The sequence below is a fragment of the Peromyscus californicus genome, unplaced genomic scaffold (genome assembly GCF_007827085.1).
Source record: "Peromyscus californicus insignis strain IS unplaced genomic scaffold, ASM782708v3 Scaffold_12__1_contigs__length_115047231, whole genome shotgun sequence".
NCBI classification, from domain to species: domain Eukaryota; kingdom Metazoa; phylum Chordata; class Mammalia; order Rodentia; family Cricetidae; genus Peromyscus; species Peromyscus californicus.
The window spans coordinates 104,819,054-104,963,232 of record NW_026294413.1 but is presented as its reverse complement, the minus strand read 5'-3'; the positions used below and the strand labels follow the sequence as shown (position 1 = coordinate 104,963,232).

General features: G+C 42.5%; 1 protein-coding gene, 1 long non-coding RNA gene and 2 pseudogenes across 2 annotated transcripts; 1 reads left to right on the top strand and 3 right to left on the bottom strand.

Moving 5' to 3' along the window:
• Positions 1 to 77,882: 77,882 nt before the first annotated feature.
• LOC128107736 (uncharacterized) lies at positions 77,883 to 107,451 on the bottom strand. Its single transcript, XR_008217196.1, has 3 exons — positions 107,122 to 107,451; positions 101,653 to 101,726; positions 77,883 to 79,368 (listed from the first exon to the last, which is right to left on the bottom strand). It is a non-coding gene; the product is annotated as an uncharacterized LOC128107736 (long non-coding RNA).
• Positions 105,065 to 107,684, top strand: LOC128107735 (transmembrane protein 87B-like; annotated as a pseudogene).
• Positions 107,685 to 115,699: 8,015 nt separating this feature from the next.
• On the bottom strand, positions 115,700 to 143,375 carry Nr1d2 (nuclear receptor subfamily 1 group D member 2). Its single transcript, XM_052734036.1, has 8 exons — positions 143,234 to 143,375; positions 135,690 to 135,956; positions 134,347 to 134,435; positions 128,815 to 128,959; positions 125,574 to 126,202; positions 122,594 to 122,779; positions 120,227 to 120,437; positions 115,700 to 118,570 (listed from the first exon to the last, which is right to left on the bottom strand). Exons 1-8 carry the CDS (start codon positions 143,247 to 143,249, stop codon positions 118,374 to 118,376), a joined length of 1,740 nt encoding a protein of 579 aa, XP_052589996.1. The 5' UTR covers positions 143,250 to 143,375; the 3' UTR covers positions 115,700 to 118,373.
• LOC128107733 (la-related protein 7-like) lies at positions 129,869 to 132,006 on the bottom strand (annotated as a pseudogene).
• Positions 143,376 to 144,179: the final 804 nt, after the last annotated feature.

The following is a 144,179-nucleotide window of genomic DNA, read 5'->3' as shown; positions in this document are numbered from 1 at the left end:
TTCCATCACAATTCTTTATAGACCTTGAAAGAATAATACTCAACTTCATATAGAAAAAAATGATAGCTAAAAAATCCTGTGCAATAAAAGAACTTCTGGAGGTATTACCATCCTTAATTTCAAGCTGTATGACAGAACAATGGTAATAAAAACCACATGGTCCTGGCATAATAACAGATATGTTGATCAATGAAATCGAACTGAAGACCCAGGAGTAAATCCACACACCTATGGACACTTATTTTTGACAAATAGTCCAATTTTTTTTTTTTTTTTGGTTTTTCAAGACAGGGTTTCTCTGTGTAGCTTTGCACCTTTCCTGGAACTCACTCTGAGCCCAGGCTGGCCTCAAACTCGCAGAGATCCACCTGCCTCTGCCTCCTGAGTGCTGGGATTAAAGGCGTGCACCACCACCACCCGTCCAAATAAGCCAAAATTATAAAATGGAAAAAAAAAGAAAGCATCTTTAACAAATGCTGCTGGTCTAATTGGATGTTGGCATGTTGAAAAATACAAACAAATCCATATTTATCATCCTGCACAAAACTCAAGTCCAAGTGGATCAAAGACCTAAACATAAAGCCAGATACCTTGAACCTGATAGAAGAGAAAGTGGGGAATAGTCTTGAACTCATTGGCACAGGAGACAATTTCCTGAACAGAACACCAATCACACAGGCAGTAAGACCAACAATTTAAAAAAATGAGACCTCATGAAATTGAAAAGTTTCTGTAAGGCAAAGGACACTGTCTAAAGGACAAAATTGTAGCCTACAGAATGGAAAAAGTCTTCACAGTCCCCATGCCTGACAGAGGGCTAATATCCAAAATACATAAAGAACTCAAGAAACTAGACATAAAAAGCCATATAAGCCAATTAAAAAATGGGGTACAGATTTCAACAGAGAATTCTCAACAGAGAAAAATAAAATGGTCTAGAATCACTTAAAGAACTGCTCAACATCCTTAGCCATCAGGGAAATGCAAGTCAGAATGACACTGAAATTCCATCTTACATCTGTCATAAATGGTTATGGTCAAAGCCACAGGTGACAGCTTGTGTTGGTGAGGCTGTGGAGCAAGGGGAACACTCCTCCACTGCCGGTGGGAGTGCAAACTTATACAGCCACTTTGAAAATCAATATGGCAGTTTCTCAGAAAATTAGGAATCGATCTACCTCAAGACCCAGTTATACTACTCCTAGGCATAGATCCAAAGGATGCTCCATCATACCACAGGGTCATTTGCTCAACTATGTTTATAGCAGCTTTATTCACAATAGCCAGAAACTGGAAATAACCTAGACATTCCTCAACCAAAGAATGGATAATGAAAATGTGGTACCTTTACACAATGGAATATTACTCAGCTATTAAAAACAATGGCATCAGGAAATTTGCTGGCAAATGGATGGAACTAGAAAAGATCATCCTGAGTGAGGTAACCCAGACTCAGAAAGACAAACATGGTATGTACTTACTCATAAGCGAATATTGCCTGTAAAGTAAAGGAAAATCATGCTACAATTCACAGACCCAGAGAAGCTAAGTAACAAGGAGGGTTGGTGGAGGTGGGGGAGTGCATGAATCTTACTGTGAAGGGGAAATAGAATAGACATTGCCAGTGGAAGGGGAAGTGGGGATGGGAACAGAAGTAATCAGGTAGGGGGAGGATAGAAGGAGAGAGTAGTAGGAGAGACAACTGGAATCTGGGGGCATCTCTGGGATGAGCTAAAAACCTAAAGCAATGAAAACTCCCAGGAATCTATGAGAGTGACCCTAGCTAAGACTCCTAGCAGAATCTCCTAGCTCCTAAGAGGAGCCTCAACTGGCCATCTCCTGTAACCAGATAGGATTTCCAGAGGAAGGACTGGGAAATCAACCTAGCCACAAACCCTTCAACCTGCCTACAAGATGTCCTGGTGTAAAGAAAGCACAGAAATTATGAGAATGACCAACTAATGACTAGTACAACTGGAGACATATACCCTGAGAGGGAACTCACCCCTGAGGGCCAGGACCCAGAGGCAGGATACCCCAGAGACCTAGGATAGAATCAAACATGAATGGCAAAAAAAAAGTCAATGAAATGGTTCCTAATGATATTCTGCTATATTCATAGTAATCTATGCTCAGCTCAACTGTCATCAGAGAGGCCCAGCAACTGATGGAAACAAATGCAGAGGCCTACAGACAAGCATTAAGTGGATCTCAGTGAATCCTGTGGAAGAGAGGGAGAAAGGATTGTCAAGGGCACCACAATAAAACCCACAGAATCAACTAATCTGAGCTCATAGGAGCTCATAGAGACTGAACTGACAGCCAGGAAGCCTGCATGGGACTGACCTAGGCCCTCTGCATGTATGTTACAGTTGTGTAGCTTGGTCTTCGTATGAGACTCCTACCAGTGAGAGCAGGGGCTATCTCTGACTCTGTTGCCTGCTTTGGAGACCCATTCCTCCTACTGGATTGCCTCATCCAGGCTTAATAAAAGAAGAGGTACCTAGTTTCACTGCAACTGATATATCATGGCCAGCTGATATCCGTGGGAGGCCTGCCTGTATCTAAAGAGAAACAGTGGAGGAGGAGTTGATGGGCCCAGGGGTGAGGGAGGGGAGGGAGGGGAGGGAGGGGAGGGAGGGGAGGGAGGGGAGGGAGGGGAGGGAGGGGAGGGAGGGGAGGGAGGGGAGGGGGCTGGGACTAAAAGAGGGGAGGGATGAGAAGCTTTGAATGGGATGTAAATAAATAAACAAACAAACAAGAGCATTTGTTCTAGGCACTCTGAGATCTGGGACTGAGGAATTTTACACTCACCTCTACCACATCCAAGTCTCACTACAACACTTCAAATACTTTACCCAAAGAATATAGCTGTCTGTAAAATAAAGCAATTAAAGAAATTACACCAGATGCGTAAGTCCCAATGCAATAATATAAAAAAAAAACAAAATAGAACATCTCCAAAAATTATTAATTACTATTAATGGCATCTTGGGAGAGTAAGTTAGATGAAATCCCAGATAAAGTACTCCAAAAAAATGATTATAAGCATGTTCAAAGAATCAAATGGACAGCTGAATGAAACAAGGAAGGTGATGACTGATATGAACAAGGAATTCAAAAATGATACAAATACCAATGAAAAACCAATCTCAGATTCTGGGGAGCGGGGATGGGGATTTAAGTGCAATAAATTCTGAGGAAAGTATCATCGATAAAATAGGTCAAGGGAAGGACAGAACATCTGAGCTTGAGTCAAGGTGGAAGAACTCTGACAATCCACTAGGACAAAAAGAACGGAATAAAGTACTTTATTTTAATAAAGTAGCATTAAGAATTTAAGATATACAAGAAACAATAAAAAGACCAAATCTATAGGTTAGAAGTAAAGAATGATCTTGTTCTAAAGGTATAAAAAACATTTTCAAAATAATCAGAAAGTTCCCAAAAATTAGGTAAAATAAATGCTAGTCCATATAGAAGAGGCACTTGAACACAAAACAGACAAGACCAGAATATAATCTCCCCTTCACAGATCATAATTAAGACACTGAATTTACAGAACAAGCAAGAGAGAGACACCAAACACATAGAATAACAGCAGATAATTCAGCTGGAACCTTATAAGCTAGAAGGGCTTTGAAAGACGTGTTTCCAGTTCCGAAAGAAAACACTGCCAACTCAGATTCTCTACTCAGCCAATCTATCTGTCATAACTGAAGAAAAAATAAAAACCTTTCCATGATAAGTGGTGCACACTTTTTTTTTTTGTTTTGTTTTGTTTTTTTGGTTTTTCGAGACAGGGTTTCTCTGTGTAGCTTTGCGCCTTTCCTGGAACTCACTTGGTAGCCCAGGCTGTCCTCGAACTCACAGAGATCCGCCTGTCTCTGCCTCCCAAGTGCTGGGATTAAAGGCGTGCGCCACCACCGCCCGGCCGTGGTGCACACTTTTAATCCCAGCACTTGAGGAGCAGAGGCAAGCAGAACTCTATGAGTTTGAGGCCAGCCTGGACCACATGGTGAGTTACAGGACAGCCAGAACTGTATACTGAGACCCTGCCTCAAAAGAAAAAAAAATCAACAGTCTAATTCAGACTAAAGATATTTAATAAAAGTCACTGAGCCAGCTCTGCACAAGAGGTCAGAAGAAACCCTTCATAATTAAAAGAAAATAAATCCATGCCCAAGACCATGGGAAAGGATAAATTATTCCATAATAATAGTTAAGCAAGAGAAGACGGGGGAAAATATTTAAAAATCAACAAAATATCCAGGCAGTGGTGGTACATACCCTTAATCTCAGCACTTGGGAGGAAGAGGCAGGCAGATCTTCCAGGACAACCAGGACTACACAGAGAAACACTGTCTTGAAAACAAAACCAAACAAAAAACAAACAACAAAATGACAGGAATCAGTACACACCATTCAATGATAACTCTGAACATTAATAATCTCCATTCCCCTGTCTAAAGACACAGACTGGATCAATAACTAGAAGCTATCTATTTGTTGCCTCCACAAAGTATACTTCACCACAATAACAGATACTATCACAGGTTAAAGGATGGAAAATTATATTCCAAGAAAATGGAACTAGGAAAAGAACAGGTGTTGCTGTTCTGATATTTGACAAAATAGGCTTCAAGACAAAACTAGTGAGAGGAAGTAAAAAAGGCCACTGCATACTGATTAAGAAGAATCCATGAGGAATACATTACAATTTTAAACATATATACTCAAACATAGCTGCACCTAATTTTGTAAAACAAATACTATTACATATGAAGTCACAGATTAACCATAACACAATAGTAATGTGTAGTTTCAATACTCCACTCCCACCAACTGACAGCTCATCCAAATAAAAAGTAAACTGGGAAACATATGAATTAAATAGCATCATAGATTAAATGGACATAGTAAACATCTACAGAATAGTCCATCCAAACACCGAAAGAATACATGTTTTTCTCAACAGTGTGTGGAACTTTTCCAAAATAAGGCATATATTATTAGGACACAGAAAAAAATCTTAATAAATATATGAAGTTGAAATAATTCCTTGTGTTCTATCTGATCACAACAGAGTAAGATCAACAAAAAAAGAAATCCTAGAGCATACACAAATTTATGGAGGTTAAACAACACCACTGAATAGAAATGTGTCCTTGAAGAAATCACAAAGGAAAATTTTTTTAAAATTCTAGAAACAAGTGCAAATGAAAACACAGTGTATGAAAACCTATGAGATACATTGAAAGCAGTCCAAAGAATAACATTTACAGTTCTGTGTACATAAACTAGACCAGAGAAATAAGTGGACCGAAATAAATCATTAAGATCAGGCAAAAATTAATGAAATGAAAAAATGCAAATATTTGGTGAAACAAAAAGTTGGTTCTTTGAAAAAATTTTAAAAATTGACTAACAATTCAATTAACCACAAGAAGAAGATACAAATTAACAAAATTTGATGAAAAGAATCATTACAACAGATACCAATGAAATTCAGGAAATCATTTGGTTTTATCTTTAAATATATGTTTCACTAAATTGGGAAATTCAAGTCATAGATGAATTTTTAGATGCACATAACCTATCAAAATTAAACCAAGATGAGGTTTTTTTAAAAAAAAAAAACCTATTTAATCAGATATATAACAAGTAGTGAGATTGAAACAATAACCAAGATAACCGAAATATGAAAAGTCCAGGCCTAGGTAGAGTCCTGGTGAATTTTACTAGACCTAACATCAATGTTTCTCAAACTATTTATCTTAGTTATGGTTTCTATTGCTGAAACAAAACACCATGACCAAAAAGCAAGTTGGGGAGGAAAGAGTTTATGAGGTTTACATTTCAGCATTGTTGTTCATCACAGAAGAAGTTAGGACAGGACAGGATCCTGGAAGCAGGAACTGATGCAGAGGCCATAGAGGGGTGCTGCTTACTGGCTTGCTTCCCATGGCTTGCTTGCTCAGCCTACCTTCTTATAGAACCCAGGACCAATAGCCCAGGGATGGCAGCTCCCACAATGGGTTGGGCCCTCCCCCATTGATCACTAAATAAGAAAATGCCTTACAGCTGGATCTCATGGAGGCATTTCCTCAGCTAAGGGTCCTTCATCTGATGACTCTAGCTTGTGTCAAGTTTGTAGCTAGTTTTCCTGCCTGGCCCACAGTCAGGACAAATCTCTCTCACCTGCCAGTCCCACAGCTGCTCAGACCCAACCAAGTAAACACAGAGACTTATATTGCTTACAAACTGTATGGCCGTGGCAGGCTTCTTGCTAACTGTTCTTATAGCTTAAATTAATCCATTTCCATAAATCTATACCTTGTCACATGGCTCGTGGCTTACCGGCATCTTGTCAATGTCAATTATCACCTTGCTGCTTGTCCTGGTGGTGGCTGGCAGTGACTCCTTCTGCCTTTCTGTTCTTTCTTTTCTCCTCTCTGTTAGTCCCGCCTATACTTCCTGCCTAGCCACTGGCCAATCAGTGTTTTATTTATTGACCAATCAGAGCAACACATTTGCCATACAGAACATCCCACAGCACAAGTTGACACACAAAAACACCCAGTACAACTGACCCCCTGTCAACTTGACACACAAACACATCCCTGTTAAGCCACAACCCTTCCTTTCTTATTCATCCCCAAGATCTTAAATACCTTTAAGAGTCCCACAGTCTTTACAAATTCAAACACATTAAAATTTCAGTCCCTTTGAAACAGCCAAGCTCTTTAAAAATCTAAAGTCTTTTAAAGTTCAAGTCTCAACTGTGGTACCCTGCCCAGGTGACAATGCTGCTCTCAGAAAATGGGGGTTATGTTGCCAGGCATGTGACACTTCCCTATAAGTTGTTTTTCAGAAAGGCCCCAGGGGGCTTCAAAACATCACAGGCTATTGCTTTTGGTTGCCTATCATAAGTAGATATTAAAACACTATTTCTGAAGACCCTGCATATTTTGTTGCAGGGCAGAAACCAAGCTGAAACTGACCAGGAATCTTCCTCCTTGCTGGCTAGCTTTAGTGCCAGAGGTTGTTATACAGGCCACTGGGGAGAAAAGATATCAATGATTTTACTCAGTGTAGTGGTTTAAATGGGGATGACCCCCATAGGCTCATATAGGGGCCATTTGAATGCTTAGTCATTGGGGAGTGACACTGCTTGGGAGGGATTAGGAGGTGTGGCCTTGTTGGAGGAAATGTGTCACTAGGGGTGGATTTTGAGCCTTCAAAAGCCAAGCCCAGAGCCTTCTCTCGTCCTTCTACCCACAGATCCAGATGTAGAACTCTCAGCTACTTCTCAGCACCATGTCTGCCTGCATGCCGCCATGCTCCCCATCAAGATGACAATCAACTAAACCTCTGAAATTGTAGGTAAGCTCCAGTTAAATGTTTTCCCTTTATAAGAGTTGCTGTGATCATTGTCTCCTCACAGAACACTGACTAAGGCACCAAGCAGTGAATCCTGCATGCTTCAATACCAACCAACCAGGCAAGATGTGCCCACTGGTATAATAGTGATGTGGCTATCATTGCAGTAACCGACTACCTTCTGATTGGATCTGAGGCCTGCTCCACAGAAGGGAACTCAAGCCTGGTGCTATAAACCTTGTCAAAAACCTGTAGCTGGGAGGTGACAGACCCTAGGATGGACCTGCTGCTGCTGTTCAGCTTAATGTTATGTTGTCAAACTATCTTCCAACACTTTTTGTTTATGTTGATAGGCCAGTATTGTTCTCAGTCTTCAAGAGGCTTCCTCTTTGCTATGGGAAGCAGTTAATCAGGGACTCATACTAAGCAAAGTGCTGAGAATAAGTGGCTGTTGAGTGCTCACCCTAAGGGTCACATCTATATCAATGTCTTTCAAAATTGAGGGAACATGGAGGAAGCAGAGTCCAAAAGTATGCAATACCTATGGAACAATTTCTTGCCAGCATCCTTCCTGAGTTTGGTGGGGGTTATTGTCTTATTTACTAATTCTATTTAGAACAAGTATGAGACATCTCACTGTCATGTTGAGTTATCCTTCCCTGACAATTGGTGATGAGACCACTGTTTCCATACACTTTCCAGTCATTTGTGTATCTTCCCTTGAGAAAAATCTATCTGGATCATTACCACTTTAAAAAAATTTTTTTTTTTTTTTTTTTTGGTTTTTCGAGACAGGGTTTCTCTGAGTAGCTTTGCGCCTTTCCTGGAACTCACTTGGTAGCCCAGGCTGGCCTCGAACTCACAGAGATCCGCCTGCCTCTGCCTCCCGAGTGCTGGGATTAAAGGCGTGCGCCACCACCGCCTGGCCTCATTACCACTTTTAAAATTAGATGCTGATGGTGATTATCATTGTAATGGTTATGAATTGATTGTCTCATATATTATGGATATTAATCACTTGTTTAGGTGAATAGTTTGCAAATAGTTTCTCCCCTTCTTGCAATTGGTTGGGTAACCAATAACTCAATTTTTCCTTCGATGTACAGAAATATTTTAGTTGGATGCAACCTCGTCTGTCATTTTTTACTTTCACTGCCTTTTTTTTCAGGACATATATTTTATAAAAATCTTTGCCAAGATTAATGTTCTGAAGTATTTTCTATGGTGATATTTTATTTGTATTAAAATGTTATTTTTATGTTAATAAATAAAATTGCCTGGGGGTCAGAGCTATTAGCAAGCCATAGGAAAGCAGAGCAGTGGTGGCATATTCTTGTAATCCCAGCACTTGGTAGGCAGAGCTGGGTAAGTCTCTGTGTGTTCAGGGATATAGCCATTATTGGATACACATGCCTTTAATCTCAATACCAATCATGGAAAACCTGGAGGCCTATACAGACAGGCCGTGAGGAGGCGGTCATGTGGTTGGGTTTACAACCAATGAGAAGGCAGGACAGGAACTCTGTATAAAGACTTTAATACAGGGCTAGCTCTGGTTCGGAGAGGTAGGACCACCGCAGGAGGAAGGGTAAGGTTTTAGCTCATAGCTCTGACCTCTTGGCTTTCTTCTTTGAATTGGTTCTGTGTTTCTTATTTAATAAGAAGGTTGGTTACATCTACATTTGGCGCCCAATGTGACAAGAATCCATTAAAAACCACTTGGCTTGGCTTGACTTGGCAGCAGGTCCCGTTTCCGTCCTGGGCGGCCCGGCTGCCTAGCTTGGGCCCAGGCCTGACTGACCCGCAGCTGGAGCTACTTGCAACTGCTACAAACAACTCAGGCCTGCCCTGCCGAATAGGGCCCCTGCCTGTAAAGTCAAAGCTTGACTCAGCTCAAGCGGCTACGCTTTCTCTTTCTCTCTCTCTCTCTCTCTCTCTCTCTCTCTCTCTCTCTCTCTCTCTCTCTCTCTGGATTCACACCTCGAACACCAGGTGGCTGTTTTGAAATTCCCTGGAATTCTACTGTTCTACCCAGACTTGGTAAGTCAATTAACATATCTATTTAAAAGAGAAGTTTTTTCTACATTAAAAGAAAAAAAATGGGCTTTATGTGTACATTGGAAGAAAATTGGGCTTTGTTTGAAATGTTAGGCACTCTGACAATGGAACAACTATATGAAAAGATTAATATTGATTGAATTATTCAGTTTATTACTTTTCTTATCCTCATTTTACTATTTAAAAAGATAGTCAACTTAAGTGCCAGGATAACAATCTTAGAAAAACCTGTTAAACCAGTAAAGATGAATTATAGAGAAATTCAAATTCAGACAGAAGAAATAAATAGTGAAGTTGTTTCAAAATTGAATGATAAGGTTACAGAAAGAAAGCCAGTTTTCACACAATCACCCTTAATTTATCCGGTAGCTGTACAGCAGCTACCTGATGAAGAGAATGAACAAAATACTTGGGCTCCAGTTAAAATGTTAGACTTATGAAGATTTAAGGAGGCAATAGCATCTTATGGCATGCACTCCCCATATGTAAAGCAAATGTTAAACACCTGGTCAACTTGTAATAGGATTATACCAAAGGACCGGCGGGAATTGGCACAGGCTGTTCTTGAACCTGGACAAAATCTCCAGTGGAAAATGTGGTTCAATAATGAGGCTAAAAATATAGAAAAACAATGGAGGGATAGTGGAATACAAATCTGCCAGGATCAGCTTATTGGAGAAGGCCAATATGCTTCAGTAGAAACACAATGTAGCAGAAACACAATGTTTATATGATGTCCAAACCCTAGTTCTATGTCGAACGGCAGCTTTGAATGCATGGGACAGAGTTGAAGAACCAGGAAAAAAAACTGAGTCATTTACAAAAGTTATACAGGGCCCAAAAGAATCTTTCACAGATTTCTTACAAAGATTGACTTCAGCAGTACAGAAAATGGTCCCAAATTCAGAGGCTAGTCAGATAATAATCGAATCTTTGGCCTTTGAGAATGCAAATGCAGCATGCAAAAGAATAATCAGGCCATTAAAGGCAAGATCTGCACCTTTGGAAGATTGGATTAGAGATACAGTTAATGTTGAGGCTTATGACCATGATGATATGTGGGTAGGAAAAGCAATTTCAAAAGGTTTGAGCAATGTTAGATGTTTTGGATGTGGAAAGCAAGGACATTTGAAAAGGGATTGTAAACAGGTCATTCCTAGAAATAATGTTTCTTCAAGGAACACTGGCAACAGAATGCCCCTTCCTTCTGGAGTATGCAGAAGGTGTGGTAAGGGAAAACACTGGACCAACAAATGTAGATCAACAAGGGACAGACAGGTTAATCCTCTGCCTCGAGCTTCGGGAAACTCCCAGAGGGGCCTCAGGCAGGCCCCCACACTAAATCCAGTTCAAACCTTTCCTACAGTTGTAGAGGAAACCCCTACTCAAAGCAACTAAATAACCAAATGTCTATTGGAATAAATCATGTTAGTCGAGATGATGAAACAGAGAAAATAGGAAATTCAGGAAAAAACATAAAGAAAATTTTTTGGCAAACTTCTATTAATGAACAAAGACCAAAACTAACAATAAAGATAAATGGTGTTTTGTTGTCTGGTCTGGTAGACACAGGTGCTGACATTACCATAATTGCACCAGAATTTTGGCATCCAACTTGGCCTCTTCAGGAGGTAAACGTTCAACTGTTAGGAATTGGGACATTATCTCAAGTGAAACAAAGTGCAAGATGGCTTGAATGTATAGGTCCAGAAGGACAGAAAGGAAAATTAAAACCATATATGGCTAACATAGCTATGAACCTGTAGGGTCGAGACTTGTTACAACAATGGAATACTCAGATTAATATCCCTCCAATCTCAGAAACAAATCTTAAATTAGTACATGTTTCTGAGAGAAATATTAAAAGATTATTCTAATGAGTGCTCACCAGCCATCCATGTCATACAAGAACAGGGCACAACAACTGATAATTTTCCAAAAACACTAACAGCTCTACCTTTAAAATGGTCAACAGACAAGCCTGTATGGGTTCAGCAATAGCCTTTAATAACAGAGAAACTCCAGGCTTTACAAGAGCTGGTGGAAGAACAGTTAAATGCTCATCATATTGAAGAATCAACCAGCCCTTGGAATTCTCCTGTATTTGTTATAAAAAAGAAATCTGGTAAATGGAGAATGGTAACAGACCTTAGAGCAATTAACAAAGTAATTCAGCCAATGGGCTCTTTACAATCTGGAATTCCTTTGCCTACTCTGTTACCAAAAGGATGGCCTCTCATAGTTATTGATTTAAAAGACTGTTTCTTTTCAATACCCTTACAAGAAAAAGACAGAGAAAGATTTGCTTTCACAGGGCCTACTTATAATAATTCTCAACCGGTTAAAAGATTTCAATGGAGGATTCTCCCACAGGGAATGTTGAATAGCCCAACTTTGTGCCAATATTTTGTAAAACAGCCATTAGAAGTGGTATGTAAAAAATTTCCTAAATCTATAATTTATCATTATATGGATGATATTTTATTAGCTGACTCAAATGCAGATACTTTAGAAAGAATGTTTGAAGAAGTAAAGAAAATTTTGCCTTGTTGGGGATTACAAATTGCTTCCAAAAAGATACAAAGAGGAGATTCTATTAATTATTTAGGATATAAAATAGAACTTCAAAAAATTAGACCTCAAAAGGTGCAAATTAGGAGAGATCGACTACAGACTCTTAATGACTTTCAAAGATTATTTGGAGACATTTCTCATCTAAGAACTATTGTTGGGGTAAAAAATGATGAACTGAATAATTTGTTTAAAACCTTAGAAGGTGATAAGGACTTGAATAGTCCAAGAGAATTATCACCTGAAGCTGAGAAAGAATTGGCCTTGGTAGAAAAGAAAGTACATGAAGGGCACGTAGATCGTATTGATCCAAAGCTGGATTGCATTTTGGTTATTTTACCTTCTAGGCATTCCCCAACAGGAATATTAATGCAAAGGGAAGATATTATATTGGAATGGATATTTTTACCAAATAAACCAAATAAAAAATTAAAAACTTATGTGGAAAAAAATCTCTGACTTGATTTAGAAAGGAAAATTGAGACTTCGTCAATTAGCAGGAATAGACCCAGCAGAAATTGTCATACCTTTAACTAAGGAGGACATTGAAAAATTATGGATAGAAAATGAAGCTTGGAAAAAAGCTTGTAGTAATTTTTTGAGAGAAATTAACAGCAAATATCCCAAAAGCAATAGAATTGATCTCATAGAGAGCTGATTGGATCTTGCCTCAAATTGTGAAGAAAAAACCCATATCTGGAGTTCGTACATTTTATACAGATGCCAACAAACATGGAAAGGCAGGTTACAAATCAGAAAATTTAAGTAAAGTGGTTCAAAGTCCTTATAATTCAGTTCAAAAATCAGAATTGTATGCTATTATGTTGGTATTAATGGATTTTTCAGAACCTCTCAATATAGTAACTGACTCTCAGTATGCTGAAAGAGTAGTATTACATATTGAGACTGCAGAATTTATCCACGATGCTTCAGAATTAACTTCATTATTTATTCAATTACAAGATACAATCAGAAAAAGGAGTCATCATTTATATATAACTCACATCCGATCCCATACTGGTCTGCCAGGCCCTCTAGCACAAGGCAATGATGAGATTGATAAATTATTGATAGGAAATGTGCTGGAGGCCTCAGAATTTCATAAAAAACATCATGTAAATAGTAAAGGTTTGAAAAAGGATGTTTCCATAACCTGGCAACAAGCCAAAGAAATAGTAAAGAAATGTCCTACTTGTTCCTTCTATAATCAAACACCATTACCAGCAAGATGTAACCCAAAGGGTACTCAGAGGAATGAAATCTGGCAGATGGACGTGTTTCACTTGGCAGAATTTGGAAAATTGAAATATGTACACCACACTGATACTTATTCAGGATTTCAATGGACAACTGCTTTGAGTTCTGAAAATCTGATTCTGTAATCACTCATTTGCTAGAAGTTATGGCCATTATGGGTATACCTGCACAAATCAAAACTGATAATGCTCCATCAAATGTCTCTGTTAAAATGAAACAGTTTTTTGCTTATTATAATATAAACCATGTTACAGGTATACCACATAATCCTACAGGTCAAGCAGTTATAGAAAGATCAAACAGAACTCTAAAGGATATGCTAAATAAACAAAAAGGAGTAACAAAAACCCCCAGAAATAGACTACATAATGCTCTATTAACTTTGAATTTTCTCAATGCCAATGAGAAAGAAACAACAGCTGCAGAGAGACATTGGATAATAGAAAAAACTACAGAATTAAATCAACCTATATACTTTAAGGATGTGCTGACCTCAGAATGGAAACCAGGATATGTGTTACATTTGGGACGAGGTTTTGCTTTTATTTCTACAGGAGAAGATAAGCTGTGGGTACCATCAAAATTGATAAAGGTTCGATTTGAACAAGAGAGACCTCTTAATTAGAGGAGGTGATAGTTCATCAACTATCATAAACATCCAATTTAAACTAACTTACACCAGTAACACATGCCTTTTCATTTAATCAGATAACTTTTCAAAAAGGAACATCCCCAAAAAACCTTGGGGAAAGGTTTTTGTTTTTGTCTTTTAGGAGAATGAAGGTTAAGGAATTTGAAGAACACTGGACAAATAAGACAACTGAAGAAAAGGGACAAATCGTCTATCCTAAGAAACAGAGTGAAATGGCGTATGGGTATGTTATCTAAAAAATTTTATGTCTTCCTAAATGTTTGTTTCTGTTTTTCTTTAAAGATTTAACACTATTGGTCTTCTAATAGTCCCAGTTCAATTAAAATTTAAAGCTGGCCGGGCGGTGGTGGCGCACGCCTTTAATCCCAGCACTCGGGAGGCAGAGGCAGGCGGATCTCTGTGAGTTCGAGGCCAGCCTGGGCTACCAAGTGAGTTCCAGGAAAGGCGCAAAGCTGCACAGAGAAACCCTGTCTCGAAAAACCAAAAAAAAAAAAAAAAATTTAAAGCTGACTTTGGAGTTGGAGAATGGCTCTCTCCTTCTTTAAACTCAAGCATGTTGTTAAAAGGAAAATGCAAACTCCCTGTATCATGCCAGAAGAAAAGAGCCATCTTCTGCTATGGGACAGTAGAAAAGCCAAATTAATTAAGGGACTACTCTATTACTAATCTCAACTCTTTGATTCTATTCTGATTCTTTAAACTTTTCTTAAAGTATAAATTTTATATCAAAATTTACAAGATTAATATATATAGATATATATACATTTTAAACTTTGTTAAGATATAAATGGTCATATAGAGTACTAACTAATTCTAAAAAGTCGCATACATAGTCTTTGTGTTCAAGTCTCTTATCAGTTTTTTGCAGGAAATCACGGTCAGGCCTAACATCAACTGAAGTCTCCAGGAAGAAGATGGGGCCCCACAACAACAACAATTCCACATGGACAATAATAATATCACTAAGCTGACAAACATCATCTACAGATCAGCTTTGAACTACAAGGTGCTCAGAGCAATTTTGAGATGACTAGCTGAGATGATCCAGAATCAAAGACTACTTGAATAAGGACTTGAGAGAAACCCTGAATTTTGGCATTATACACAGACTGGATAACGAAGGATATAGTTACCTTTCCTAGAATTTGACAATTAACCTAAAATTTTTCTTTTCAGGATAAAGATACCTTCGCCCATACCCAGCAGGAAGCAATTTCAAGAATACAAAGCCCACATTCCCAAAGAGGTGGTGTGGGACGGGTGGTTTTTTTGGTCTTTTAATGGGTTTTGGGTCTGGGATAATTTTCATTGATTAGGGGGGTTGGTTACAAGTTGTTGTCAAGGGTTAGGAAAAAGGCTAAGCAAAGGAGATTAGATTTAAGGTTCTTGTTTAAAAAAAAAGAGAGAAAGAAAGAAGAAGAAAAAGACAATTACTAGTTTTAAATACTTCACATTGGATTGGATTGTTTTATATTGTATACAAATTATATATATTGAAATTGATATTGTTAGAAAATGCTTTATGTATATTTCTAATTGTACCATTCATTTAACAATGTAATGCAATTTTCTGATCCTTGAATGTTATTATTACCAACTATTAGGATATAAAGAAATGAAGGTTAGTAGTTAGACATTACAATAGAACTTGTAGTCATATTAGATATGTTTTAAAAATTGAGCAGATATATTTTAGACAGGTCATCTTCAAACCCTTCAGAGATCTGCAGAATATGGCATTTAAAATGTTTTAATAACTTAGAAAATTTTTCTTTTTTGTTATGACTATGAGACATGTCGGCTCCTGGCAGTACCAATCTACTTCAGAGAAAATATGGGCATTGAAGAAACTGCATATGGAGTTAACTTTCATTGTGGCAAAAGTTAGCCACTGGACAACAGAGTATCCTCGAATCAACTGCTGACAAAATGGACAGACAGGACATGAAACAAAGGACTACTGATTCTTGCCAAAACAAGTGTGGTTATGGCTTTATCAAAAGGCATCTTCTGAGGCCAGGACAATATGGCACCATCCCTGAAGTGGCCTTCGCAATTCGGAAAAGGTACAGTGCCCTTTTCTTCGAAGGCAGCTGAACAGGCAGTGGGCCGATGGCCTCTGATGTGCAATGGAACAGCAGCTGAAACAATTACTTCTTGAAGAGTAACTAAGCTCACGCCTCTCAATAGTAGACTGGCATTTGATAGAGGGATGTGGAGAAGAACGGGATGCTGAGATGAAGCCATATATACACAGCCAAGAAGAATGGACAGCTGAATTAAAAAACCATCAACAATTTCCAGAATTTAAAATCCTGAATCATGACATGACACTAGTGGAATTCAGGTGTTTCTGGTACATGGACTGCTCTCACCCAATGTGAGGTTGAACTGTTGACCTTGTGTACATCCTACTTCACAAATGAGTCTATCAAATACGCTAAGCCTATAGGCTGAAGATGATGCCCCAACACTGCGGAGAAACCTCAGATGATTGTCCAGGCAGCTGGCTGTTTCTGTCAACTCACAATTTTTTGGAAGTTGCTTGCATATACTTCCTGGTTTTATTTTTTTGTTAGCTAATATTATTTCCTTCTTGGGTCTCTGAGGGAGTTGAAGATTAGTTAGTTATAGTTGAAGATTAATTAGGATAGAAAATGAATTAGATACAATAGAATAGATAATGGAATTATTTTCTCTGAATTTGTCAAATACAAATGAACTTATATTGTATATAGTTATTGTACTTTTGTATATAGTTTTTCTTATGTTAGTTATAAGCTTTTTCTTTTTTTATTAAAATAGAAAAGGGGAAATATGGTGATATTTTATTTGTATTAAAATGTTATTTTTATGTTAATAAATAAAGTTGCCTGGGGGTCAGAGCTATTAGCAAGCCATAGGAAAGCAGAGCAGTGGTGGCGTATTCTTGTAATCCCAGCACTTGGTAGGCAGAGCTGGGTAAGTCTCTGTGTGTTCAGGGATACAGCCATTATTGGATACACATGCCTTTAATCAATACCAATCATGGAAAACCTGGAGGCCTATACAGACAGGCCGTGAGGAGGCGGTCATGTGGTTGCGTTTACAACCAATGAGAAGGCAGAACAGGAACTCTGTATAAAGACTTTAACACAGGGCTAGCTCTGGTTTGGAGAGGTAGGACCACCGCAGGAGGAAGGGTAAGGTTTTAGCTCATAGCTCTGACCTCTTGGCTTTCTTCTTTGCATTGGTTCTGTGTTTCTTATTTAATAAGAAGGTTGGTTACATCTACAATTTTCCCTATGTTTTCTTCAGTAGTTCTGCGTCTTTTGTATGGTGAGAGGTAATGATCTAGTGTTTAACTCTCTTTCTCTAATGATGTAGTGTTTAACTCTGTGTGTGTGTATATGTGTGTGTGAGAGAGAGAAAGTGTGAAAGTGTGTGTGTGTGTGTGTGTGTGTAGCTCAGAGGACAGCCCTCCAGACTCCATTCTCTCTGCACCCTGGTAGGATCCCGAGAATAAGCCCAGCCTGTTAGGCCCATGTCAAGCACCTCCCCCACTGAGCCATCTCACCAGCCCAACTTATTCTTAGTCTTTGCGTGTCCACCTGCTTTTATCTCCATTTCTTGTAGATACCAACCTTTTTCCAATGCAGAGTCTTAGTTCATTTGTTGAAAACCATCGGGCAGTAGATGTGTGGATTCACACGTGTTTCTCTTCAGCTCTGATTTATGTCTTTTCAATGCTGATACCATGCTGTTTCTCCATGCTCTTCATTCACCAGTTCTCATAGATTCGTTTGATAAAGCAGTAGAATCACTGTGGGCGAAGTGCCCCTGGAAATGGCACAGAACCTCTCTGAGGAACCCACAAGCTGATGGAAAAGGCCTACAGTAAGGAATGAGGGCTGACCCTGGGCAAGGCATGGAAGACAAAAAGAAAATAATTTCATCCAAGTCCAGCTTGGCAAGCCAGTAAGTTCATCTGAGTTGTTTACGGGAGCAGATGCATCATTGAGAAACACACCAGAACCGTGGTGAGGACTCAAAAGCAACATCCCTGGAGCTCTCCCTGGGTCTTGCAGGCAGCTTGACAGGCCAGAAGATCTCTTCTCCCCAGCAGTCCCCAACGCTTATATAACCTTGGGGTGCACCTTGTGGATCTTGGAAGTTTCGGGAACTTCTTGACACTTATGGGTTATTTATGGGCCAGGCAATTTGGTTTGCTTTCTGAGCTTTAACAAGCCTCCCTCCAGAAGCAGAGGCAGGATGGGATATTTCATTTCAGAGGAAACTGCCCCAGGACACCGGAATGGCAAAACAGGACAGGTAATGGCTGCCAGGAGCCAGGAGGAGGAGAGGAAACTGCCTGTAAAAAAGCATGTGGGATTTTTGCCACATAATTTGCATACATTATCAAAGCCCATTAAACTCTGTGGTTAGGAGGGCTACATTTTTATTTTGCATAAATTATATCTCAATATATCTGAGTTTTAAACGCACAACTAATGTAAAGGCTTTATATCATATGAAATGTATGTGTTTAAATACTTTTTATATCAAGAAAAATTCCAAAGCAATAGAATATTTTGATATATCTGTATATTAAAATGGATAGAGCTCTCTAAAAGCAGTATCCTGTTGGTTTCTTTTTTTCTCTTGGGGGGCCACCACCCAGCTCCCAAATAAATATACATAAACTTATTCTTACTTATGAATGCCAGTCCTCAGCTTGGCTTATTTCTAGCATGCTTTTCTTAACATAAATTATCCCATCTACCTTTTGCCTCTGGGCTTTTACCTTTCTTTATTCTATATACCTTTCTTTCCTTCTTACTCCAAGGCTAGTGTGGCTGGGTGGCTGGTCCTTGACATCCTCTTCTCCTTCTCCTTTTCTCATTCCCCCCTGCTTCTCTTTCTAATTATTCTCTCTACATGCCAGCCCTGCCTAGGCCTCTCTTGCCTAGCTATAGACCATTCAGCTCTTTATTAGACCACCAGGTGTTTTAAACAAGCAAAGTAACACAGTTTCACAGAGTTAATCGAATGCAACATAAAAGAATGCAACACATCTTTGCATCATTAAACAAATATTCCACAGCATAAACCAATGTAATACATCTTCAACTAATATTCCTCAGCAGTGTCTAGTTTCTTCTCCAGTTTAGGAGAGAAAAGACAAGCATGAAAACTGTATGAAAGTAAACTATCCCCTAAAAAAGTTAAGTGAAAATAATAAATTTATAGCTGTGAACTAAAGTTCCCAGAAAAAAAGCCTCGCCTTTGCAGAAGAGTCTCAAGGTTTGTTGATTGGTTAGAACTTTGTGGCTACACAAAGTTGATTGATGCAGATTCAGAGTCAAAATTATTTGGGACTATCTTTCTTATTCTTATAGCTTTTCATTTGTGTGCATGTGTCTGTGTTTGTCTGTGTCTGTACATTGTATTTATGTCAGTGTGAATGTGTGCCACATGTGCCTAGGCCAGGAAAGGGGACTGGATTCTCTGGAGCTGGAGTTACAAACAGATGAGCCTCCTGATGTGAGTGCTAGGAACTGAACTTGGGTTCTTTGGAAGAATGGGACTCACTCTTAACTCCTATCTCTCTGGCTCTGTGGTGGTTTGGATAAGAACCTATGGGGATAGGTTCATATATTTGAATGCTTAGTCATTAGGGAGTGGTGCTGCTTGACAGGGATTAGGAGGTGTGGCCTTGTTGAAGTAGGTGTGGCCTTGTTGGAGGAAGTACATAAGTAGGGGTGACCTTTGAGGTTTCAGATGCTCAAGCCCCCATGCTTCCTGCCATGACAATTATGGACTAAGCCCTTGAAACTGTAAGCCAGCCCTGATTAAATGTCTTCCTGTAAAAGGGTTGCTGTGATCACAGTGTCTCTTCATAGTGTTAGAATGTTGACTAAGACAAGATCCTATCTTAGGCTATCTTTCGTCCCTTTGGTGAGTGTTTATTGCCCACCCCTGTATCTAATCTAACACCATTTGATGTAGCTAGAGCTTCCCTGCCTGGCCCACAGTCAGGACAAATCTCTCTCACCTGCCAGTCCCACAGCTGCTCAGACCCAACCAAGTAAACACAGAGACTTATATTGCTTACAAACTGTATGGCCGTGGCAGGCTTCTTGCTAACTGTTCTTACAGCTTAAATTAATCCATTTCTATAAATCTATACCTTGCCACGTGGCTCGTGGCTTACTGGCATCTTCACATGCTGTTTGTCATCGTGGCGACTGGCAGTGTCTCTCACTCAGCCTTCCACTTCCCAGCTTTATTCTCCTCCTTGTCCTGCCTATACTTCCTGCCTAGCCACTGGCCAATCAGTATTTTATTTATTGACCAATCAGAGCAACGAATTTGCCATACAGACCATCCCACAGTAATTTGACTACCAAGAAAAACTTTCAGAATGTGCTCTTAGCAGACTGCCAGCTCCCACCAGCCCAAAAGCTAAGAATGTCATCAAATAACATCTAAATCCTGTAGCTTAAATCCCACCCTCCTTGTTTGATGTCCCCACCAATATTCCTGGTAAATGACTTTATGACTTTCTTTTATCCTGTGACTATTAAACATTCATATGACACTTCCACAATGGGACATGTCAGTCAGAGCAATGAAACTCTGTGTGACTGGGTCATGGTAATTCCTATTTGGCTCAGACAAACCTCTGATTCCCACTGGAGTGAGAGCTGTTTCACATCTATACAATGTAAATGGGAAGATTTAAAAACCAAGATAATAAATCAAAAGCTGGATGTTTAAAAATCAATAAAGTTAGCCGGGCAGTAGTGGCGCACACCTTTAATCCCAGCACTTGGGAGACAGAGCCAGGCAGATCTCTGTGAGTTCAAGGCCAGCCTGGTCTACAGAGTGAGATCCAGGACAGGCACCAAAACTACACAGAGAAACCCTGTCTCAAAAAAAAACAAAAACAAAAAATCAATAAAGGTTATGGCATATTCTAATTAGCAAAAAAAAGAAATGAGAGAGAATTAATAAACTGATTAAAATAGCAAAAATGTGGATGAAAAGACTCCAGCAGTGATTAGAGTAGCTCCTTTGAAGGAGAGTGAGTCTCCGGCTCTGGAGTAACAATTATCAGTACTGCTCTATGAACAGCTACTGAAATATGAAATGATAAATTGAGTTATCTCAAAAATATAACCTGGACCTTGATCAGTAAAACAATTATAGAAAGTTATAAAAAATTTTATGATCCCAAAACAAATAATACTAATGGAATCAAGAAAGTGTTTTTAAGTTTCCAAAAACAATTTTCTCTATTGTTACCAAAAGTATTCCAAACAAGAGAGCAGCATGGAATTCAGTTTGGTTTTATGAGGCAAATGTGATTTTGATCATAAACCTAAAGGAACCAATGAAAGACAGATGAAAGGAAAGAAAAATGGAAGGAAGGAAGAGAGGAAGGGAGGGAGGAAGGGAGGGACTAAATCTCACTTTGAACTTAAATCCCAAAGTTGAAAATAAAACCCAGGGTACAGTGTTTGAGCTTAGGAAACCAATTCTGTTGAGGGGAGTGGCCCAGCAAGAGGCCGGAGGGCACAGCCAGTGAGACATTGTAGCAAGGATGTCACAGACCCAACCCCACAGGCAGAGCACTGTGCCAAGCTTGGGACTGGGAAACCACCCAGACACAGCATCAGGGAGCTTGTGTTTTATGGGAGGAAATCAAATTCTATTGTAATGAATTGTGCATGATAAAAAGGTATAAAGATGGTTCTTTCTCTCTCCATTTTATTTTGTTTGGTAGTTTTTTTAAATAGGATGCTCTCTCATGTCTTATTTGTTTTGTCTTGGTGTGTGTGTATGTGTGTATATGCTTGTGTGTGTGTGTGTACATGCATGTGTGTGTGTGCCTGAGTGTACCGTATATATGCAGGTATCTATGCAGTCCAGAAAAGGTACTGGATTCCCTGGAGCTGGAGTTACAGGTGGTTGTGAGCCAAATAATGTGGGTGCTGGGAACCAAATTCAGGCCCTCTGGAAGTCTGGAAATGTTCTTAACAGCTGAACCACCTCTCCAATCCTGTTTTGTAGTTTTAGAGATGGTGTTACAGGTAGCCTAGGCTGGCCTCGAACTCAAGGTCCTCCAGCCTTTACTACTAAGTGCTAACATCATGGTACTACAGGCATCCATCATACCTGGCTCAAGCAGCATGTCTCTTTTCAAGCTATTCTAAAGCTTTCTTTCTTTCCTTCTTTCTTTCTTTCTTTCTTTCTTTCTTTCTTTCTTTCTTTCTTTCTTTCTTTCTTTCTTTCTTTCTTTTTTTATAGTCAACAAAAGCATTTTTGTCATTCTTTTATTTATTTATTTATTTTCATTTTACATACCAACCACAGTTCCCCCTCCCTACCCTTCTCCCACTCCCCCCCACACATTCCTCCCCAACCCCACCCCCATCCACTCCTCATAGCGGGTAAAGCCTCCCTTGAAGAGTCAACTAAGCATGGCATACTAAGTTGGGGCAGGACCAAGCCCCTCCCCACTGCATCAAGGCTGAGCAAGGTATCCCACCCTAGGGAATGGGCTCAAAAAAGTCAGTTCATGTACCCAAGATAAGTCCTGGTCCCACTGCCAGGGGCCTCACAAACTGCCCAAGCCACACAGCTGTCACCCACATTTGAGAGGGCCTAGTTTGGTCCCATGCAGGTTCCCCAGCTGTCAGTCCAGAGTCTGTGAGCTTTCACTAGCTCGGTCAGCTGTCTCTGTGGGTTCCCCCATCATGACCTTGACCTCCCCCCCCCATCCTGCTCCTATAATCCCTCCTCCCTCTCTTCAGCTGAACTCCAGGAGCTTGGCCCAGTGCTTGGCTGTAGATCTCTCCATCTGCTTCCATCAGTTACTGAATGTAGATTCTGTGATGACAATTAAGGTAGTCACCAATCTGAATTCAAGGGAAGGCCAGTTCAGGCACCCTCTCCACTATTGCTAGGAGTCTTAGCTGGGGTCATCCTTGTGGGTTCCTGGGGATTTTCCCTAGCACCAGGTTTCTTTCTAACCCCATAATGGCTCCCTCTATCAAAGTATCTCTTTCATTGCTCTCCCTCTCCATCCTTCCCCCAACTCGGCCACCCATCCCCTCCCCTCTACCCACCCTCCCAGTTTATCCAGGAGATCTTAACTATTTCCCCTTTCTAGGGCAATCCATGCCTATCCCTCTTAGGGTCCTTCTTTTCACTTAGCTTTTCTAGGGTTGTGGATTGTAGCCTGGTTATCCTTTGCTTTGCACCTAATATCCACTTATGAGTGAGTACATACTGCTGTGGGATGGTCTGTATGTCAAATGTGTTGCTGATTGGTCAATAAATAAATCACTTATTGGTCAGTGGCCAGGCAGGAAGTATAGGCGAGACTAACAGAGAGGAGAATTGAGAGAACAGGAAGCTGGGTGGGGGAGACACTGCCAGCCGCCATGATGACAAGCCGCATGTGAAGATGCCGGTAAGCCACGAGCCATGTGGCAAGGTATAGATTAATAGAAATGGATTAATTTAAGCTGTAAAAACAGTTAGCAAGAAGCCTGCCACGGCCATACAGTTTGTAACCAATATAAGTCTCTATGTTTATTTGGTCGGGTTTAAATGGCTGTGGGACTGGTGGGTGTCAGAGATTTGTCCTGACTGTGGGCCAGGCAGGAAAACTCTAGCTACAACATACAGTGTTTGTCTTTCTGGGTCTAGGTTACCTCACTCAGGATGATTTTTTTCTAGTTTCATCCATTTCCCTCAAATTTCATGATGTCATTGCTTTTTACTGCTGAGTAATACCCCATTGTATAAATGTACCACATTGTCTTTATCCATTCTTCAGTTGAGGAGCATCTAGGTTGTTTCCAGATTCTGGCTATTATGAATAATGCTGCTATGAACATAGTTGAGCAAGTGTCCTTGTGGTATGGTTGAGCATCTTTTGAGTATATGCCCAAGATTAGTATTACTGGGTCTTGAGGTAGGTTGATGGCCAATTTTGAGAAACCACCATACTGATTTCCAGAGTGGCTGTACAAGATTGCACTTCCACCAGCAGGGGAGGAGTGTTCCCCTTGTTCCACATCCTCTCCAACATAAGCTGTCATCAGTGTTTTTGATCTTAGCCATTTTGACAGGTATAAGATGGTATCTCAGAGTAGTTTTGATTTGCATTTCCCTGATGACTAAGGATGTTGAGCAATTCCTTAAATGTCTTTCAGTCATTTGAGATTCTTCTGTTGAGAATTCTCTGTTTAGATCTGTAGCCCATTTTTTAATTGGATTGTTTGGTATTTTGATGTCTAGTTTCAATGAGTTCTTTATATATTTTGGAGATCAGCCCTCTGTCAGATGTGGAGTTGGTGAAGATCCTTTTCCATTCGGTAGGCTGTCATTTTGTCAACATGTAGAAGAATGCAAATAGATCCATATCTGTCACCATGCACAAAACGCAAGTCCAAATGAATCAAAGGCCTCACTATAAATCCAGTTACACTGAACTGATAAAAGAGAAAGTGGGAAGTCACCTTGAATGCATTGGCACAGGAGACCACTTCCTAAATATAACACCAGTAGCACAGACACTGAGAGCAACAATTAATAAATAGGACCTCCTGAATCTGAAAAGCTTCTGTAAGGCAAAGGACGGGGTCTAAACCTTTCTTAGCATCCCTGTCCCAACCCAAGGTATTATTTCATGGTTGAGAAGAATTTGTCTTTGTTCATTTGTTTCCTGGTAGCCACCAGTTTGGATGTGAAAGATTAACCAGGTGTAGTTCTCCAACAACCAAGACTGACTTGCTGAAAACTGACTGCTTCTGCCTTAGCTCCTGAGTGTTCCCTGTTGCCTCAGCCTCACCTACTAGCCTTCGAGCTTGTCTAGAGTACAGCAGGCAAAACCTTGCCCACTGTTTACCACCTAGCTCCTCCTAGCTTGCTTCAAATGGGACTGACTCTTGGGGAAAGAGCTGAGTCCCACTGTGAGCAGAGTGCCTTGTCCCAGTGGCTGCATTTCCGACTCTGCTATGTGGCTCTCTGCTCCTTTCCTCCTCCACTGCTGTCTGTTGCTCTTAGATGGAAGATTATTAAAAATCAATTCTTCAGCCATTTTTCTTAACTGTGTGTGCAAAAAGAATAAATGTGTCTTTTATACTTACAGAAACATTTTATAAGTGACCCAAAGTAATGCTGGCTTTCTAAGGTTGTTCAGTGGCATGTTCAGCCATGGCTCCTCATGACCCTGTTTTTAACCTTGATGAGCCTATCACAGAATGTCCAAATGTCCAAATTAGGCCCCTGAGAGTACACATAGCCCAATATCTGGGTATTTAAGGTTTACTTTTATTTTTAAAGTGTGTGTGTGTGTGTGCGTGTGTGTGTGTGTGTGTGTGTGTGTGTGTGTGTGTGTGTGTGTGTGTGTACGAGCATATGAACACTGGTGCCCTTGGTAGCCAGAAGGTATTGAATCCCCTGAAGCTGCAGTTATAGGCAGTTTTGAGCCTCTCATGCTGGTGCCAGAACAGAACTGAGGTCCTCTGAACCATCCCTTCAGCCACCAATATCTATGTTTTATATATTTGAAAACTAAGGCTGGTAAAGTTCTAAAACTGATTCATAGAATTTATGCATATGCATCTATGTATGTGGCAGATAGTTAGAAGGAAGAAAGGAATGGATGGATGGATAGATAGATGGATGAATGGATGGATGGATGGATGGATGGATGGATGGATGGATGAGTGGGTGGGTGAGTGGATGGATGGATGGATGGATGTTTTATATTATTGCAGCCCAAGAACCCTGGCTGCAGACTGAATAAGTTAAACATGACTCACAAGGAATATATAGGGTTTTAAATGAAAAAGAGACCTATGAAAAGCTCATCCCAGCTCCACAAATATCTTCAGGTTATCTCATACCATACCATATCTTACATCAGGTTCAATGAGAAATGCTTTTCTGTTCTCAAGCCTAGTTGAAAAATATCCCAGTGAAAAGCCTTTATTGGCCTTATAAGGGTCACATGACTACCCGTGGGCCATCTTTGTGTGGTGAGTGGTAGCCTTTCTAGAGTCACATGGTTAAAGTAGAGAAAAGAGAAAAGAACCATTTCTCATAAGGACTGGCTTGAACAGAAGCGTATGGTGTTCTTGGTAGATTCTATGTGTGGTTAGTTGCTGCATGGACATAGGTTGCTGTCTTTGAATTCTGAAGTCCTTGCATTTAGACAGCAGTTTGTGGTTATCAGAGATTTTTCATGAATACCTTATTGAAGTCTATAATGTTCTCTGAATTCAGACAAGCACCCAGGAATCTGGGCTCAGGAGAGAGAGAGAGAGTGATAGTTTAAATCTTCCCTGCTACCTTTGATCTATTCACTCAGAGGAAATAAGCATCTACCCACCAATGTCCTAAGCCTATTCTGAACCAATACTCAAGGTCGTGTGCTGTCACAAAAATTCCCAGTTAGCTCCAGGATTCATCATCATAATAACAATCAGTTAGGGGATGTGTGGTGATTTGAATGAGACTGTCCCCATAGGTTAGGATTATGAGTACTTGGTCCACAGTTGGTGGTACTGTCTGAGGAGAACTAGTGGGTGTGGCCTTGTGGGAAGAAGTGTGTCACTGGGGGTGGTCTTTGAGGTTCTAAAGTCATATATCATTCCTGGTTGCTCTCTCTGTTCCCTGCTTGCAGTTTAAGATGTACGCTCTCAGCTTACTGTTCCAGCTACCATGCCTGTCTGGTGCCATGCTTCCCCAACATGATGGTGATGCACACTTACACTTCTGGAATCAAAAGTTCAAATAAACCTTTCCTTTTATAAGTTGCTTTGGTCACGGTGTTTTGTCACAGCAATAGAAAGCAAACTATGACTGTGTATCAATTTGATAGAACACTATTCTTATGCACTTATGTATTAAAATATCTCCAATACATGTTTCACTTAAAAGCCAAAAAAAGCCCTACAGATGTGTCAAAAATCCATATTAGGCAGATCTTCATCCCTCCAGACCCAGCACCCCAGTATCACCTCCACCTCTGCAACAAAACACTGACTGCTCCCTTCCCTGCTACCACTACCCCACCCCTATCTCCTGTGGATCCCACAGATCTTCCCCTTTAATCTCCTTCCTCCAACTTCCTTTTCCCAGACTCCAGCCCCAGCAGTCACTCCCACTAACCCAAAGGTCACTCTTGGCAGGGAAGCAGGGAAGCTGACTGTGGCTCTTCACCTCTCCCTTCACTCCTTCAAATCCAAACCCTAGGCTCATCTCCAGAGATATACCTGCTGTGGTATTTCTTTCCTCTCTGACCCCATCCCCAATAGATCACAAAAATCTTCTCCTCCAACCTTCCTTCCTCTAATTCCTCCCATTATCCCAGCCTCCAATGCCAGCAGGAATTCCCTATGAACAGGCCATGGAATCACCTAAACAGGCCAGTGAAACAGAGGAAACAGAAAACAAGAAACAAAACATTCAACCAACAAAGACAAATCCAGAACCAGTACGCAGACCTATAATCATCCCAATCCCAGATGCCTAGACACTTGTGTAAAAACACAATTAATAGCAGCCAGGACAATATGTCTCTACTAGAGTCCAGCAAGTCTACCACAGCAGGCCCTCAATATTCCAACATAGCTGAAGCACAAGAAAAAGACCTTCAAACCACCTATATGAAGATGATAGAGGTCTTTAAAGAGGAGATGAATAAATCCCTCGATGAAATCTGGGAAATTACAAACAAACAGTGGAAGGAAATAAATAGAACTGATCAAGACCTGAAAAATGAAATAGAATCAATAAAGAAAATGAAATGAAAAATTTAGAAATTTGAACAGAAACTACAGAGGTAAGCTTCACTTACAGAATAAAAGAGATAGAAAAGAGAATCTCAGGCATTGAAGATACAATAGAAGAATTGCATACCTCAGTCAAAGAAAATGTTAACTCTAAACAAATTCCAGGCACAAAACATCTAAGAAATCTGGGACACTATGAAAAAAACAAATCTAAGAATAATAGGAATAGAAGGAAAAGAATCCCAGCTCAAAGGCCCAGTAAAATATTTTCAACAAAATTATAGAAGAAAGTTCTCCTAACATAACAAAGTATAAGAAACATACATACTGTATAGATTATACCAGAAAGGAGAGTCCCCTCAGCACATAATAGTCAAAACACCAAATGTACAGAACAAAGAGAGAATATTAAAAGATGCAAGGGAAAGGGAGCAAGTAACATATAAAGGCAGACCTATTCAAATTATTCCTGACTTTTCAATGGAGACTCTAAAACCCAGAAGGGCTTGGAGAGATTTGACTCTGAGAGACCACAGATAGCAGCCCAGATCACTATAACCAGCAAAAATTTCATTCACCATAGATGAGGAAAATACGATATTCTATGATAAAGTCAAATTAAACACTATCTACAAATCCAGATCTACAGAAGGTACTAGAAGGAAAACTCCAACTGCAGGAGGTTAACTACAATGATAAAAACACAGGGAATAAATAAACTCAGACCACCAAAATCAAAAGAAGGGAAACACACACACACACACACACACACACACACACACACACACACACACACATACACACACACACACACACACAGAGCCACCATCACCACTATCATCACCACAAAAAAATAACAACAAAATAACAGGAATTAACAATCGTTGATCACTGATATCTTTCCATATCAATGGTCTCAATTCATGAATAAAAAGACAGACTAAGAGAATGGATTAAAAATAGGATTCATCCTTCTGCTGCATCCATGAAACACACCTTAACATCAAAGATAGAACTTACCTCAAGGTAAAGAGTGGAAAAAATATTCCAAGCAAATGAACCTAAGAAGCAAGCTGGAATAATCATTTTAATAGCTGACAAAATAGACCTCAAACCAAAACTAATCAGAACAGATAGTAGAAAACACTACATACTCATCAATGGAAAAATCATCAAGAAAACATTGAAATTATTAACATCTATGTGCCAAACACGAGGACACTAAAACAGCTTAAATCACATATTGAACCTTACACACTGATAGTGGGAGACTGCATATCCAACTCTCATCAATAGACAGGTCATCCCAACAAAAATAGATAAATGTTGGATCAAACTGACATTGTGAACCAAACAGACCTTTCACCCACAAACAAAAGGATATACCTTCTTCTCTGCACCTCATGGAACTTTTTCCAAAACTGACCTCATAATAATAAGCAAGTCTTAACAGAAGAAAAGTGAAACAACTCCCTGCATCCTGTCAGACCACCATGGATAAAAGCAGATATTAACAACAGAAACAACAGAAAGCTTTAAAAACTCATGGAAACCGAACAACTCTCTGCTGAGTGAAAAATGGGTCAAGAAAGAAATTAAAGTCTTTCTAGATATGAATGAAAATGAATACACCACATACCCAAAAGGATGGATACAAGGAAGAGACAAGTTCATAGCACTAACCACCTACATTAAAAACAAAATGGAGAGATCTAACACTAGCAATTTAACAGCACACCTGAAAGCTCTAAAACAAAAAGAAGTAATCACACCCAAAAGGAGTAGATGGCAAGAAATAATCAATTCAGGGCTGAAATCAATAAAACAGAAACAAACAAACAAAATCAAAGAATCAGTGAAACAAAGAATTGGTTGCTTGAGAAAATAAGTAAGATTGACAAACCTTTATCCAAACTAACAAAAAGGCAGAGAGAGAATATCCAAATTAACAAAATTAGAAATGAAAAGGAGGACATAACAACAGATCACTAAGGAAATCCAGAAAATCATAAGGACGTACTTTATGAAAGACCGTAACCCTTCAGGCTTACACCCCCAAGCCCCGGAAATGAGAAACTAAAAATCTAGTTCCAAGGGCAAGCTGACTCAATCATTATTCAACCACCCCTGCCACAATGTTACAATGTAAAGAGATCTCTGTTAAGAGATGCATTCAACTGTGACTGGGATAATTGCAAATGTTCCAGGAAGGACCACTGTGACCTTTGTGTAAACTCCACTCCTGCCCTGATACGCCCACTTGAGGTTTTGGGAAGAATGTGCATGCGGATGTGACTGTACCCCCTCTGTGATCAGACCATGATCTTGAGAAATTAGCCTCTAGACATAAATCAATCAAAACGAAATTGTATGGGAATTGTAATCTTATGGCTTTTGTGGGTTTTTCCTTTAAAAGTACCCATGTGATTGCAATAGGCGCGCCTCTTGCTCTCAGGACAAGAGGAGCCCGTCTGTACAGTCGCTTCAATAAACCTCGTGCTGTTGCATCAACTGGACCGGAGTCTGGGTTCTTGGGGCTCCCACTTGAGACCCTAGATTTTGGGGTCTATCACTTTAAAAACCTATACTCTACCAAATTAGGAATTCTAAAAGAAATGGATAATTTTCTCCATAGGTACTACTTACCAGAGTTAAATCAAGATCAGATTAACAATTTAAATAGACCTATAACCCCTAGTGAGAAAAAGACCAGGGCCAGATGGTTTTAGCTTAGAATTTTACAAGACATTCAAAGAAATGTTAATGCCAATATCCCTCAAATTATTCCAGAAAATAGAAACAGAATAAACATTTTCCAATTCATTTTATAAGGCCACAGTAATCCTGATACCCAAACCGCATAGCAACCCAACAATGAAAGAGAATTACAGACCAATTTCCCTCATGAGCATAGATGCAAGAACACTCAATAAAATACTTGCAAATTGAATTTAAGAGCATGTAAAAAAGATCATCCGCCATGATCATGTAGCCTTCATCCCCAAGATGCACGGATGGTTTAACATCCGTAAATTCACAAATGTAATTACCATATAAACAAACTGAAAGACAAAAGCCACATGATCATCTCACTAGATGCAAAAAAGACCTTGGACAAAACCCAACACACCTTCACAATAAAAGCTCTGACAAAATGAGAAATACAAGGGACATACCTCAACACAATAAAGGCAATTTACAGCAAACCCATAGCCAGCATCAATCTAAATGGAAAGAAACTCAAAGCAATTCCACTGAAACCAGGAGCAAGACATGGTTGCCCATATATATATAGTTTTTGAAGTCTTGGCTATAGCAAAAAGACAACCGAAAAAGATCAAGGTGGGGTAGAAATTGGAAAGGAAGAAGTCAAAGTATCTTTATTTGCAGATGATATGTCTTATACATAAGTGACCCTAAAAATTCTGCCAGGAAAATTGTAGAAATTTATGATGATAAACACTTTCAGCAAAGTACCTGGATACAGAATTCACTCACAAAAATCAGTAGTCCTCCTATACACAAACAAGAAACAGACTGAGGAAGAAATCATGGGAACAAAACCTTTCACAATAGCCAAAATAATATAAAATATCTTGGGGTAACTCTAACCAAGCAATTCAAAGACCTCTTTGATGAAAACTTTGAGAGAAATTGAAGATATCAGAAGATGGAAAGATTTCCCATGTTCATGGATCAATAGGATTAACATGATAAAAATGGCCATCCTACCAAAAACAATCTACAGATTCAATGAAATCCTCATCAAAATTCCAATACAATTCTTCTCAGATCTTAAAAATACAAATCTCAGTTTCATATTTAAACACACACACACACACACACACACACACACACACACACACACACACACGGACAGCTAAAACAATCCTGAATGATAAAATAACTGCAGGAGATATCACATTCCCCCTACTTAAATTTGTACTACGAAACTATAATAATAAAAGCAAACAAGCCGGGCGGTGGTGGCGCACACCTTTAATCCCAGTACTCGGGAGGCAGAGGCAGGCGGATCTCTGTGAGTTCGAGGCCAGCCTGGTCTACAGAGTGAGTTCCAGGAAAGGCGCAAAGCTACACAGGGAAACCCTGTCTCAAAAAAAAAAAAAAAAAAAAAAAAAAAAAAGCAAACAAGCATGGAATAGAAATGAAGACCCAGACAAAAATCCATATACCTATGGATAGACACCTGATTTTTAGTAAAGAAGCCAGAAATACACATAGAAAAAAAGACAGCATCTTCAACAAATGATGCTGGTCAAACTGGATGACTGCATGTAGAAGAATCCAAATAGATCTGCACTTGTCACCCTGCACAAAATCTTAACTCCAAATGGACCAAAGACCTCAACATAAAACAAGATACATGGAACCTGATAGAAGAGAAAGTGGGGAATGGCCTTGAACACATTGGCACAGGAGACAACATTCTGAACAGAAGGTCAATGGTGCGGGCACTAAGATCAAAATTAATAAATGAGACCTCATGAAACTGAAAAGCTTCTGTAAGACAAAGAACACCAACATTTGGATAAAGCAGCAGCCTACAAAATGGGAAAAGATATTTACCAATTCCACATCTGATAGGGGGCTATTATCCAAAATATATAAAGGACTCAAAAAATTAGATATCAAGAAACCAAATAGCCCAATTAAAAAATGGGGTCTAGATCTAAACAGAGAATCTCAATAGAGGAAATTCTTACGATGGAGAAATATTCAACATCCTTAGCCATCAGGGAAATGCAAATTGAAACTACTTTGAGATTTCATCTTACACCTGTCAGAACGGCTAAGATCAGCAAAACAAGTGACAGCTCATGCTGAAGAGGATATGGAACAAGAGAAACACTCAACCACTTCAGAAGAGAGTGCAAACTTACATAGCCACTATGGAAATCAACACAGCAGCTCCTCAGAAATCTGGGAATAGCTCTACCTCAAGGTTCAGCTATATCACTCATGGACATATACTCAAAGGACACTTCATCCTACCACAAGGACACTTATTTGCTCAGCCATGTTTATGGCTGCTCTATTCATAACAGGTGGAAACTAGAAATAACCTAGATGTCCCTCAGCAGAAGAATGGATCACAAAGTTCTTCTCTAATCTCCTTCCCCCACCTCATCCCATTATCTCAGTCTTGAATACCAGCAGCTATTGCCCAGGAATGTAGCAGCTGAGCAGGCCAGGGAAAGAGCCAGAAATTGCAAACAACCTAGATATCTATCAACAAAAGAATGAATAAAGAAAATGTAGTACATTTACACAGACCCAGAAAGATAAACATGGTATGTATCTACTAATATGTGGATATTAGCTATTAAGTAAATCATAATAACCAAGCTACAATCCATAGACCTAGAGTGGTTAGGTATAGAGGCAAGGACTAGGGGGACACATGGATCTCCCTGAGATGGGGAAATAGAATAGATTTTATGGTGGACTGGGGGTGGGTGTGAGGGAACAGGAGGACCAGGTAAGGAGGGGGAGAGGAGAAGGGGTTGAGGGAGGGAATGTGGGGAGAGACAACTACAGCTAGAATTGAGAGTTATTTGAGGAGTGGTATGGAAATCTGGTGCAATTAAAGCTTCTTAAAATTTATTAAAGGTATCCTAATGAAGTCTCCAAATAATGGGAGAGATGGAGTCCCTACTGATCGTCTCTCATCATCAATAGAAGCTTTCAGGACAGGGACTAGGTTGCATACCATTGAGTTGTTGGCCAAAGAGGTCCCATAAAAATCCCCAAACAACCCAGGACGTCACCAAGACAATAGAATGTTCTCTACCACAAATGGACAGCATGTTCCCATTGTTGAAGACAATATCCATACAACTCATTAAACATAGAGAGGCCAAGCTGGTGCCTGCATAGAACCTTCACTCCTTTGTTCTAGTGTCTTTGTATGGGAAGGTACTCTGCAGGCTACCAAAAGAGAAATGTAAACACAAATCCAACCACAAACCCTTTATCTACAATGCTGTCCTTCCTGCAAAATATGCTAGGTCGATGGTAGAACAAATCTGTGGTAGTAGCCAACCAATGTCTAATTTGATTTAAAGCCCATTCCACAAAATGGAACCCATACTCAACACTGTGTGGGTGACCAAGAACCAGAGACTAGATAGCCCAGAGACCAAACACTGGTCAAAAAAAAAAGTATCAATAAAATGACTCCTAATGGTATTCTGCTATACTCATATATCAGTGTCTTATTCAGCCAGCATCAAAGAAGCTGCCTCCTGCAGAAGATGGGAACAAATACAGAGACCCACAGCCAGACATTACACAGAGAGAGACCTTGAAACACACAGCTCTAAATGGGATGTCTCCATCAAATCCCTCCCATCAGAGCTCAGGAAACCACATCAGAAGAGGAGGCAGAAAGAGTATAAGAGCCAGAGGGGATGGAGAACACCAGGAGAACACGTTCCTCTAAATCAACTGAGCAAAGCTCCTATGAACCACGGAGACTGAAGCAGCATGCACAGGGCCTGCATGGGTCTGCACCAGGTCCTCTGCGTATATATTGTAGCTTTCAGTTTAGTTTTTTTGGGACTCCTGAATGTATGAACGAGGGGGTCCGATTCTTGTGCCTGATCTTGGGCTCTTTTCCTGCTGTTAGCTTGCTTTGTCCGACTTGGATGGGATGGCTCTGGTTTCATCTCACTGTCTTTTGTTTTGTCGTGTGGGTTGTCATCTCTCTTAGCAGCCTGTTCTTCTGTCATGAGTACAGTGGGTAGCTGTTGTAGCTATGACCTTGCAGCACCGCCCCAGGGGGTAACAGGTAACTGTTACACCTACCTATGGCCTTGAAGTTCATGACCCTGGGGTGTGGCCGCTCAGGACCCTTAAGACCTGAGATGCCCATATACTCTCTCTCTCTTTGCCCCCTCATGGTTTTGGAATGCTGGGACAGGACAGGCAGGTCTCAGGCAGAACAGTGTGGGACCGTGCCTCACCTTTCTAGGATCCTGTGACAAACTCCTCTATTCTGTCTTGCGAGTTTTCTTTCCCAAATAAATTCCTTGGCCCTGAAAGTGGCTTTCTCCCATTAAATGAGAGACAGAAAGGGAGTGTATCTGGGTGGGAGGGAAGGGGAGGAGGAACTGGGAGGAGTAGAGAGAGAGGAAACTGTAATCAGGATATATTGTATAAGAAAAGAATATTTTTAATAAAAGGGAAAAAATAAAAGTATATATTATATAATTATATAATGTATAAATATTTAATTTTAAGAATCCATATGAAAACTCACCAATCTGTAATATAATCAAAATACATCATTTCTTAGAAAGAAGGAGAAGGAGTTTAAGTGGGGTCCTCTGCATTGGTAAATGATGTTTCTCTCAGAAGACATAAGTTCTTAAACAAAAAACTCCGTGTCAAGGGTTAAATACCCGCTATGAGGTTAGGTGTTTCAGAGGCACCCAAAACAACACAGACCATTACTATGGGTCTTAGTTGCCCACTGTAACTAAATGGTAAGACTCTATTGCTGAAGATGTCACACATTTTGGTTGCAACACATAGACAACTCAAACTAAAACCGATCGGTTCAACCTGATTTGGCTGGTGTTGGTTCAAACTTCTAGAGTCTGATCCTGAGTAGTTTATTTTAGGCATGTTTAAGGACAGGACAGTTTTGGGAAGAAGTTTCCTGGTGACAATTAACTCGATCCCATGTGTATAATACAGCCTAAGGCATGACTACGTTGAAACTCTGAAAGGTACATGTGCTCACTTCCATAAAGATGGGTTCTTTAGAGTGACTGCACGTGCCATCTAAAGGTCCTAGAGGAGGATCTGGTATGGATTTGATCATACAGATAAGGCAGAGGTCACCAAGCTCTCAACCATCTCTGCTCCATTTGTAAGGTACATGTGACATCTCCCATAAGGGTGGGTTCTATTGGCTGAGAAACAATGCTCAAGGTAAAGGTCTAAGGAGAATGACTGACTTAAATACAGTCTGGGGGAGTGAGATCTGGCCTGGCCCTACAGATAGCACAGGCCACCAGGCCATTAGTCACATCTATTCCCAGTCTTCTGAGTGGAAAACAAGTTTAATATCTCTTCCTTTGAAGAAATAACTCTACGCGTTGAACATTTCTAGTTTCCCTAGTGTTTATCTGTGAGCACAAAGACCTCATGCCCCTACACATATAAGTATAAAATTGTCCCAAAAAAAGTTTAAAATAATCTTTAAAAAAATAAGTATCAACTACTATGAACTGATTTGCATGAAAGGGGGTAGGTAAGATATGAATCAGAGAAAATTCCAGGAACTTCAAGGTCCTTCACCTCTGAGAAAGTTTTGGAAGTCCAGTGGTACTGGGTATGTCAAGAAAGCCCTTCCAAAGTTCAGGATAGCTTGTTGCTCCTGCAACTTTGAAAGAGATGCAATGCCCAGTAGGGCTCTTTGGATTTTGGAAGCAGCTTATCCTTAGGGAGTGGGGTAGTGTTGGTAGAGTCTGTTTACATGTGATCTGGAAAAGCTGCTTGTTTTGAATAATACCTCAAACAAGAGAAAGTGCCACAAACTGTTTTGCCACTTGGGCCATGAGATCCAAGAGACCCAGTGGTGCCTGAAGTATCACTGGCAGGTAAGGGTGCTGTCTAGAGCCTTTGCTGGGCCTTTGTATGGAACCCACAGGACAGACACTTGCAGCTTTGGATCAAGCCCCACGGTGCTCTGCTCCTGAGGAACAGCTCTTGGTCTGCCACTACAGCTTAGCTGAGACAGAACATTTACATTAGCTACGTTTCTATTGCTGTGCTAAAACACCATGACCAAGGCAACTTATAAAAGATGATTTGTTTGGGCTTACACTTCTGGAGAGGTAAAATCCATGATGGCAGAGTGGAGGCAACAGGCAGCAGATATCTTCCAGCTTAGATGGAGCAGAAGCTAAGAACTCACATCTTCAACTGAAGCACCAGTCAGAGAGAGCACACTAGGAACAGCATGAGGCTTTGAAACTGCAAAGCCACCACCCATAACACACTTCCTCCAACGAGGCCACACCTCCTAAACCTCTCCAAACAGTCCCACCAAGTAGGGACCAAGTATTCAAGAGCCCAAGACTATGGGACCACTCACTGAAACCATTACAATGTTTAACTGTGGACCGTCAGATTACACATGACCGATGCTGCCCCCAGGAACGGAGTGTTTCTGACCTGCCATGATCTGCATCAGTGTACAGCACTCCCTGGTGGTGTAAGCTTATGATCAGGCCCATAAGGCACTAGTAAGTTACATGAGGAGGAAGTGACCCACACCCCCACTCCTGTCTCGGAACCCTCCATCTCCACGTGTAAGGACATGGCAACTAGGCAACTTTGGGGCTTTAGAGATGGCTCAGTGAGCAAGGATGCTTGCTGTGCAGACATGAGGCCATGAGCTGTGGCCAGGCACACCTGCCCCAGTGCTGTGCAGGAGTGGGAATGAAACCAGAGGAAGAGACAGGAGGGTGGCTGGTGCTTGCTGTCTGCTGACCTAGCTCCAGGCTCCATGAGAACCCTGTTGGACAGTGATAGAGCAAAACACCCTGTGTCTTCTGACCTCTGTGAGCATGGAGTGCGCGCACACACACACACACACACACAATACACTACATACCGTATACACACACTATATACACACACTATAAACATACACATACATAATCCACACACTATACACATACATACATACATACATAATACACACACACATACTATACACAAATGCAAAAAAAAAAAAAAAAAAAAAAAACTCAATCTTTTAAAACAGCAGCTGTCTGCAAGCCGAAAAGGAGCCCTCACTAAGACCTGACAGCCAGGATGTGACTCTAGCCCCCCATCTGCAAAGACTGGAGACACAGTTCTCCTGTTTAAACCCCCAGACTATGGTATTTGTTCTGGCAGCCTGAGAAGATGAATGCGTCTTCCAGATGTAAATTTTATTTTAAAGAGAGGGTAATGGAATGCACAGGACAAGAGAGGATAAGGGGTGCTGTGAGGGGCGGGAAGAGGAGGGAGGGAATAAGAAGGGGAGTGGGGAGGGAGGCCAGCGAGAGGACTGGGGGAGGGTGTGGGGTGAGTAAGAACCCAGTATAATGACACGTATGTATGAAATGTGGCAATGAAGCCATTACTTTGTTTGCTAACCGAAAACATTAATTTTAAAATATTTTTGTGCCACAAACTAATTCATGTTTTTTTAAACATCTTTTATTGGATCCAGATGTTAAGGTCTTCAAGGAAATCATTTTATCTGGGTGGGTTGGGTAGTGGGTTAGTTGAGGCCTAAATGGGAAAAAAAAAACAAACTACAGCTAAAGATGTTTGTTTCTAAGGATCATGCAGAAATTCTAGGCTCCTAGTGCCCCTCCAAGGTCAAGGTTAGTCAGCCCTTCACCCTAGGAAGTACCCTAGTAGATGCAGTGGGCACAATAGGAAAGGGGAAGTAGCTGTGCTGTAAAAGCAAATTCCAGATGTGCACAGCAGGTTAAGACACCAAGGAGCTCAAGTGTTTTGAAGTTATTCTTTTTAGAAAAACACCTGGACAGACAACCTCCCCCATGGCTTTCTTACACAAGAACTAGGCTGAGCAAACACCTGGACAGACAGCCCTACCCATGGTTTTTTCACATGAGCCAGGCTGAGCAAACGAAAAACAAGTATCTAGCAATATATCAAGCTTTAATTTTTTCCTAGCTGCTGCTTAGCCAGAAATAAATAGGTCACTATGAAATAAATCATAATAATAAAATAAAGTTTCCTTTCTCATGGTGCTTGGGATAGAACCTTGCGTGGGCTATAAAAAGAGAGGCTGTTGAAATTGAGAGAGGTTTACTTGCCTCTAAATCACGCTCTAGTCTCTTGTCTCCCCATTTAGTTTTGCTCCAATGACAAATGTGTAGATTCTCCAGAAGCAGAATCTAAGCCAAGAATTCAGATGCATTTTATTTATTAAGGAATTCTTCCCAAGAGAAGACTGGAAGAGAATGGAGGAGACCCAGTATCAGCAATCTGACAGAAGCACAGAGATGAACTCGGGAGCTCACAACCTGCAGGGTAAGAGTGATTCTGCAAAGGTTGCAAGATTGAACTAGGAGATCTAAAGAGATGGACCCTCAGAGTAAGGCTGTGCCTACAGAGGCCAGACTTTACAAAAATACATGCCAAACTTCACATCAATTCAGCAGAGCACTCCAACCTTACCTGCCTGAGAGAAACTCAAACTTTTGGACAAAGTACGATCACCCAAACACCAATAACATTTCAGCATAGTCCCTGATTTATGATCAAAATGTCCTTGTATGCCCACAGAATAAAAACAGACAACAGAAACAGGACAAGAGATGATGCCGATATCAGAGTGACCAAGCATGGGTTTTCAAATATACAATTCTTTAACCCTGTACCCAAAAGAAATCCTTTAATCATGGAAACTGTCCTGATGCACCATTGTTCTCAATGCTAGGCTCGAGTTTTAGTTAGGATTTCTATTGTTGTGAAGAAACGCCCTGACCCTGGCAGCTCTCATAAAGGCAAACATTTAATTGAGGTGGTGGCTTACAGTTCAGAGGTCCAGTACATTATCATAGCAGAGAGCATGGCAACATGCAGGCAGACATGGTGCTGGCTATGTCTTGATCAGAAGGCAACAGGAAGTCAACTGGACACTGGGCGGGCGGTATCTTGAGCATAGGAAACCTCAAAGCCTGCCCCCACAGTAACACACTTCCTCCAACAAGGCCATAACTACTCCAACAAAGCCACACCTCCTAATAGTGCCACTCCCTATGAGCTTATGGGGGCCAATTACATTCAAACTACCACAGCTCATGTCTGTGGAATTATCCCTTTTAGACTTTTCTCTACTGATTCCTGGGTACAGACAAGACATTTCAACTCTCCACAGCTTTCTAGACTTACAAATCCTTCACATGCCCTTCCTTTTTTTCTTCTTCCCATACAATATAGTCACATGCAATACATGGCTCATCAAATTCCTTCATATTGAAAGGAATATCCAATTAATATTATTTCCTGTGTGGTTAACCAGTGGTTAGCTGAATTAGCTAACTACATTTTATCTAGAAATAGCCTTCTTTAGGCTGTGCATGCATGCTCCTCTGCTTCAAGTAGATAGATCATTCTGTAAGCCCAGTTCCACACCTACTGTCCATCAGTGCTCTTGTAACCTGCCTGCTTGGTCCCACCACTTTATGAACAGGCTCCGTTTAACCTCAAATTTCCCGCATCCTGGATCTTATCTGACCCCTCATTTGGTGTTCTTTATAATACACTGTAGAAATAAAATGCTTGGAACTCTGTGTCTGACAGTGATTGAATTCTCCTCCCACCCTTCACTGAGGGAGTTTTCCAAGAATTCCATTTACAAATTATTTCCCTAAAAATTTAAAGGCTCTCCTCTATTACATTCTAGTCTTTACTATGTTGGCTGAGATACCCAAAATATTGTTCCTCTCTGTATGTGGCCAACATTTTAATTTCTGAAAGATTCTAGAACCTTGCCTCTAAAGCCAAAATTTTTATGGTAATTATCTCGGTAAAGTTTTTCCTTATTCGTATTGGAGATATAAGCTCTTCTATTCTTAGAAATAACCTCAAACTACTTAACTGATGAGTTTCTTCCCTTTCAAACTCTCATCACGCTCACGCTGGTGTCTCCAGACCCCCTGGAATAATCTTCAGTGTTTTACCTACAAATTATGCAACTCCTACTTAATGAAGCAAAGTTTACATATCCACTGCTTATTCTTCTTGTTGCTTTGCTGTGGAATTTGGAGACATGAAACAAGACATCTCATTCTTCTGTCTTTAAAGCAAATGTTGTGTTGCTTTTTACTGTTTGAAGAGCCACAGAGGCAGACGCAACTGCTTCACTTAAATTCCCAGTAATTACCATCTCCAGGGAAACTGCCCCTGTGTGCCAGCAGCTGTTGCTTTCCACAGAAACTCAGCTGAACATCAACTGGCCCTGTAGAAACCCTCCCATGTCTCTTGACTACAAGAGACATGTAGGAGACTTTTCAAGGGAACTCTTGAGTTTCACTCCTGAACTGGAAAATGAGATGCTATTTCAGGGTTGCTGTAGAGTTTAGAGCTATTCATCAAAAAATAGCAAGGGCATACTTGGGGAAGTCCAGACTAAATCGCTTGACTGTGACCAAACCCCAGGTGGGCACAGGGGACCAGGTGCACAGTGGACTCCCAAGTGTAGCCACAGCACCCAAAACACTGTCTAGACGCTAAGATGTTTTCACTTTGAAATTGGTTCAGGCACCTAGAAGAGGTTCTCTCAGTACTTAGTTACTTGTCTCTGGTTCTTCTTAACTCATCTTCTCACTCCGGTTTATTTGAAGAGCATCAGGGCAATGTGCTTCAGATTCCTATAGCATGCTCTCATGTCTCTAAGGGGATTAACTTGTCTGACATTTTACTCTTTGGGCAACAGAATATATGATTATACTTCTTTCATCTAGGAGCCTCAACAAATGAGGATTCCATTAAAAACCCATGAAATGCTGCTGTGGCACCTCTCCACGTCTTCATTCACTTGAGTATCACTTAGTGTGGGCTGGCACTTAGGCAATGGAGCAGGAAATATGCCTGTGTTGGTCATTCTACAGCCCATGTAAACCTGTATTCAAGAAGGAGACTCCAGATCTTTGATATTTTCCTTTTATAGATGACGTAAGGCCCTGTCCCATAACGGGGACATTACAAAGAGCTTTTGTTTATAGGAGTTGCGTCTGTCAATATGTAGTATAAAAATCATTTCTGTATAATTTATTAAAAATAGCAATTATAAGCTGGGTGATAGTGCTACATGCCTTTAATCCCAGCACTTAGGAGGCAGAGATAGGTGGGTCTCCAAGGTCAAGGACAAAACGGATTTGGATCCCTACAGGATAGCTCAGCAGGTAAAGGCACTTACTACCACCTGGGTTTGATCCCCAGGACCCACTTGGTGGAAGGGGAGAAGCAATGCCCAAAACTTGTCCTCTGACCTCTGCACACGTTCCATGGCACAAGCATACATGCATACACTCACATAAATCAACAAACATGTATTCCAGGTATGGAGAGATGGTTGGTGGTTCACAGCACATACTGCTCTTACAGAAGACCTGAGTTCTATTCCCAGCACCCAAGTCAAGCTGCTTACAGCCACCTGTAACTCCAGTTCCAAGAGGTGCAATGCCTCTTCTGACCTCCACAGGCACTGCACACACATGCACAAACCCACACTCAGATACATACATAATCATATAATGAAAAAATAAAAATAAATGAGTTTGGATGCTCTGGAAACATTCTCTGGAAACTCAGAGATCACCAGTTGTCCAACAGCTTTATGGCTCTTAGCATCCAGCACTCCTTCCTGGGAGTCCAGAAAGCCCAGGTCAAGACAGTGCAATATTATTAATAAATTTACCAATGATCTATGGTCATTCAGGAAGAAATCTTGTCCTCCACAGAACCTACACACACACACACACACACACACACACACACACACACACACACACACACACTTATGCTACTATACCTTTTGGGTTTTACATCTGTTTCTTTGCTGTTTCCAGATTCCTCACTCCCCTTATCTATCACTTCTTTGGAAGGCAGCCCTCACTTTGCTTCTAATCTGCTAGCCACACCCCCTAGCCAGGGCTAGAGTTACTCTACTGTAGCTGGGGAAGAAAATAATGAAAGATGTTGAGATTGTTCTTCAAATGGGGACAAGCCGCCCTTTGTGAGGACCTGAAATGGTACCCTATGATAAATTACACAGGGCTGGATCACATGAATAGCCCTTGGTTCTCTCTCTCTCTCTCTCTCTCTCTCTCTCTCTCTCTCTCTCAGAATTTTTTAAATGTGTAAGGGCATCAGTGGCTCCTAAAGGATAGTCAAGGGCCCTGAGGGGTTCCACAAGGTCTCAATTCTCTTACATTAATTTGAAAACTCCCCTGTTTCCCCTTTGTTCCTTCCTCAAAGGACAGTGAAGTTTTGCCGACCACATAACATGCACTCTAAGAGGCTGGATGCAGAAACAGCTATAGGAATATAGCTCTCTACTTCCTACTGTAACATGGGCAAGGCAAAAATGTAAAACAGTGTTGTTTTCTTCAGCCAACAGCTTCTGTTTGAAACAGTTCATAACTAAATATAAGTGTTACAGGGCAGATGGAAAGGTATCCTAGCACTCCAAAGCCAAGAAATACCACAAAATCACACCACACAACAAACCTCACACAAGTGATTTTGGGGGCCAGGCAGTGATGGCACACACCTTTAATCCCAGCACTCCGGAAGGCAGAGGCAGGCAGATCTCTGTGGGTTCAAGGCCAGTCTGATCTACAGAGTGAGTTCCAGCACAGCCAGGGCAACACAGAGAAACCCTGTCTCAAAAAAAACTCCCAAAAAACCAGGAGGGTGGCTGCCTCTGCTAGGGTGAGAAGCAGCAGAGAACTGAGCAAAAGACAGGGTTTATGAACTTTTCTTGGAGGAGGTGGAGCTTTACAGGGTGAAGCTTTCCAGGGTAAGGATTAGTGGGATCTCAAGTTCAGAGCTTGGGGTTTTATTCCGTAGGGCAGGGGTGGGTCCAGTGATTAAGTCAGTTAGGATGTTCTGTGGGTAGAACCTGGCAGTTGGAGGTCCTCAGGGGAGGGGCCTGGCCACTTGAGTGCCTTGAGGGGCTTATACTAAATACTTATTATTTGTGGTGTACCTATTATTAATGATATGGAAATAGATCTGTAATTGCTATTTTTTTAGTTTTTTCAAGGTTTCTCTCTGTAGCCTTGGCTGTCCTGAAACTCACTCTATAGACCAGCCTGCCCTTGAACTCGGAGACCCACCTATCTCTGCCTCCTAAGTGCTGGGATTAAAGGCATGTAGCACTATCACCCAGCTTATAATTGTTATTTTTAATAAATTATACAGAAATGATTTTTATACTACATATTGACAGACGCAACTCCTATAAACAAAAGCTTTTTGTAATTCTCAGTAATTTCTAGAATGCAAAGGATTCCGGCGGCCCAAAAGCACAGAAGCCTGTTGAAAACACAGCCTAGTAGCTTCTGCCAATACACACAAAGCAAAGGAAGAGGGAGGCTGATGTGCCACTGGCCTTCTCCTAACAGATGCTTCCGCTTGGGTTCAATTTTATAACAGAGTTGGAAAAAGACACAATCAAATAGGAGATACACTGCATGGCCCCAAAGACCTGGAACTCACTTCCCCAAACTGCAGAAGGCAGAGCCTCAGAATATCCCAAAGCCATAGCTTTCCAAGCAGACTCCGGAAAAACCAGTCCTATTTACACAGCTTTTAAAGGTGGCCCCACAGACAGACACTTCTGGATTTTAAACACTGACAAGTTTTTTTGCATGAAGAAATAACAGAGCATGTTTTTCTGACCACTCACATTAATAGCTAATGGTAGCTGTCACTCTGCCTCTCACAATCGCCTCACCATCATCACTGCCAAGTCCCAGGAAGTAAGTTGAGGCCGTCCCTCCTCTCAACTTTCATTGCAGTAAGTGGATTTGAAGCATCAAATTATCTAATCAAACAACTGGTTTTTCCCTAAGTAGTATTCCAGCTATGCATTTGCTTTTAAGATAAAGAACTGTGAGTTTTCATTTAGAGAAAATAATAATAGGAAAGTTTAGAGCCAGCCCAGAACAGAAATGGCTGCAATTATTTGTTCTCCTATTCAGGTTGCAAATGCACTCTAACACTATTCTTGGTGTGAACTAAAAATAAATGTTATTTTTAAAAATATAGTTTTCATGGCACATTCTTACCAAACAAATGCAGAAGCAGAAAATATAAAACACATTAAAGAATTACATTTCTTCCGTAGAAGAAAATGACTAAACCAGGAACCTCAACTAATTAGAACAAAACCAAACCGCAGGAGCCTCTCAGAGCTGTGAGTTCGTCTTCACTGTCAACTGGGAATCACCCAGACACGCATCTCCAGGCAGAGTTGTGAGGGAGATTCCAGATCAGTTTCACTGGGAGGGGAAGAGCACCCTGACAGTGAACAGCACCAGACAGTGGGCCGGGGTCCCGGACTGAACACAAAGGACCAACCAAGCCGACCCTAGTGTTCACCTCTCTCTGCTTCCTAACTGTGGATGCAACTGGACCAGCTGCCTCAGGCGCCTACCACAGGCCTTCCATGCCTCGAAGAACCATATCTCCTCAAACTATAAGCCTTTAAATCCATACCTCCTTAGTTGTTTACCTCAGGTATTTTGTCAGAGCAAATGAAAACAAGGTAACTTAACACAGTTCCTCTGAAGAATCAAAAATGTAATTTCAAACCCCACACATTGTATCTATAGACCTTAATTTACAGAAAATCAGTTTTGTGTCTCATTGGGAATTGATGTAATCTTATTGAGAGCAAGGATACAGTAGAGCCTGTGGCCAAATCTAGCCTGATGTCTATTTTTTTGTAAATAAAGTTTTATGGAAACACACTATTCTCATCTTCCAATGTACTGTCCATTGCTCCTGCGACACAGCAGCAGAGCTGAGTCACGGTGACAGGAACTGCCCTGAGAAGCCTTCAGGGATGCAATCTGGACCCCAGCCAGGAAAGCAGGGAGACTAACTGCAGTTCCTCACTTCTCCCTCCACCCCCCAAATCTAACCCCCAGTCTCACCCCCAGCTCTGCAGCAGACCACCTGCTGTGGCCTGTCCCTTCCTCTCTGCCTCCTTCTCCAGTTGATCACACAGATCTCCCCCTCCAAATTTCTTTGACCCCACTCATTGCTTTATCCCACCCCCAACTCCAGTAAGTACTCCCTAGGAACCCATGGGCCACTTTGGCCAGCAAAGCAGATAGGCTAACTGAAGGTCTTCACGTCTCCCTCCATTCCTCCAAGTCCAATCCCCCATTCTTGTGACCAGCTCCACAGCAGACCTTCTGCTGTGGCCTCTCCTCACTCTCTGCCTCCATTCCCAGGGGACTAAGCTGATCCTGGTGGAATATCCTGCTTTCCTCCCTCCTGTGAACCCCCTCAGTAACTATCTGCCCATTCCTAAGTGTCGGCTCCCAATACCTAGAAACACATTTTACCTGGAACCCCCAGTGGCCACGCCTATGAGGATCCCAGAAGAATTTCCTACCGTGCAGCACGCAGCCACCACACTGTCCTAAGAATCAGAGAGGGTAACAAAAGTCAAGGAGCAAAACACAGTCCTGACAGAGACAAGACCAGACATCACACCTAGAATTGCAGTCTTCCAAAACCAAGATGCCTAGGCACCAGCATAAAAACATAATCAATAACTTCTATAACAGTATGAGGCCAGAAACCCTACCACAGTAGGCCCTGAATATTGAAATATAGCTGAAGAACAAGAAAAAAAGACCTTAAAATGACCATTATTGATATGATAGAGGTCCTTAAAGAGGAAATTAATAAATCCCTTAGAGAAATATTTGAAAACACAGACGAATAAAGCAGTTCAAGTGGGAAAAGAATCAATGAAGAAAATCCAAACTAAGGGAATCTGGAAATGAAAATTTTAAGAATTCAAACAGGAATTTCAGAGACAAGATGGAAGAAAGAAGTTCAGGCGTTGAAAATATGATAGACGAAATGGATACTTCAGTCAAAGAAAATGTTAAATCTAAACTATCCTAACACAAAACACGCAGGAAATCTGGAACACTGTGAAAAGACTAAATCTAAGAATAATAGAAGCAGAGAAAGGTGAAGAAACCCAGCTTGAAAGCCGAGAAAATATTTTCAACAAAATCGTAGAATGAAGTTTCCTAAGCTCAAGAAGAAAATGCCTACCAAGGTACAAGAAATATACAGAACACCAAACAGATTAGACCAGAAAAGAAAGTCCCTTGGCACAGGATAATCAAAACACTAAACATACAGAACAAAGAAAGAATATAAAAAGCTGCAAGGGAAAAAGAACAAGCAACATAAAGGCCGACCTATTAGAATTACACCTGACTTCTCAATGGGACTCTGAAAGCCAGAAGGGCCTGGACACATGTGCTGCAGACTCTAAGAGATCACAGATGCCAGACCATACTATTATACCCAGCAAAACTTTCAGTCACCATAGATGGAGAAAACAAGAAATTCCATGACAAAGCCAAAGTTAAACAGTATCTATCCACAAATCAAGCCCTACAAAAGGTACTAGAAGGAAAACTCCAACCTAAGGAGGTTAACTACAACCATGAAAACACAAGGAATAAATAATCCCAAATCAAAAAATCAAAAGACGGTAAACACACATTCATGCACAGACACACCCCACAACAACAAAATAACAAGAATTAACAAACACTGTTCCATTGATATTGCTCAACATCAATGGACTCAAATCCTCAATAAAAAAGACACAGATTAACACAATGGATACAAACACAGGGTCCATTCTTCTTTTGCATCTGAGAAACACAACTTAACATCAAGGATAGACATCACCTCAGGGTAAAGGATGGAAAAAGATATTCCAAACAAATGGACCTTAGAAGCAAGGTGGAATAACCATTTTAATATCTGACAAAATAGACCTCAAACCAAAACTAATTAGAAGGGATAGAGAAGAATACTACATACTCATCAAAGGAAAAATCCACTAAGGAGACATTGCAATTCTTAACAACTACGTGTAAACACAAAGGTACTAATAAGTTTAAATCACATATTGACCCTCACACACTGATAGTGGGAGAATGCAATATCCCACTCTCACCAATAGATAGGTCATCCAAACAAAAGTTAAAGAGAGAAATTTTGGAGCTAACTGATGTTATAAACCTAAAAGATATTTACAGAATATTTCACCCCAAAACAAAAGAATATACCTTCTTCTCTGGACCTCATGGAACTGTCTCCAAAACTGACCACATACCAAGACACAAAGCAAATCTCAACAGATACAAGAAAACTGAAATAGCACCCTGCATCCTTTCAGACCACTACAGGTTAAAGCTAGATATAAACAACAGAAATAATGGAAGCATACAAACTCATGGAAACTGAACAGCTCTCTACTGAATGAAAACATGGGTCAAGACAGAAATTAATAAAGAAGTTAAGGCCTTTCTAGAATTGAATGAAAATGAATATACCACATACCCAAACTTACGATACAATGAAGGTAGTTCTAAGAGGCAAGTTCTTAGCACTAATTGCCTATATTTTAAAAAACAAAATGCCAGGCGGTGGTGACTCACACCTTTAATTCCAGCACTCAGGAGGCAGAGCCAGGCAGATCTCTGTGAGTTCAAGGCCAGCCTGGTCTGCAGAGTGAGATCCAGGACAGGCACCAAAACTACACAGAGAAACCCTGTCTCAAAAAATAAATAAATAAACAAACAAACTAAAAAAAAAAAAACAAAATAGGGAGATCTCATACTAATAACTTAATAGTATACCTGAAAACTCTAGAACAAAAAGAAATAACCGGCCGGGCGGTGGTGGCGCACAACTTTAATCCCAGCACTCAGGAGGCAGAGCCAGGTGGATCTCTGTGAGTTCGAGGCCAGCCTGGTCTCCAAAGCGAGTTCCAGGAAAGGCGCAAAGCTACACAGAGAAACCCTGTCTCAAAAAACAAAAAAAAAAAAACAAAAAACAAAAAAAAAAAAAAAAAAGAAAGAACCACATCCAAAAAGAGTAGATGGCAAGAAATAACCAAACTCGGGGCTGAAATCAATAAAATAAAAACAAACTAACAAAATACAAAGAATCAATGAAACAAAGAAATGGTTACTTGAGAAATAAGATTGACAATTCCTTATCCAAACTAACTAAAAGGCAGAGATAGAATATCCAAATTAACAAAATTAGAAATGAAAAGGGGAACATAAAAACAGATACCAAGGAAATCCAGAGAATCATAAGAACATACTTTAAAAACCTACATTCCACCAAAGAGGAAAATCTAAAAGAAATAGATTACTTCCCCAATAGGTACTACTTACCAGAGTTAATCAAGATCAGATAAGCAATTTAAACAGACTATAACTCCTAGTGAAATATAAGCAGTCATGAAAATCTCCCAAGCGAAAAAAGCCCAGGGTCAGATGATTTTAACTCGAAATTCTACCAGATTTTCAAAGAAGAGTTAATGCCAATATCCTACAAATTATTCTAGGCCAGGCAGTAGTGGCACATGCCTTTAATCCCAGCACCTGGGAGGCAGAGTTAAATGGATCTCTATGAGTTCAAGGCCAGCCTGGTGTACAGAGTGAGTTCCAGGACAGCCAGGGCTATGAAGAGAAATCTTGTCTCAAAAAACCACCAAAAAAATTATTTCAGAAAATAGAAACAGAATGAACATTTCCCAATTCATTTAGCTGGGCCACAGTTACTCTGATACCCAAACCACATTAAGAGCCAACAAAGAAAGAGAATTACAGACCAATCTCCCTTATGAACATAGATGCAAAATTTCTCAATAAAATACTGTAAACACAATCCAAGAACACATAAAAAAGATGACCCACCATAATCAAGTAGGTGTCATCACAGAGATGCAGGGATTGTTCAACATATGTAAATCAATAAATGTAATCCACCATATAACAAGCTGAAAGACAAAAACTACATCACCATCTCACTAGATGCAGGAAAGACCTTTGACAAAATCCAACATCCTTTCATGAAAAAAGTCCTGGAGAGATCAGGGATACAAGGGACATATCTCAACACAATAAAGGCAGTTTACAGCAAGTCCATAGCCAATATCAACCCAAATGGAAAGAAACTCGAAGCAATTCCAGTAAAACAGGAACAAGACATGGTTGTCCACTCTATATATATATCTATGCAATAGTGCTTGAAGTCTTGGCTAGAGCAATAAGACAACTTAAAGGGATCAAGGGGATACAAATTGGAAAGGAAGAAGTCAAAGTATCTTTATTTGCAGATGATATGTCATATACACAAATAACCCTAAAATTCCACCAGGGAACTCCTACAGCTGATAAACACTTTCAGTGAAGTGGCTGGATACAGGATTAACTAAAAAAAAATCAGTAGCCCTCCTATATACAAATGACAAATGGACTGAGAAAGAAATCAGGGAAACAATACCTTTCACAATAGCCACAAATAATATAAAATATCTTGGGGTAGCTCTAATCAAGCAAATGACAAATGTATATTATAAAAACTTTAAGAAAATGGAAAAAGAAATTGAAGATATCAGGAGATGGAAGTATCTCCCATGCCCATGGATCAGTAGAAATAATATAGTAAAAATGGCCAACCTGACAGGTGATAGTGGCACGTGCCTTTAATCCCAGCACTTGGGAGACAGAGGCAGTCAATCTCTGTGAATTTGAGGCCAGTCTTCTATACAGAGAGTTCCAGGACATCCAAGGATACACAGAGAAACCCTATCTGAAAAAGCAAAAAACTAAATAAATAAAATAAATAAAAAATGGCCATTCTCCCTGTGGTGGTTTGAAAGAAAATGGCCCCACAGGCTCATAGGAAGTGGGACTATTAGGAGTAGATGTGGCTTTGTTGGAGGAAGTGTGTAACTGGGGGTGGGCTTTGAGGTCTCAGATGCTCAAGCCAGGCCCAGTGTGGCATTTTCTTCCTGTTGCTTGCCAATCCAGATGTAGAACTTTCAGCTCCTTCTCTGTGTCTGCCTGCATGCTGCCATGCTTCTTGCCATGACAATAATGGACTAAACCATAGAACTGTAAGCCAATCTCAAATGTTTTCCTTTATAAGAGTTGCCATGGACATGGTGCCTCTTCACAGCAATAGAAACCCTAAGACACTACCAAAAAGCAATCTACAGATTCAATGCAATCCTCATCAAAATTCAACACAATTCTTTTCAGATCTTAAAATTACAAATATCAGCTTCATATTTAAACACAAAAAGAAACAGGACAGCTAAAACAATCCTGAATGATAAAAGAACTGCAGGAAATATCACTTTCTCCCTACTTAAAGTTATACTACAAAGCTTTAATAATAAAAACAGCATGGTGCTGGCATGGTAAAAGACATATTGGTCAATGATATAGACTTTACCAGACAGAAATCCACATACCTATGGACAGACACCTGAATTTTAGTAAAGAAGTCCGAAATACACACTGGATGAAAGACAGCATCTTCAACAAATGATGCTGGTCAAACTGGATGACTGCATGTAGAGGAATACAAATAGATCCATACTTATCATTCTACACAAAACTCAACTCCAAATGGACCAAAGACCTCAACATAAAACAAGATACACTGAACTTGATAGAAGAGAAAGTGGGGAATGTATGAAGGCAATCTAAATGAAATTGCCAGAAAAGGGGAGATGAATCTCTTGTCACCAAATGAAGTTTCTAGTACCAGGACTAGGTTACACCTAATTGAGTTGTTGGCCAAAGAGGTCCCTTGGGAATACTCAAACAACTTAAGCTATTTTCAAGAAAATAAGTTGCTCTCCACAAACTGACAGCAAGCACACATTGCTGAAGACAGCACCTACACAATTCACTGAACATGGAGAAGTTAAGCTGGTGCCTACCTAGAGCTTTCACCACTAGGCTATAATGTCTTTGGTACAGAAAGGTACTTTGCACTGCTCTTTAATTAGTATAAACAAAGGGTGCTATGTAGTATGTGTTCAGGTATGCATCTGTGTGTATACAGATCTACATGTGTCTTTATACTTTATTGAAACACCTGCTTAGGATCAGTTCCTAGAGTTAGGATCTGTGAGCCAAACAGAAGGTGTGTGTTGGTACATAGCTGAGCTCCAGGAAAAGTTATGATGTTTCTCTCTCTTATTCAGAGCGTAAAGGCATGTCTCTACATCTTCTCCACACTGAGTGCTCTTGCTGTCTTCAATTTGGGAGCATTACTTCAGTGAAGGCCCAGTTTCAATAGTGTAGCAGAAGCCAGAGTCCTTGAACCAAACCACTGACATGTTGCAATGAACACTTACAAGTAAAGATGTACAGACTAAAGGGTATATTGTGTGACTCACTGTTTCACTACAGATTCCACGACAAGATTTTTTTTTTATTTTAGATTTTTTTTCTTTTAAATTTTATTTTATTTCTTTGGGGGGCAGGAATTGCAAATGCAGAGGAGCAGATACAAAGGGTCGGGGAGAAAAATGGAATCATAATGATGTGAAATCCACAAAGAATCAATAAAAAGCTAAAATAAATAAATACAAAAAGAAAAAGAAAACAGTTGGGGCTACAGCTTAGTAGTAGAATCCTGGACTGACATCCACCAGTAAAGAGCCGGAGGTTTCACTTGGCAGTAGAGCACTTGCCTAGAATTCACCAGTGAGGGACTGTGGGCATGACTCAATGGTAGAGCGCTTTCTGGCCTGTATAAGACCATAGGTTAGAATTGCGAGCATTTATTTGGAAATGCTCTATTAGGTGTAGCACAGGCAGATTTGGGAGGGGCAAAGCAGGTGCTTTCCATCACACTGGCCAGTGAGCGCCTTCACTAGCATCACTCACAGGTGACTTGTGATTTTGGCAGGCTGACACAAGACATGGCTTTCAGAGTCAGCATGAAAAATCAGGGAATCCTGTATCTACAGAGTACAGCCCCAGGACTGGGTGAAATGCACTTGATCAGATCTGGGGTAGTGAGTCCTGGGACTCTCTTGTGAAACCCACAGTGGAAAGTGAGCCTGGGGTTATTACAGAAGGAATCTTTCCCTAGAGAATAGCCTTCTGTCACTAAGGAACAAGGCAATGACAGGCTGGAGAATGCATCTTGGAGGCAGAAGTCAGGATGGGACATACAGCAGCTAGCTAATGCAAGGCTTCCACCATGGTCATTCACCAAAGTGCTCTGGTTGGAGCATACAAAAAATGCCTGGAAGGATGTTAGGAAAAGGAGCCCAACTTAGACACGTGCCTAGTAAGTAAGCAGGGTCCTGGCCTGCTCTTTCTAGCCTCCAGTTTCAGTGGATTGGAAGTGGCACCTGGGGAGGCCAATGGGAGGGCCACCCACAATGGCCCTTGCCACAGAAAGACAAGCCTAAGTGGAACTGACGCTTAAAAAGCATAGAGTGGACGACCCCATCTCTGTATTGACTGCTGCATTTTGCAACAGCGTTCTCCATCACACAATACTGAATAGAGGAGTCGTCGGTCTCTCCCTTCCACTAGTCAAAATGGACTGACATCATTCCATAGGGCTTAAAAGGAACAGTGATGGTGAAAACGACTTTGTTGATACCCAAGTGCTGCTGATGTAACACATCAGTTAGTAGAAATCTAAACAGCTCATTTGAAAGCTTGTTTAAAAGACAGTAGAAGTGCATTTGCTCCTTAGGTAGAAAGGCTGAGTTCGGTGACAGAAAATACCCAAACAAGATAGGTAAGGGTTATAGAAATTTTTTAAGGCTGATATGGTGATACGTTACTATAATCCCAGTACATGAGGCTAGCTTGAGCTACATAGTGAGTTGAAGGCAAGCCTGAACTACATAATGAGACTCTGTCTCCGAGTGGGTGGCAGGCTCGAAAAGGATGCTCAAGTTAATGTGGTGGTATGTATAGTACCAGGAATTTTGAAGGCTGCTGGAGGCTCCTGAAAAAAGGAGGTGACTGTGGTACACACCAGCTGTGGTCCTCTGTAGTGAAGCCCTCCCCGGAAGCAGCCAAGCTGGAGCACCATGACCTCAGTAAAGAGATTGGTACAGCAATAGTAAAGGCAAAGGACACAGGAAAAGGCCACAGGCCAAGACCAAGAATCTCAATAAAAACTCAGAGAAAGGCCGCAGGAGGGAGGACCTGAAAATAGGTCATGGATCAAGGTCTTCAGCTCCAGGAGGTGACTCCATTCCCAGCAGTGACAGGGTCCAGTGCACTGAGCCACCATAAACAGCACCAGTGTTACCAAGGCCACAGCAGGAAGCTCCACAAAGAGACATCCCTGGCGAACCTGATCTGAGTCAGCCCGTGAGCCTGATGAGCCTGATGTATTTTTTAAGATTTCCCTATTTTAAAACACATATAACTTTCAAATTGGAAGCATTTAAGGGATTGCATTCCATCATCTGTAAAACTTGTGTTTGTGAAATCCTGTATTCTTCAAACATGAAAAAATGAAAAACATTACTGGAATTTTTTAAGCTCACCCAAATTGGCAGATGACCTATACAAGGTGTGGAAGAATGGAAATGCCAATCATCTTTGATCACGACAAATTAAAACTGTCAAAAGAATGCAAACTGTGAGACTTTATTGGTTTCAAATGTCAGCCGATCCTTGCCCAGTTTGTCCTTGTTCCCTCAGAGGCTTAGGTTGCTTTTCTCTTGAGCTCCTGCTGCGTGAGACACTGCAGCTGAAGAGAGAACAGTTTTAGATGGGAGTTTAACTCCTCAGGTCCTGCAGGAACTTCAATCCAAGCTGGAGACGTGGACTTTGCAAATAAAAATGCAGGATGCCTCAGTTAAATGTGAATCTAGATTAATAATGAAAAAAGAGTGCACAAACATCCCAAATAGCACACAAAATATTTATACTTAAAGAAAAACTATGCCCATCTGAAATGCAAGTTCAGCTGGGTCCACTATATTTTTTTTCTGGCAACACTAATCCAGACTTTTTTTCCCAGCCAGAGACTTTCTGGAAGCAAAGAGTAGAAGTCAGTCTCTGCCTATGTTACTAACTCTTCCTATCAGTTTTAGTCACAGAAGACAAAGCCATTCTAACTAACATTTACCCTGTGGTGACCTGTCCTGACAACATACCTATTAGTTGGATAGGCACTATTAATTGGAGGTTAAAAGACTGCCCTGACATAATAGCAAAGGGAAATAAACTAGTAAGACTGCATCAGTGAGTAACTTCCACCTCTGCCTGAAGCAACTGCTCAGACTGTCACCATCTCCCTACCTGTGGAAAAGGAGGGGTGGAAAATCAAGTTATCATCTTAGAAACAGGACCTGGAAGCCTGAAGTATCCTGCTGGCCAACCTAGCTGCAAGGGAGTCATGGAAAGGGCTGTCCCACCCCAGGAACCACCCTTACTGAAAAGAGGAGAGAACAGATGGAGAGGTAATTAGAGTTCCTCACAAACTATAACTGTGGCCGCCAACTAGATGATTGTCTGTGTACATCAACAATTTCCATACAAAGTAGGGATTTTGCCCTACTTCACTTATCTTCTGATCTAGATCCCTTTCTAGAACATTCCGTTGAAGAGAGGAAAGAATTGAGAAAGAACATGGGAATTACTCCCCCAGGGTCTATAACTCCATCTTGGCTTCCCCTAGCTGGAGTCTCCTGGTCTCCTCCCTGCCCTGGTTGAGGATCCAGCTTTGCCCTGCACTTGTATTGCCTAGCTGGGATCATGGGGAACAGCATCTATCCCAGCCACAGAAGCTCCACATCCCTCCATGTGGCTCCACGTGTCCAAATAGACAAGAAGCTCAGCCTGCACTGCCTGGCCAATGACCAGCTCACAACTCCTAAAAGGCCCATCTGTTTCTTGTTTGTTCAGCTTCATAGAAATCACTACAGTCCCCTCAGCATCATGCAATCCTGACATGGTCCAGGCTACCTGAGTAGCAGCCCAGACTTCATCTGAGATAAACAGCTGAAACCATGCTCAGCCTAAGGTGATGACTATACCCGAAGGCCAGTGCCCTGATTTAAAAGGGGCTGGCTGGCAGAATACCCTATTTACCCTTCACATTCCAACATTCTATGATGGGTGGAGTTTCCAAAATGCTTAAAACAGCTGCCATGGCCAACATGAGAGGCAATGATTAGGCCTTTAAAATACTATGGAGCTTAACACAGGTAGCAGATGCCTGGAGACAGACAGCTTTGAGTTTACACACTGTGGCCTAAAGCAAAGTATTTCATTGCTCTGACTCTAAATTTCCTCATCTATAAAACATGGAGAATTATAATAGTATAATATATCTTATAAGGTTGTGTGGGATTAAGTGAGATACAAATGTCTGCTATTATGGAGTCCAATTGTTCATGGCCCCCCACTGAGAGATGACCTCTGTGTCTTCTCCCATTGAGTGCCAATGGGCTGGTAACTGCATTGGCACAGTTCGGTCGTGTGATCAAGAGACCAGGCCAGAAAAGCCACTCAAGTCTGCCAGTTTTCTTAGGGAGCTTTATCAAGGAGTCAAGTCCCATACAACAGGCAGACCTACCAGAACAACATGCTGGAAAGCTACACTGGATGTTCAGGAGTCATCCCAGCAGGGCCCCAGCAACACGTATGTCAACAGCCTGTCCCATCAAAGCCCAGCGGAGCGTTTGTGTGGTGACCATTTTACCCAGCTCTTTCCAGATTCATCAGGACCCTGAGCACCAGAGTGTCTGAACCTGGTGGTGCCAGAGTAGTTCCTGCACAGCCACAGGAGCCAGTGAGCACTCCCGATATTACCACTCACATCAGGGACCTCCTAAGTCAAGGGAAGGCCTGGAGCCTCCCTGGTGTGACTGCTCAGGAGTATCACAGTTCAGATCTACCCTGGCCAAGTAGGTCTCTCTCTCAGCCTTCCTCCCCTGGGAGCCTGGCTCCTCTCTGCTTTCAAGTGGGCTTCCTGTCTGGATAAACTTCAGATGAACACTTCAAAATTCTGTCCAGGAAGCTCACCAGCCTGAACATGTGAATCCTCCACCGTCTGCACAATTGAAAACAAGTTATATAATCCTCACTTTCAGGGGGGAGGGGGCTGTGCAAGCTGGGGAGGCTGGGCTTCTTGGCGTCTGGAGCCCCACTTTAAGTAAATAGACGAGGAGAGCTGTGAAGATGGCAAATAATGAAAAGGGAGAAACGCAAAGCCCTTGGGAGCCCAGAAGCTATTTCTGTCTCTCACCAAGCACTCCTGTCAGCTAGGGGTTGGTGTTTAGTTCTAAGGAAGTGGATTATTTTTAATGTTTCTGAACAGAGCGTCTCCATGGCATCCATTATGTCCAAATGCCTACAACTTGGGCCTCAAGTCTGAGTTCTCCAAAGCACGGGGACCAGCCCAGGCGGAGCCTGAATGCATGTTTTTCTTGCAATCATTTGTTTTTTGGCTATCAAAGTTATTTCTGGAACTCAATCTCCAATGAAAATGTTGATTTTTGTGGTTGGCTTCTCTCCCCCTTTCTGCTTCTTTCCTAGTCAACACTCTGGTCCATCCTTCTGGGACAATGTATTTGGGGTGACATTTGCATCTTCCAGAAAACAAGAAATCAATACAGATCATAGTAAGCCCATAGACACAATGATTGTGGCTGTGGTTGTCCCCTGTTTTATACTCTCAGGTTGTACTCTGACACAGCTGATCTGTGCCTGTGGCATACGTGAAAAGCACTTGCAGATTTGAAAGTATCACAAAGACATTCAGGATTTTACAACAACTGGCAAGCATGCTAAAAGCCAGGTGTGGCAGCACACACTGAGGATCCCAACACTGTGGAACTTGAGGCAGGAGGACTGACAGTTTCGTGCCTCTAAAGAACCTGCCTCAAAAAAAATACATGTGAGCCCAGAGAGACAGCTCAGCAGTAAAGGTGTTTGCCACCAAGCCTGAGAGGCTGAGTTTGATCCTCAGGACCCACTCAGTGGAAGGAGGAAACTGACTTCATAAACTCCCCAATATGTATGCTATGACATAAGTGTGCATGTATGTATACACACATACACACACATACACATACACACACACATACACACACACACACACACACACACACACACACACACACACACACACACACACACTGAATTGTTCCACTCAGCCTGGCCATGAGGTCCACAAGTGTCTAGCTGGGGTTGCAGCAGGTGCAAACACAAGAACATGCCCATGGACACACCATAGTCAGGAACTGATGCACAATCCAGTGTGGCTGAAGTATAGAAGCAATAGAGCAGAAACAGTGCCTTGCTGGGGAGAGAAGAGACTCCAGCTGCAATCAACAGTCCGTGAACTTGCTTACTTATGTGTCTACTGTCTCCTCTATGTCATCAACCTGCATCTGTTTGAAGTCTGGGAAGCTCATTCTGATGGAAGTGTGTTTTCTTGTCACTTTGAGTGAAGCAACTTCAAGGATAAAGGACTCATGTGGGCTCATAGTTAGAAGTTCTATATAGCCCATCATAATGGAAAAGGCATAGAGATGGCTTCCATCATTAGCAGTAGAAGCTCAAGGCAAGACTTGTTACAACTTAGTGGACCAGAGAGCAGAACAGAGCTAAAGCTGAAACCAGAGGTATATATGATCTTCAAGGCTTACCCCTAGAGATAGATTTCTGCTATCTGGGTACCATGTCCCCAAAGTCCTGCAAACTCCCAGAACAGTGCTATCAGTTAGGGACCAACCATGCAAATGCATGACCTGTTAGGGGTCTCTGAGTGTAGCTTGGAGATGCATTCCTGCAGTCCTGTGTCCTCATAAACCAGGAATGGAGATGCGTTCCTGTAGTCCTGTGTCCTCACAATGTGGAGGCAGAGGATCAGAAGTTCAAGGTCATTAAAAACCAGCCTGCCTCCACCATAGGCTTAAAAGCCATCTTATAGTAAAGACAAACTAGGTTCATTCCTGTTTATGACTAAAACTCTGATTTTTCAAGGGTTGGACTATGCCCCACCTGTAACCTTAACCAAAAATATTTTTATACTGCCTGTTCCAGGAATGGCAGTAATGTCTTTGTTCAAAAAGTTGTTTATAACCATCTTGCAACCCTACCTTTGTTTCAAAGGTCACATGACCACCTTGTTATGCCCACCTTGTGGCCAGGTCTTTGTTTCAGAAGGTCATGAGGACTAACTTGTCACGCTTGGGATTCTGCTCCAGGAACCCTGCCCACTTGCCTGCCAGACTCCCCATTTGGAAACCCCTAACCCTTGAACTTGTCTTCCTCATACCCAATGCTGAGCTCTGGACCCCACCTCAGGGGGAGGCAGCCCACGTACACCCATAAAAAAGCTTGCTTCAATTAATGTGCCCATGATGATTTAGGTCAGTGATCTTTCTCCTCCCATCTTTGGGATTAACAGGCATTCTCATGCTACCTAATGAGCTAAAGAGCAGCCTAAGCTACATCAGACCTGTCCTGTCTCAAAACAACAATAAACAAACAAACAAAACAAAATAAACCTTAGAATCTGTGGGCCACATTCGCATCCAAACCACAACAAGGTGTAAACATGGGAGTGAGAAGGATGGACTGGAAACCAAGAAGCAAAGGGCCTCCTGGTGATTCTGAAGCTATTAATATTTGAATAGAAGCAGCGGCCCAGGCAGACAGAACGTGATCCTCAAGGTTACAGGGACATGAGGGAGAAAACCCAGAAATGCCCACTGGGGAGTTCAATTACACCCTTCCACAAGAAGTGACAAGAACAAAGAGAAATGAAGGTGTCAGCTTGCCTGTTACATCCTTGGTATATTGAAGGGAAGTGTTTATTAATTTTTATTTTCAATACTACTACAGTCCAGCTCTCACAGACACACTCAGTCTAAATTCTTGACACTATACGGTAAACACACATAGCTCGTGTAGAGTGTATTTTTTATTAAGGTATATTAATTGTGTACAACAGTGGGTTGTTAGGATACTTTCATCAAGTACAGACTTTAATTTAAGTTAGTCCTGGGTTGTCAATATGCCAAAGCAAACACAAATCCTCTCTGGGATGGGAGTGGGGGTGGAAACTGTAGATAGGGTACCAAGGAAAATGAGCAGAAAACACAGAGCAGCAATGCAGCATAAAGGAGAACCTGGGGAGACAGCAGCCTGTATGACCAGTCCTCAGAGACGCCCCACTGGAGCTAGAGATGCACAGCCAGTCCTCAGGGACACCCCACTGGAGCTAGAGATACACAGCCAGTCCTCAGAGACACCCCACTGGAGCTAGAGATACACAGCCAGTCCTCAGAGATGCCAGTGTAGAGATGCACAGCCAGTCCTCAGAGATACCCCCACTGGAGCTAGAGATACACAGCCAGTCCTCAGAGATGCCCCCACTGGAGCTAGAGATGCACAGCCAGTCCTCAGAGATGCCAGTGTAGAGATACACAGCCAGTCCTCAGAGATGCCCCACTGGAGCTAGAGATACATAGCCAGTCCTCAGAAACACCCCCACTGGAGCTAGAGATGCACAGCCAGTCCTCAGAGATGCCAGTGTAGAGATACACAGTCAATCCTCAGAGATGCCCCACTGGAGCTAGAGATGCACAGCCAGTCCTCAGAGATGCCAGTGTAGAGATGCACAGCCAGTCCTCAGAGATGCCAGTGTAGAGATGCACAGCCAGTCCTCAGAGACACCCCACACCGGGACGAGAGATGCGCAATGAAAAGTAAACAACAGTTGTGATCCATATGTTTAAAGAAACATGACAGTTTTGAAAATGTGAGCTTCTTTCAAGAACAAGGATAAGTTAAAGTCAATTTAAACAAACAAAAACTGAATGAGTTTACCAACACCAGGTCTTTGGTGAAATTCTAAAGAACACAGTTCAGGCTGACGGGACAATCTCCCTGAAGATCTAAGAGTCAATAAGATAAAAGTCAAAGATACTGGAAAATATGTGAGGAAATAAAAACAAGCATTGTGTATAACAATAAGTGTGATGTAGGAGAGACGGCAGAGCGGGACACAAATATCAGGAGACAGCAGCAAAAACAAGCGAGGACGGGCAGAGTCGTGAGAGTAATCCAACTGTGGACCGTGAGTAGACATTTCTCAAAGGAAGAGGCACAAAGGCCAAGGGTTTGTGAGACATCAGCTCCACATCAGGAAAATGCAGAGTAAAACTTCACCCCAGTCAAAATAAGTACTGTAAAGCCAGACAACAGCCACCAAGGCCACTGAGGGTATGGAGACAGGCAAGTCCTCATGTTCTGTGCACAGCAGTCACAAAGACCACTGAGGGTATGGAGACAGGCAAGTCCTCATGCTCTGTGCACAGCAGTCACAAAGACCACTGAGGGTATGGAGACAGGCAAGTCCTCATGCTCTGTGCACAGCAGTCACAGAGGCCACTGAGGATATGGAGACAGGCAAGTTCTCATGCTCTGTGCACAGCAGTCATTACTGAAGACTGGAGACTGAACTGCCATACATTACAGCAGTCCCAGTCTTGATATGTAACTAAAGCAAATGCGTATACCCATAGCCTCCACCTTCATCAGAGAAGCCCCCCCTTACAATGAACAGTGATGAACAAGTGACAGATATGGAGCCAGCCCTGAACAAGTCACTTACGCCCCCCTCTAAGGCTCAGGGAACATTGTGGAAGAGGGGAGGGAAATACGTAAAAGGTTGAAAATAGGGAGAAGGACTTCAAAACACCACTCCCAAACTGGACATAGCTATTGTGATTATTAACTCACAGCAACTGTGGTTACCTGCCCTGAGCCCAGCAGCTCAAGACTGGCCATATCAACTCCCAGAGCCTTCCTTTACCCCTAAACTACGGCTATTGATCATTTCTGGAAAAAGAATCAGTGGCTTGAATTGTGGCTCTAACTGATAGCCCCAAACTCATGGTCACAAAGATGACCTAGGTTAATCTTGGTGGGTCACAAAACAAATAGACATGAATTCAAGAAAGAGATTTGCAGAGAGGTGTGAGTGTGGAACAAGAGTGATGGAGAGGTCAAGGTAAAAGCCGTCAGCATACCAAAATGTGTACACATACAATTTTTAAAGCAATGGTAAAATTTTAAATATTCAGAAACACTTTTAAAAGTATATCAAAGAGATGCCTATGCTTCATGTTTAATGCAGTACTATACATAAGAGCCAAGACATGGGATCAACCCATGTCCACTGACAGCTGAGTAGATAGAGAAAATGATCTGTATATACAATGGAATATTATTCTCTCATAAAAATAATAGAAGTCTGTCATTTGTTGCATAGTTGATGGAGCTACATGGTGTCATGTTAAGTAAAATAAGTCAGTACAAAAAGACAAATACTGGATATTCTCACAAGTGGACACTTAGAAGGTTTAGCTTATAAAAAAAAAGTTGAAAATAGAATCATAGTCATCAGAGCCTGGTGAGGGTGGGTGATGGTGGAGAGAGATATGGTGCCGGAGTACAGTGGGCAGGCAGAATGTCTAATGATCTACAGATAACACAGAAGGGTAACTGGTCAACCACAACTGACTGCATGTTTTTAAGAACCTACAGAGGGTTCTGAATGTTCCTCACACAAAGAAGTGACCATACCTGGAGTAACAGATCTGATCATGACATATAACACATGTGCTAAAATACAGCATCATATCACATAAACAGGGAAATTATCATGTGTCAGTTTTTTAAAATAAGTAGTAAATATTTATTCCATGGTTGGTATCTGGTTAGGAAAGCAGAAATGCTTCAAAATTTTGGCCTTTGCTATGCCTGCAATTTTCTGAAAAGAAATACAGAAAATTTGAAGAGAACAATTAACAAATTTAATCTCCTGGGTATATAAAAAACATCAAACACAATTAATAGAAACATGAATTTTTGCTAGGTGTGATGGTGTACATCTGTACCCCCAGCCTTTGGAGGTGGTGCAGGAGGATCAGCAGTTCCGGGCCATCCTCAGCTTCATACTAAGTTCAAGGAAAGCCTGGGATACATGTGACCCTTATCAAAGATAAACTCCTCCCATACCCCTGCACCTTCTCAAATTCAAGACCCATGAAAGACCAAGCACACACTGAACACTCACCCAAGCACACACTGAACACTCAACCAAGCACACAATGAACACTCAACCAGGCACACACTGAACACTCGACCAAGCACACATTGAACACTCACCCAAGCACACACTGAACACTCAACCAAGCACACACTGAACACTCAACCAAGCACACACTGAACACTCACCCAAGCACACACTGAACACTCAACCAGGCACACACTGAACACTCAACCAAGCACACATTGAACGACCTCCTCCTCCCCACACATCTTCTTCCTTTTGCTTTGTTTTATGAAAACTGATCAGACTCTGGGTCAGATGCTAGATCCAAACATCAAAGGCTCATTCATATAACAATTTCTATGGGTTTTTTTTTTGTATCACTTAAAACTTAATTTCAGGGAAATTGATGGCAGAGCAGTTAAGAGCACATATTGCTCTTGCAAAGGACCTGCATTCAGTTCCCAGCACCCATGTCCAATAGCTATAACTGCCTGTAACTCCAGCTCCAGGAGATCTGATGCCCTCTTCCCAGGTATCCACACACATGTGGCATGCACACACAAAACATATACATGTGAATATAAATAAAAGAGATATTTTTAAAACATAAATAAATAAATTTTAGGGCTGTCAAGATGGCTCAGAGGTAGGGCATTTGTCACCAAGCCTGAAGCCCATCTTCAACTCCAAGAATATACATGGTGGAAAAGGAAAAGCTTCCCCAAATTGTCCTCTGACCTTCATGTGTGTGCTATGGCAGGTACACACGTGAGCATGCACAAAATCAGTGCCATTTTATAAACGGATTTTAGCTGAGCATGGTGATACACATGATACACACTCAGGAGACTGAGGCAGGAGGACTGCTAATTTTGATGTCTTGCATAGTGAGAACCTGTCCCAAATAATCAAAACTTAGTTAATTTTTTTTGTTTGCTAATTTTTTAAGACAAGCTGTCTCTGTGTAACAGTCCAGGCTGTCCTGGAACTCACTTTGTAGACCAGGCTGACCCTGAACTCACTGAGATCCACCTGCCTCTACCTCCCAAGTGTGGGCATTAAAAGCGTGCCTCTACCTCCCAAGTGTGGGCATTAAAAGCGTGCGCCACCACTGCCCAGCCAGTTAGTTATTTTTAAAGGAAATAATCTTCAGTCTTTGACTGTAGTGTCATTAAGTTAGAAATCAGTGAAAAAGGTGACCAGAAAACCTAATGTTTGATACTTCTTTAACAATCTTTTAAGCTGGATATGCAAAGATATTTCAAATAAATGGAAATATGAGGGATGCCTCAGAGAATTTACAGGAAATTAACATATTTGACACTGGTTTTAAAATCCACCCTAAAAGTTGCTGAGCTAAGTAAGTTCCAGGAGGAAACGTGGGCACTGGGCCCTGTGTGCCGTGCATAACCCCTGACTCTCCTCAGTGCTCTCTGGTTGTTTCCCTTCGTGGTTTCTGGGCCAGCCCTGACCACATTTCTTTCAGTCAGGTGGCTTCTACTACTTTCTGGAACCTTCTCCTGTAACACTCCCCTTTTGCCCAGCTATGGGATCCTCTGTAGCTCTTCTCAACACCAACCCTACATACACATCAGTGAAATGTGAGATAGAGCATAGCAGGAATGTTTTCTCTGTTTTGTCTTTCTTCCCAGAATCTGAAACACAGAGAAGCTAGAGTTCCAACTTGTTAAACGAGTGATTAAAATAGAAATGGGGCTAGGGCATGGCTCAGTGATAGAGCACTTACCTAGCATGTGCACCATCCTGCACACAACACAGAAAAAAGAACAGATGTTGAATGCATGCAAGAGAGATCAATAAACCAAATAATAATAATAAAGATTGAAGACAAGAGCATAAATTTATAAGAAAAAACAAAAGCAAATAAAGCTAAAACTGATTCTTTGAGAAAATATTTACAAATTTAAGAAACAAAAAATTAAAATATGATTGTCTCAGTAAATACATTAAAATAATACAATGTCATCTAGCACAATTCAACTGCCATCAATATTTGTAGTTAAATTATTCAAGTTAACAAGAAACATTGTTTAGAATGCATAATAATAGCATGCATCTAAAGTCAATATATTGAGAATCTGTATGGCAGACTTCAGAGAAGGGATTGAATCACAGCCAACAGAGAAGAGTCTAGCTACAACCCACATATGACTGTGGAGAAGAACAGATTATTTTAATAAATGTTCCTGGAAATAAAGCCAAATAGAGAAAAGTAAAATTGAGTATCACTCTATATTCACAAAATATCAGTTCTCGGGGCTGGCAAGAGGTCTTGGCACTTAAGAGCTCTCCTTGATCTTCCAGAGGACCCAGGTTCAACTCCCAAGACCCACATGGTGACTTCAAACCATCTGTGACAGTAGTCCCAGGGGATTCAGTGCCCTCTTCTGGCTCAAGGGCCACCAGGCACAGAAGCAGCACACAGACACACAAGCAGGCAAAAGACCCATACACATAAAATACAATTAAAAAATAAAGGTTAAAAAATCAATTCTTTTATTAAAGACTTAAATAATAAAGGCAAATTACACATAGCATATAGTAGACAATATCAAAAATCTCTGTATGTCCTTGGGTATAGAATCTTTTTTAAATAAGACACAAACACTGACAATCATATAAAGTGATAAACTTGACTGTATTAGATTACAAGCATCTGTGCTTAGAAACTACATTGATTCCTTCTGGCTCATTAGGTTCCAAAGATGGCACCCACATCTGTCAGTCCCCTGACTCTTTCCAACCCAATGTGTTAACTAGCTCAATGTAGCCTCCCCACAAGGTATACCGATTTCAAAGTAGTATGTTACACATGATAAATGCAAACAATTTTATTTGACAATTTTAAGTTAAATCAAAGTACTTATTTTATAATTTTTGGGGGGCAAAGAAAATAGTCTTGAAAGACAAAACTTGAACTTTTTAGGAGAAAAAAACATATTTCATACCAAAAACCTCAGATTTGAATATCAAACACTGAAGTTCTAAGGGAATCTGTTTCTGAGAGTATAAAAGTGTCACCGTGAAGAGTTAGAAGCAGAACAGTGACAAAGTGAGACAGCCTGTCCCTGAGTTCAGTCCGAAAAGGGAACAGTGAACAGGCATGCCCAGGAGAACAGCTCCACTCACACTTCGAAACCTGGACGGACTCCCTCTGCTGGGTCTCAGGGGTGCTTGGAACAGGTGAGGATGTACAACGTCCATTCTCTCCTTTGGGATGGAAGTGCCCATAATGTCAATCTCTGCCCACCTCACCACTGTATTTTGTAAGAAGGCTTGTGCATAGAGAAATGGAAAAATATTCCACCAGCCTCATGAGTTCCCCCAAGGCCCCATTGAACATAAATGTCCAAAATATAAGCACTGCTTGACAAGAAAGGGACTCAGAAGAGACAGGAAGAGGCTTGGCATTTACCATCTTTTTTATATGTGTATACACGTGTTTTACCTGCATGTACATCTGTGTGCCGCATGCATGTGTTGCTACAGAGGACATAAGATGGCATTGGATCCCCTGTAATTGGAGTTACAGACAGTTATGAGCCACCATACAGGTGCTGGGAATTGAACCAAGGTCCTCAAGAAGAACAGCCAGTGCTCTTAACTGCAGAGCCATCTGTCCAGTCCCCTAAATTTGGGGGTGGGTTGTTTTGTTGTTTGTTTGTTTGTTTGTTTGTTTGTTTGAGACAGGGTCCCTCTTTTAGTCCTGGTTGTCCCGAGCTGGCCTTGACCTCACAAAGATCCTCCTGCCTTTGCTTCCCAGGTACTAGGATGGAAGGTGTGGCCACCACACCCATGCTTACCACCTGTAGTTCCAAAATATTGGGACGACACTTCAGTGTTTGAAGAAAAATGAATCTGTGGCTAAATTTTAGTGATACCAGGTCACAAATCCACAAAAATATTTGTCACAGCTAGCAGGGTATCACTAATGCCTCCCCATGTTAATAAAAGGGCTATCAACATCACTTCCCAGGACCCTGTGACGTGAACAAACACAATTAATTCAGCAATCATCACTTGTTAGAAAGTAAGGCTGTGGCAAGATGGCTCAGCAGGTGAAGGTACTTGCCACCAAGTCTGAGTTCAACCCCCAGAACCCACACAGTAGGAGGAAAAAACCAACTCCGAGCTCAGGTACCCTAGCATGTGCCCTGTCCCCCATACACACACATGCACACAAACTAAATGGACAACTACAGTTTTAAACTGTTGAAAATAAGAAATCAAGACTGCACTGTGCTTTACTTCGTATAAACAGAGGGGGTTGTATAGTATGTGTTTTCAGGTGTGCATCTGTGTGCACAGGCCCACATGTGTCTTTATACTTTATTGAAACACCTGCTTAAGATCAGTTCCTAGAGTTGGGATCTGTGAGCCAAAGGGAAGGTATGTGTTGGTACATAGCTGAGCTCCAGTGTAGCCGTATGTTTCTCCAGTCCCACCTGGTCCCGCCCGGCCCCATGGTCCCGTAGCCATTTATAAAATAATTACACAGAGGCTTAATGTTATTGCAAATTATATGACCTATGCCTCAGGTTTATTAGCTAGCTCTTATAACTTAACTCAACCCATAACTATTATTAATCTATGTATTGCCACATGTTCTGTGGCTTTACCTGCATCCCGTTACATGTTGCTCTTTGGATGGCAGTTTGGCATCTCCCCTTACTCTCCTTTCTCCTCTCACTATCTTTCTTGGATTTTCCCCCCTGGCTCCATCCTGCCCTGCCATAGGCCAATGCAGCTTTATTTATCAACCAATCAGAGCAACACATATTCACAGCGTACACTAAGACATCCCACAGCACTCCAGAAAAAGTTATAATGTTCATTTCTCTTATTCAGAGTATGGAAGCATGTCTCTACATCCTCTCCACACTGAGTGCTCTTCTTGTCTTCCATTTAGGAGCATAACTTCATAACTGACATTCAATTCAAGGATCTGCTCCCTCCATGAAACCCATTTTCTTAATCAGAGGCAGAGCACTTGATTTCCTTCTGCAGTATGGGAGACTGAACTCAGTGCCTTCTTCTTGATGTACCACCAACCTACCATGGAGCTGCATTCCAACCCCAGGACATTCATCTCCTCTGCTGCAGCCTCTGCAAGTGTTTTCAGAGGTATGATGTGAGACGATGTCCTGGATGAGCCACTCTCTGAAAAGACAACACTGTCCTACACATGGCTACCCTACTTCTTCTCACCCAGACACCTGCAGATGACCGTAATTCATAAGCACAGCTGAACGTTTTAATACTCCCCCTCCCAGAGTGACACCTATTGCTCCTAAGGGTTCAGAAACAGACAGAATGTGATCAGCTGGAAGCGAGAGTCATCCTGTCAAATTCAGCTGTTACTCATTCCAGGTCAGCTGTACGCCTAGTATAGTCCTTATCCTCACAGTGTCTGCTGCTTCTGAAGATGCAACATTTAAAAAATGCAAAGAGAGCAGACGAAGATGGTGAGCGTGTTTGCAGATCCTCAACACTCACTCCACATGGCACTGTGTGTCATTTAACTTCATGTCTTCAGGTTGGCATTATGAGGAATGAGAACAGCTATCGAAAGGTGGAGGAAGCGCATAACCCCAAGTTTGGTAGTTCCGGAGTCCATGACTGAGTCACTGTACTTTGGAGTTTAAAGTTAAACAATGGGAACTGTCCTTGTGAGCAAGAAATGCCATAAGTGGTTGAGACCAGCTTGGTTCTATTCCCGAGAATTGCTGAGAAGTTTTTCAAAGATACAAGAGCTTTGTCTTTGTCTCTGGTGCTGTGTGGTTTGTTAAAAGCTTGTTAAACCCAATCCAGTGTAAACCTTGCTGGAGGTTCTAACATGACGGAATCTAAAGCCAAAACTAAAGGCTGGCCTGGAGGGCCCTGAACACCAATCTTCTACCAATACAAAGGTTCAGCTCTAATAACAAAGTGCTTGGCCAGTTTCCTCCAGCAGTCCCCACAGGTGCCGAATTTAATTATAAAAATGTGCTTCAAAGTTTAAAACAACAAAAATCAACTTAAGAATTAACTGTTCAAACAGCACTGGGGTTCCAGGGTGCTGACTCATAATACCTCATTTGATCCACCCTTAACTTCCAAGTAACAGAACTCAACAATGTGATTACTATAAAAATAACATTAAGATTCTAACCAAACCAGATGTGGTGACTCAAGCCTATAATCCCAGCACTCCAGAGGCTGAGCTAGGAGCATCATGACTTCAAGATGACTTGGGGAGTCGTGTTTGAAAATGAAAGGTCAGAAATAGGGAGAGCTAGCGCTAGAGATGTAAGCTCAGAGGAAGGGGGTTTGTCTAGCATACGCAAAGCTGTGGGTTCAAACCCAAGTACTGCCAAAAAAGTTCTAACCCGAAAAACGTGGATTTATTTAAGTTTTGAAATGTATTAACTTTTGAAAGGTTGGATTTGTTGTTGCTGCTGCTGTACCATTGTTTTTTTGTTTTGTTTTGTTTTTGTTTGGAGGCTTTATCAGAGGGGTTGGAGGCTTGCTTGCTTGTTTGTTTGTACTGAGCACACTAATCCCTGCCAGAAACATACACAAACTTGCTTGTGTCTTTCCAAAATATTAGAATGTATTGGATAACAATACATGCACAAGGTGCAGCAGTTTCAATGACAACAAATTGTCATAAAAATCCAACTCCCTTGGTAGGCTGGCTGAGGCAAATCGAGCTCTCTATTCTAATTTTAATCACTGCTATGAACTCTCATCACAGCCCACGGAAATATGTCTGTATATCTGTGTGTGTCTGTAAGGGGTTCAGAGAGGCTGCACCAGTGCGTGGGAGGCTTCAGGAGCGGGAAGGAGTCTGTGCAGGCGTGATAAGAACCAAGTCAGCAGTGAAGAGCAGAGGTGGGGAGGGTCTGGGAGGAGTTGGGGGACGGGACAAACATGAGCAAAATATATTGTATAAAAATGTTTAATTAAAGAAAATAAAGTGTGAAATTGTCACCACGAAATTTTGATCACTCTTATCCTAGGAAGTAAAGTCAACTTGAATCTATAAAAGTCTTTCTGACAAGCAGAAAATCAAGTCAGTATAAATGGCTTGTTAAGAAATAAATCAGGCAGTGGAGGAGCACACCTTTAATCCCAGCACACAGAAGGCAGAGGCAGGGGTATCTCTGAGTTTGAGGCCAGCCTGGACCAGAGTGAGTTCCAGGATAGCCAGGGCTACACAGGGAGACCCTGGCTCAAAAAAACACAAATAAAGATAGATAGATAGATAGGTAGGTAGATAGATAGATAGATAGATAGATAGATAGATAGATAATAAAAATAAAGAAATGGCTGTTCTTCCAGAGGACCTGGTTTGATTTTCCGACCCACATAACCATCTGTAACTCCAGTTCCAAGGGCTCTTTCCTGGGCACTGCACGTGAGTGTTACAGAGACACACATGCAGGCAAACACCCATCCTCATGAAATTAAGCATAAATAAATAGATAACCAGGCCAGTGTCACAAGGAAGCTAATAGTAGAAACTGCTGGTATCAGGTTTGAGATCAAGGTTGCAGAACCCAAGGTGATAAGACCATACTGAGGCCAGAGCAGGAAATGACTGGTCAGGTCCAAACAAGAAGCAAGTGGAGAGACAGGTCATCGAGACAGTCAGTACTGGGGGACCAGCTGAGTCCGGGAGACCTCAGCCTTGATACACACACCAGGTATTAGATGTTAAAGTGATGTGGAGCCATGCTATGTGTCTGTCACTTTATGGGGTCTGGACTCAAGCATTATGCCCTTTCCTCAGCCTACGGTGTCTGTTAGGTTCTTGGGTCTGATTTCCCTGATATGTTTTTAATACGTCATGTGCTCCCATAGTTTCAATTCTCCCCAGTGAACTTACGTTCCCAGGAGTAAGTCATGTATTGGTCTGTGCTGGACGGATGGAGCACTGTCTGGGCCCACCCAGGGCTGCAGCCATCTTTCTCCTTCACAATGGTCTCATGTGACACAATGGACTCATGTGACACAATGGCCTCGTGTGACACAATGGACACTTGTAAAATGGAATCTCCTAGGGCCGTGTGCAACCTGAAAAACCACTGCTTTATGCAAGATGGAGTAACTCGGGGCATAGCTTGATCTCAAGGAAATCTCACTCTGTAGCTGAGGCTAGCCACAAATGCATGGTAATCCTCCTGCCTCAGCACCCCCAATTGCTGGGATTACAGACACTGCACTCAACTTAAAATGTACTTTTCTAATGCCTTGTCTAACTCAAGCTGAAAGCAATTTCCTTTCCTCCTCTCTCCTCTCCCTTGGGCCACTGATTTTCTTCTAAACTTGTTTCTTCAACTTTTCAGAATACTGTTCTGATTTGAAGTTGCAATCCAGAAAGGCACTACAAGCTGCATAGCATGGCTATGCAGCTTAACTTGGATGGATAAACTAGTGCAGTAGTGAAACCTAAGCCAAGGATTTCAGCCACAAGCAAATGCCTGGACCAAACACCTATCACTGCAGAATGCCAAGATTAGCTGGGACATCCAGCGCCACAGGCAAGTGTCCTGCCGATGGTAAGAAACAAGTGCCAGTCTCGGAAGGGAGGGCAAGGTGAAAACTGGGCATCATAGCTTATTTGATATTGAGAAAGAAGTGGAGCAATGACCACCATGCCTGGAAACAAAAGCTAATAGGCATGGAGTAGCTTGAGCACAGTGCCCCAGACGGTGGGGAAAGCTGCGAAATGGGAGGAACTTTTTCCACTTTCTGTCATCTCAGATTACTGCTCTGAATAAAGTGGAGAACCCAAAGCAGTTATGGTTTTGCTATGATCCTAGACTGAGTTTGGGCAAACCTGTGACCCTAAAGAGCATGGACAAACCTATGACCCTAACCTGAGCATGGGCAAACCATATTCTTTCTGGTTATAGTTATCATCTCAGAAAATCCCCTGACAAAGTGAGTGTTAACACACTCCCCCTCTAGAATGCACGGATCATCAGGGTGGGGGGCAGACTGGTAGACTAGCATGTTGACAATACTTTAGTGCCAGAACCCCCTTTGGCTGTCTGTGAACTCCATAGATCCATTCTCAGAACTATTGCTGTTCTGAGGCAGGCCCTAATGTACCCCCAGGTGGGCTTGGAGCTGACTCCAGCCAAGGATGAGCCTGAAGTCCTAATCCCGAATCTCTGGAGTAGCTAGGATTACATCATAGGCCTCTATGCCTCATTTTAGGTAGTGCTGAGAATTGAACCCAGGGCCTCAGGTATGCTGGGCTAGCACTCTTGCCACTGAGATACATCTCTAACTCAGAATTGGCTTTAAATACAAATAGTGAGATACATAGGATTAGAAAGGAAACCAATTGCTTTGACTCACAGCTTCACCCAGGAACTCCACACAAGCACGGAGACAAGTGGGATCTAATGTTAAAGAGATGCATAGAGCAGCAGCATGGCTATGCAAACAAAACCAGAAGGCCTTCGCCAAATGCTGCATGGGTTTAGCCACCACGAGGCCAACACTCATGGGACTCCACCCTGGAGACTGGAATCCCAGGCTTGTTTAATATGATTGTAAAGTTGTATCTCCCATAAGTTGGTGTCTGTCCTAGGTTTTCAACTTATTCTGCATGGAAAACTGTCATTTATCTTGTCCCCATTAGATAGCTGGCAAGGACTTCAATTTCTCCAACTTGGAAGGTCAATAGCCCCAAGTCAAAGCAATTCTAGAAGTCAGGCCTTCACTGCTCAACTCCCCCTTAAGATGGAAGAGAGACAAGTCCTCCTGAAGGGAATGAAATGGTGTGATAAGACATGGGCTCTCATACACTCAGCACATAAGCCTATCGCCCACCCCTTTCTCCTCCCTTGCTAATGTACAGAGTGTGTCTGTCCCTCATCCCCCACCCCCTCCTCCTCCCTTCCTAATGTACAGAGTGTGTCTGTCCCTCATCTTCTCCTTCATCGCTAGGTGAAAACCACCAGGTAAGATATAATGCCAGGACATGTCTTGGGACATACAGGCTACTGATGTATCTCTGTCTTACAGGGAAAATGCCACTGGTAGCCCGAGTTTCCTCATCACCAGTACTGTTCCCTTGCCCTCGCATCCTTTTCTTTCCAACTGAAGTTTTTGTAAGGTGTGAGAGTATAGACTTCCTGATAAAGCAGGTAGGGGAAGTCCTACACACAGAGTGTGTATCCAGGACTAAAAGCGCTATTGCTATGTAATCATGTAACCCTGCCAAGTGTGTGGCGTGGGGGCACAGCAGGAGTCACCCAGCCCTTTGGGCATTGAGGAGGATGAGAAACTGTGTGTGTGTGTGTGTGTGTGTGTGTGTGTGTGTGTGTGTGTGTGTGTGTACACCTGTGTGTGTAGAGGTCAGAAGATAACTTGAAGGAGTTGGTTCTCTCCTACCTCCTGTGTCTTGGGAGTTGAACTCAAGCTGAGAGGCTTGTCAGCAGCATCTTTTACCACTAAACATTTTGCTGGCCCTAGATCTTTTTTTAATGTGTATGAGGGTCTTGCCTGTTTGTGTGTCTGTGCACCACATGTACGCAGTGCCCCTGGAGGCAAGAAGAGGGTGTTTAATCCCCTGTGACTGGAACTAAGAACAACTGTGAGCTACTATGTGGGCACTAGGAACTAAACCCAGGTCCTCTGCAAAAACAGCCAGTGCTCTTAACTAGTGAGCCATCATCTCCCCAGCCCCTGCTGACTTACACTTTAAAGCTGAAGTCTCCAGCACCAGCAGAGCACAGATAAAACTTACTCACTGCTTACATTTTGTTTCTAAAGCTATGTATGACACGTGGAGATTTTTGTGTAAAACCCTCTATGAGGACTTACAAACTCCCATGTGAACATGAGAAGTACAGTAAATGACCTGTTTGGAAATAGCCCCAAATAAGACACATTCTAACATTTGCAGGTACAGTGGCTCCCCAGCCTGGGGGGTTCATCTACTTTACAGAATCCATGAAGAAGAACATGAGGCATCAGTAGAGGCAGGTGCTGCTGACAGTGGAGACCCGAGCTCAGGCTGAGGTGAAGTTGTTCCTGGAGAAGCATGCCAACGGGCAGGTACCTTCCAGTCCTTGGCAACTAGTTCCAAAAGGAACCCAGTGTGGGTCTACTAGACTCCACAGCAAAAGCCAAGCTTATGAATTGATCTCACTTTCATTCTGACTGTGGATTAACAACTGCTGCTCTGGACTCTCACCTTTCCTGTTTTCATGGTCCAGCCATGACTAGTTAATATCTGGGTCCTGCTTCCACTCAGGGCAGCAATAATTTATATACTTCTGCATATGCATATTTTCCCCATTTCCCCAATTTCATACGTGTCTACTTGTGCAAATGTGCAGTATGCATGTGTGTGCACCTGTACATAGAAGCACCTGCATGTGCACACCTGAAGCTGATGTCGGGAACTGTCTGGGATTGCTCTTCCATGTTATTCCTTGAAGCAGGGTCTCTCAGTCAAACTCAGATCTCAATGATATGGATAGCTCAATAGCCAGCTTTCTCTGAGGAATCCCAGAGATCCCCTTATCTCCACCTTCTGAGGCCACCATACCCATCCAGAAAACTGGGTTCTGTGGACTCAAACTCTAGTTCTCAGACCTACCAAGCCCCTACATGTATACATTTCAAAGGAATAATAAGGGAAAATGTAAAATCAAGCTATACAAGTTTTTAATGCCCAGATGTGCATTCTTTAACCTTTGTACACACTCAGGATGGGGAGAGCCTGCCATAGATGCTTCAGCCCTGGTTGGGCTGCTCTTTACAGCTACTGTTCTTATATACTACCTAGAAAGGCTTCTCCCAATCATGGTCTCAACAATTCTCGATCATACAATCCCTCCTCTTTCTTGCCGATTGGATTCCTGGAGTTCCACCTGGGGCCTGGCATCCGCTTTCATCAGTCATTGAATGAGAGTTTTAGCATGACAGAGTGTTTGGCCTTCCAATCACCAGAGTACAAATAGCCAAACTAGTAGAAACACATGAAATATGAACCAATAGCTGAGGAGCCCCCAACTGGATCAGGCCCTCTGGATAAGTGAGACAGTTGATTAACTTGAACTGCTTGAGAGGCCCCTAGGCAGTGGGACCGGGACATGTCTTTAGTGCATGAGCTGGCTATTTGGAACCTGGAGCCTATGCAGGGACACTTTGCTCAGCCTGGTGAAGGGAGAAGGGGACTGGACCTGCCTCAACTGAATCTACCAGGCTGAACTAAATCCTCAGAGGAGTCCTTGCCCTGGAGGAGATGGGAATGGGGTGTGGGCTGGGGGGAAGGCAGGGGGGCGGGAGGAAGGAGGACAGGGGAATCTGTGGCTGATATGTAAAATTAAATTAAACTATAAAATAAAAAAATAAAAAATTTTTAAAAAAATTTAAAAAAAAAGAAGAAAGGCTTCTCCTTCTTGTTAATCTCATTCTGCATTCCCTGCTCAAATTAACGTTTTTGTTGTTTTTTTGCTGTCCCTGGGGGTGAAGCCCAGGGCCTCGGAAATGCTGCCCCTGTACTCTCCCACTGAACTTCTCCCCAGGGTTCCTAGGGAATTCTGTGTATTAGACTTCGCCTGTTCAGATTGCTGTGTGCATTCTCTCTCTTGGTTAGACACAGACCAAGTCATGACTCAATCATATATATGTCTTAGCATATCATTATCTAAAACAATTCATTGGGGTCTGGCAAGTTGGATCAGTAGGAAAAGGCACTTATTTGTCCTGTAAGCCTGATGACATGAGTTTAATCCCCAGAACCCATGTAAGGGTGGAAGGAGAGAACCAACTCTGAAATGTGGCCATTTACCTCCATACACTTACCCTGATATTTATGCTACCACACAAATACATCGTGCACACACATTGACTGTCCCGATTGGTGTTGGTTTACTTTTGTTTTTATTTGTTTTTGTCAACTCAATACAAACTATAATTATCTGGGAAGAGAAACCTCCGTTTCTATTACAGAGAAAAATGCCTCTGTAAGATTCCCTGTGAGCAAGTCTGTGGAGGCTGTTCTCAGTTGATGATCTATGAGAGAGGCCCCATCCCACTGTGGGTGGTGCAATCATTGGGCAGGTGGTCCTGGGTTCTATAAGAAAGCAGGCTGAGCAAGTCATGGGGAGCAAGCCAGTAAGCAGCACCCCTTTATGACCTCTGCTTCAGTTTCTGCCTCCATGTTCCTGCCTTGAGTTTCTGTCCTGACTTCTCTTGGTGATGGGTTGTGACCTGAGAACTGTAAAATGAAATAAGCTCTTTCAGCCTCAAGTTTCTTTTGGTCATGATATTCTATTACAGCAATAGAAACTTCAAGACAGAAATTGATACCAAGTCATGGAGTATTGCTGTAACAGACCTGAACATGTGTTTTTGAGAGGATTGTGATAGCATTTGAACTTTGGTCTGGAAAAACCCTTGAGTGCTCAGAACTTAGTGGTCTGGTCTGTGGGAACTTGGAAGATAAGAACATTGAGAACAAGCCAGGCATGGTAGTGAACACCTTTGATCCCAGGACTTGGGAAGCAGAGGCAGGCAGATTTCAATGAGTTTGAGATCTACATGGCAAGTTCCAGACTGCATATAGAATTCTGTCTCAAAAAGAAAACCTCAAAAAAAGTAAAAAAATGCTGAGAGTAATGTAAGCAATGTAGACATGGATTGTGAAGTTTCAGAGGGAAGATTCTATCAAAGTCATTCATTTAATATTTTGAATTAAGAGCCTGTGGTGGTTGGCTGGAGCTGAAGAATCAACTGTGATTAAAGAGAGACCACCATAGTGGAAGCCAAGTCTTCTGGGAAATATTTCCTCAGGGTCAATATGCAGAAGCCATTCCAGAGTGGGCCAAGGCTGTACTCCATGCTGGCAGCTGGACTTGCTAGTGTATAAGAGATTCCTAGGTAGTACTAAGTTTAAAGGCATGAAGGGATCATGGAGAGCAACTGAGGCTTGGCACCAGGAAAGACCGGGGGAGGCCCTTCATAAAGGGGAAGTCTGAGTGGCAGCAGAAGCCATGGGGTTGAAGGGTTCATGGCAATAAGTTGAGGTCTGCAGCCATGTGGCAGGGTCAGAGTCTCTGAAGAGGACCAGGAGAGACTGCTGGTGAAGGCGCAGCCCAGTTGCAGAAGAGACCCCAGTGTTTGTGGGGTGACACCCAAGGACGACAGCAGCTGTGGAGTCAAGTCAGGCTAAGCCTGTGAGATGCACTATGTGGGACGTGGATGGCGGGGCCAGAGAGGTGGGGCTGCTCAAGCCCTTTTAGAGCTCAGAAGATAACTGATGAGTCCCAGGGGTCTGACCCTGAGCTTTACATTACTGGACCTTGGTTTTGCTTTGATTTGGTTGGGATTACGCCCCAGCTCTTCCCGCTTGGATCAAGAAAGTACTTGATTTTCTTTATGGGAACCACAGTGTCTTGGTTAGATTTCTATTGCTATGATAAAACACCATGACCAAAAAGCAATTTGAGGAGGAAAGAGTTTGTTTCCACTTACAACTCCATATCATAGTCCATCATCAAAGGAAATCAGAGAAGGAACTCAAGGCAGGAACTTGGAGGCAGGAGCTGATGCAGAGGCCATGGAGGGGTGCTACTTACTGGCTTGTTCCACATGCGGGTTCTGGGAATTGAACCCAGGTCTTCTGAAAGAGCAGTCTGTGCTCTTAACCACTGAGCCATCCCTCCAGCCCCAGAAATTTTTGCTGTTTTAAAGAGACTGAACTCTTAAAATGTTGGGATTTCTGAAGATTGGTATGTTTAAAAGTTGAAATGTTTTACATTGTGATATTAACATTAATATAAGATCTTGAGGATAAACAAGAAAGAAAAGGTTATAGTTTAATAGTAATATATTGGTATGTCAATTGTCCTGGATGGGTTTTGTTGTTGTTTTTTGGTTTTGGTTTTGGTTTTTTCTGTTTTGAGAGACCAAAGCAGGATGATTGTGAATTTGAGACCATCCTGGACTACATAATGAATTCCTGTCTCAGAACTCAAGAAAGAAAAAAATCCACTCTTAAGCTGAAACATTGTGTTCTCTGCTCTCCCTCAGGTCAAGTGTCACCAAGGAATGGCAGAGTGGGTGTGGTATTGGCTAGCTCTGGCCACTTCCTTCTCTCCCTCCTTTGTGCTAGGACGGTGTCCTAGTTAGGGTTGTTGCTGTGAGGAAACATCGTGACCAAAAGCAAGCTTGCATATACTGAGTCACACTCCATCAAGGGAAGTCAAGGTAGGAACCTGGAGACAGGAGCTGATGCAGAGGCCTTGGAGGGGTGCTGCTTACTGGCTTGCTCTTTGTCAATTGCTCAGCCTACTTTCTTACAGAACCCAAAACTACAGGCCCAGAGACAGCCCCACCCACAATGAACTACCCCACTCCCACCCCCACCCCCAACCCCACCCCCATCCATCACTAATTAGGAATATCCCCTGCAGGCTTGCCTACAGCCCAGTCTTCGGGAGGGAGGCATCTTCTCAGTCGAGGCTCCCTCCTCTCAGAGGACTCCAGTCGTGTCAAGCTGATGTGAACCAGCACAGGAAGGAAGAGGACGGAGAGCAGGATCTCTTAGAACTGACCCATCCTCTCTCATGAGGCATATGGTACATCCCGTGGGGTCTGCGAGGATGTCTGTGCTGTGGATTTCTCCCATAGAAGAACTGGTTCCAGCTCAGCCTCTGTCCTTCGCCTCTGGTTTCTGCCCTTGGCTGAGTCTGCTCAGCAGCTTCTGCACCAGTCCTTGACCTAGAAGGTTTTTTTTTTCCACTTTGATCCTAGCAAGCTATTTAAGCCGACACCACCGTCTCTCTCCCTCTAGTTCCCCTTTGCCCTCTCAGGTAGACTCAGAACTCTCCAGAAAATCCGACAACTGGTTAGCACCTCTCCCTCCAAAGAATGAGTCCAGAGCTTTGCACAAACCCCCAGACCTGAGTCTTTCTCTGCTGAGTTGCACCCTTCTCTCTAGAAAAGAGGTCAGCAGCCACTGGAAAGGGTGAGAGAAGCCATAGCTCTACCCACCAGGCCGACAACCTGCCCTTCCAAGCAGGAACTGTCTATCCTCCCCAGTCTATATCTGAAATATGAAAAGGTTCTTAGCAGCGGCATGTATGCGTTAGCTTCACCCAGTAAGCCCTGGCATACCTATGAGCTTAATTGTTGGCAGATCTCCTGCATAAGGAGATTTAGAGAGAGCCTTGGCATCCCTTTCAGGCCCAGACTAGTTGCTCTATATAGTTCCAGGCAGGAACTGCCTCTCAGCTTCTTGTCCCACTAGTAAATAACCTATTCAAACACAGCAAGGCTCCACTGGAGAGTTGACTCAACAGTTAACAGGACTTGCTGTTCTTACAGAGGACCAGAGTTCAGTTCCCAGCACTCACACTGGCAGCTCACAACTGTCTGTAACTCCAGCTCCAGGGGATCCAACACCATCTTCTGGCCTCTGAGGACACACACACACACACACACACACACACACACACACACACACACACACACACATATACACACACAAACATGGGCACAGCTGTAATTCCAGCTCCAAGGGAAGTAAAGATGAGATGATCACTGAGGCTTTCTGGCTTCCAACTAGACATGGAAACAAGAACCCCAAGTTCAGGGAGAGATGCTGCTTCAAAGGAATCAATTGAAGAGTGATAGATCTCTGTGAGTTCAAGGCCACACTGGGCTACATGAGATTGATCTAGTATAGGAGAGAAAACAGCCAGGCAGTGGAAGCGCACGCACACACACACACACACACACACACACACACACATTTAATCCCAGGAAGTAATATTGCAGGGCAGAGAAAGGTATATAAGACATGAGGAAACAGGAACAATTTCTCTTTAGGCTGAGGATTTCATAGAGGTAAGAACTAGTGGCTGGTTGCTCTGCTTCTCTGATCTTTCAGCTTTTACCCTGAAAAAAAAAAAAAAGAGTGATAGAAAAGGACACCTGATGCCCCCTTCTGGCCTCTGCTCCAGCACAGGTGCACAGGCTTGCGTGCGCGCGCACACACGCACACACACACACACACACACACACACACACACACACACACATAGATAGATGGGGATAGATGAGAGAGAGAGGTAATGATAGATAGATAGATAGATAGATAGATAGATAGATAGATAGATAGATAGATAGATGGTGGATAGATGGCAGTTTTTAAATCTTAAGTATCTGATAGGCACTAAGGCACTAGTCACCATAAAATGCCCTATTATAATCTAAGCAAATCTGTATAATATATGTAGCAACAAAGGGGATTTTAAAACAACAGGAAAAAGATCAGTGTTAACACTGAATAAAAGGATGGTGAGGGATGTGGAAAGATCTAAGAAAGGACACACAAATGGACCTAATTAAACATGTCAAAATGTTTCACCTCTAACAACAGAACAGCATGACACAGGCGCTCTTTCTCAGCAGACTGTACAGAGCCTCTTAGAACCTTGTAATGAGCCACATGCTCCAGATTTTCCTCTGACAAATTGCAACCAAACTAGGTTTTCTCCACTCTATGTGGGTGTGATTGCTCTTTCAAAACTAATTTTCAGGACCTACATTTATTTCTACTATATTAAAGCTTCAAAACGGCTTTAATAGGTCTGAGTTCTCTGAACTAAATCATCCAAGTTTCCTATCTGTTATGCCAGCTTTTAATTCTAGGTTGTCTTCATTCCCCATCATTTTTCTTAGTCACTCATGTCAGGACAAGGATAGAAAACAGATGCCACAAAACCAAAGGTTGTCCCAGTACAATACATGCATGGAAGAGAGTGTCTGTGCCCATGAGAGTGATCACCAAGTTTCAAAATTGAAGGAAGCAAAAATGATGAGCACAGTAGAGTAGGATGGGCTGGAACAACTGACCAAACATTTGGTAACTGGTGCCAGCAGCCAGACACTGCCCAGCCCAAGCAGTGTGAAGGGGGAGCAGAGCCTGAGATGGGAGGGACTCGCAGCACATGGGCAGCTCGAAGGACCCAGAAGAAGCATGTATCCTCAATTAGGTCCCTGGCTGGGCACCAGCATCCCACCATCATTAGCAGCAGTATGACAGAACCAAATAACAGTCTTTACAGATGGGCAGATAGGAAAGGTGAGCCATACAGCTGAGTTCAAAAGCAGTAATGCTCCAACATTCCCCAGAAGCTGTCAGAACAAGACAACAAAGAGAACTACTGCCCAATGAGAAATGCTAATGCTCCAACAGAAAGTTTGGAAGAAGGATTGGGAAAGAATCAATTGGAGATGGGGGGGGGCATAAATGGAACAATGGATGCAGCTGGGTAACTATTAATAAAAGGAAAAGGTTTCCTTAGAATGCAGCATAAGGGAACAAAGAGATTTAAAATATGAAGCATAAGTCATGATGTCATCTCTACTGTATTCTGTCAGCAAGAAACGTGTGACAGACCCAACCAGGTTCAAGGGAAAGAGAAGACACAAGACTGCACAGGAAGCTTAATTTTCTATGTGACAGAGCACCACACACTGTGTCTCCATGCCCACTTCCCTCGCAGGCACCTCTTTATTACATTTCATGCAGTGTTACCATTTGCTGACCTTTCAGTCTCCCCCAGTAGACTCAGTCTCATGAGGTCAAGAGCTCACTTGGGCACAGCCCTCAATGGGACATCTCTACCACACTCTTTCTCCCACTCCAGGCTCAGAAGAGGAGGCAGGAAGATTGTACAAAGCCGAGGTTATGGCAGACTGCTGTGACATGATACCTTCTGGCCACGGCAGGGCCACTTCGCTCGAGAACCACGGCAGCTGTGGTTGCCTGCACGAGACCAAGCTGGACAACACTGCAGCGTGGACAGGGGCGTGGCCCACAGGTCTCACCCCCAACTGAGGAGCTGTTGGCAGTTGATGGCTGCTGGAGGGGGTGGTCACTTTTCTTTGATGGAGTGGCTGCTGCTAAGTTTGCCTGTGCTCTGGTGGATGGCCACATGCCCATGCACACACACGCAGCACTTATTGGATTCAGTGGGTTATTTAAAAAAAAAAAAAAAAAAGATGATGACATGAAGTTGGGAGAGGGATATGAGGAGGGGTGCTGTGAGGCATGGCGGAGGAGTGTGGGGTGGATATCACTTATCAAAATACGTTGTATAAGCGTAGGATATTTTCAGACTGTTTTGTTTTAAAGAACAGGCTCCCACACTCAGGTCTGCAGAGACTGCCTCAAGCTCAGCATAAGCAGGTGCTCACAGAGGGCTCTGGGCCCCATCACCACTACTGAGTCACTCAGAATACACACAAGCAGAGTGTCCAACTCCAAAGATAAGTCTGAATCATCCGGGAAATATTCCCAAAAACCATAATGACACGAATTCCTTTAGACAGAAAGGTAGTCACCATGACAACCGGAAGAGTCACCTACAAGACATTAGGAGGGAGGGAAATGAAGGAAGCGAGCGATTCAGCAAAAGCCTCATATACCTCACCCCAAAATCTACACACAATTAAGAATATATCTGTAGCCGGGCGGTGGTGGCGCACGCCTTTAATCCCAGCACTCGGGAGGCAGAGCCAGGCGGATCTCTGTGAGTTCGAGGCCAGCCTGGGCTACCAAGTGAGTTCCAGGACAGGCGCAAAACTACACAGAGAAACCCTGTCTCGAAAAACCAAAAAAAAAAAAAAAAAAAAAAAGAATATATCTGTACTATATAATAAAGAAATAAAATAAACAAAAACAGGGGCAGTGAGGTGGCTCGGTGGGTAGAGACACTGCCCTGCAAGCCTGACAGTCCTCGGGACCACAGAAGGAGGAGCAAACTCCTCCAGCCTCCACGTGCGTGCCCTGGCACCCGTGCCCCTACACACATACACACACACACACACACACACACACACACACACACACACACACACACCATCAACAACAATAACACATAATTTTAAACTAAAGAAAACAATTGACTTTGCTGCTGACTGCAACTCAAGCACGTGTCATATGTATAAAGGCTGGGTCCTGTGACACAAAGACCTCAGATATTCCAAAAAGAAAAAAAAAAGTAGGTCATACTGCAACACAATTTAAAACTCTCAGAACAATGTTTTAAATTAATGTTTTGGGGCTATCAATATGGCTCAGTGGTTAAAAACATTTCTAGAGGACCTGGGTTTGATTCCCAGCATCCACATGGCAGCTCACAATCATCTGCAAGTTCAGTACTGGGGATCTGACGCCCTCTTCTGGCCCTCGCGTGCACTGCAAGAATGTGAATACTTGCCATCACTTAAGAGAATTGGTTACAAACCAATATTGGTTAAGATAAGGGAAAAAAAAGTATCAAATTCCAAGTAGAGGATTGCTTGATGAATTAAATAGAAAAAAAAAGATGTTTCAGGATGTAATATTTTTATAAGAATATAAAGGCTTAAAAAGATATAAGGATGAAAGTTTGAATAAATGATTTTTTGGTTTGAGGAAGCAATTTAAGACATAAAAATATGAAGGCCTAAATATGTCATGAAGGTTTAAATAAACATGGTTTTGGGTCTGAAGAGATAATTTGAGAAATAAAATATGGAGCTTTAAAGTTAAAATAAGTTATGAGGCTTGAATATAAGTAAAGTTTATAAAGGGTCTAAGATGTAAAGGCTTTAGGTATGGGGATATAAAAAGAAAGTTTTGGGAAGAAGGAAAGTAACTTAAGATATATGAAATGCAAGTTATTGGGGTGTGTAAAAGCAAGTTATGAAGGTCTGAGGATGAAAAGGCTTAAGTAATGATAAAAGGAAGTAATTTGAGGTGTATAAAAGAATGAAACATGTTTCAGTTTTCTTGCTCTTGCTATTCTACTGTTACATTGAGACTCCAAAGGTTTATAGTTTTAAAAATGTCTGTCTACTCTGTAGGTATGGATGAAGACATGGCCATGTGTATGTTTGGTTTTGAGTGTCTGAGTTTGCATGTCCTCTGTGTTAAGGAATACAAGTTAATACTAGTCATCCAGCTATCCAGATACTATATAAGCATAAACTATTAACTCTTATTTAATTATAAGCTATTTAAAGAAGAAAAAACAGAACCTGAGAGGTCCATTTGACTAATACATCTACAGGATAACAAATTGGCCTGGTTATTGTTACCAAACTTAGAAACATTTTCAAGATTAGGCCTAGATTTGTTTGGCTCAGATGTATTTAATAGATAATGGTCCTCGTGGCCGGGCGGTGGTGGCGCACGCCTTTAATCCCAGCACTCGGGAGGCAGAGCCAGGCGGATCTCTGTGAGTTCGAGGCCAGCCTGGTCTCCAAAGCGAGTTCCAGGAAAGGCGCAAAGCTACACAGAGAAACCCTGTCTCGAAAAAAAAACCAAAAAAAAAAAAAAAATAGATAATGGTCCTCAAACCCATCAAATATGCGATGAATATGGCATTTAAATTATTTAATAAAAAGCTTACTTTAGCAAACAGAGACTCAGCTCCTAGCAATGACTTCCAAGGTCTCCAAAGAAGATAATGAACAACAACATGATGACATCACCTGAATTGTTGACAACACCGACCACTGGGCAAGATGCCCCAACTCAACACCTGCTGCCAGGGATACTGCCCAGAATGGACAATGTTATGGGCCCGACAGCCAAGACTGATGCTGTCCTGACACCTGTCCTGCCAAATCTATGAAGACTACAGGAGCCTGGGATGATGATAGTCTGGGTAATGGATAGTCTATGTCATTTTTTAATAGATTTGGAAGTCTGCACTCAGATAAAATTTATCCTTCTCACATCTCTGATGGCATTGATGACTGGGCTAGCTATAGCTTTGTCAGCTTAGCAACATCAGACAACCAGAGTCTTCTACAAGGTTGCAGCCACCTTATTAATTCATTGATCAATGCATTAATTAATTAAAGCTACTAAGTCTCTTTCAAGAGAGAGAGAGAGAGAGAGAGAGAGAGAGAGAGAGAGAGAGAGAGAGAGAAACAGGTTCTGAATATAGACTTGCAGATGTTTTTCATCAGGCCAAAGACATTTCAGTCCAATCTATACCTGGCTCTCTAGATAAAAAGAATGTACATGTTTTTTAACCCAAATCTGTAGCCTTTGTTAGGGCTAAAAAATATGAGTCTACTCCTGCTGTTTTACATATACCTGTTACCTGCTTTTTCTACAATATGGATTTCAAGGCAAATTGATAAATCTCCTGAGGATGATATTTTTCTCTCTCCTGGACTTGGGACTCCTCCCCTTCCTCAATTACTGAAGTTCATAAATTTTAAGTCCTGTTCCTACTTTGTATCTGTCTCAACAGGTTTCCACTTGGCTGACAGACACATCCAAGCATCATTTGCTGATGAGCCCTGAACTTGCTAAAAACTGATATGGACCAATCCAGCCAATATAAATGTCATGGCTTCAGCTGGTCAATAAACCAGATGCTTCTACATTCCCTCCTTGCCTTTGACTAGCATTCTGGCTTTCCAGGGCCCTGACAACAATGTTCCAATGTCAGCAAGAAGCAATTACAGAAGAGAAAACATCACTCTTGTTTCCCCACCCCCTTGTAATGTTAGATCAAAAGGGAATTTCTTGTCATACTGAACCTGAGATAAAATAATAACTGGTCCCCATTCTCATTTCCAAGTTCCTTCAAGATAAGGAACTCTGTCAGCCATCACAGGGCTTTTGGACCTTCTGCTTCTGCTAATTGCTGTTGGCTGTTATACCATTGACGCCTCAATTGAATGATAATTCCTGTCTGGGTACCACTAAACTGATAATGCTAGAATCCCAATATCAGCCCCTGAACCAAACCCATGACACACTTGCAGATGGCAACAACCGAGTAAGGGGAGGCTCACTTTGCCATTGATAATGGGAAATGGTCTCTGTTTGAAACAACCTCTACATGGCTATCCCCACCTCTGTAATCTCACTCAGAATCTAATAGGAGCTGGCTTCCTAATCCCACTGGAGGATACCTAATGGACATATACTTCTGGCTTGACCCCCTATGTTCAAGTTTTAGATTAAAAAAAAAACTCTTATGTTCTGGTCCAATTAGTCTCCAAAGTAATCTACTACCCTGACGATAAAGTCTTTAACCAAAAAGAAACATCTCCAAGATTAGAGATGATATATTACTCAAGGGGAAAATGAAAGGACCAAGAAGATGCCATAACAGGCTGCTCAGTCTTCTCTCAGAGATCAGGCCTCAATTTTAGTTTCTTGAGAGTAAGCAGACTCTGGAAGAGTCATGAACAGAAAATATAGTCCTTGCAGTAGCTCCCTTTCTGCACATACTCTGACCACTCAAGGTTCAGCCAGTTGTTTACTGTCTGGGACTCCTCACCAACTTAGAGCTATATGCATGAGTCAAGGACAGAGCCTGGGTCACTGAGTCAGCCCCCACAGTCAGTACATGCTAGGCCAGCCAGCCTCCATGGCAGCTCAAGGAAAAAGCTTGGGATTTGTCCAGGCCTGCCCAAAAATGGTAACTATAACCCCCAACTAACCCTAGCCAATTAAAAGTTACTAATACGATTGTCACTTGCATAAACCAATCCTGAGTCTGTTCCTATGTAGTCTGTAGACCCCAAGACCCCTTGCTTTAAAAATCCTGCCCCATTGCTACTTAAGGTCTCTTCTGCTCTGCTGCTGCATCAGACAGATGGAGAGTCCTGAGTTAACTCATAACAATATAAAGACTCTTTGCTTTTGCATAGGATTTGGTCTCTTAGTAGTCTTTGGGGGACTCTGAGCACAACACTAGTCAAAATCCATGGATGAAGCAGTCATAGACCCTGGAAGAACCTACTAAACATTTGTGTTTATATCCATACACTAGTTCTGATCTTAGCCTTGGTCAGTGATGCTTACATTTGCAGTGAGTGATGGTTAATGAAAATACTCATAATTCATTGAAGTACAGAGAATAAGTAATAAGTGACTGTTAAAGATGCTCAGACCTAAACAGGACATCTATAATCATCCCCACAAAAGCTAAGAGGCCACTGTGGGAAAGATATGGAAAGAATTTAAGAGCTGGAGAACAGGAAGGAGGTAAAGTGTGCTGTGAAATACCATCGTCTGGACATGGCACTGGCTTTGTACTTGTGAACCCACAGCAACTGTAGTTGCCTACATAAGACCTACATAAAATCAAGCTACCCAAAATTTCAGCATGGATTGGGAAGGTCCTCCCCCTAAGAAGCTACTGACTGGTGGCTGCTGGGAGGAGTCAGTTTTCTTTGGCAGTGTGGCCACTAGTAGGTTGCCCATGTTCCAGTGGATGGTGCAGCATTAACTGGATTCAGTGGGTAATAAAGAGGAGGGGGAGGAGGAGATGATAAAGGGAGATAGGAGGCGTATTGGGGGATTCCTGGGAAAGCTGAAAGATGGTCTGGGGTGGATGTGATTATAATCCATTGGATGCATGTATAAAATTCTCAATCCATAAATACAGTAGTAAGGATCTACAGCGATAGAGTAGCTAATCAGCCTGGCTTGATTGTCACGCATTGTATGCACATGTCTAATTATCACAGTGGTCCCTATAAGTATAGTTTTGGGTGTTCTTTGTCTTCTTCTTCTTCTTCTTCTTCTTCTTCTTCTTCTTCTTCTTCTTCTTCTTCTTCTTCTCCTCCTCCTCCTCCTCCTCCTCCTCCTCCTCCTCCTCCTCCTTCTTCTTCTTCTTTTTCTTCTTCTTCTCTTTTGTCTTTGTATGTAGGAATAGAGTCTTGCTCTGTAGCCTGGGATATCCTAGAACCTTTTATGTAGCTGGAGTTTTCTCCAGTCCTACCTGGCCCACAGTCAGGACAAATCTCTCTCACCCACCAGTCCTGCATCCACTTAGACCCAACTGAGTAAACACACAGAGACTTATATTGCTTACAAACTGTATGGCTGCAGCAGACTTCTTGTTTTCTAGTTCTTATATCTTAAATTAATCAATTTCTATTAATCTATAAGTTGCCATGTGGCTCGTGGCTTACCAGTATCTTAACATCTTCTCATGGCAGCAGCTGGCAGCGTCTCTGTGCCTCAGCCTTCCACTTCCCAGAATTCTCTTCTCTCCTAGTCCCGCCTATACTTCCTCTCTGGCTACTGGACAATCAGTGTTTTATTTATTAACCAATCAGAGCAACACATTTAACATACAGAACACCCCACAGCACTTCCCCTTTTCTTTTTTTTTTCCAAAAGCAAGGTTTTAACTTTCACATAGTAAAATTACAGATAACAAAACAATTATCAAGCAAGAATTACAGTTATAATATCTAGTCTACTTGTATCTGGCAAAATTAAAGAAGATATCCTATCTATCTTATATTTGTGAGTCTAAGGTTTCATATCTAACTTATCTCTTATATAACTAAGGAAATTATAACTATCTAGCTTCAACTACATCAAAGACCTCAGAAGGATAAAATATTACCTGAGAAATGGGAGATGGACGCAAGCAACTTTCGGAAGTCTTGCGAGAGTACACAGAGACAGCTGGCAGCCTGGACAGTCATCCAAAGCTTCTCTGTAAAGTTGGGGCATCTGTCTTCAGCCCACAGGCCTAGCGTCTCTCAGTCACTTCTCTCTGTGTCCTGTAGAATGTCTGGCAGTTTCCTCTGTGAAGCAGGAACCTAAAGGACCATTTTGCCAAGCAAAGTTCAGTGGTCACCTTCCTATGGGTCCTGCATGTCCAGTTGATCAAGCAGTCTAGGCAAGAAGCCCAAATGGCTTCTTTTGCCAAGAAGAAGATAAACTCCATATAGAGTGTCTTCAATGCCCATCCTCCTCTCTGAAGTAAATTGGTGCTGCCAGGAGTAGACATGTCTCATTGTCCAGAAAGTCTAAATTTTTAAAACATTTTAAATGCCATATTCTGTAGGTCTTTGAAGTGTTTGAAGATTACCTACCTAATTATATCTATGTATACCTAGAAAAGAACATGACTATAAGTTTGACTATCATAGAAGACTAATTATTAATCTGTATTTCTTAATTATCCATTACAATTTAAATGAGTTACATAAACATAATACCTCAAATGAGAATACAAATATATATACAGTATAACAAAACTAAGTTTAAACTTGTATCAATAAACTAAAATCCATAGCAATGTTAAACATTTCTAAACAAGTTGTAACTCTTTAAAAGTAGGTTCATTAATCTACCCTTTCATCTTATCATATCTATATCATATCCCCTTTTCTTCTTTAAAAAGAGATTGTATTTATAATCAATCTGATTTAAATAAAAATATTGGTTTTTCTCTGTCCCACACCAGAGGGCTCTTCTGATATGGGACAAAAGAATCTCTTAACCTTTTTTTTTTAGCAATATGTTTGGGTTTAGAGAAGGAGTGAGCCAATTCCATCTCCAAAGCCAGCTTGGTATATTTGGGAATTTGGGCTTAGCTTCTCTTACTACTTCCTGCTGGAGGGGGATGCTGTATCTTATGGGGACACAAAGAAAAATTTAACATTATGGAGTAGTCCATGAGGGTGTATCGTCTGAGCCAGTTGCCTTGAAACTGTTCTGGATGTTGGATCATCTGGACAATGGTGTCATCAGAGAATTTTCAGGGGGTCTTGGCTGGTCAAACCTGATGTATCTTAATCTGGAACAAATCCATAGCCTCTGGCTTTCTGTGGAAACAAAAGCAGAGCCTCCTTTCCAAAGCAACACATCCTTAGATCCAAATTTTGAAGTCAAGGTACCTTTAAAATATCCATATTGGCATAACTCAACAGCTTTCACAATCAAATGTTTTTCTGTAGTTAAAAATCCCAAAGACAACACAATCCAGGTTCTCTGTGTGATATCCATCTTTATGTGGCTTATTTTTATATTAATTTACTGTCTCTTTAAAGACTTTATTTTTTAAAACTATGTATTTCTTTATATAACTGTATATATTCCTTTTTTTTTTTTTAGCAATTGGTTAGGTCTGAGCAGCTGCATGACTGGCAGGTGAAAGAGATTTGTCCTGACCATGGGCCAGGTAGAAAAACTCTAGCAACACTGTTATGTATCCCAGGTTGGCCTCATGTGGCTCAGTCCGCCTGTCTTTGTTTCCTGGATTCTAGGATTATGGGCATACACTACTGTACTCTGTTTCCCTGTAAATATATGCCAGTATATGTGTCAAATATTTTTTTAAAAAAATAGACACAATCACAAGAGATATTATCTCACCCATAGACTGAAGGCAAATAGCTATTTTCAACAAAGAAAAAGATGAACTCTGCTGGATGTGGTGGAACATGCCTCTAATCATAGCATTCGGGAGGCAGAGGCAGGCAGAACTCTGTGAGTTCGAGGCCAGCCTGATCTACAAATGAGTTCCAGAACAGCTAGAGCTGTTACACAGAGAAACCCTGTCTCAAGAAAAAAAAAAGGAAAGAAAGAAAGAAAGAAAGATGAGCTCTTTTTGTTGTTATTGTATTTGTTTGAGACAAGGTCAGTGTGTGTGTGTGTGTGTGTGTGTGTGTGTGTGTGTGTGTGTGTGTGTATTCCTGGCTGTCCTGCCTCTGCCTCCCAAGTGCTGGTATTGAAGGCATGCACCACCATACCCAGCTAACAAAGATGAGCTCTTAAGAACTAAAACTATGGTATCAAGATTCAAACCTCATTAAGAGATTAATAAAAGTAAATCAAAGCAGACACGGTCTCACATGCCCATAATCCAGTCAGAGGAAGAAGGATCATGAGAAATTGACAAGCCTGGGCTATATAACAACACCCAGTCTCTAAATAAAGTAAATCAAGATGATCTCCCTAGAGAGAAATAGAAGACAAAGACAATAATAAAGAGAGGTATTGTGGGAAAGTTGTACATTATGTGAAGATGTATTGCTGTGATTGGTTTAATAGAGCTGAATGGACAATACCTAAGCAGGAGGTATAGGTGGGAATTGTGGGCAAAGAGAGAGGAAGTAGGAAATGAATCTAGGCATGTGATAAATGCCAAGAGACGTGGAAGAAGCAGGATGGGTGGTACATAACAACATAGATTGATAAAAAAAAAAAGTATGGGTTAATTTAAGTTATAAGAGCTAGTGAGACAAGCCTAAGCTAAGGCCGAGCTTTCATAATTAATAATAAGTCTCTGTGTCATTATTCGTGAGCTGGAGGCCCAAAGGAAAGTCCAATTACATATGGCACCCAACTTCTGGACACATATTTCCACATAAGGCCTGAGAAATCTTAAAAAACAAAATCCAACACAGCTTTCTAGCAACCCAGTGCTTGCGGCTTGCAGAGGCATCACTGCTGTACAGCAAACAGTTGGGCAGCAGGCACACTAAGTAGAAACAGTGCAAGCTCAGCAAATCCCCAGAGCTGGGAGCAGCATTGGGCATAAGGCTGGGCTCTCAGAGACCAGAGCAGGGTGGAGCCAGCCACCAGCATCTGTCCGAGAAGGTTGCAGGTGTGCAGTAAAGCAGTCCAGACCAAGAAAACCTCTAAACAGATACAGTATGTTCAAAAATGTGCTTAGATGCTAAAGAAAGAAAAAAAAATGGATATAGTCACAGAAAAATAAGTAAATAGCTTAAAAATAATAAAGTCTTTAAAGAGAGAGTAAAGTAATATAAAAAGAATGAGCCATGTAAAGATGGGAAATACACAGGGTGTCCAGATCCTATATGATGCTTTGTTGACTTTAAAATTTTTAAATGCTAATGAAAAAAAAACAATAGCTGCTGAGAGACAATGGATTACGGAAACAGATAAATTAAACCAACCCATATATTTTTTAAATGTCTTAGTTTCAAAATGAAAGTCAGAAAATATGTTGATTTGGGGGAGAGGTTATGCCTTTGTTTCCATAGAAAACAAGAAGTTATGGTTATCTTCAAAATTAATGAAGATCAGATTTGATTGGGGGACACTTCCTGAATATCTTGGCTATAGAAATGAAGAAAAAAAACAAGAAAGACTACAGTACAGGTGACATATATGCTGATCCCTCTACTATGGGAACAGCTCTGAGACTGGATGAAACATGATACATCTTGTTGGGTACAGAGTCCTCATGACTTATTATTACATGCCATCCTTTCATTTGGCATGAATAGAGGTTTGACTATACAGTCCAAATGAACTTATAAAATTGGCAGATGCCTTTTATCTGCTCAAACATAGAACAAAAAAAATCTTTAACTGATTTGAGCACACTGTACACTCCATACTTGTGTTAGTACAGATATATATGTTACCTTTAAAAGTTTTTGTGTTTTCAGAACAAAAAGGACCAGATGCCAATAAAAAAAAACAAGTAGCCCAGATGATCCAGTCTCTTAGAATGCCTCTGTTGCAGTTTCCTCAAAATTCTGCATCTAGAACAACTTCAAAGCTGCTAGCTGAGATGGTCCAGCCTCACAGACTATCCAGCCAGAATTTCAGAAAAGCCCTGCACTTTCCCATCATGCTGAGACTGGACAACAGCTAGCTCTCCCAGAATTTGACCATAATCTCAATTTTCTCAGGGTCTCCTAAGATGCCAGCACCCCCAGACAACAGGAAGCAGTCTAGAAAACACAATGCCTGCATTCCCAAGAGGTGGAGTGGATGATTTTTGGTCATTCAATGGATTACAGATTTTTATCATAATTTAGGGGGGTTGGTTACAAGTTGTTATTGGTAATAGTCAGGAAAAAAGTAAACAAAGGAGATTAGATTCAGGGATCTCTTTCTGAAGGGAAAAAGGAGGGCTATAGTATAGAAATGATGGGATAAAAGTGTGGATTGTTGAGTCTGCTTTTGAACAACCACTAGTCTCAAATATTTTACATTGCTATGAATTTTTGTATATGGATACAAATTTAAGACTATACTGTATATATGTTTCTAGTCTTGTTTAAGGTATTATACCTATGCAGCTTATTTAAAAATGTAATATAAAGGTCTGGTCCTTAAAAGCAATTTAGAATAAAGAAATACAGGTTAGTAACTAGTCATCTATAATAATCAAACATGTAATCATGTTAGATATGTTTTCAGGGTCAAACAGAGATATGTTTTAGATAGACAAATGATCTTCAAACACTCGAGAGACCTACAGAATATGGCATTTAAACCGGGCGGTGGTGGTGCACGCCTGTAATCCCAGCACTTGGGAGGCAGAGGCAGGTGGATCTCTGTGAGTTCGAGGCCAGCCTGGTCTACAGAGCTAGTCCAGGACAGGCTCCAAAGCTACAGAGAAACCCTGTCTTGAAAAAAAAAAAAAGAATATGGCATTTAAGATGTTTTAATAACCCAAGGCTCTTCATGACGATGAAACACATCTGCTCCTAGCAGCACCAATTTACTTCAAAAAAAGATGATGGGGTACTGAAGAACCTCCATATGGAGTTTGCTTTCAATGTAGCAAAGTTAGTCACTGGGAAAAGAAACTGTGCTTACCTCAACTGCTGACAGAATGCTGTCCAAACTGGACAAGCAGGACACAAAAGAAGGCAACTGTCAAACTTTTCCAAGACAAAGCTGGACAGTCCTTCAAAAGTCCTACTTCACAGAAAAGTCTGTCAGATATTCTAGTCCTGTAGGCTGAAGATGGATATCCCAATGTTGCAAAGAAACCTTGGGTGACTGTCTAGGCATCCAGCTGTCTCTGTCATTTTTATAGTTTTGGAAATTGTTTGCTCTGCACTTCCTGTTTACTCAGGTAATATTTTATCTTCTTGAGTCTCTGATGGGAATTAAAGACTAGATAGTTATACTGCTTCTTTGTTATCAAATTCAGAAAATAAACTTTCAAATGAGATATAAAGCTTATAAGGTTGAGAGACATAAAAGCTTAAGTTACCTATCTAAGGAAATGTTTTAAGGTCTAAAAAGAGTTTTGGGTTGGTAATACAAGTTAGGTTAGAAAGTAAATTAGGTACAAAACTTTTGACTCACCAATATAGGATAGATATTAAAATATTTTCTCTGAATTTGCCAAATACAGATAGATTGGACATTGTAAATGTAAGTCTTACCTAATAATTGTTCTTATTGTATATAGTGGTACTATATTATAGTTAAAACTTTTCCTTTTTATTTAGACAAAAGGGGGAAATGTTGTGGGATATTTGTATGCTGTGTGAAGATAAATTGTTGTGATTCGTTTAATAAAGAGCTGAGTGGCCAATAGCTAGTCAGGAAGTATAGGCAGGACTTCTGGGCAGAGAGAGAGAGGAAATAGGCAATGAAGTTGCATCTTATTTCAGCCATTTCTTTGGACTTCACTTTCCTGTGAAGTTCCCCATATATATATTCCCATATATATATATATTCATTCTTCTTGCTTTCTTTATTGATCTGGTATGTTAATTTAGTTCTCAGGTTCAGCTAAAGACCATACATAAAAACTAAGAGGAACTTGGCCTGATGGCACAGATCCATAGTCCTAGAACTCAGAAGGTACAGGCAAAAGATTCAGAAGACCAAGGTTATCCTTGACTTCATAGTGATTTTGAGGCCACCCTATGCTACATGAGACTATCCTAATCACAATATTTAAGAGGCATAATCAGAATCATATAAAATAAATATTACTGTAACCAAAAACATTAATAGATGATACTTGAGAGACTCGGGTCATAGAAGAGAGGTCACTGGTCATTGGCCAGAACCAAAATCAGTAAGCCAATGAAAACTGCCTAAGGCATAATGACATAGGCTATACTGTAACCCTTGGGAAACAGAGATGGGAGGATGGTGAATTAGTGGTCACCTGGGAAATAGGAAGACTATCTCTAGAAAGAAGGGAAAAAAGGAAAAAGTGTGTCTCAAGAAACAAAGCTAGCGAGTATATTCTGAATATCAGAAAGCCCACCTGGAAACTAAGAGCTTGTGTCACCAAGATTGGGGCAGGGGGCCTCTGTCTTAAGATGGAGTCCTATTTGACTTTTTCAGCTTCAGTAATGAAATAAATTTAGTTTTTGATATTAAATTAAAAGGGAGAGTTTTACTGGGTGTGGTGGTACACACCTTTAATGCCAGCACTCAGGAGGCAGAGGCAGATGGATTTCTGTGAGTTCAAGGTGAGTCTGGTCTACAGAGTGAGTTCCAAGACAACTAGGGCTATACAAAGAAAACCTGTTTCAGGAGAGAGAGAAAGAGAGAACTTCTCATAGCACCCTGTCCACTGCACTGAAATCTGTCCAATTCAGTCTGAACTGGCCCTTTCCTAGACTGGCTTGAAAACCAACACCTTCCCTTACAAAGTTAGAGGTCACATGGACAGCTTTGGCAATCACATGCATTCAAGTGGCTCCTTAAGGGTTATTCTCAAACCAGTTAATTGACTCTTCCCTTTTATTAGGAGTGTGTGTGTGTGTGTGTGTGTGTGTGTGTGTGTGTGTGTGTGTGTTACCATCTATGGAGATCAAGAGACTGGTCAGAGCAAGTATGCACATGGAAAGCATGAGGGGCAAACAGAAACAAAGAACAATGATATATATGTATGAAAATGTGACTGAAACATTTTGTACACCAACTGTCTTAGCTAGGGTCACTATTGCTATGATAAACCACGACCAAAAGCAAAAGTGTTTGTTAGTATTCAGGCATCTGCACTGGCCTGCCCTTGGGACCTGGCAGGATATGTCATCAGCTACAGCCACTCCCTGTGTGCATGTGCTTGCTAGCATTCAGGCATTACACGGGCCTGCCCTCAGGGTCCTCAGCTGCAGCCACTAAGAGCACCCCTGTGCACATGCACTTGTCAGTACTCAGGCAGTTACACTGGCCTGCTCAGGGTCCTGACAGAATATGTCATCAGCCACAGCTACTAAGTCACTACAAAGTCCCTGTGCGTATGTGCTATGTCCCCTCATAAAAGATCAGCCCCTCCGTCTTTCACCCTTCTCTCCTCAGCTCTCGACCCCAGAGGCCGCCTCTGTGCCTCTTCCCTTCCCTCCAATAAACCTCCCACATGTGGTGTGACTTTCCGGGGCCCCTTGGCTCTAACCTGCCAGTGCCACCCTTCCGCCATTTTTAACTGAACTGCATTGGTGCCTTGAGACTTGGCAGGCTCTCCTGGTGGTTCCTCCTGCCCACCAGCAGTCTGAGGCACACTGAGACCCTGGAACCAGTCCACCTGCGACAGACTCACTTCTCCAACTAACCACTCACTGGGCTCTTCATCCACCACCAGCAGGATTGGTGAGTTCTCCTCCCAGTCAGTGTAAATGCTTCCCTGGACCTGTGGGAGTGACCATTGAGTATCCAGCACCCCTCTGGTGTCCTTGGAGGCTGGGGAACCCCCAAGCAGAGCCTTCAAGGCTACAGTTGACCCCCCCTTCACTGACAACCACCCCTGGCCACTTCCCACAAGTGAGCCTTTGTCTCTCAAGGGTGGTTTCTCACCTTTTAGCCCCACCGCAAGCCCTGGTACCAGGCGACCACATGTCTCTCCGGCTCAGAGCCACCGGCCCCTGTTCTTGCGTGATGATGCACTGGGCAGCCTGTGCCCACTCAATCCGGTCCTCCCTGAATTCCTGGGATGCTGGAAATTCCAGACCTTTGGATCTTATTTTTCTGCCTCACTCATGGGAACTGTGCCTAGCGCCGTAAGTCCAAGCTCTCTCTCCCCTGGGATGTCTCTTGGAAAACCTCAGACCTCTACACTTAGCACCCGACTCAAAGTCTTCTAAACTTATCTGCCTTTGCAGTCAAATCTGGCCCCAATACCCCTTAGATATCAATCCAAATGGTCACTTACTGGCACCCTCTATCCCAATATTTTATGGGACCTTTGCAACTTCTGCCAGGGATCAAACAGATTAAAGGGGGTACCCTACATCCAAGCTTTCTTGTATCTTCACTCCAAGCCCTCTCTCTGTTCTTTCTTCCTGTTTCTCTACTCAACTCCTGCTGGCTATGAAGCCTGTTAAGGTGCATGTGTCCTTTTCATTAAGTGAGCTCTCTCAAGTAGAAAAAACTGGGGTCTTACAGTCCAACTCTGCCTATTTCATTAAAGAAGTCCAGTGTTAGTTTCTGTAGCAGCAGCAGCAGCAGCAGCAGCAGCAGCAGCAGCAGCAGCAGCCTGACTCTGCAGCCAAAGCAGTTACATCATCGCCTGTTACCAGATCCCTTCCACCTCCAGCATGTGACATGTGCACCCTTCAAAGGTGCCCGCCAGGCAGAACTGTCTCTCTCTGCCTCTTCTGTTGCTTCTTACGCCTCTGTCTCTGTTTCCTCTCTTGCCTCTCCTTTTCTCTCTCACCTCTCTTCGTCTCGTCTGCCTGCCTCTCTCAAGTCTCCACTCTTCTTCCACTCTTTCGCTCTCCCCCTCCCAATAAGCCTCTCGCGCTAACTCTGTTGCATGTGGCGTGTTGGCTTAGTGGCGTACCTTGGCAGGGCCCACCAAAGGTACCCGCTTCACACAGGAGCCCTACCTGCCTGTCCCACCTGAAGCAGCTCCGCTCTCTTCCATCTGCAACAAATCTGCTCTCTTGTTCTCTGATGGCTCTGCCTTCATTCCAATACTGGCAACTGGGTCTCTGGTGGGGCTTCTCACTCTGGACACGCCCCTGGATGTGAGGTGGGGCTCCTCACTCTGACCACGCCCCTGGATGTGAGGTGGGGCTCCTCACTCTGACCACGCCCCTGGATGTGAGGTGGGGCTTCTCACTCTGACCACGCCCCTGGATGTGAGGTGGGGCTTCTCACTCTGACCACGCCCCTGGATGTGAGACTTCATTTCTTGAGCACAGTCCTCTGCTTGCCTTCTAGTTTTTCTCGAAATCAAATCTGGCCTTGGACCAGGCAGTCAGGGAACCAAGAGAGAATTCTCCAGTTTCTTTCTCTTTCATTGCTCCAAGACCTGCTCGTGTCTGTCTGCTCTCCCTCTTGAAATGTCCTGTCTGTGTTTGGTGCAACGTGGGAGTCAGAGATGGAGAAGCCAGCTTCATCTTGCTCAGCACACACCGGTTCACCCTTTCTTTTTCTTCAACTCTTGTTTAAGATACATGTGTGTGTGGGTGTGTGTATACACATATGTGACTCAGATTTAACTCTATATGTGTAAATGTAAGCTGGATTTAACTCTGCATGTATGTGTATGTAACTTGGATTCAACTCTGTGAGTGTGTGTGCATGTAATTATTCTTCTTTTTTTCTTTAGAAAAACATTTTAAACAGCAACCACATGGCTCTCCCCCATCTTGGCTGGTGACCTCATCATGGTGTAGGCAGCCATGTGGCTGGCAGCCATCTTTCACTAAAGTTAAAGAGTACATATCACGTGACACCTCTTAGTTCTAACGAACTCTCTGTTCATTGTATCTCCTTTTAGACTAAGAAAGCAACAAGTCTCAAATGGTATGGTCTTTTGTATGATGATAAAAATATATGGTTAGACTTGTTACAACATACTATATATATTATTCAACTCTGGTTTAGAATATACTCTATATGGTGATAAAAACTTAAGGTTATAAAGGTCTATTCAGATTAACAAAAGTTGACTTAGAGATTTACACCCAAGTACTTGTGTCTTTGCCAAATGTTCAACCCAGGTTTCTAAGGAACTTAGATAAGTGGCTACATATGTTCGATAAATAAGGTATTTGATAAATAAGGTATATATCCCATAATGGAATGCCTGGTTCCCAGAGAGTGTCCTTTTCCAGGGTTGGGCATTTGGGCAGAGGCTTGTCAAAGGCAGTGCTGGCCTTCAGACTCCCTCAGTCCCTGTCCATGGGCCACATGCCAACCCACAAACCTCTCTTCTCCTGTTCCCATTTCACCCTGGGGATCTTTTCCCTGTCCTTATTCCTTGCCTTCTCAGGAGACAGCCTTAGTTTGGTACAGACTTGTTCTGTTTTTACCCATGGAGTGACTATTTTGGTTTCTTTACTGAACCCATTATCTATGATTAAAAGTTTTATTTTGATACTAGAAGAGCTTCAATTTGAAATCATTATTTTTAAGGCTAAACCTGACTGGAAGGTAATGTAAAGTCCTAGTCTTATGAAAGCTGCTAGCTTATTGTAGACTGTTAAAGAACACAAGTTAATAGTCAGTTATTTTATAAATGATCAAATTCTTTAATTATAGTCATGCTAAGTACTAATATAATTAATTACAGGGATAAGCCTTATTTAGTCCCCTGTACATGTTTTCAAAGTTAAGCTTAAAACAAGTAAGTAGAAAGGAAGTTTATCTGTTCAGATATACCTAACAGACAGTCCTCAAATGCTTCAGAGATCTGAGAATATGACATTTTAAATGTTTAATTTAAAAAAGGCTTTTCACAATAGAGAAACAATGCCAGCTCCTGGCAGCATTCCTGTTTCCTCCAAAGAATATGGACGGGCACAGAAGAACTTCCACCCAGAGCTTGCTGTAAATATGGTAACATCAGCCATTGAGAAAAAAAAAAAAAAAAAACTGCCTTTCAGCTCAGCTGCTGCCAAGCTGTCTCCAGACTGTAGAAAACAGGACACTGGGAAATCAACTACTTCACTTTGCCTAGACAAAGTAGGCTTGTCCCCCCAAGTTCCTCCACAGGAAAATCTGTCAGATCTTCTGGGCCTGGTAGCCAAAGACTGATGCTGCCCTAAGACCACTGTCTCCAACAACCATGGAGGACCCTGGGGTGTTTGTCTAGGTAGCCAGCAAGTACGTCTCTGTCATTTTTAATCGCCAACTCAGGTAAAATTTCCTTCTCAGAACTCTGATGATATTTGACGACTAGGCTACTGGTGGCTTTGTCAGTCTAACAGCAGCAACCAAGGCTTTGGCTGTCTTCTCGATTCTCTTTGTGCGTAAAATTCAGGCCACAGACCTCTCTCCTGGAACTAATACTAAGTCTAGACACAATTTACCTCGTTACCAGACTCAGAAAAGAGATAAATCCACAGAACAGATTTCAATGTAACTTTTTACTATTCCTTTATTTAAAAGATACTCTCTCAGCCGGGCGGTGGTGGCGCACGCCTTTAATCCCAGCACTCGGGAGGCAGAGGCAGGCGGATCTCTGTGAGTTCGAGGCCAGCCTGGTCTCCAAAGCGAGTTCCAGGAAAGGTGCAAAGCTACACAGAGAAACCCTGTCTCGAAAAACCAAAAAAAAAAAAAAAAAGATACTCTCGCCGGGCAGTGGTGGCGCACGCCTTTAATCTCAGCACTCAGGAGGCAGAGCCAGGTGGATCTCTGTGAGTTCGAGGCCAGCCTGGTCTACAAAGCGAGATCCAGGACAGGCACAAAGCTACACAAAGAAACCCTGTCTCAAAAAAACAAAATAAATAAATAAATAGAATAAAATAAAAAATACTCTCTACAACCAACCACCTGTGTGTCCTGGTGAATGGGATAGAAAAAGGGTGTCAAGGTGATGCTGTGGTGATGGGAAAGGACCAGGTGCTTTAGGGTTTGTTTATGTGAAGATAGGAAAGCTTAAGTGGTGATAAGGAGAAAGTGATTTGAGATGTATAAAAGAATGAAGCATATTCCAGACTTCTCTCTCTCACTATGCTACTGTTACATTAAGATTCCAACAGTTTATAGCGTTAACATTAATCAGTGGAGTTCTGATAAGCTATTACTCTAGCTCTGGCAGAGTACAAAACTACCACTATATGATCACAGTCACAAGCTCAGGATTTTAAATTCTCTTCGGTTGCTGTCTAATGACTCAAAGGCATGAATATACTGCCATCTCCACAATGTAAATTTCAGTACATATTATAAATAGTGGGAATGCTAATGTATCTAAAACTTATTTTTTTGCAAAGTCACAAAATCCTTGTAAGCTCCAGGGAGTCGACTTGGATCCACCTAGAACAACAGGTCAGATGCACTCCAGAGAAGCACCGTCACTTTTCTCTGGTCTTTGGGGCTCTCCTCCCTCAATTAACAGGACCTAAGAAAAAATTTCCCCTAACCTTAACTTTATCTTCTGCCCTGCCAGTATTTTGACAGGTCCAAGAGGCGTCAGACGGTTCCACAGAGCCTGGACAGCGAAATGAAACAGCCCCCCAGGATGTGGCCAGCATCCCAGCTTTCTCAGGTCCCCCAAAGATGACCGACACCACCCAGGTCAGCAGGAAGGAGTCTCGAGAACACGGTGCCCTCATCCCACCTCACCTGCTACCCCTTTCTAGCTCCTCACCTTTTTATAATAAACAGAAGGGCGGAATGTCAGCATTCAGGCATCTACACCGGCTTGCCCTTAGGACCTGGCAGATATACTCTCAGCTACAGCCACTCCCTGTGTGCATGTGCTTGCTAGCATTCAGGCATTACACGGGCCTGCCCTCAGGGTCCTCAGCTGCAGCCACTAAGAGCACCCCTGTGCACATGCACTTGTCAGTACTCAGGCAGTTACACTGGCCTGCTCAAGGTCCTGACAGAATATGTCATCAGCCACAGCTACTAAGTCACTACAAAGTCCCTGTGCGTATGTGCTATGTCCCCTCATAAAAGATCAGCCCCTCCCGTCTTTCACCCTTCTCTCCTCAGCTCTCGACCCCAGAGGCCGCCTCTGTGCCTCTTCTCTTCCCTTCCCTCCAATAAACCTCCCACATGTGGTGTGACTTTCCGGGGCCCCTTGGCTCTAACCCACCAAGGTAGCCTTTCCTTTCTGTCACTGCTAAGCTACAACAAAACGGGTTTACTCAGCTTATACTCCCACATCACTTACATCACTGAAGGAAGTCAGGGAAGGAACTCAAACATGTCAGGAGCCTGGAGGCAGGAGCTGATGCAGAGGCCATGGGGGGGGGGGGGGTGCTATTTACTGGCTTGCTCAGCCTGATTTCTTGTAGAACCCGGAACCACCATCCCAGGAGTGGCATCACCCACAATGGACTGGCTCCTCCTACACCAATCAGTACTCAAGAAAATGCGCTATAGGCCTGCCTACAGCAAGCTCTTAGGGAGGCATTTGCTCATTTGAGGGTCCCTCCACTTAGATGACTTTTAGCTTGTATCAAGTTGATATAAAACTGGCCAGGACACCAACTAATAAAATGAAAGAAGAAATTTAGTTCCACCCTGAAAACCATCCAGAGGGAAGTGGCTTGTCACAGGCCTGTCTAATCACAAGCCCTTGGGCTAGAGTGGGCCTGTGAGCAGCCATGTCTTCTGCTCTTCACCTTCAGAGCAAATGTCACTCACAAACGGGAAGCATAATGTCAAAAACAGGAGGTAGATGCTAAGTGGGGTCAGTGACCAGAAACCTCTTCTCCCATACCAAAGTTGGATACCTTCCTCATCTCAGATCTTCCCAGGCTCACCTCAGAATGCTAGCAGCTCGCCTCAAGAGCAGCTCCACTCCCAGGGTTTTCGTTGAGCTCTGACAGCAGGTGCACTATACAGAGAAGATGAAAGAAAACTATGTAAATGTTTTACACACATACACGTGAGTTCCAGGCCAGCCAGGCCCACATAGTCAGACCCTGTCTCAAACAAACAACAATTAATTGTAACATAGTAACTCTAGTTAATAAAATAGATTGCCTTTCTGAATATTGCTAGAAAAGTACATTTTTATAAGGTAATGAATAAGATAATTAGCATTATTTGGCCATTTCACAATTTAGTCATTTTTCAAAACAACATGTTGTATGCATATATTCAATGTGTATACATAGATATAATTTTGTAATTTAAATAAATGAATAAAATGCTTTAAATCGGATAAAATGGCAAAGTGAACATATGTGCTACAGTCTGTCGCCCCCAAATGCCTTGGAAGTGACAGAAGAAATATTTTTAAATAATTAAATCTATAACAATGTTGGCAAAAACAAGAAGTACCCTTACCAGAACTTTCAATGAATTCCTGGAAACTCGGGAGGACTGTTATCAGGTTTGTGGTGGAGTGGAAAGAACAGGGACCCACCGTCCAAAACAGTGATGGGAAACAAGCTTGATGACACGGCCACAGAGCGCTGGACACTTGACAACCGACAAAGTGCAAAATGCATAAGGAATACCTCAGAATCAAAAGAAGGCTGGCCACATGCCTTTGACCGGCTCCCGGGAGGCAGAGGCAGGAGAATCTCGGGCCAGCCAGGGCTACACTTTTGAGAAAAATCTATCTGAGAAAAATAAAATCAACAATTTTTATCCGTGTTTGCAAAAATTTTATTTTTAATTATGTGTGTGTTGGTATGTATGTGTTGGGGTGTGTGTGTGTGTGTGTGTGTGTGTGTGTGTGTGTGTGTGTGTGTGTGTTGGTGAGTGACCATGGATGCCAGAAGAGGGTGTCAGATTCCTTAGAGGTGGAATTGCTGGAGGTTGTGAGCTGTCTTATGTGGGTGCAAGGGAACTGAACATGGGTCCTCTGCCAGTTCAGTACTCAATCTTAACCACTGAGTCATCTCTCCAGCCCTAGAATGAACACACACACACACACACACACACACACACACACACACACACACACACACTTGGCTTTTTTGAGACAGGGTTTCTCTGTGTATCCCTGGCTGTCCTGGAACTCCCTCTGTAGACCAGGCTGGCCTCGAACTCACAGAGATTATACATGTCTCTGCCTCTCAAGGACTAAGATTAAATGAGTGTGCCACAGCTACCCAGCTCAATAAATATTTTTAAAGTAAAAAAAAAGAGGCAACAAACACACATAGATGTCTCTGAGAGAAAACACAAATGCCTAATACACATAGTAAAATGCACAACCTCAGCGGAGGCTGGAAAGTCAACAATTAAAACTTCAATGCCAGTGCTTCCTGCTTGTCAGTTCAGCTCAGGGGTGGAGGCAAGGAGATGAGTATAATGCTACCCTTCTTCACTTCAGAGCAAGTCTGAGACCAGCCTGGGAAACAGGAGACTGTAGCTGGAGTTTTTCTGTGTCCTGCATGGCCCACAGTGGGGACAAATCTCTCACCCACGGTCCCACAGCCTTTTATAAAATAATCACACAGAGGCTTATAGTAATTATAACTGCTTGGCCATTAGCTCAGGCCTACCACTGACTAGCTCTTACACTTAAACTAACCTATTTCTGTTAATCTATATGTTGCCACTTTGTTCCGTGGCTTTACCTGTGTGCCATTACATGCTGCTCCCTGGACAGCAGGCTGGTGTCTACTGACTCAGCCTTCCTCTTCCCAGAATTCTCCTTGTCTGCTTATCCTGCCTATACTTCCTGCCTTGCTACTGGCCAATCAGCATTTTATTTATCAACCAATCAGAGCAACACATTTACAGCACACAGAGCAACATCACCCATCAGGAGACCTTGTCTCAAAAGACAAAATGAAAATGTGGTATTTCCATAAATGAGTTAGACTGAGGAAGTGTGCCCCTGGCACACTGGACCACCCAGAACTCCACACTGCAGCAGGAGTAGAAATGGGTACAGCTTTCTAGGAAATGACTGGAAATTCATTAATAAGATCAAAGATGTGTGTGCCCACAGCCTATAAGTTCACCACAGTTATTGTGTGTAGTAATCACAACCACCTGTAACTCCAGCTCCAGGAGATCCAGCACCCTCTTCTGGCCTCCACAGGCATTGCACTCACATGCACTTCCCCACACACAGACACAGACCTGTAATTAAAGGTAAAGAGGGGGGTGTTGGTAGCAGCAGTGTTGATGATAGTGTCTTAGTTCGTTTTCCACTGCTATAATGAAACACGACCAAAAGCAACTTTAGGGGGAAAGGGTTTATTTAGTTTATTTATCTTGCAGTTTACAGTCCATCGTGAAGGAGGCCAGGACAAGAGCCCGGGCAGGAACCCGGAGGTGGGCACAGAGACCACAGAGGAACACTGCTGACTGGCTTACTCCATTAGGCTCACTTAGCCTGCTTATTTAGACAACCCAGGACCCACAGTGGGCTGTGAGCATCCCACATCAATCATTAATTAAGAAAATGTCCTCCCAGGCTTACCTAAAAGACAATCTTAGGAAGTGTTTTCTCAATTGAGGTTCCTTTTCCCAAATGAACTGAACTTTTGTCAGACTTCAAAAATATCTAACTAGCATAGCTGCCCAAGAGAAAAGAAGTTTAAAAAAAAAAAGGAAAGAAAGAATGGAAGGAAAGAAGGAAGGAAGGAAGAGGGAGGGAAGGAAAGGAGGGAGGGAGGGAGGGAGGGAGGGAAGGAGGGAGGGAGGGAGGGAGGGAGGGAGGGAGGGAGAGAAATCAAGAATCCAGAATATGGTCAGACTCAGTAGAATACCCATGATCCCAGCATTCTGGAGACTGCTAGGCCATTTCTCCAGGTATCTGTCCAGAATTTGCCCATATTCTTCTATTTAGAGCAGAAATGGTTGGATTTGGAGAGTACTATTTGTGTTGGCCTGTTGAGGGTTATGGTGATGTCCCCAAAGGCAGGTCAGTAGTGCAGATTGCTCTTTCCAAGGTCCCAAGTTGAATTCCTAGCACTGACTTTGGGTGACTCATAAGAGCTTACAACTCCATCTCCAGGGGATCTGACCCCTTCTGGCCTCCCAGAGCACCTGCACTCAACTGTACATTCCCACACAGAGACACACATATGCACTTGTAATTAAAAATAAAGTGAATCATTTTTTTTAATAGATATGTTCTAAAGAAAGGCTATTTTAACAGCCAAGTGAAGCTTGCCTTTGGGGACATCACCATAACCCTCAACAGGCCAACACAAATAGCACTCCCCAAATCCAACCATTTCTGCTCTAAATAATTTCGCTGTTTCGAACCCACTCCTTTAACTAAAATCCCAATTCATCAGTCTCAGTCTGCTGATTTGACTTGCAGGCAATACCGAGTCTATTTCCATCCCTGCAGGCACTGAGGAGATGCAGGCCTGGAAAGACTGAGTTTCCAGGATCTCAAGTTCAGCCAGCCGGGAGTCAGACCTAGTGGCTTGAGCAGCCACACAGGGGACAGGACAGGCAACCTGCATGCCCAGCAGGGTCACCCTCTTTCCGGATGCATTGCTCACGTCTCTCTCACTGCTCCGGGCTCCACCCAGGCCTGCAGACAGTCTCTGTGGTCCTCCGTTTCCCTCATCTTCCCTCTGATTTCCAACGTTTTGTTTTTCTTCCTTCTCTTGAGTTTTGGTGGATTTTGTTTTGGGTGTTTTTTTAAATCATGTTTACAGGCGGCTCAGCATTTACTCGTGCAGGGACATTTTTTCCTGTCCTTGAAGCGACAGCTTGTCTTTCCCCTCAAACGTCGTTGTCGCAATGCCTGATAAACTGTTTATTTTTTCTAACAGCTTTCCTTTTTAGCCTGAAAAACAAACATTAACCAAAACCGGCCTCAAGCCTCTGAATTGTAACTTGCGATTAAATCTCTGGTGCTGGAGCGCCGCCTGCTGGGAAACTGAGAATTAGCAGGTAACGCTGTCTTTGCCTTAGCGGCCCATAGGTGGACTCCTTGATTCAGGTCCTCCTGATACTGTAGCCCAGGCCTTGAGCTGATCTCCTGCCTCAATATGCAGAGTTTAGCAAGTGTGCTGTGCTCAAGGATGGCCGTGAACTCAAGCCTTTCCTCCTTGTTGTTAGGATTAGCAAGCATGAGTGGGGGCGAATATGTGTATAAATGCTCATGTCTGCATGCAAAGCCCGAGGTTGATATCAGGATTCTTCTTCAATCTCTCTTCTACTTTATTATCTGAGGCAGGGTCTCTCCGGAAAACCCAGAGCTCACCAGGTATCTTGCTAGCAAGCTTTTCTGGAGAAATACCGTCTTTGCCTTCTGAGTCTCAAGTTACAGGTGAGCCTCCATGCCTACCTGGCATTTATGTGGGTTCTGCGGACCTGAACCCCCGTCCTCTTACTTGCGAGGCAAGCGCTGGGGTGAGACGCCTTTTTGATTGAACTTTTTAAGAATTGCTTTTGAGTGTTATGCCTGTATGTATACATGTGTGCTGTGTGTGTTCAGTGCCTGTACATTCCCACTAGAGTACAGGTGGTCCTGAGGCGCCCTGTGGATACTAGGTTCTGTTCTCTACAAGAACAGCAAGTGCTCTTATCCACTGATCCATCCCTCCAACCTTGGTGTGGCAGTCTTGATGCCATATCTTTTGATGTCACATCTTCATATACCAACCGGAATTTGAATGTTTTCCTTTCTATGAGGGTGCCTCATGAATATATCTCTGCATCAGGCTGACCTTTGATGGTTCTTACATAGTAATATGTATTGTTCGTATATTATGTGGTGTTCTCTGGCTGCTCTGGTCTGCATGTTACCAGAAAGATGCGTTAAGAATACAGTTCTGGCGTTGGGGATTTAGCTCAGTGGTAGAGTGCTTGCCTAGCAAGCGCAAGGCCCTAGGTTTGGCCCTCAGCTCTATTAAAAAAAAAAAAAAAAAAAAAAAAAAAAAAAAAGAATCCATTTCTGGATTCCAGCTGCTACTTTCCCTGGGAATGCTTGAAAAGCAGGTTTTTATAGTGAATAACAAAAATCAACAGCACTGGACTGTCAACACAAGGTTCCCTGATACCTTGTGGATTAAGAAGACATCAGCTCTCTGCTTGTGATCACTGTGACCTGGAGTTATGGATTCCTCATTTAGAAACAGTCATGCACAGGTGTCTGTACTGGGGTGGCTTTATCTGCATATCCACTGAGGGTATGATGAGAGCCGTGGAGCAATGATTCTGATACTGTTCTTCTGGTCAACCTGCCTCTCTCTCCTTGACTCGAGCCTGGTGAATTTTTTAGAGTTTGTCACAAACCATGAAGACTCTAAGGCTAAAAAGGCACACTGTAAATGCCACTATTTAGACATCTTACAAACCTCTCATCTCCACTGCTTGTGGTGTGGGCATGGAAGACAGAATCCAAATTCGAGTCAGGTTGGCGGAGCTCTGGGTCAGTGCATTCTGGAACTTCCTCTTACACTTCTCTTCACTGTAGTAAGGTTTGTATGGAGACCATCAGCACGAGATCAGAGGTATGCCTTCACGCCATCATTAGACAACTGTCATGATGAAGTTGAAGACTTCCGGTAACATCTGAAAAGTTAACCAAAGGGATAAAATTAAGAACCTCAAAAGCAGTTTCAACTGGAACAGCTCAACTTACTCCTGACCATTCTGATGAAGATTTGAAGTGGGTGGAAGAAAATATTCCCTCCTCATTCTCAGATGTAGCTCTTCCACGGTGAATGGACCCAGACAAAGACAATATGACCATATCCAAAGCAGGTGAAGGAAAAAAGTCTCCAGAAAAGATGTTATTGGAAATTTTAGAAATGAAGTCAAGTTGACAGGAAAGGACTCTCCCTTCTCACGACCGAGAGAGCTTTGCTAAGTTTTATTGTGTTGTCTTGGAAATCTGTGTATGGAAATTAGGAATTCAGGTGGTAGGAGGGTCTGCCACCCTTATAAAGCTGACTTTGAAGGTCAGTTAAATTCCCATTAAGTTACCTGAATTTGGAAATAATTTGAGAAATGTTACAAAAATGGTGTGTCCATAAACGCCTGGTCAGGGACAGTGGCAGGCGTGTGGAGTTGGGGGTCTCTCTCCTCACTGAGGAAAAAAATAAACAAATGCCTGCGTGAATACTGGTTTCCTCTCACCTTGGAGATGAATGTGACTTTTTTGTTGTTGTTTTGTTTCTAGACAGGTTTCTCTGTGTAGCCCTGGCTGTCCTGGAACCTGGAGCTTGCTCTGTAGACCAGGCTGACCTCGAACTCAGAGATCCGCCTGCCTCTGCCTCCCAAGTGCAGGAACTAAAGGCATGCGCCACCACCTCCCCACCAGATAAATGTGATTCTTTTCAAGATTAGCTTAGCAGTGTCCACCTTTTGCAATGATGGTAATTTCATCCTATGTTTATACTGACATGATTTAATGTTGAAACATGAGCATGTTCGTATGTTTAATTTTGTCATTTTTGATGTGCACAAAGCTTTTGTTTGTAAGTACAACCATGCAATGCCATTGGAGTTACTTCTGTGAGCTCAAGGGAACACATATGCACAGAGAAGTCTTGAGGGCACCTCCAAAGGCTCGCTCTGCCACTGTCCTCTCCCTCAGGCCATAGGTGCACACGCTAATGATGATTCTGCTGTGACCCCTGGCCACATTGCTCACCTAGAGCACTTTCTGCCCAACCAGCTGGGCGCCCCTTTCCTTGTGAGCTTCATGGGGACTAGCACTGTATCATTTACACACTCAGCATTTTCTGTTTCATAATAAAAGCATATATAACTATACCACACATCATACTCAACTTGTAATTAACCAGCCCTTGGCCATGTTTTACATCTTTTGCCAAAATATGTTTGTAACATCGTTTGGAAGCTTTTATTCTGTTTTTTTTTTTAATATACAATGTTCTCAGTTTGAAAGGCACTTGAATGTGTGTGATGAAAATGTGAATGATTTGTTTGCTGCCTTCACAACCAAAGACACCAGTCCAGCAGGTATTCAGCACAGTGACATGAGGCCAAGCTTGGATGGCTCCTTTCTGAAGGACTTCCAGCCTTGTGGATTGAGAATAACTGGATAATTGTGATTGAGAAAACTTGAACATCTGACCAGGAGCGCACTTAACTATAAGCTACGATGATTTGCACTGCAATGCCGCCTGCCTTCTTAATTCCCTGCGCTCTCGTTTCAAAGGGCTTGGTAGAGATGTGTTTCTAATAGTCATGTCTCTTGAAAATGTTTTCACAGTGAACATTGGCACACCTGGTGGGAAAAGTCTGGCTTTCAAGACCCCACGGCTTTGGGCCCTTCCCAGGGGAGAGTGACTGATTCAGCCATCGTGAGGTCCATTCCCTCCATCAGTTTCCACCACAGTAGTGGGCTCCAGGATGCTTCCCAGAAGGTTTGTCCATTTTGACTTTGGCATAGTTCACCTTCTGACCCAGTCGTTTTAGAACCTGAGGTACCTTTGGCAGGGCAGGGTGTCACTGCGTAACCCATGCTGGCCTTGAACATGTGATCCTCTTGCTGAGATCACAGGTATGGACCGCTGGGACTTTCTTCACATTTGTATGTAACGCAAATACAAATGCCCTCATGGGAGGAGCAGTTGCCTTCAAAGCACAGCCTACAGCTGGAGAGCCGAGGGCTTACAGCCAACAGGTGGTACGAATTAAGTGGACTGTGATGGGGAGTTGACGACCAGGAAAAAACCTCTTGACACCACGTCAGTATGTGTTTGTAAAAACAGGAAAGGGGCGTGAAGACAGGGGAAGAAGATGTCTACAAGCCATGGAGAGAGACCTGGAATAGGACTCCATTCAACACTGCACACACCTTGGCTCCAACAGCCAGCCTTCCAGCTACAAGAACATTAACTAGTTGTTGTAAGCCTCCTAGTGTAGGGCCTTAGTACAGAAGTCTCAACACACTACAGAGTGTATTCTATCAGAGCAACCTTTTCTCTGGTCAGAACCACTTAAGACCCAGGCTGCTGGCCCCACCCACCCCAGCCTCCCTTGAGGAGTTTGCCTCATATACAGAGAGGACCTGGTGCAGATCTAGCAGGCCCGGTGTTTGCTGCTTCAGTCTCTGTGAGCCCACAGTAAAGCAATTACTTATATTGTTCTATTATTAAGTAAAACTCAGGAGTCAGATATTGGGGTAAAAACCTGATTGATTAGAGAAGGGGCAGAGAAGCCACCAGTGACCTCCTCTCTCTCTCTTTCTTCCATCCAAAACAGCTGTGAATCATTCTAAGCCCCTTCCTACTACTTCCTGTGTCTCTCTGTGTGTCCTGGGTCCTCCAAAACTTCTATGGCTGATTCTGGTCAGCTAGTAGCTAACTCTGCCCTCTGACTCAAGGTAAATTTTATTGTCAGTCTCAAAGTGTCAGAGTGCGATCAAAATATCCCACAACTCAGAAGTGCCCTGCTTAGTTGATCCGGGGAGCCGTGTTCTCCTGCTGTCCTCCATCCCGAGACTCCTGTGACCTTTCCCCCTTCTCTTTCTTGAGTTCCCTGAACTCCCAAAGGGAGGGACCTGATAGAGACCTCCAATTTAGACTCTCTTGCCTCATAATGTCTGTCTGTGGGTCTCTGTATCTGCCCCCATCTGCTGCCAGAGGAAGCCTCTCTGATGATGACTGGACAAGGCACCCATCTATGAGTATAGCAGAATATCATTAAGAATCATTTCATTAATTTTTTTTTAGTTTTTTGGTTCTACCCTAGGTCTCTGGGTTATCTGGTCTCCAGTTTCTGGTCATCCAAACAGTGCATGGGCTTCCTCTCATAGAGTAGGCCTCCAGTTAAATCAGACATTGGCTGGCCACTCCCACAAGTTCTGTGCCACCATTGCCCCAGTACATCTTGCAGGCAGGACAGATTGTAGGTCAAAGGTTTTGTGGCTGCTTTGGTGTCCAGCTTTCTCTTTCTGTAGCCTGCAGAGTACCTTCCCATACCACAGAGACTAGAACATGGGTGTGAAGGCTCCATGCAAGCACCAGATCGACCTCTCTATGTTCAATGAGCTGTGTGGATGTTGTCCTCAACAATGGTCCCCACTGTCAGTTTTCAGAGAGCGACCCCTCTATCCCACCATCAGCCTGGGTTGTTTAGGGATCTCCACAGGAATCTCCTTGGCCAACAACTGAACCAAATATAACCCAGTCCCACCACTGGGAGCCTTGCCTAACTACAAAAAGATAGCCAGTTCAAACTCCCTATCTTCCATTACTAGGAGTCCTCACTAGGATCACCCTCCCAAATTCCAGAAAGTTTCCACTGCAGTAGCTTTTCACAGCACCCTCCAAATGTCCCCCAATTCCAGCTGTCTCTACATGCACTCTCACCTTCCATCCCATCTCCCATCCTACCTGATCCCTCCCACTCCCATCCCCATCTCCCACCCCAAGTCCACCTGTTGTTGGTTGTTTTTGCTCTTTTGGGGGGTCTGCCACCCAGCTCCCAGATAAATCACACATGGAGGCTTATTTTTACTAATGAATGCCCAGCCTTAGTTTGGCTTGTTTCTTGACAGCTTTTCTTAAATTATCCCATCTACCTTTTGCCTCTGGGCTTTTTTCTTGTCTTACTTCTGTGTATCTTGCTTTCACTCTTATTCTGTGGCTGGCTGTGTAGTTGGGTGGCTAGCCCCTAGCATCCTCCTCTCCTCGTTCTCTTGCTCTTTCTCCTTTTCTCCCAGATTTCTCCTATTTATTCTCTCTGTCTGCCAGCCCCACCTATCTTGTCTCCTGTGCCAATTCGTTCAGTGCTATTACCCCCACCTTCTCTTCTATCAGGTTCAGTGTATCGGGTTTTATGTTGAGGTCTTTGATCTACTTGGACTTGAGTTTTGTGCAGGATGATAAGTATGAATCTCTTTGTATTCTACAGGCTGACATCCAGTTTGACCAGCACCATTTGTTAAAGATGCTTTCTTTTATCCATTGTGTATTTTTGCCTTATCAAAAATCAGGTATCCATAATTGTGTGGATTTATGTCTGGGTCTTCAATTTTATTCCCTTTATCAACATATCTGTATTTATGCCAATACCATGCAGTTTTTATAGCTCTGTAATACAACTTGATATTGGGGATGGTGATACCTACAGCGGTTCTTTTATTGCTCAGGATTGTTTTAGCTACACTAGGGTTTTTGTTTTTCCATATGAAGTTGAGAATTATCCTTTCAAGGTCTGTAAAGCAGTCTGATGGAATGTGGATGGGGACTGCATTGCATCTGTAGATTGCTTTTGATAGGAAGGCCATTTTTACTATGCTAATTCTACCAATCCATGAGTATGAGAGTCTTTCCATCTTCTGATAGCTTTATCAATTTCTCTCTTCAAAGACTTGAAGTTTTTGTCATACATGTCTTTCACTTGCTTGGTTAGAGTTACTCCAAGATATTTTGTTATTTGTGGATATGTTCTTAGTGAAAAATGTTCATTTTCCTAATTCCTTTCTCAGTCCATTTGTCATTTGTATACAGGAGGGTTACTGATTTTTTTTTTTTTTAGTTAATCTTGTATCCAGCCACATCACTGAAGGTGTTTATCAGCTGTAGGAATACCTTGGTGGAATTTTTAGGGTCACTTATATATACTATCATATCATTTGCAAATAGTGATGCTTTGACTTCTTCCTTTCCAGTTTGTATCCCCTTGATCTTCTTCAGTCTTATTGCTCAAGTTAAAACTTCAAGTACTATATTGAATAGATGTGGAGAGTGGACAACCATATCTTGTTCCTGATTTTCGTGGAATTGCCTTGAGTTTCTCTCCATTTAATTTTATATTGGCTATAGGCATGCTGTAAATTGCCTTTATTATGTTTAGGTATATCCCTTGTATCCTTAATCTCTCCAGGACTTTTATCATGAAAGAATGTTGGGTTTTGTCAAAGGCCTTTTCTGCATCTAATGATTGTGTGGCTTTCAGTTTGTTAATATGATGGATTACATTTACTGATTTTCATGTTGAACCACCCCTGCATCTCTGGGGTGAAGCCTACATGATCAGGGTGGATGATCTTTTTTACATGTTCTTGAATTCAATTTCCAAGTATTTTATTGAGTATTCTTGCATCTATACTCATGAGGGAAACTGATCTGTAATTATCTTTGTTGAGTCTTTGTTTTGGGTATCAGGGTGACTGTGGCCTCAAAATTAATTGGGCAATGTTCCCTGTTTCTATTTCCTAGAATAATTTGAGTAGTACTGGTATTAGCTTTTCTTTGAAAGTCTGGTAGACCTCTGCACTAAAGCTATCTGGATCTGGGCTTTTTTTGGTTGGGAGACTTTTAAAGACTGCTTCTGTTTCACTAGGGGTTATAGGTCTATTTAAAATTGTTTATCTGATCTTGATTTAACTTTGATAAGTAGTACCTATGGAGAAAACTATCCATTTCTTTTAGATTTTCTAATTTGGTGAAGTAAAGCTTTTTAAAGTATGTCCTTATGATTCTCAGGATTTCCTCGGTGTCTGTTATGTCTCCTTTTCATTTCTGATTTTATTAATTTGGATACTCTTTTAGTTTGAATGGGGTTTATTGTGTTGGTTTTCTCAAAGAACCACCTCTTTGTTTCATTTATTCTCTATATTGTTCTTCATTTCTATTTTATTGATTTCAGCCCTGAGTTTGATTATTCTTGCCATCTGCTCCTCTTGAGTGTTTACTTCTTTTTGTTCTAGAGCATTCAAGTGTATTGTTACATTACTAGCATGAGATCTAATTTTTTTAAATGTAAGCACTTAGTGCTATGAACTTTCCTCTTAGCACCAATTTCATTGTGCTTCATACCCTAAGTTTTGGTGTGCTACGTATTCATCTTCATTTAATTCTAAAAAGTTTTTAATTTATTTCTGTCTTGACCCATTTTTCATTCAGTAAGTTGTTCTGTTTCCATGAGTTTGTAAGCTTTCTGTTGTTTGTTGTTATCCATCCTTAATCTGTGGTGGTCTGACAGGATGCAGGGAATTACCTCAAATTTCTTGTCTGTTGAGACTTGCTTTGTAACCAAGTATCTGGTCAATTTTGGACAAAGTTCCATGAGGTGCTGAGAAGGTATATTCTTTTGTGTTTGAATCAAATCTCTCTTAGGTTCATTTGGGTTAGTCTGTCAGCTCCAGTATTTCCGTTTTTGTCTGGAAGACCTGTCAGTTGGTGAGAGTGGGGTATTGAAGTCTCCCACTACCTGTGATTTTAGGTGTAGTAGTGTTTCTTTTATGAAAGTGGGTGCTCTTGTGTTTGAGGTATAGATGTTAAGAACTGAAATGTCATCCTGGTGAATTTTTTCTTTAATGAGTATGTAGTGTCCTTCCCCATCTCTTGGTGTTGAGGTGTGTTTCTTGGATGCAACAGAATGGATCATTTTCACATCCATTCTGTTAGTAGGAGTCCTGTTAATTAGGGAATTGAGACCATTGAGATATCAATGACCAATGATTGTTGATTCCTGTGATTACTTGGTGGTAGTAGTGGTGGTGGGTGGATGGGTGGGTGTCTGTGTATGCACTTCCCTTCTCTTGGTTTTGCTAGGGTGAGATTATTTCCTGTGTTTTCATGGGTGTAGCTAACCTCCTTTGGTTGGAGTTTTCCTTCTACCACCCCCTGTATTTGTTGATATTGTTTAAATTTGACTTTAACATGGAATATCTTATTTTATCCATCTATGGTGATTTTAAGTTTTACAGGGCATAGCAGTCTGGTCTGGCATCTGTGGTCTCTTAGACATCTTGTACAGGCCCTTCTGGCTTTTAGAGTCTCCATTCAGAAGTCAAGTTAATTCTAATAGGTCTGCCTTTATGTTACTTCGTCTTTTTCCCTTGCAGCTTTTCATATTTCTTGCTTTGTTCTGTACATTTAGTGTATTGATTATTATATACCCAGAAGACTTTCTTTTCTGGTCCAATCTATTCAGTGTTCTGTATGCTTCTTGTACCTCTATGGGCATCGCCTTTTTTAGATTTAAATTTTTCTTATATGATTTTGTTGAAAATATTTTCTGGGCTTTTGAGAAGGGATTCTTCACTTTCCTCTACTTCTAATATCTTTGGGTTTGGTCTTTTCTTGGTGTCCCAGATTTCCTGGATGTTTTGCATCAGGAAAGTTTCAAATTTAACATTTTCTTTAACCAAAGCATAAGTTTTCTTCTATGTTTTTCAATGCCTGAGATTCTCTCTTCTATCTCTTGTATTCAGTTGGTGAAGCTTGCCTCTATAGTTCCTGTTCAAATTCCTAAATTTTTCATTTCCCGAATCCCCTCTGTTTGTTTTCTTTGTTGCTTCTATTTCCACTTCCAGGTCTTGAACAGTTTTGTTTCTTTCAACTATTTGTTTTTCTTGGCTTTAAAAGATTTACTCATTTCGTCCAATTGTTTGTGTTTCCCTGGCTTTAAGGGATTTATTCACGTCCTCTGTAAAGACCTCTACCACCTTCATATAGGTGGTTTTATGGTCTTTTTTCTTGTGCTTCAGCTATGTTAAAATATGCAGGGCCTGCTGTGGCAGGATAGCTAGTTTCTGGTGGAGACATTGTCCTTGCTGCTGTTGTATTTTTATGCTGGCTTCTAAGCATCTGGGTTTAGAGTGATTACAGGTGTACATTTTGAATTCTGGGAGTTCAGGATGGGATGTTCTGTGGGATCCATAGGAGGCATGGAAAAGGGAAGAAGGGAGGCTGTGGCTGGGATGAGCCTGAGGGATTGGGTCTGCTGGAAGAACAGAAAGAGCAGAGAAGTCTGCAAGCAGCCTACAGCCTGAGCTGGGGGCTGGGACACAATTGAGGGAAGGAAGGCTAGGAGCGGATGTTCTATAAAATCCACAGGAAGTGTGGATGGGGGAAGGGAGGCTGTAGCTGGTGTTCTGCTGCAGCATTAGAGGTGAGCCTGAGGGATCAGGTCTGCTGGGAGAACAGAGAGAGCAAAGCAGTAAACTCTTCTTATACATTCAGCAAACTTTATATTGCAAAAAGAGAAAAACAATTGAGACAGGTGTTTGCTCTCGTGCACAGGAATACATCTATCTGAACTCCTCTCACAGCTTTGCTTTGCAATGTTTACATAACACACATCAATTCTGACCCAATCACAATGGTAATTTTTTAGAATGTAGATGAAATATAATCCTAATCTACTGAAATATTTTAATCTGCAATGAAACCATCACCATAATAACAAAGTTCATCCCAAAATGTCTCTCTATTCCCTCAGCTATTGCTCTCTGAAAGCTGGAATCCTCTCTCAGATCATGTAAAGACACACTAAAAGCACAGGAAAAAAAAATGGTTCATCTTGCTAACATAATGCCCATAAGTCTGGTGACATAATGCCCATATTTTAACCTTGAACCATAAAGTCAGAGTTAAAGCATCACTTAATTCATACAGTACATTATTATCAACAGTGCCCCCTTCCCACTGACTCAGAAGTTCCCTATCTGGCTGATGTCATTTATTAATTGTTTAACCATGACTCAATCAAAGAGTGTGCTTGTATTAGGCTGCTGGTTTAATTTTGAATTAGAATGCTCGTATTTGGGCAACTTTCAAATACAGAAATACTACATGTGGCATATGAACTATGGATTTTGTTTCCCATTACTATAGGAAGAATTTATTGAAATAAAATTTTACGAGACAAAATGCAAATCTACATGCTTATATTTAGGTGTGTACATGTATATACTAACCCTAACTAAAGCATTACAAGCAATACTAACAGTTCTAGTTACATATTCCCAAAGACTTAACTACTTTAAAGATACATGTTATAAAGACACTTATGTCAAAGGCAAAAATGAAGAATCAACATAATCTTTGAGGTTTTCAGTATTATTTCAAAAAGCTCTCTATTTCCCCATAGAAGAAAACTATGCATTTGTTTATTCTAGAAAAAAAATATAAAAGGATAATGCTATCATGTAAAGGATTCACAAAACCTAGTTGTATATCCCATGAAAGCCATACCCACTGAAGGTAAACAGCAGTTATGGTCCCTACTGTATGACAGACACACCATCGGCTTTCCTCTTTGACAACAAGGGTTTATCTTTTTCAAGCTCTCTTAACTGTGCCACAGAAATTCAGATCCTGTAGCAACAAGTTAGACTACAAAATAAGGCATTCTGCTTACATGTCACAAAAGTAACAGGCTTAAAATAGTCAAGCATATTCTTAACATCTTCACAATTTCACATAATCCAAACATTACACAGAAAGTAATTTTACCCAAAGAGTATAATTAATTGCTATTTTCCGGGGGGCTGGGGGGGATGTTCAGGAATCTTCAACTTTGGCTATCTCTCCTACCATGATCTTTAAGCCTGTAGGCAGGTCACCCACTAAAAGGTTTTTCAAATTATAATATATCTAATTTGACAAAATCCCTGTAGTGTTATTTAGGGAAAGAAAGAAAAGTGGACTTGGCACACACATGCCAACAGGGTAACGAAGTTTCCTTAAACAAAACTTCATCCTCCACACAGAATCCAAATCTTCCATCCACCTGCAGCAGGTAAGAGGCAGCAATACCACCTCTATTAGCACAAGCGAGAAAGCTGAAATGCTCTGAAACACCTAGTGTCTTTAACTGCGGATTTTACACCAAAGATGCACTCTAAAATACATGTTTTTTTCTGAAATCTGGATTTGACTGTCCATCATACTTTTACATTAAATGTTGCTTAAACAAAAATAGAGCATAATTTCAGTATTCTACCACCTAAAGGTCGTAAAGCAATGGTTATACATCAGCAGCAGCAGGTAAAATGCACCTAATTTGGGTCCTTGACACCTCTTGTTTAAGTTTATTGTACGATAAAGTTCTTCACAGTTTAAAATATTGTGAAGTAAGATTTTATATATAATTATATTCACATACACACTATGTACACATACTATCTGAGGTGTCCATAAACCTGGAATATGTGTTTATCAATAGGGTCCCCCACTTGGAGCAGGAACCCTGAACAGATTGGTGTGGACTGTCAAACAGTTTCCAAGAAATGCTTAGAAATAAGACAAGAATATTATTATGAGCAATTATAACAAAAACTTCACCTTATTTACATAGTGCCTATCTCCCAAGAGGTAAATATGCTTCATGGATATCAATTATCATTTTCCACAACCCAGGGACTACCAGGACCATGCACTTTGACATTTGTAGAGCAAAATCCAAACACGTAAAGACCTCTTGGCTCTCAGTCTCCCTTACCACATTTCAGTCTCGTGGTACAGCAAGATTCTCAGCACAAAGGGTTAATGTCTACGTCCTCCAGTATCTGCAGTGTGTGTTAGATTTATACCACAGGGAGATCAAATGGTATTTTGGCTTTGGCAGATGAAAAAGTCTAACATTCAGTGTGACTATAACTCAGTGTAACTTCTCCAGTCTAAGTACAACACAGCTGATTGGTCTACAGGGGAGGGAGGGCCAATGTCTAACATGGCAATGAGTTCTCATCAAACAGCTACTGGTAACTGACTACAGAGACAGCCCAGAGCCTGGCACTGTCTAAAGTCTTTTCTAATTCCACATATAGTATACACATATAAATAAGAATCTTAGCATAAAATGTACAGTTAGCATCAGTTCATGTTTCAAGGCCTTACGGGTGAACTTTAAAGGCCAAGAGCTCCTCAGAGTGCATGTTGTTTAAAGATCGAAGATCTGGTAACTTTAGAAGTAATTTTGTAAAAATGGAGGCCTCATTTGGATGGTTTTTCATTATTAAGGTCCTTAGTGCACGGATGAGCGTTTCTTGCAAAGCTTCCACTGAGTTGACATTTTCAATTCCAGACCGATCTTAATGGGGAGGAAGGAAGAAAGAAATATGAAGGGACGGACATATTAGCAATAAATATTCCTACTTACTGATAACTACCAAATTCAAAATAGGGTTTTACACACTGTAACAAACACAAGTTTAAAAATGCAAAAATTCTCAGCCAGGCATGGTGGCACACACTTCCAGCACTTGAGGCAGAGGCAGGCGGATCTCTGAGTTCAAGGCTAGCCTGGTTTACTAAGTAAGTTCCAGGACAGCCAGAGCTACAGAGAAACCCTATCTCAAATTTAAAAAAAAAAAAAAAAAAGGAAAAGTTCTCAATGGGAAGTTTTATAGGTGCTTATTCTGCATATATCGCACATTTGGTAAATCAAGAATTCTTTAGTAGTTGGAATTTTGTTCATATAAAGTTTAGAGGTTCTGATTTTTCTTTTTTTCTAATGTATATGGGTGTTTTGCTTGCAAGTATGTCTGTACACCATGTGCATGCCTGATGCTGAAGAGTCCAGAAGACCCATTGGATCCCCTAGAACTCGAGTTACAGACAGTTGTGAGCCACTACATGAGTACTAGGAAGCAAACCCTAGTCCTCTGGAAGAGCAGCCATTGCTCTTAACTGCTGAACCACCTTTCCTACCCAGAGTTTTTCCGTATTTAAATTTGATGCTAACTTCAACTGCTTCTAATTGGCAAGATAAAATAATGTAGTGCAGAAATATACCCTTACCATATATGGACTACATTCCCACTTACATGCACAGCAGATCCCTAGCCTAGTATCACACCTTGTGTTGTCCCTTCCTCGTGAGAGGGTGTTGGGGGATATTCGATCACACTGTGAACCCCTAGTTTGTATTTGTGTTAATTAAATAAAATCAACCTTGGGTCAGGAGGCTGAGTTAGCAACTAGACAGACAGTAGTCATGGAGCATCAGAGGGCATCTGGAAGAGACAGAGATGCACTGGAAGTAGTAGGGGGGATCTGGAGTGGCACCGCTTTTTTTTCTTTAGTGGAGCAGAAAGATGCTCTCTTTCAGAGGTGCCAGCAAGGAGAGAAGGTTAGCTAAGTGCTACTCAACCTCTCCGAGCTAGCAGGTTTTCACCCCAGGCTTTGAATCTTGAATCTTATTTATAAACAGAATGATAAGAGATACAGTTAAAGCTACCTTCAGTGGCAGCAGCAGAGCTAATGTCTGTAGGGACAGAATTCCCACCAGGTTGCAGCCTGAGAGGCTAGGTTGCTATCAGAGAAGTGGGTCAGTAACTGCAGGGTCACAATTGCTGGCTGAAATAGTAGTAGATTAAGGCACAGTCACTGTGCAGAAGTTAAACAATAAGAAGGCTAGACTTACTGGTTCCCATATAATGAGTAAAATGCGGCCACTGAGAGGAGCAACCTGCACCTTAAGGGCTACTGTCTGAATGAAATATGAGAGAAGTTGTTACAACCTAAATGCAAGGTGCCAGGGAAACTGGAAACATCACTGTGAGTCATGAGGAAACACCATAAGGACTCAGACACCCTGGTCACTCATTCAAACAGAAAGTAACCCCATACTAGGTTCCTATGAGACAACCCTTTTCTCTAACAGGACGTGCAATCTGAGGCACAGAAGGATGAAATTCTCAGTCACTAATTAAGGCATAACCAGATTTTGAGCCAGCCTGCTCACCTGCAGATACCAGAACAACTGCTGTGAACAAACTCATCTCCTCATCACTGAGCTGGAGGGCATTCAGCTTCTCGCTGAACTCAAACATAGAACTGAGCAGATCTCCTGCTCCCATTGAATGCAGGTCATCCACACTGTACTTCTTCCCACTTAGAAATGTGACAGTCCGCTCCTTTGCATCAAACAATGAAGCAAATCGTACCATTAGAACCTGGAAGGCAGAAAATTCAAATGTATTTGGGGAAGTTCATTCATAAAACTCAATGTAACTAGTCAAGTCAGTTAAGAAACATCTACATATAAAAGAAATTTTATAAAAGGGAAGCTGAATTTATATCTAGAACCACTTTATTTTAATTTTTTTAGTTTTTCAACACAGGGTTTCTCTGTGTAACCACCATGGCTGTCCTGGAACTCACTTTGTAGACCAAGCTGGCCTTGAACTCACAGAGATCCGCCTGCCTCTGCCTCCCAAAAGCTGGGATTAAAGGCATGCACCACCACTGTCCGGTTAGAACCACTTTAAAGGCAAATTCTCCACAAAACCAATAAATATCCCAACATCAGAAAAAAGTCCAGATAGCAATGGCAAGATTCTAAAGACTCTTTAGCCCTCTAAGCAAAGATTCAGAAATGCAAATATAAAATTAAAGTGAGCAATGATGTCACTGAGTTAGTAACTGGAGTCTGATCAAAGGCATTCAAGAAACTCTTCAGGGTCCCAAGCATGTTTCAGGTGTCTATGCCCCGAGAGAAGTAAAATTTCAACAGAGCATCACTGGGAACCCTCAAAAAACTAAAGGCAGTCAAGGGAAACGCAGCACACAAGCCCTACTTAGACCTCTACAAGACCCAGAGTCTACCTAAAGATAGCCATCACAGCAACTGACTGCTACTCCAGCCAGTCAAGACTGTCTCAGGACTACAGCATTCCCTCCATCCCACTGTCTACATGCCTCTTTTACAACTGAAGGTGCACTGCGCTTTCTTCGACAATTCCCCAAGCAAAGGTGGATTGCCCAGACAACCCAAAAGGGAGTGAATCTCCTGTGATAATGGTGCCAATCACTTTGGAGCAGTCAGAAAGCAGAAAGAACACAAATCTTGAGGAAGTCCAGGACCCGTGTCAAAAGCCCAGTCACTCCAAGAGTCTCTTCACCTCTCTGGGCCAGAAGTACCCCTCCCAAAACAAGTGGATTGATTGAGTCAATCACTGACTTCCTTCTGACTTGACAACTTCAGTCTCACTGTATTCCTTAAAACTAAAAGGCCCAATCTGTGCTGCTGCTTGCTTATTCTATCGATGGTTTATTATCAAAACGGTCCATCTATGTTCTGGTCCAGGTGGTCCAGGAAGCAGAGCCTGACACAAAAGCTTCTGTGGCCCATGTGAAACTGGGGTAAAGAAGAAGGAAACGAGACTCAGCAGAGGGAGCAAACCTAGAAATCATTCCATCCAGGCACATTCCACGTAGGCCAGCACTTAACCCCGGAATGCCTGATGGTTTAATTCTGGAGGACTCACCAGGGGGAAAGAGTCAATACATGTTCAGTCCCATTCTCACACTGCTCAGAGTTCAAAGGTCTGGCCCACTAGATGTTCACTTCTTACCGCCCCCTAAAATGTCAGAGCTACCACTGGGAGGCCACTAGTTGGAGAGCCCATCTACACAACAGGCAGCCATGGCAGTCCACATGCAGGCACAAAGCCTCTGTGCAGAAGAAGCTGGACGGGAAAGTGAGGTAGGCAGTGACAGGCAGCCATCATGGCATACCTCTATCAACTGGGGACAGAGACAGGAGATTGGGAATTTGAGGCATTGTCTCAAAAACAATGATTAGAACAAGTACCCAAGAACCAAGAGAAAGGCAGCACAGGGATGTCTACTGAGTTCCTAAAGAGTCTACAATCTCTTGAAAGAAAAGCCATATTCCAGTCTCCTTTCTTGGGGGGCAGGGGAGGGGAAATTGTTTGTTTTAGAGACACGGGGTCTCACTACGTAGCCTGGCTTGCCTGGAACCCAAGAGATCCGCCTGGTTCTGCCTCCTGAAAGCTGTAACTAAAGGCATGCACCACCAACCCAGCCTATTCTCCTTTTGTTTTCTGTATTGAACATATTAAATACCCACTAAGCAAAACCCAGTAAGTCTACACCTAAAACCACCACAAGAACTTGGAACTCACATGCTGGGTACAGAGTTCAACACTTCCAGTCCCAAGTAGCTCAATGTACCTGTCCCTTCTCGAAGCCCTGGGATAGTTACTGTTTTGTTAGTTTGAGACTCTGAACTATAAACATTTTTTTAAAAAAGAAAAAAATTACGTACATGGACTTTGTGTCAACAGTCAGGATAAATAAAACCTACCTCAAAAGTGCCAGCTTTCAGAAGGTTGACCTGATCATGTTGAGACAGATCTCGAAACCCAGGAATACGCTTTGCAAATTCCACCACTTCTTTTACTGCTGGTGTAAAACTCATTGAAAATTCTTCCCAGATTTCATGCCCAGACTTCTGAGGATCCACATATGGAGACTTGCTCATAGGACAAACCTAATTTACAGGAAATAGAAAAACTCTTAAATTGTGAAGGGTGACAAAGAATTCAAAAGTGTCATCTCAATCGTGAGAAACCTCAACATGAAACAACTAACTCAAGCAAGGTCTTCCAATAACCCTTCTTCTGTGTGCACCTCACCTCAACACAGGAAGCCTTCAGCAGTAAAGACAGTTGCACATGTCAGCATACATAAGAAAATGTGTGAATCCTAAACAACGTAAGGTGGGTAAACACTTTCAAATGAAGGCATTACAAATCACATATTCAGGCTGGAGAGATGGCTTAGCAGTAAAGAGTAAATACTGCTCTTCCAAAGACCCAAGTTCAGTTCCCAGCACACATGTCTGAGTTTCATTACTGCCTGTTAGCTGCAGCTTCAGAGGATCTAACACCTCTGGCCTCCTCTGGCACTTTCACACACGTGCACATATCCATACGCACACATACACTTAATTAAAAATAAAAATAGCCAGATGTGGTGGCATATTAAGCTTAAACCCAGCCCAAAGATTTCTGAGTTTGAGGCCAACTGGTACACACAATGAGTTTAAGATCAACCTTAAGTGTACAGTGAGACCCTATCTCAAAACAAAAAACAATAATATATTTTTTTAAATAAAATAGAAATCACATATCCTTTTATTTAAAAAGCCTGTGCAAGGCAGTGGTGGCACACACCTTTAATCCCAGCACTCAAGAGGCAGAGAAATGCAGAGCTCTGTGAGTTTAAGGCCAGCCTGGTCCACAAAGCGAGTTCTAGGACACCCAGAGCTGTTACACAGAGAAACCCTTTCTTGAAAACAAACAAACAAATAAATAAATAGCCTTGTAAAGGTAGGAGTGGTGGCTCACACCTTTAATCTCAGTACTAGGGAGGCAAAGGCAGGTGAATCTCTTTGAGTTTCAGCCTGGTCTACACAGTCCCAGGCCAGTCAAGGCTCTACCACAAGACCTTGAATGGATGAATGAATGAATGAATGAATGAATGAATGAATGAATGAATGGGCAAGCCAGCCAGTCCTGTAAACCAAGTGTGGTGGCCCACATCTTTAATTTCAGCACGAGGGAGGCAGAGGCAGGCAGATCTCTATGAGTTCAGGAACTCTCTATGAGTTCCAGCTCAGCCAGGACCACAGGAACCCCATCTCAAGGCTTAAGGCAACCTAATTTAAACAGCTATGGATGTTTAAGAAGTAGCCTAGGAAAAACAGTCTAAAACAAGCTATTTCAAAACCCTCTTGCACAGGCCTAAGTGTACCTTGTAACACTGCTGCCACCTCACCCAGGCTTGAGGTGCTTTAAGTTCTAAGGACAAATCTTCCCATCTGTTTCTCACCCTGGTTACTATGGCCAATTGTAATGACCCGGAGTCTGTATCTTTAAAGCTGCATCTCAGTTCATAATTCTTTCCTGAGTACAAGAACCTCTGGGAGGCTCAGTGCCTTATCCGAACACAAGTGAGGTCATAAACTCTACTTACTTCCTATTTCAGAACTCATTTGTTCCTCAGTGAACAAACACACTGCACATTCTAAAAGGAAGGCAGCATAAGGTGCCTCATTTAAGAGGATCACTGGTCCTTTATCTCAGTAACAATGGTGACCAGGGACCTCCACCAGCTTAGCTAAGAAACAGACAGGATACCAGGTACACCTTCCAAACAGGAACTGAGGGAAGCCAAAGAAGTTGTAGCAACACTAAAGAGACATGAAGCATGTACCATACAGTCTATTACTAAAACTAGCCTTTATTTAAATTTCCATTAAACCCATAGGAATCCAGGAATAAGATGATTCTTAAACCTGGAGATTGATATGAAACCAGAACCTGAGGTCTCCAAGTGCCTGGAGGAAGAACCAAGACACAAGGTAACCAAGTATAAGGGCACCTTCCAGACCTGCACTCAGACACTGGCAAGAGACAAAGAAAACTGAACTCAAAGACTGGGGTAGAATCAACTATTTTTAAGATGGAAAAAAAGAAAACTTTAATTACCTGGAAGTTGAACAACACAAGCACTATCAAAGGACCTCATGGTTTAAACAGGAAATGGCATAGTACTGCTGTTTTGATGAAATTCTGGCTGAACACGAACACCGTATTTTTGGGCAGAATGTTGAATTTGATGTAACAAATTTGAATGATATGAATAATATTAACTTATCTCAGGATAAAATCTTAGAAATTAGGCAAGTAAATTATTCCTTAATTCTGAAACCATAAAATACCTATCTCCAAAGCTCTTTCTAACATCATATCTAAAGAGGCTAAAAAACCTCTCTGCTAGGGAGTGATGTACTCTGAAGTCCCAATGATCCACATGTCACTTGAACCCAAGAGCTCAAAGCCAGCCTGGGCAACATAGCAAGACTGTCCCCACAAAGGGCAACAAAACCCCTCTCCATAGAAATCAAAAAAGCTTAAAAAGATCAACCCTTTTGAGAAAGATCCCAAAGCTAATGAAGTACTAACTGATCATAACACCTAAATTTCCAAAGAGACTTCCAAGAATTATAGGATCAATTCTGTGTGAATTGTATTTTATACAAATCTTAACCCTACAGTAGTAATGAAAGCACAAGCTTGTACCTATTGCTCTGTGAAATTAAGTTACTCCACAAGCATTGCTCATTAACATTATTTCACTGAAAATACTACAGAGTCTTCTAGAATCACTTTTGAGCTTTCTGACCCACCTCCCAAGTCAGCATACCACTCCCCCCCACCCAAAAGAAAACCTTCCAAGCTTTCCTTGATAAAGGCGAGCAAAGAATCATTTCACTATACCAGATGCATCCTCCCTCCAGTGTTGCACAGGTAACTATTCTTGTTCTCATTCTGAGAACATCCATCTACTGGAACTCTATCACAGACTCTTTGAGTGTACGCACTGGAGAAGTTCACACAGTGTCCATTTGCAATACAAATGCCATGCCCATGTGGGTAATGCATCATGTTCCTCCCTTTGTACTGTCCACTGAGATGCTGCTGGCTCTCACTACAGGGAAAGTAGCTGTGAAGCCCGCTGCCACAGTGGTCATGATTTAAATTATATTGCTCCACGTTCCTGGAGATTCGTTCTCCTCTCTGGGGTGGCATGCTCTCAGCCGAGTTTTCTCGATGCTCTTGATTATATAGAAAGGTATCCTTGTGGGCTCTGGTCACCATGCCAATCACTTCCTCCTTCGCAAAATCAGAAGAGGGAGGAGGAGAGCTTTTGAGGTTTTCTTGCTCCAGCTGGGGCTTGGGCCGCAGCTGTTCCTGAGCTGGTAGGGCTGACTGTTCATGCCGCTCCGCTAAGGTGTCATTTTGCAGATGGCCACTGAACTGGGTGTTCATCATGGTCTTCATTGCACTTTGCATTTCAATTAGCATTCTCTGTTTTTCCCGCTTGGGAATCCGGCCAAATCGAACGGCTATTGAAGAGAAAGATAGTTAGCATTTATATTCTAATAAGCTCAACTTATACGAAATAATGACACAAAATTACCTCTGGAAGCCATGGCCTCTTGTCCTACAAGTCAAGAATGTCTATATGTCCTTGAACTAAGTTTTCTAAATTTGGTCTTGATACAGCAAAGGAAGTGAGAAAGGAGAAAACGTCCTGTTGTTTTCTTTCCCAAAACAAGGCTAAGAACTACATGTAGTTCTTAGGTGTTTTCTAAGCAAAAATCTAAGAAACATGAAAATAACTAATGAGAACCACAATGTAGAACACACCAAGACCTTATTAAAGACAGACACACCACACAGCACTCTGGACAATCTCTGTGGGTTCCATGACAACCAGGGCTACACAGTGAGACCCCCACCGCAAAAACAATTTTTAAAAAGACTAAGACAGCTGAGAAGATGGCTCAGTAGATAAAAGAACCTGCACCCAAGCTGGTGACCCACACAGAAAGAACCAACTCCCAAAAGCTGTCTTCTGACCTTCACATGTAGGCCAGGGTACACACATGCCCACTTACAAACACAAAATAAATACGATGTAAAAATAAGTAAATAAGGGGCTGGAAGGATGGCTCAGCAATTAAGAGTACTCATTGTTCTTGCAAAGGACCTGGGTTCAGTTCTCACCATTCACAAGGTGGCTCACAATCATCTGTAACTCCAGTTCCAGGGAATCTGACACCATCTTCTGGCCTCAACAAGCACTAGTTACTCACATGGTACGTGTAGGTACACGAGGGGGGAAAAAAATCATATACTGAAGTAAATTAATCTAAGTAAATAAGAAATGGGCTCCCTAGTAATACCAAGGAACCAAGAAGACAAAGTCAAAAAAATACATCTTAAAAAAAAAAATTAAGGGCAGACATGATAGTGCCTGCCTAAAGTCCCAGCACTCAGGGAGACAAGGACAGGTGGAGCTCTATAAGTTGAAGCCAGCCTGGTCTACATAGAGAGTTGCAGATCAACTACGGCTATGCAGTGTAATACATAATATATAGTATATAACACACACACACACACACACACACACACACACACACACACACACACACATATATATTATTTTATGTGTATGAATGTTTTGCCTGCATGTATATAAGAACACCATGTACCACAGGGCTGCAAGCCACAGGAAAATGTAATGGAATTCAGCTACTATCATAAAAGCTATTACTTGGAAAAGTCAAGGACTTTTCCAAAGGTCAAGCCATGGCTTAAGAAGTCTTGGTGATATTTTAGCTTTTGTATGTATAATAGCTGGTTCCTACAGTGATTTTCTTGTAATGCTATACATTCTTCCTAGAACTCCTAATAGTGTATTTATCTAAAATACCTATCAAGCATCCAAGGCCAAATGAAACAACACCGGTCTCCTAGGTCAGGCTGATAGCTTTATTTCTTGTGCTATTTAGGGTGAGACCCTCCTTTCTTATACAACCTTACCTATAGATCCCTAACTTCTTTTTTTTTAATTTTATAATTTGATTTAATTTTACATATCAGTCATGGATTCCCCTGTCCTCCCTTCCCCCCTCCCCAATCCCTAACTTCTTACCTAACCACTTCTAACCGATCATTAGCACTCAACTGACCTCTTCTTTTACCACTCCCATTTGGGGTTGTAAAAGAAGCCTGATGGTCACTGCCTGAGGAAAATTCTGACCTACCTTTATGACCCCGTAAGAATTCAAGCCTGGTGACCTTGCTATGGCAGAGGATCGCTATTGCTTGGGTTTATAACTGAACACCTCAGAGACTTGAGAGGACCTAGAGGTATAAGGAGATGAAGAGGAAGAGAGGAGTGGAGAACTTGAGGACAGAGAACTGAGAGAGATAAGGAGGATTTTGACCAGAGAGAACATGTGGATGAGATGGAAGATGAGGAAAAGCCAGATGAGAAGTACCTAGATGAGGCAGAATTAAGACGAGAGAATTAAGATAGAACTTAGAGGGAACAGTAGATAAAGGTAGAGAGAAATCAGGCAAGAATGGAACTAGGCACAAGAACAGAACTGAGGCTGTATAGATAGGATTTTATCTCAGAGGAATAAAATAGATGGACAAAGAGCTTGTTGTACTTAGATTCATTTCCTGAAAATAATTCCCGCCGTTCGTAGTTCTCTCCGGAGCCCCTGGGAAGTGTAATATTAAGGTTGCTCCCTCTAATATTATACAAGACCACAGATGACAGAAGAGTGCATCAAGTCCCCTGGAGTGACAAGCAGTTGTGAGCCATCATGTGAATGCTGGAAATTGAACCTAAGTTCTCTACAAAAGCAGTGAGTGCTTTGATTTGGTACCACCGTTCTACACCAAATAAATCCTCCTCCCCTGCCCCCGACCCCGAGAAAAACTTAAAATCACTTAGAAAAAAATGGAGGTCGATTTACAAGAAGTAACTAGAAAGGAGTCATGCCAACAGCTGCTGCTGAGATGACAGCCCTCACCCACCATAATGAATTGCAATCCACAAGTCACTTCCTGAAATACCAACGTCAGAGGTCCTGGTACCTGCTGACAGCTCAATGACCAGCTTTACACTTTACAAAAACTCTCTGAACTGGGAACATACCATCTCTTGACATTCCCACTGACAGACACTTCTTGAAGCGACACTGCTGGCATCGGTTCCTGTTCATCCTCATGATCGAACAGTTCTCATTCTTCAGGCACTTCTTGTATTGGATGTTTTGCTGAATGCTCCTCCGAAAGAAACCCTAAAATAAAAGAAGATTATCCATCCATGTAAAAATAGCTGCAAGAAGTTCTCACAAGAACTATTCCCCCATCTATCTAGTGTCTGTGGAGCTGGGCCCAGGTCAAAGAAAGAAAATCCTGACACAGAATTTAACTGGATACTTACTGGTATCAATCAGCAGATACAACACATACCAGCCAAACAAAATTCCTCTTCTTGCTGAAGAGTACCTTTTTATAAAGCATTCCTGCTGCTAGAACTCAGTTGTATCCACATGCTCTACCTTGAAAGCAAGTTCTCAACTTATTTTTGGAGATGGGTCTCATGTAGCCCAGGGTGGCCTTGAACCCACTATATTGCTTGGGATGGCCTTGAACTCCTGATCCTCACACCTCCACCTCCCAGGTGCTCGGATAACAAGCCTGTACCACCGTATCTAGCTTTCAAAGCTTTTGAAATATAAATATTGAGTTTCAGAAAGCTGAGAGTTTGACAGTGGAACAGAACCTTATGTGACATTAGCAGAATTTCGTCATTTCTGGATCATTACCTGTTGACACCAATAAAGCCTACACACACGGTAGATGTCCCGAGCCACATGTCAGCAGCCATGTTACAGCACATGCCCATAGCCAGCTGATCATCCAAAGAAAGAGTTCCCAAGCAGATGACTTTAAACAGCTATCTTGACTACACAAACTATTAAGCACACGCTCTATGGCAGGTCTTCATCAACCCCCTCACTCAATGTTCTCAGAAAGAACAGAAAACGTGAGTAAAACTACAAAATCATTTCAAACTGTATTTCCCCCAATATTATAACTAACTACACATATCTATCTTTGCTAAATACTGACCATATATAACACTTTTGCTTCTTACTGCTATGATACTATATACTTGGTTTAAACAACAGAAGAGCTAAGAACAATGTATTTTTTTTTTTTTTAATTTTCAAAACCCATTTATTTATGAAATCATTAAGTTGACCTGCATAATTTCAACAAGTAAGAGCTTCATTGAAAAAAAAAACTGTGACATATAATTCATTTGTTTTTAAGAAAAGTCTTATTTACACATTGAGGAACAAAGGTTTCTTTTTGTTTTTTTTAATGTAGAACTCAGTAGAACATCCATCAAGCAGTCCTAGCATTCTAAGAACGCTCCAGAAAGGGAAACCCAAAGGGAGCTGCCGTCCTTCTCAATCATACTCAGAGAACCGAATGTGCTGACTGGCTTGTTGAGTCTTGGCCAGTCTAATCTTCTCAGCTTTGGTGATTAACTTCTCCGTGCCTCTTTTCTTCTCCCGAGGTTGATTAAGTTTGGCCTGTCTATCTACCAAAATCTTCTGCCAGTACCTCTGCTCGTGATCACCAGAAAGGACCTCGAGGTTCCAACAGTGCTTCTTTCTAATTTCAGTCTGTGCATTCATTACCACCTGAGCATCCTCGGGAGTTTTGAACCGGGCATGGCATTCAGTATCTCCTTCTAGCAAATCAACGTAAACAACTTCTGAGATTGTGGCCAAAATATTCCTGACTTGCTTCCTGCCAGGTAGAGGCTCTGTGCTCGTGATCTTCACAATAACTCCGTTCACGAACTGTGGACCTTGTGCACTGGCCTTCTCCTGGGTGCAGCACTCTGGAGGGCCGACTGCTTTCCCATTATTCACTCCAGACTCAGCAGCCGCGGCACAGTCTGTTTCCATTTCTGACTCCAATTTTATCTGAGATATTGTTTTTTTCAGAGAAGCCATGCTGGCTTTTTGCAGCGCCAAGTACTCTTTTTTCAAATCCATCCACTCAGTTTTGGACAACACTCTCAACGTATAACCTCTTCTCCCATTTTATGTCTCTCCTTATGTTTTTTCTTATGCTTCCTCTTCACTTTCAGGAGTGAGTCACCTTTTGTGTCTCCAGTCTCTTTCTCCTCTTCTGTAGAGCAGAATTCTAAGTCTCTGCTTTCCTTGGAGACTTCAGAAGCAGCTTCGCTAAGGCCATCCTTCTGAGTCCTTTTCTTGGTTTTTGGCCTGGGGGGGAGGCAGTCTTCGTCCTCAGCGCTGCTTCGCTCCCTCTTCCCTGTTCTGACTTCAGGTAAGACGGATGCCTCGACCTTGTCTCGTTTCCTCTTTTTCTTTGCAGGTTGCTTTGGAACGTCAGGAATCTCTGCTTCAGAGCCTTCTTCGGAGGCCGTCCTTGGTCTCTTAGCTTTGCACACATCCGTGCTACCGGTGTCTATACTTAACTCTTTGGCCTGCACACTGTCTTCCTTCTTTAGTCTGCCTTTCTTCTTCTTCTTCTTTTTCTTCTCTTCAGCTACTCTTAAGGAAGGGATGGGTTTGTTTTTAACTGTCTTGGGAAATATGCCAGGTTTTCTTGGTGCTTCTTCGGGTGGGTTGTTAAGAAACTCAATGGCTTTTGCTGCTTGTTCTTTCGTTTCAAACTCCACAAAGGCAAATCCCTTGGGATCCCCTGTAGACTTGTAATGTGGAATACTTATGTAAACCACATTGCCACATTTCCCAAATACTCTTTCAATCCAGCTATGAGTAACATTTTTGGGGAGTAACTCCACATACACGGTGCGTTCCTCCTCATCCTTTGGCCTCTCACCTAGGGGCTTTTTTCTCCGGATTTTGGTTCCCTCTAAGTCCAACTCTACCACAGATGAGCTTTTCAATGCTCTTGCTATTAGCTTCCCATCAGTGGTTAACTTCTTCATTTTGTTAAAAGATACCAGAAGAGAGATGTCCACATATCCATCTCTAGATTTTTCAATTTGCTCGCGAAGAAACCTGTCCTTGTGAAGGTTTGCATCCCCAAACCAGAAGTCTACCTGCTTGGCAATATCTGCAAGCACCTGTTTAACCCTTGAGCGTTTCTTTTTTTCTTCTTTTCTCTTCTCAGTGCTTTCTTCCATAGTTTTTTTATTTTCAGTTTCCATTTCTGCTCGCGTCCCCAAATCCACGCTCAGCGACTGCCTTCTTCCACGCTTTCTGTCCCCCAAGCCTTCGAGTCGGCGTAAATTCGCGTCATCCGACGAGCGACGCGCTTCGTCTCCAGAACAATGTATTTTTAAGAAGGCACTGAGGGCTAGGAGGTAGCTAAGTGGTATAGTGCCTGCCTAGCCTGTATGAGACCTTGGGTTTCTTTCCCAGCACTGCCCCAAAAGCATTTATTTAGCAGGATATGGTGGCACTCTTCTGTAATCCCCATAACTTGGGAGACTGAGGTGGATTTTAAGTTCTAAGCCAGCCTGGGGTACATCATAAGACCCTGTCTCAAACAGATAACACCAAGACACTAATCAATTATTTGTATTTCCAATATGGTGCTGGAGAGTTGCCTCAGTAGTTAAGAGCATCAGCTGCTCTTCCAGAGGATCAGCATCCACATGGAAGCTCACAACCATTTGTAATGCTTGTTCCAGAGGATCTAACACCCTCCTCTAGCCTCCATGGGCACCAGGCACACAAGAGGTGCATAGACATACATGTAGGCAAAACAGGAATGTACATAAAATAGTAAGATACTTTTTAAAAAGAATATATAATGCATTTCATTCAGATCATGGTTTTACTTTCTAGCTGTAAAGTGAAAATGAACTCAGCTTAAAAAATACTTCAAATTTTCTTTAAAATATATATAGTATTTACACAGTTCTTAAAAACCATAGAAAACAGCTACAGCTACAGAACACACTAGTCATTCAAAAGTTCCCAGATCCAACTCATTTAGAACTGTCCCAAAAGAGACTTGCTCTTTCATTAAGAATGTTCCTCCTTATCATATCTGCCCTGCCACATCCTGCCAAACTGTATTCCTACCCTAGCCACAGTGGGAAAACAGCAAGAACACATGTTGACCTTGTTCACTTTAGTAACAGGAAAAAGGGCTGTGTCAGTTTAAAGAGACATTCCTAGACATAGGTAAGGAAGCAGAGCCATTTTAAGGAGGCTACCTAAGGCTCTGGTTGCAATCACTAGAAGTAATCAACTTAAAAATTACCTTTTTCCTGAGTTTTCCATTTGAATTCAAGATGATCTGACTCTACTTGTATTGTATTGTTTGTTGCTGTTATTTATTTTTGCTTGCTTTGTGTTTGAGATAAGGTCTTGCTAAGTAGCTCAGGCTGGTTTAGCATCAACAATCCTCCTGTCTCAAGCATTATTTCTGAGCACACTACATTCTGGCAAATACTTAGCAGTTATTGCCAGCCCACAGTACTGAACAGGATAAGATCTGATATGGTTTGACTATGTTCCCCAAAGACCATGTTCTAGAAACTTAACACTCAATGCCATGGTATTGAGAGGTAGGGCTTTATGAATGTACCACATGTATCCTGCTTTCTTCAACTGGCTAATGTTAATATGAAAATGAATTTGTTAGAAAAAGTAAGTTGGGAGCCAGGCATGGTGGTACACACCTTTAATCCCAGAAGCAACAGGTGGATCGCTGTGAGTTTGAAGCCAGCCTGGTCTACATAGCCAGTTCCAAGGCTACACATAGAGACCCTGCCTCAAACAAAACAAAACAACAACAGCAAAAGTTAGCTGGGCTTATTTCTATACATCAAGCTCACATTCTTATGCATGAGCACTCTGTCTGCCCTATTCAATGTCTTCCATCCTCCAACAGAAAGGCCCTCCCAAGATGCAGACCCCAGGCTCCACAATTCTGAGGCAAATTAACTTTACAAATTACCCCACCTGTGGTATTCTGCTTCAGCAAACAGAACAGACTAAGACCTAACTCCAATTTTAATTTACAGGCAAGGTGCCCATGCTTATAATACCATCCCTTGAAGCAGGATCGAAAGTACTAGGTCATCCTCCACTGCCCTACACTCAAAGTACTAGGTCATCCTCCACTCAAAGTACTAGGTCATCCTCCACTACCCTACACTCAAAGTACTAGGTCATCCTCCACTGCCCTACACTCAAAGTACTAGGTCATCCTCCACTCAAAGTACTAGGTCATCCTCCACTGCCCTACACTCAAAGTACTAGGTCATCCTCCACTACCACATATAGCAAGTTCCAGGCCAGCCCTAGACTACCTGAGACCCTATCTCAAAAAACACAAAAAGAGTGAAACACAAGGCGGCACAGCTCCACAGCCCAACTGTCTGGTTCATACCTATTTCCTGACCATGAAGGCCTGTGCCTGACTGGACAGTGAATGAGCCAGAACTGCCACTGCTCCACACCGAGTCACCGGAACTGAGACAGCAAATTTATTTTGATCAGAATCTTTTTTTTTTTTTTTTTATCAGAATCTTAAAGCTGAAGAGGAACAGCTGATTCCTCCTCCCTTCTAAATAAACTGTGGACATTCACAAACTTAACCCACTTTCTTTAGTCTCAGAATTAGATTGGTAGTAGGAAATAAAAGCTTGCATTACCTTACAGCCTTCACAAGCATGAACTCCATAGTGGAATCCTGACGCCACATCCCCACAGACTTTACACAGGAGAACCATGCCACTAAATTCTAGGGCACAAACAGACAAGAAATAAAAAGCTGGAAGAATCACTCAAGTGCTTTTCCCAATTGAATATCTTATCTCATTCAATTTGCAAGTGCTTTAAAACAATACACTTGTATCTTTGTAGCATAGCAAAGAAATCTCTATACCAAATTAACAAAGGAAAACCAGTCTTCCTTCCTCTCCCCTCCCCCAGCACTGGGGAGTGAGCCAGAGGCCCTTGCCCACACTAGGCAGGTGCACCAAGCTGCACCCCCAGTGATAGCTGGCTTTTTCCTTTTTGATGACTTTAGGTATCCACGGAAATTTTGTAAATCTGTAGTTACCTTATACCATGCATGCAACAAGAACTAAGAAAACAAATCTCCTAGATAAAAGGAATTCAAACAGAGAGATTAATCAACAGAAAAATGTGAGGGGACGCTGAGAGATGGCTCAATGATTAAGAACACTTGCATAGGACTAGGGTTCAATTCTCAGCACCCACATGGCAGCTACCAATAGCAAGTAATTCAATCCCACCCCGTCAGGTGGGGTGCCCTCTTTCTGCTCTCCAAGGAGACACACACACACACACACACACACACACACACACACACACACACACACACAGTGTATATATATTCTCCCAGGCTCACACACATACACATAAATCTAAAAAGCAAATAAGCAAGTAAGCCTTCTCAAAAAAGAAGATGTAAAGAAGGCTAAAGGCATAATTCAGTGAAGAGTGCTTACAGAGTGAACATGAGACCTGAGCTCGCACCCCAGCTTCACAGAGAAAGAACAAAATGTTAAAGGTGCAGAGGTTTTGAGTTGCGCTGCTTCAATTCAACAGTAAGAGCTGGGCAAGCGCCACGCCTTTTCTACCAGCCCTGCTAGCCCTTTCCACCCACACTCACTCAGGTAAGTTGCCTCATTGCTCAGTACAAGCCTGCTTCATTTCCTAATCCCAAATGTTCCCAACTCCGGCTTCATGGAAGCAAACCCTTCCCACAACCAGAAACAATGCTCAGTACCAGGAGTCCAGCAGAAAGGTCCCTACAAGTGTGTGGTAAAAGAAGAGACATAATTGGGCCATCGAACCCTATGACAGCCAGACCCTGGCTGAAACTTCTAAAACCATCACTTGATGTTTTGCCTAATCACTGACCATGGTCACCAGAGGGAGAGTAAAGTATAGGAGTACCCAAATGAAAGCCTGGGATACAAAACCCCTCTGCACTAGTGGCCACAATATAAAGCACTGACAGACTTACTTGTCATACCGCTGTGACTCTTGGTCATGCCAGGAACACCAGGTTTGCCTGCTTTCACAGGACAATCTGTGCGATCACTCTTCAAGACACCTTCGATGCTAGAGATGTCACTGTTCTTGGGATTGCCGTTGGCATCAGAGTTAGAGCTAGTTGGAGAAGATGGAACGGACGAGGACGAGGACTGGAAACTGTTCTCAGAACCCTCACTGTGACAAGAGGCAGGGCTAGAGGCAGAGCTGGAGGAACTGATGTAGGCAATCACACCTCCTAGAAAGAGTACAAGTAGACAGTCATATGCAAGACGATGCACATGTTTGATTTTCACTCATGTAAATACAATACTTTACTAAATTGTTAGAAATGCCACTAATTTCAGAAATAAAAATGACTGACAATACTCTTGTTTACACCAAAAGACTTTTTCTTGTTTCATGTTACTCCTTCCACAAAGTTCAAAGCTATGTTAAGTCTCTTTGACGTAACCATGAGAAAGCCTTCAACAGCTTGTCACAAGCACACAACAGACCCAAACCTAGCTTCTGAGAGCCCTCATGGCAAATGACTGTGGACAACCCTACACTGGTCCTCATCCTCCCTGGCACTCCAGCGCCTGCTTTCCCAGCACTTAGCTGAGACACAGACTAATGGGGCAGGGGTTCCATTTGGAATAGCAGACAAGGTCATTATCTTAATGCAGGAAACCTTTCCCAGCTGCTGCTCCCAAATCTTGCTGCTCTGACACTCCCTGAAGACATGACTCCCCACCGAGTCCAGGGCCCACCTCCTTCCTGGACCCACCCACCACTGCACTTGCACACTCATCTCTGTGCAGTTCTTAAGGATCCAGACACACTGTGTGTTCTTCTAACATGTTACAGGTCACATTAGAGAGACTGGCAGAAGATACACTATGCAAGAACAACAGTAAGGCAGAAGCTAATCTTATCCACCAGACATCCTCTCAGTCTGCCCAAACAGGACAGTTAAGTTCATGGAAGTAACCTCCACAACCCCTCAGCAAACTGGCCTGGGCCTCTGCAAAGCTATAATCTGTTCAGGATGAGACAGTATTTAAAAGTGTTCTTAGGGTATAATTTTAAACTTCTTCCCTCAAAGAGATAAAATACTGCAAGAGTAACCCCCAAGGCCAAATATATTATTTTCCCAAATCCCAGACCAAACAAGTAATTCTCTTCTCTGCCAAGGTCCACTGTGGTTTCTTCTGCTTCCATCATCAAATATTCACTGGCTCCTCATTGTACAGCAGAAACAACGGTCACCTTTCCCCAGCACTGTACTGAAGTCACACTGCACCTCCTGTCTGCCTGCTTTCACCTATTTTTTGACTAGCCATAAGCATCTACGCAGTACTATAATCCTCAGTACACTTTACAGGGATGAACCCTGCCACACACACTTTTAACATCATCTCTGCCTTTGTGAAATCCACGCTGACCAGCAGATTCCAAGCAATGCAAGATACAAGAGGGAAGTGAGGCTCCTGACAACTGTCTAGATGATATATGCACATAAGGAGGTGGAGAATTTCAAGGGCAATGGAGGCATGAACTTGAAAATAAAAATGTAAGCTATGGCTCAGAGGTAGCATGCTTGCCTAGCATAGATGAGGCCCTGGATTCAATCCTTAGTACTGAGAAAAGGGGGAGGAAAAAGCTCCCTAAAGAAAAGAGCTCTTTGGTCTGTCTTTGACCCAATTTTGGTAAAGATGGGAATCCGTGTTCATCAGTTGTTTAAAAAATAAGAGGTGGAGGAAGGCTCCACAGGCCAAGTGCTTGTGACACACGTGATGACCACGGTTCAAATTCCCAGCACCCAGGTAAAAAGACAGGAAAGCCTACAGAGATGTTTAGCCATTATGAGCACCTTCCCCCGCTCTTGCTGAGGACCTGAGTTCAGTTCCCAGCACCCACATCAGGCTGCTCACCATCACCTGTAACTCCAGTCCCAAGAAATCCAACACCCTCTTCCGGGCTCCACAGGGACCCCCTGAGTACATGTGTGCATACACACACATACATAAACATAAATTTTAAAAACAAATTGCAGGTGGGCATGGTGGCCCACTTGTAATCAATGTGCATGGGAGGAGAGAGTGAATTCCTGGAGTCAGACTAGCCCAACAGTTCAGCAAGAGAACCAGCTTTACTAATGTAAGGTAGAGAGCAATCAAGGGACACACACACCCAACACCAGCCTCCAGCCTCCACATACATGCATACCTGTGCACATGCCAAGATATATGCATAGACATGCACACATACATACACAATAATGATATAAATAAACCACACAACAAAAAGTTGAGCTCAAACAACCCTCCCAAATTCAGATACTTTAATTTACAGACAGGAGGAAAAAAAAAAAAAAAAAAAAACAAGCAGAGGATTTTCAGTCTATTGTGTTGAAATCAGCTTTTGGATGTGTAGTCTAGCACCAATCACCCACATCCAGATAGGAAACCTCTGAGGAGTAAAGAACAACCACAGCTCTCAGGGAGCTGCTATAACCCAAAAGAGGGGAGGAGACAAGTGTCTCCTTTGCCAGGGAACTTGTCAGTATGTGAAAAATCAACTGCACACAATTCACAAGATGTTTTCTTCATTTATGTGCCTATGTTTGTGTTCATGAATATATGTCAAGTGTGTGTGGGTCCCCGAAGTCCAGAAGAGGGTATCAGATCCCCAGGAGCTGGAGTTACTGGCAGTTGTAAAAAGCCCAATGTGGGTGCTAGGAACCAAATGTGGTCCTTTAAATAGAGCATGAAGTGGGCCTACCCACTGAGCCATCTCTCCAGCCCCTACACTCCACTTTTTTTCGAGACAGGGTTTCTCTGTGTAGCTTTGGAGCCTTTCCTGGAACTCACTCTGCAGCCCAGGCTGGCCTCGAACTCACAGAGATCCTCCTGCCTCTGCCTCCCAAGTGCTGGGATTAAAGGCATGCGCCACCACCACCCAGCTTATACTTCACTTTTAAAGACAAAATAATAATTCACTAAAACCAGGCATGACACGTGCCTGTAACCCCAGCACTCAAGAAGCATGGCAGGAGGTTCCTGAGTTACACATAACAAGTCCTTGCCTCAAAACCAAAGCAAGGCAAGCAGGAAAAACAAAACAGAACCATAAATTGGCCAGTTATAAAGGTTAGTATCTACTTAATGTAACTGCCCAATTATCTGAGATGCCCTGTGAACTCAATGAGAACCTGCAAGCCTATTCTGTCTGGAGAACATTATGTGTGGAGAAAATCTCTAAGTACATCTGTCTTTAAAAAGCTTAAGAGATCTGAAGCGCACATCATAAATTCCAGCGTCAGCAAACTGCAGAACATGATACCAAGGAAAACATCTTATCAGTGGAGTATCCCACAGCTGTCTGTAAGAAATATTAACTTTTAGGCACTCAGTGCACACCTACTACTTGAAGAGGATAAAAACTAGGCTCTTCCTTGAGACAACCTTCCCCAGGACCAACACTGGAAGTCATTTATGTTCACAAGGCCTTCTGAGTACCTCTGCTTAGAAATAAACATTTAGCCTATAATGCCAAAAGTCAGGAAGCTGAGGCAAGAAGATTCAAAAGTTCAAGGCCAGTCTAGGCTATAAAGTGAGATCTTGTCTCACAACAGTCTAAAGGTACTTAATGGGGGTGGGGGCGGGCAGGCTAAGGAGGTACCTCAGTGGCCAAGAGATCTTGCTGGGCCAGCACGAGGACCTGCAATCAGATCTCAAGCACTTACAAAGAAAGTCAGACGTGGTTTTGTACTACTGTGACCCCAGGGCTGGGAGGAAGGGTTCAAGACAGGAAGATCACTGAGGGTTGTTAGGCAGCCAGCCAGGCTAAGGAGGATGGGGGTGACAGCACCTGTGTGAGGGACAAGGGCTCTCGGGCTCTGAGTTCAGTGAAAGGCTGTGTCTCAAGGGAATTAGGGAGACAGCAATGGAGAAAAGCCAGCAGCCTCCTGACCTCTGCACATGTGCACACACCACACTAAAGAAACAAACCTTTAGAAATCTGCACAACTGCACACACCACACACACTAAATAAACTTTTTGAAATCTGAGCTAATCCAGATTGCTTAAAACTAGCCAAAAGCACTGCTTGGGCCATGATGGTATTAAACTTTCTTTGTAAACACTCCAAAATAAAACATAAGGAAAACCCCTGGCCTTTTATCAATCCAGCTCACATCTAACTCCAGTCTTTAGGAGATTCAAGTGTTTGTACTCAGCACCTTGAAATCACTGGGACCCATCAAGAAGTAGCATCTTTTTTCCAGTCAGACCTCCAATACTGACTTTCTTGTCCTCATCTCCTCTACACAGCAATCTACCAAGCTCATGGTTAGCAACTCAGAGGTTAAATGTAACTTCCTAGAAGGTAAGGCTTACAGGAGCAGCTCCCCGTGTGAAGAAAGGAAAATCAAACTCTCAAGTTCACACACAGTAATGAAGTCAACCCTGAAATGAACATAATCTCCTGGTCACATTTCAGCCTTCTAACTTCCATTAACCCATATGCAAATAAGGAAGTCGGGACTGAGAAAGATTGACTAAGGCAGCTAGTAAGCAGCAGAACCAGATTCAAAAGTCACTGAACTACCCAATGAGTGAGTACACAAGATCACTGAGAAGACCTAAGCAAGCAAGTTTCTTTCTCACCAACCCTGAGTCATCACATAGGACAGAAATATCTGCCAGTAACTGCAGGACTAAAATGAAAGTGTTCATAAAAGGCATTATTATATATACATATTTTTTGTGCACACAGTCTCTGATGATAAAGCAAGAAATGTAAAATCCCTGATCCAGCAAATCCCAACACTTCCAGAAACAAGCAGAATGCACTTCTTAGAGCCTTGAGCTAAAATTAAGTCAGGCAGCAAGCAGTCCTCTCTATTTTTAGCTGAAGGGGAGTGGAGCTGGGCCAGGTTCCCAGTCAGGGCTTACCCAGGAGTCAACGCCCTCCTGCAGGCTGAGGTCCTGAGGTCCGCATTCTCCTTTCCTGGGCTTACCCCTCCTGGAAAGGAGGCTTGCTGCCAAGTCACAGCAATACTTGCCTGTTTTGTGCCTTAGAACTGAACATTTTACCACCAAGGATGCTTACTTTCTTATCACTGAGCGATTTATTAGTGATCCCTCATCATAGGAGAGTCGGATAGATCTAATGGAAGCACTCAGTTTCCACCTGTGCCTGGGGTCTGGGGCTCCAGAGCACACATGGTCATGTCCCCAAAAAGCTTTAAAGATGAGTGGAGAACTGTGAGCAGTGGTGCACAAAAACGGTGTAATGCTGAGGACCACATGAGCAGTGAACAGAGCAGAGATCAAGAGCAAAGTGGATCTTAAAGAATGCATCCCCTGCTAAATGATGTATGTGGCTGTGAGAGATATTTTTAAATAAGATTACAAAAAATGAGATCTTAATATGGAAAACTAACAGTATTTTGGTTTCTATGTACCACACTAGAAGGAAGCCAAGGTTTAATCTGGTGTCTGGAAAGCAAGCCAGCTTCACTAGCAACAGGATTAGAGAGAGAAAGGTGGGGAAGCCGCTCGGGCGTGCAGAATGCTGACATCAGGACTCAGACACAGGCACCTGACCCTTTTCTCAGCCACAACCCTATTACTCTACAAACTGAGTGGATCCATACCTTATCGCCTTCAAGCTCCTCACAACAGATCCCTCTACTTCAAGATTCCCTATGTCAGTAGATCTCAACCTTTCTAATGCTGCCACCCTTTGATTGTGGGGACAGTAAACTGCAAATTTCTACATTTCAGATCAGGCAATTTCTGAACAATGGATAAAATCTAACTTCAAAATACTTCCCACAGGGGGAAAAAAAAAACTTCCCATGAAAAGGTCCTAGCTGACCCCAAGGTTACTGTGAGTTAGCAAACCAATATGCCAAAGAGAAATAGGTGTGTGTGTGTGTGTGTGTGTGTGTGTGTGTGTGTGTGTGTGTGTGTAAAGGGGGTGCAAACTGCAAATAATTCATTTGCAACAGGGTGCAAAGAGAAGAGTCTAACTTGGAACTTGGGAAATGCCCACACACTTCCATGGCAGTCTATTCACTTCTAGGAGCTACATCCCAGAGGGCACCATGGATTTAAACACGATTAGAAAAACAGTGGACCAAGTAAGAACTGTAATTGGGGGGAGGAAGGAGCTGTCAACAGCCACCTGGGAAATGCTCACAATTTGTAGCACCAAAAGACTAACATAAATAATTATGTCCTCCAAAGGCCCAAATCAGAGAAGCTTCTAAGCCACCTGACCCAACCACGTCATGAAGTTAGAACTTGAAGAATTCACGTGGAGGGCGGGGTTAGAAGAGGCTAACTCTACCAACCTCTAAATTGCTAGTGAAAAAAATGTTCACCCCATGAGAGATAATTGAGTATTTTCACGCGGCAATGACTAAGAACAGTAAGTAATTAAAACTATTTTTACCGTTGGTCTAAAAATTCATAAAACATTTGTTACAATAGCCATGATTTTTAAAAGGTGCAGAGAACTCAAAATTTTCAAAACGAAAACTTCATTTGCTTCAGGTGTAAGGGCCATCAATGGGGACAGATTAAAAGGGAGCAGGGAATGTGGTATTATTCTGTGACCATGTTGCAAGAAACGAAGTATGGTTTTTGGGGTCAGGCAAAATCGGTCCTGAAAAAAAAAAAAGGGGGGGGGAGGGTTGTTTGTTCTCTTTTGGCATTTGAGTTAGGATCTCACACCGTAGCCCATGACTGCCACTTCCTGCGGTCTCCCGCCTCAGCGCTGCTCTTGTGCGAGGATAAAATGTTTTTAATATAAATAAAAGTTTTGCAAGGTTCTGAAATTCTAGGATCACCACAGCCGTAGATCGCAAGGAGCCGCATGCAGAAATCCAAGCTCGAGGGGACTTCTAGACTGTGTCCTCCGGGAGGCGGAACGCTGAGTACACGCGGTCCGTCCGGAGGAGGGTCCTGCGGGGCTCCCGCAGGCCTCTGCTCGAGAATGACCCACGCACTCCCTGCCCAGCAAGGTCAACCCTGCCGGGGTCACCTCGGGACGCGCGGGCTGCGGCGCGCACTGCGGCGGGACCAACAGCCGGCCTCGCGGGCAGGTGCGCATGCGCGGCGGACTCCGCAGTGGGCAGCAGCGGGAGCCCCGGGACCGCGGCCACGTCACGGCGGAGGCCCCGGGGGCGGAGCCTCACGCAGGCTGTGGGCTCCCCGGCGGCGCCGCCCCCACGTGTCCCTGCAGCCCCGGGGAATGTGGGTCACCGCGCGGCCTCACGTGTCCCCGCCCGCCGCCGCCCAGCGCGCATTATGTAATGCCGCGTCACGCGCCCGCGCAGCCAACCGGCGCCCGCGCTGCCGAACGTAAACACACCGTGCACGTGGCCCGCGCGGCAAGGCCATGTGAGGGGGGCGGCCGGCGTGCAGGGAGCCCGGGCTCGGGATCCCGGCGTCCCCACGTGAGGGACGGCCGCCCGGACACACGCGACCCTGCCACCCGCGCCTCCCTCCCGCTCTTACCCGCGTTCAGTTCCATGGCGCTCGGCGGGGTGCGGCCCTCACCGCGCCGCCCGGGGCTGCAGGCGGCGGGGCTCGCGGGCCCGCCTCATGAGCACCGGGCGCGGGCGGCTCCTGCGGGCCACCCGGCAGAAGCGCAGGGCAGTGGCTTCCTGTGGCAGCGTTCGGCGGCGGGCACGGCAGCTGACGGGGAGGGCGCCCCGACCATGTGACCCGCGCACACCCCCTCCTCCGCCGCCGCCGCCGGCGGTGCGGCCGCTCCGCCCGCTCCTCCTCCTCCAGCCGCCCGCTCCTTTTCCCGACTCCTCCCGCTCCTGCCCCCCGCTCCGCCCGCTCCTCCTCCCTGGACTCTCCCGCCGCTACTCTTGGCCCCGCCCCGCTCCCTCGCTGCAGGCCCCGCCCCCTATGCTCGGTCGTACCCGCCCGCTCCTCCTCCCTGGACTCTCCCGCCGCTACTCTTGGCCCCGCCCCGCTCCCTCGCTGCAGGCCCCGCCCCCTATGCTCGGTCCACACCCGCCCGCTCCTCCTCCCTGGACTCTCCCGCCGCTACTCTTGGCCCCGCCCCGCTTCCTCGCTGCAGGCTCCGCCCCCTATGCTCGGTCCACACGCCTCCTCAGGCCTGCCCTCTCCTTTTACTCTGGACTCGCCCTTCTCCAGGCTCCTCCCCCTCCACTTGGTCACGCCCCCTCCATCTCCTAGACTTGACCCTGTGGGCCCGCCCTCTCCCGCCGCTACTCTCCAGGCATCAGCCAGGCCCTGGCCGCGCCCTCCTCCGGGCTCTGGCACCGCCCACTCCACCTCTTCCCTCCCTCTCCAGCTCCTCTCGCAGCCCCCCCTCCCATCTCCGGTCCCCAACCCCGCCAACTGATCTCGGACTGCTAAAGGTGCTCTTCTCCCCTCCCCCTCTGTGTTCTCCCCCAGCGCAAACCAATCTTGTCACCTCCGCGGT

Excerpts from the sequence above, each read along its gene's own strand:
- Nr1d2 (XM_052734036.1), bottom strand. Across the intron at positions 122,780-125,573 it reads CTGGAGGGAGGATGCATCTG|GTTTGTCCTATGAGCAAGTC; the intron begins GTATAGTGAAAT and ends CCTGTAAATTAG. Across the intron at positions 118,571-120,226 it reads AGTTGTTCTGGTATCTGCAG|ATCGGTCTGGAATTGAAAAT; the intron begins GTGAGCAGGCTG and ends CTCCCCATTAAG.